Source organism: Chelonoidis abingdonii, chromosome 7 (assembly GCF_003597395.2).
Source record: "Chelonoidis abingdonii isolate Lonesome George chromosome 7, CheloAbing_2.0, whole genome shotgun sequence".
Classification (NCBI taxonomy): domain Eukaryota; kingdom Metazoa; phylum Chordata; order Testudines; family Testudinidae; genus Chelonoidis; species Chelonoidis abingdonii.
The window spans coordinates 93,462,202-93,594,902 of NC_133775.1; the positions used below are offsets into that span (position 1 = coordinate 93,462,202).

Genomic DNA, 132,701 nt, shown 5'->3' on the forward strand with positions numbered 1-132,701 from the left:
AGTGCCCATTAAGCTGCCTGATTGGCATGCAGGTGTCTAAATTAAAGTAGCTATCTCTGCCTTCAGAAGGCTAATTGGCTCCAGGTGCCTTGATTAACCTGGAGCAACTGCCATTTGGTTACCAGGGTACTAGGGATTTGTTTAGCCTGGGGCTAACATACCTGTTTCTCAGTACTTTAGCCATCTGGCCTTGCCCCATCACAGTAGAGAGATGAAGTGTCCTTTTCCTAAACACTTCAGTTTGAACTATCCTGGCTTTTGGTATTCCAGGACTACCAAATTGTTTTTTAAAAATGAGCTGTTCTAACATAAGGCACCAACAGTATTATAAAATATGTTCAGCTCATCTAGAGAGCAGCGTCTCTATTAGACTTGAGGATCAACACACACTGCTTCAGAAATCTTACACATACAAAATTTGCCTGTGCAGATTTATATTTAAATAAAGGTTAGTGGTGGCAGGCAGAACTGGGATAGTTCTATACAATCAGTCTTTGAGTTTCACAACTTCTGATACTGCACTTGGCTTAGCATGTTACCAAGGGAAGATCAAATTTATAATGGGGGTGAAAATAAAGGGAATAGTGTATTAGTCTAAGAAGACAATCATAATGAGTTAAATATTGCCATGTCGTTTTTTCCTTGTCTCCCGTTTCATTGTCCCAACTTATGATGTGTGTTTTTAATATACATGTGCCCTCTCACCATGACAGTGTGCATATACAAATGAAATTACATACATTATTTGCCTCTATAGAGAGAACTAACGCAATATACCAATAAACCACCAACATAAACAAAAGTTCCTTTGCCAGTAATCCTTCCTCTGCCCCACCAAGATATGTTTGAGAAATAGGCCTTGTCTTGATCTTCCTAAACATCCACGCTCGCACCAGTGGGGGAAATAAGTTCCATAGCTGAGGGCCACCCACTGAGCATGCCTGGCCCGCAGGGTTTGTTAGCTTGAAGTCAACTACCACTGCAAAATATGAGGAGAGAGGCTCTACTTCAGCTACACTGGGCTTTATAGGACAAAGCCTTGAATTGAACCCAGGAGTCAATACTGTTGTTCCCTCCATCTGTCACCAACTCATATAGTAGCAGAGAGTAACTAATGATCTCAGCTATCATAGATGAACTCAATAGCTCCCCTCTTTACAAGTCAGCAGAGGGGAGTGAGTCCAACATGTAAGGTCACAGGCAAAGATCCTCTAGAACTTTAGTCAGTGAGATTGATCAAAGCGTGTTCATCTCCATCTCTGTTATCAATCTTATCCTGGAAAATCCCTCATGGTCTGAAGATCAGATGGTTTCCAAGTGGGAGGTAGCCAGGGTCAATTGTTCAGAACTAGAGCTGTGCAAATAATTGAGCGTTTTTGGGGGTTCTCTTGCAATTCTGGAAAAAACTAATTTTGGGTTGATCCAAAACAAAAAATTTTCAGTGAATTGAAAAGTTCAAGAAAACCTTTGTTTTGGGTCAAAAGAAATGTTTTGTTTGATTCACAACAAAATGTTTTATTTCAGCTTCGAGCATTTTTTTGCTTTAAAACCCCCAACCCATTTTGAATTGAAAAATCAAATTGTTTGTGTTTCAAAGAGATTGAAACAAGATCTTCTGATTTCCGCCCCCCTCCAAAAAAAAAAAAAAATATTGTTTAAAGGCTCTTTCAGCCAAATCAATTTGGCACAATCTACAGGAATTCATGAAAGGTTGACCCAAATTTTTCTTTCTTTTTTTTTTGCAACAGAAAATGACTGAGAAACTTCACTTGGCTGTACTTGGCACTGTTCTTCTGGACATGACAGAGCATGTGCAGAAGTATGGGCTTTACTGCTGCTGTGTCACAGGTCTTCAGGAACTCACATAGAAAAAATCTGATAGCTCAGTGGTTTGAGCATTGGCCTACTAAACCCAGGGTTGTGAGTTCAATCTTCAAGGGGGCCACTTAGGGATCTGGGGCAAAAATTGGTCCTGCTAGTGAAGGCAGGGGGCTGGACTTGATGACCTTTCAAGGTCCTTTCCAGTTCTAGGAGATTGGTATATCTCCAGATATTTTATTTCAAATAATAATCCAAGCCATTTCTATTTCCTGTCCAATATCCTGGGCAGAGTGGCAGCCACCATCTTTTTCAATAACTTATTAACCATTGTGGAAAAGGGGGTTGAGGGTGAAAGACACTCGCCTTTTTCTCTGTGCTCTGATTTGTTTCTCTTCAGGCAACCAGGCTGCCTCCGAACGCCTCTTTAACTAGGGCTTGTCAGTAAGAAAATGAGCTATTTTAACTGTGCAGTTACAGTGCCTGCTGAATGCTTGTCATCACAGTGGTAGGAACCTGCTCTGAAGTGTATATCTGCTGGAGAGAGAATTACAGCAACCAGGGCAGAAGTTATAAATATGCAGTGAGACTTGCATACCAAACCCCATCTGTTTGTGTACGTATATAAAAACTGACAATAAGACACGGATTTTTTGGCCAGCCAAGGAAATAAATGCTCATAAGACTCCATGCTTTTGATGGAGTTATACTCAGGAGAAATAAATAGTTAGGTGTGTTCATAAAAGTGGGTAGGATCAAAGAAGTAATAAGTATGTACTGTATAGTGTAGGCAGAGGTATGGAAATACATATGTATACTGTCTGATTAAGGTCTCCAGTGACCTCTTCATCAGCAAATCTGAGGTTGTCTACACCATCCCTCTCTTCCTCAATCTTCTCTGCTGCTTTTGACACGATCACTTGTCCTCTTCTTGATGTTGTGACCTCACTGAGTTTGAGATCCTCTCCTCTCTACCTGCTTTTTCAACGTGTGGTGACTAAGGGCAGTATATATAGCAGAGTGTTGCTGGTAGAGAGAGTAGTACGAATCAGAGAGTGAGGGAAACGATATAAGGAGCCTTAAAAGGTAAAAAGGTTGGGAATAACACATGGTGAGGAAGCCAGGGAAAATGAAAACAGATCTAGATGGTGAGATTATGTTGGGCCTTATGAGGCTGAGACTTGAAACCCACTTCTGGCACCCTCAATAGCTCAGGCTATCACTTCTGCTTTTCTTCTGCCTGCCTTCTCAGTTGTCTTCTCTCAGAAGTGTCTCACTGTGCTAATCTCCAACATCACCTATAACCTATAGTTAGACAGACAATGCAGTAAACTTAACTAACTAGGTCTGGCTATTTAGTTACAACTGAGCAGGAAAAACTTTCATGCCCTCTACTCAGACTGACACTGCATGATTTCATCCTCTTTTTGTCATGCCCTAGCATCATGTCAGTCCCTCTGTGATCTTCAATTAATTGCCCCTGTCTTCATGTGTTAGCAATGATCAATTTTGCCCCTCGCCCCTATTTATAATGCCTTGGTCAGTTCAAGGTATTAAGTCTTGATTAGCATTGTGCACTTTGCTGCTTCTGTTAGCTCAAGACTCAGCACCTTGCATTGTCAAGTTACAGTCTGTGCTTTAAATTCATTATCCTCATGAAATGAAATCTTTAATTCATGGCCTCCTAATTTCACACAGGTGTATATTGAACTGTGCAATGGGCTTTGTATACACTTAAAGGAATTCTTCTGAGTCTATGTAAAGGGCTCTTGAATAAACAGACCTTGCACATCACAACCAATTTGGTGTTTTGTAGAAGTTACCTCTGACACTCAGGGCCAGCTCCAGGCACCAGTGAAAGAAGCAGGTCCCTGGGGCGGCCAATAGAAAAGGGCAGCACTCCATCCATTATTGGGGCAGCACGTCCAGGTCTTCAGCGGCGGGTCCTTCATTCGGTCTCTGCCTCTTCAGCGGCAGCTCAATCGAGTTTTTTTTTTTTTTTTTTTCCTTGGCTGCTTGGGATGGCAAAAAAGCTGGAGCCAGCCCTGGATCTTTTCAAAGGATCTCTATACACCCATTCTCCTCTCCAGTGTCTCTGGGTAAACATCCCGCTTTAGGAGAACCTATGTAGGATGTTAATGGTTCCTCCTACTCCTCAGGTTTTTCAGGCTCAATTGTCAGATAAAGTATCAGAGGGGTAGCCGTGTTAATCTGGATCTGTAAAAAGCGACAGAGTCCTGTGGCCCCTTATAGACTAATAGAAGTATTGGAGCATAAGCTTTCGTGGGTGAAGATCCACTTCGTCTTCACCCACGAAAGCTTTTGTCAGATAAAATCACTTCTTTAGACTCAGTATTTTTTCTTACCTATTTATAGCAAATAATTTATAGCAGTTTGTCAGGAGTCTGAATGTCACAACTTGTTTGACTTTCCTTAAGCAACCCTCACTGACTTTGGGTCTGATACTGAAAATTGAGATTTTAACGAACAGAGGAGGAGTGCAGGAGGGGTAAGTATTTCCAGATGTACCGCCATGGTCCCAGTTCATAACACTGACACCAGCTTCAAGCCGGAATGCTAAAGGTTTAGGTGCTACCCCAAGAATGGGACGATATACTAAAGCTGACCCTTCTATGCTGTTCCAGTAGGTTGTTGTTACATTACAAGTCTCCTCTTTTGGAATAAGGCCTAAAACCTTTCCACCAGCTTTGGTGGATATCCAAGTGGAAGTAACAAATAGGTGCTGCTGCAAATAAGTACAGATGTTATTGGCAACAACCCCCCTAAAGCCCAGCTGAGTTTCAGGCCAGAGTGTAGAATGGAGATGATCAAAAATGTTTTCTTAAACAGCTGCTTTCCTTGTCTGGAATCACCCTGGCTGGCTCCAGAAATTGGAAACCGAGCAAGCAAATATATAAATAATCCTGAAGTAGTGTGGACTGACAACCAGATAAGCAGGGCAGACTGGACTTGATGCAAAAGCTTCTAACAGCAAAGGTTGCTTCTTGACCCTCCTCATTTAACAGATTGTGTTGAAGCTTATTTCAAGAACAAAGAAGATTTTAGACTGATGTTGCACAGTGAAATAATGTTTTGGCATCTAGGAGGAAAATCTTGTACTTTTCAGTGTGAAGGAAAAAACGAAGACCAATGTGCTTCACATTTGCTCAAGGTTCCTGCAGTCCAGACAAGCTAGTTGTTTTAAATGCATGAGAAGCAATTGATAAACGGAACTGATTATTCTTCCTAGTCTTGTTTTGTTTGTTTGTTTCCAGGAGATGTCACTGTTATGCAGCTACGCATGCACTTTCTGTCTGATAAAGGCTAATGACGATATAAAGAGATTTGTTAGTGTTAGATTCTCCGTATTAGTGGCAAAACTCTGGCCCTTCTTCACAGCCTTACTGGAAGAAGTTTGGTGAGGTAAGCTTTAACAGGGAATTGCTTTTAAAAAACATTGATGAGCAATTTTTTGCTCATGCTAAAGTATAGTGTCTAGTGGAATGGAGCAGAATGACTATCAAGGCTCTTTTACTAACCTTTTATGTGGCCTTGGGCAAATTCTCTTAATTCCTCTGTGCCTCAGTTTCCCTATCTTTAGCAGTAGTATTAAAATACCTTCCTTTCTTTCAGGCTTCATTAGTGTTTCTAAAACTTTGAGATCCCCTGAAAAGTGCTACAAACATGCAAATTATTATGGCTGCATTACCTAAAGCCATCACAGATTGGATGAAATCCCAAATTGTGCATAGATTTCAGCCATCTAAAAATAAACTCAACACTGAAAATAGATTTCCTCTTTCTCTGTTGTCCTCCTCAAAGTGAGACAGATGTGGCTTGATTTCCCCTCATCATGTGCCCTTCTTAGAAGATTCAAGGAAAACTCCAATAGCAGCAATCTTTTACATGGGTCCTGCCAAAAACTAAGTTAACATAACTGGGGGAAGTGTGGGAGGCCTGCTCTATTGGGGGCTGTGTGGGAGGCCTGCTCTATTGGAGCAAGAAACCAACCCCTCCTCTGTGAACTGTGGGTCTGTAATGTGGGTACTTGACCAATTTATGGCTGATAAAAGTTAGTGACAAGATAAAGGGATTTGTTAATGTGTTAGATTCCCCGTGTTATCAGCAAAACTTTGGGATGACTTTGCCTTACTGGGAGAATGGGGTTTAGGCAAGCTTTAACAGGGAATAGCATAAACGAAATCATGAGCACGAACTTCTTGCTGCCTTAAAATGGCATTAAATCTGTTTGCACTTAATTTCTCCTGTGCCTGGTTTCTCTCTCTCCTTCAAACTTGATTTGGTAGAATGCTGTTTTCAGAGTTGTTAGCCAGCATTAAACCGTAGCTTTTTCTTTGCCCTCTTCCCCTCCCCCCCTTTTCCTTCCGCCTCCAGCATTAGGCCTGGTCTACACTTTGAAATTAGGGCAGTATAACTATATTGCTTAGGGGTGTGAAAAATCCACACCCCTGACACGCAGTTAAACCAACCAGACCCCTGGTGTAGACAGCGCTAGGCCTGTGGGAAAATTCTCCTGTTGACCTAGCTGCCACCTCTTGGGGAAACCCTCCTGTTGGTGTAGGTAGCATCTTTACTGAAGCGCTACAGCATTTTAAGTGTAGACATGTCCTTAGCAACTGTCCTCTCACATTGCTTTTGGTAAATTGTTGGAAGATTTCTTCAAACACTGTGAAATAATATATCATTAGTGGTATACTATAACTGTTAGTAGTTCTAGTTTGAAAGGCTATGGGAAAGGTGGTGGTACTACTGGATCTGATATTTATACCATTATACACTACTTAGCTGGAGCAATAGGCCCACTCGCCATTGAATCAAGTCTGTGGCAAAAAAAAATACATGGGCACTGATTAGCAGTTCTTAATCAAGGGGGACTGGATTATCTTTTGTCACTTTAAACTTCAGGCCTGTATCTCCAGTCATTCATGATTTTAAAGGACTCTCCCATCCACAACAGACATGCTTTAGAGGCAGAAGGGCTATCTTCAGATTCCATGTAAAGATGTGTGTGTAATTTCTGGGAGAGGAGGGGGTTTCACTTTCTAATCTGGAGGTTGTTTCAGCTGTTGGGACCCCATTGTGACATCAGGCCTGAGCATGCAATGATATCATCAGCATTCAGCTATGAGCAGTCTTGAGGCACTTCTGAATCCCACAGAGAAGGAGAATTTTTCTCTCTCGTTCCCCTCAACACCAAATGAACCAGTTAGGAAGTCGCTGCTTCAGTGTGACTGAGGAGGCCTCATTGCCTGAGATCCAAGCGCCGCTTATCCTTTCCCTAATAACACCTGAAGATGGGACCTTTTTTCTTTCTGCTCTACGGTAAGAAATAAAATGAGGTGCTTGCCTTTCACTTCATAGTTGGCATTACAAATAAATGATGTGTAAAAAAATGTATATTACAGGTGATGAGAAATGTATGCTTGCTGCAGTATAGTGCTGTGTTCAGGATTCAGTTTGGCACAAGTCTTAAGAGATGATTCCCTGTTGTTCAGTCCTGTGTGGATTTCAGCTGAGAAGCTGATTGGTCCTTTTAGGATTTCATGGCCAATGAAGAAAGAACCAGTGACTGCATGGGGCACCAACAAAGCACCCAGAATCCAAATTTTGATTAAACCACACCTGGATATATTTCAGTAGTGTCTTACTGGGCTAGCAAGATCGTTTGACCTTTGCTGGATTTATTCTCCACTGAGATTAGGAACAACATGAAATCATCAACTAAATGTTAATGTGACACACAAATCAGCTGCTGAGTAGGAAAGGAATCCCCTTGAGGAAATAGCACGAGTGAGCACATTTGCAAATACTCATTTTTAATTTTTATGTAGTGTTGTACGCTTTCATGTGGCTGTACGTTAATATTGACCAACTCTCAAATTGCCTGTGTGGGGTAGATAAGCATTATCTCCATTTTACAGCATAGGAAATGATGGCATGATATGCTGCAGTTGAGTCTTGCCTGCGAAGTATCCGTGCAAAACCAAGATTACAGCTCAGGGCATGGATTGGTCCTCCTTGAGCCACATGGAGAGGAACTTCTCCCTTGTATGCATATGTGTTAATTGCTTCCACAGCACCTTCCTTGTGCTTCCATAGGGCTGGGAATGAGACTGAGAGAGCCCTACAACCCCCAGGCCTCCCTCTAGCAACTCTGCAGAGAATTCACTACTCAAGCACTGATATAGCCAACATCTATATTACTTCATGAATCAGAGCTGCTCTGTACTCACCGAAGGTACAAGAGTCCCTGGCAACATGGAAAGAGTGGATCCCAAATCCAGTGTGGAGGCACAGGGCCTCCATGCAGATGAATCTCATTCTCCAGCAGACCCCTGATTTCTACAGAGTTTGGCTTGCCACAGGACACCTTCCTGTGGGACTTTCTATGGAAGAGGGTGGCTGGGCCCCAGGAGTTCTTGGCTCTTAGGTCCATGTCAACTAGACTTTGCTGCCATTTCTAATTTAAGTGCGTGTTGTCCCATATGGTCAAAATATTGACCAAATCATCATCGGATTGTTGTATGTTCTCAAAGAATAACATTAAGAAATGCTGAGGATTGATACAGGCTCCCTCATGAGTTATAAAGTTTAATAGCAGAACCTATTGATATTGGTGTGGACAGCTTCCTTGACTTAGCACAGCAGTGAGACTGCTGTGTTCTTCCACTGCTGGAGAAAGGGGGTGGAAAAAATAGTTCCCATAGGATACTATAGTGGAGATTTAACTGTTGTGATTTACTGAGGTTTGCAGTTTCAATTTCAAAGCAAGTGGAACGACATTATTGAATGTAGGAAAAATGAATTACTGTGTGGAGCATTTTAATAAATAATTTAAAAAAATCCATGCAGGTCTGTTGCTGCCAACTCTTGTTTTTTAAATGGGGATCAAACCACTCTGGTTTGACTCTCCATTTGTATGAAATAAACCTGAGACCTGGGAGCCAGATTCTAGTCCCCACTCTGGCTTCTGTTTGTGCTGCTACCATGCCATGTAGGCTGATGATGGTGCCACCTAAGCCTTACAGCGAATTCCCCCAGTGCTGGAGCTGCTTAATGCCAGTTTATGTGGTCCTATTTTCATTGATTTCATAGAGTTTAAGTCCAGAAAGGACCATTGTAGATCATCTAGTCTGACCTCCTGTTTAACACAGTCCATGAATTTTCACCCAGAAACCCTTATATAAAGGCTAATATTTTGTGGAGTATTAACGGGGAGTGTTTTATGTAAGACATGGGAGGTAATTGTCCCACTCCACTTGGCACTGGTGAGGCCAGATAAATTAGGAAAGAGGAAAAACAAAAATGATAAAAGGTTTAGAAAATCCTACCTATAAGGAAAGGTTAAAAAACCTGGGCCTGTTTAGTCCTGAGAAATGAAGATTGAGGTGAGACCTGCTAACAGTCTTCAGATACATTAATGGCTGTTATAAGGAGGATAGTGGTCAGTTCTCCAAGTCCACTGAAAACAAGAAGTAATGGGCATAATCTTTAGCAAGGGAGATTCAGGGTAGATATTAGAAAAAACATTCCAACTTTAAGGTAGTTAAGCTCTGGACTAGGTTTCCAAGGGAGGCTGTGGAATCCCCATCATTGGAGGTTGGATAAACACCTATCAGGGATGGCCCAGGGTTTACTTGGCCCTACCTCAGCGCTGGGTCCATTCTAGCCCTACATTTCTATGATTTGATGCATTGAGATTGAGCCCAATGATTTTAGTTAGACAAAAGCATTTCAGTCCTCAGGAAACAAAACCCTTGAGTGCCATAGGCAGAGAACAGGAGAGACCGAGGTACCACTGCCCGAGGCCCCTGCAATGGCAGGAAATAAATTAGGTAAGACATGCCCAGATGATCTATGAGCCTTGCTGAAGAGGGAGGCAAAACTTCTTCAAAGTCCCAGCCAGTCTGACATGGGGGAAAACTCTTTCCTGATGCCAAATCTGAGGATCAGTGTGACCCTGAGCATGTCAGCAAGAAACACCAGCCAGGCATCTAAAAAAGAGGATTCTCCATGCCACATGAAAACACTGCTCCTTCCCATTTGTCATCGTCACTCCAGCTGTGGCCAGTCTCTGGTGCTTCAGAAGGAGGCAAAAAATAAATAAAATTTCAACAACCCTAGAATACATCTGGCCAATTGTGTATCAGAGAAAACATTCCTTCCTCACCCTGCAGGCAATTGAATGAATCTCTGACGCATGAGATCTGATTTGTTGCTCCTCTCCCTTTATTTCAGCCTCCTTGCTGTAAGAAGCAGGGCTGGGAACATGGCATGGGTGAGGCAAGGGTGTTGGCAAAAGGAAGGGGAGTGGATATAGCATTGAGCACTTCTACCATTCTAGGCTGCAAAGATCCCTGCAGATAACTGTGAAAATGCTGCCATAGTTTGGGGTTTGCATCATTGGCTGCAGGCATAGCCTGGGTGATACAAAGAGGGATTAAAGGTACCTTGGCACGCCTTACACCCCTGTGGGCATCTTCTGGGCTCTACCTCTTGGAAGATGCAGCACTGAATTCAGCCTTAGATATTCCACCAGAAGAATTGCTCACAATACTACTTTAGAAAGAGGCTGGATCTGGCTCAGAAACCAAGTTTCATACTATGTCCGAAAAGGAAAGAATGCAATTTCAGCATGCAAATGAAATCATTCCACTCAGAAAAAAATCAGTATCAGTAGCTCAGCCCTTGAAAACCCCCTCTGGTGAAATGATGAATGATTTGATACATTCATCATAAGGATGAAAGGTCTGTGCTAGGTACAAATTTCTAGCGTTAACATTCAAGTGGTAAATTGCAGTGATTTGGCTGGTGGATGCTGAAACTTGTATGGATATTGTATATTTGCACTTGAAGTACTTGGTTTCTGATCATTTCTTTGTTTGCTAGAGACTGAAGGGCACTGGTGATCAGCTATGTTTTCTGCTGTACTCTGAGACAATAGAGAGCAGCAGCAACAGAAGCAGAGAGAAACGAAACTGCAAAAGAGGATAGCCATAAAGCAAACTGGTAGCACTAAAATAATGAATTCCACTTTTTTTTCTGTCAAACTCAGGATTGCTTCGTTTATGAGCAACCTTGGTGGTAAAAGCCCAGCCTCCCTTTTTTATTTTATTGCTATTTTTCAATCAGGAACAAAAAGCCAACAAAGCCTGTGACAACTCAGCCGACTTGTGGGGTTGGCATGTCCACCGTCGCAACAGTCACACGGACCGGAGGAGATTGGACCACTGGCCTCTTTGGTATCTGCAGTGACAAGAGTGTTTGTAAGAGTTTGCAGTGTTTTATCATTGCTTTAATTCCTCCTTTGGGGATGAATCCAAGTAATACAGGGAAGAAAACAAAATGAGACTTTTATAGATCAGTTACCAGACACTGGAGCTTGAAGATCAGACCGTCCATCATGGCTGGTTTAGGGGTAATGAAATTAATATAACCGAGACTCCCAATAAATCAATAGTCAAATCATAAAAACAAATAATACTTGTGGAAGCCTCTTTCATGGATTCTAAAGTTGGGTGTATTTTATTGTCCCATTTTGTCAGTGGGGAAACTGAGACATCGGACGATTAAGTGTCTTACTGAGGCTAACACAGTGAATCAGTGGTAAAGTCAGGAATAGACCAATTCTTCTGACTCCAATTCAGGCTCTGAAAGCTGCAGAATGTCTGTCACAGGGGCCTTAGTTGTTCCATGTTTTTGTTTCTTTCTGGTGCTCCATGTAAATGAGCGGCTAACAGAACAAAGTATTAGCCCGCGTAATGCAGGAACTCATTAAGGATTTTGCAAATAGTTACAAAGAATCTTTCACACACACTTTCCCCTTTGGTTCATCTGGTGTCCTACAAGCATCCTCTACACAGCCCTGCTAATGAACTCCATTGCGGACTTACATTTGCGAGTTCTGTGCCTTTCCTGAACAGGGGATACTTATCCTATCATATTGCATGGTGGGCGAATGATGGGATCAAAGTGAGATCTCTATGCTAATTTTACTTGTGACAGTGTTTATCACAGCTTCCCTGCATTCTGGAATGGTCCCTAATTTGAATGGCTACTGTTCCGTTGCCAGAAGGAAGAGAAGGGGGGGGGGGGGTGTCCTGAAGCAGGTCTATTTTCCTCCTCTGTAGGCTGAATTAAACCACATCAGTACTCGAGAGAACCAGGGAAGATGGGTCTGAAAGACTAGATATCTCCAGCCAAATCAGTTTGCTCTTGTTCATTAGTGAGTTGCTTATAGACATATTGCTTATAGACATTGCTTATAGACATATTGTTTGTTGAAGTAGTTTGCCAATTCACTCAGTACCAAAGGAAAATAGTTGCAAAATAGCTTTAAATATTGGATCCATTCTTGAGGATAGTTTCTGGAATATTGAGAACAATCCTTGTCAAAAGAGAATTGATTCTGAAAGTTATCATTTTAAGAGGAGTTACTCTCACCAACAGGAAGGCATGATATTCCATCAGATGACTAGAATGCCCCATTTTGTAAGATAGGGTATGTACCATGAGAGATGCATGTTACTGCCAGAGTCCAAGCTTACCCAAATCCCTGGGTCCAAGCTAAGGTGTCTAGCCTGAGCTGCTGCCTGTGCCACAATATCCACACTGCTCTTTTTAGCACGCTAACTTGAGTGGAGCTTGTCTGTCTACCTGGCTGGGGTACATGCTCCCAGTTGCTGTGTAGAGGTATCTTTTGTGCCTCAGTTCCCCATCTGTAAAATGGGGATAATAGCACTGCCATTCTTTGGGAGGGTAAATACGTTACAAACTGTGAAGTGCCCAGATACTCCAGTGATCGAGGTCAGACAAGTACTTTTAATTAGATAGAACTTGATTTAAAAAACCTGATGAATTGAAAAAGATCTTTTCTCCTGAAAAGCTAGTTTAATTGTGTGATTTTTCCCTGAAGGAAGGAGGCAGGGACTGTTGAGTGGTTAAGGTGCAGCACTCGTGGATCATGAGTTCTTCTCCTGGCTCTTCTAAAGACATGCTGTAGCATGATCCTAAGCTCGGGCAAGTTGCTTACCTTCTCTGTCCCTCAGGTTCCCCATTTTCAAAGTGGGGATGAAATCTTTGCCTCATGTTAGACTAAATTCCTGTATGTCTATCAAGGGCTTTGGGGCCCTCATTTCGGAGGAGTGGAAAGTGTTAATTTCTGTTTGACAACCAATCCGTGAACTTGCCCAATATTAAATTAGCTTAATGCTGCCATTCTTTTCAATTAGCGAGAATAAATTTACGTACATGGCGGTGCATCCACATATAGTGCTTGGAGTACCTGGTGCTACCGAGGGGTTGAAATGATAGGTGCTAAAGCCAGAAATACAGCCCCTTTCCTCCTTCTCCCTTATTTCAGCTTAATTAAATAACAGAAAATTAAAAAAAACATTATTTTCAACTTCCCATTTTCTTTGGACTTGAGTCCCCCTGTCAACCAACCGGATAGTGGTAGGATAACCCAGAGCTGTAATTTGTGCGTGCCCATGGACTTGCATGTGGTGGGCGGAAGACATGTACTCTCTTTACTCCCTTATTTAATTTGGTCATAAATTATGGTAAGTGAGCAATAGAGTAGATAAGCCCCTCTCTACTGCAGTTGTGTTAAATCTTGGCTGCCGAATAAACTCCTTTTGCTACAGCCGCTCATAATGTCACAGTTATTAGCCATCATGCGGGAACATTTAAATCTAGTTGGGCTAGATCCCTGAATAGCGTTCAGCACCGATGTCGTCCATGGAAGTCAGCTGGAGTCAGGGATGTCAGCATCAAAAAGGATTTGGCCAGCTAGTAGTTCTCCTGTCATCCTTGTCTCCTGTGTTACAGTGAGAGTTTGCATTATCCCCACAGCTTATAGCACTAACTAGGTGCCATTAATCAATGGCTTTCTGCCATTCCTGACTAAGAGAGAGACGGTATGTTCGTAAACACAGTTTTTTTTTAAAAACCAAACTCTTTTATATACAAAAGTTGCTAAAAGTTAAAAAAGGCAATGAACCTGCCTTCTGTATCTTAGTCTGACACACCATGGAATCCTAAACATGCATTGTTTTCCCTCTGATCTTTAAAAATAAATTGTTTCTTTGCCTTAACTAAAAAGAAAAGAAAAGAAATTGTTGCAGAAATTTCTAATCCTTTTAAACAGAAGGTAAACAACTAATAGCAATGTTTTTCTTTGTTTCTTTTGATGTTTTGTTTCCTTAATAGCACTTCAGGTTTTCTTGTCTTTATTTTCTCTTGCTTATTATCTTCTTCTGGTTTCTTTTGTCCTTTTATCTCTTTCATAATATGTCAACAGTAGCAAATCATCACTCTTAATTTGCAGTAAGAATACAATCTGGAGCAAAGCCAGAGTCAAAGGCACAAGGTGCTTCATATTGCTATTGTGAACTTGTTCTCTGAATTTTTTTCTGAACACAACTCTAAAGGCCAGGGCTGCTTATTTTATGGAAAAAGTATTTATAATGCCAGTTGGAGAAACAAACTGGCATATGTATGTGTTTGCAATTGTTCAATAGATCAATGAACTTAAATTCACAGTGGAGCAGCTGAAACAATACAGCTGATATGCATGTTCTCAGAAAACTGCTACTGCTTTGACTTATTTGTCTGAAGGTAGCTCAGCTGAGCTTTGGATGCAGGTATGAGGTCAAACTATGCCCTCGTTTACACCTGTCAACTCTACTAAAATCAGTGGAGTTCTATGCTGAGGGGGCAGGGCTTTTTAATTCCAATTTCTGGCTAGGTTGATTGGGCCATAAAAATGGGTTGCAAGACCTGGTTGGCATCACTACTCAGCTGAAGATAGAACTGGGGGTTCAGTTTTGGCTTTCAAGTTTTGCTCTCAGCCACATGGAGAAAATACTGGAGAAAATATCCTTCTAGATGAAGAGCTCTGTATAGCTTCTCCTGCTGTGCCACCTGGGATCATTTGCATTGACTTTGTTGTCTTAGCCAGTACCCTACTCCCAGATTAGGTGAGTTGAGGGCTGTGGCTATACTATTTATTTCAGCTTTTGTCAGCTTCAAAACATAATATTTAAAGTAATTACAGATTTAGGCTTTCACTGAGATTAATGTGGTGATTTCCCGAAAAGGGGGTTATGGACCACAATTAACAGAACAGGAACTAATATATTTTATTGAAAAATACTGTATCTACGGCAACAGACAGCAAATGTGAAAAATTGAGATGGGGGTGGGGGTAATAGGAGCCTGTATAAGAAAAGACCCCAAAATTGGGACTGTCTCTATAATATCAGGACATCTGGTCACCCTAATTGTCACCAAAGAAATTAAATGAATGATTCCCTGTGGTGGGCACTGGTGCTATAATTGCTGTAGACAAATGCTGTCCTAGGTGCTTTTACTCCTGATTTGAGAACAAAAGACATTTAAATGAATTGCATGAAGCTGTGATAACAATGCTGTTGAATTTACCTTTTTCAAGAATTCTAAAAAGAAAAATAAATGAAGCCAAATGGGATTCAGTGCTGTCTGGAAAGATATTTTGAACACAATGCCTTTTAAGCTTTGCTGTCAGTTCATCCCCCTTGTTGTTCATAGAGTGACACTTCTGGAGAGTTAGGGCCCATTTGCACTACAGGGGAGCTGTATCTTCTGATTTGGTTGGAACATAAAAAGGCCGTTAGTGTTAGAAAAGTGTTATATAGTCTACTTTTGTGGGGGCGGGTGATCCATTGTATACCTGTGTTGGTTATTTTAGCTCAAAGATTAAAATCCCTATCCACGCTGATCAGCAAAACCATAGCAGCATCCTGCTAGCAATGGCTGGTTGAAGATAGCATAGTTCATAGATCCATAGACATTAGAATCAAAAATGACCTGCTGGGCCAAGTAGAGTAGTGGTTATCAAACTGTGACTTATGAAGCCCTATCTGGTATTCTGCAGAAAGCTACAGAACTGAGCACTAGGGGATTGGGAAGAGGAGATGGGATGCACTGGAAAGCCTCCACCTCCCTGCTAGTGTAGGGTTCGCTAGAATTCTGTGAAGTCCAGTTTAAAATGTTCTTATCCCTGAGGAGGGGGACAAGGTTTTTAGAATAAAATGAATGTTCCAGGTTATTTTCAAAGTGCCATTTGCCTCTTGTTAAATGTAAATCTACAGCACTCCTGTGATTATGGTTACTGGCAGGTGTCTGTGGGGCCTTGTGTAGCCCATGTCTAGAATGCAGCCTTGCAAGGCACTATGGGGAGTGCCTCTGTTTCCCACTGCTGGCAGGTTCCACTTTAGCAATGAGAGTCGGCACCAGAGAGAAATACAAGATACGAGTAAGTCTTTGTGTTTGTGTGTGTGTTTGGGAGGGTGGAGGCGGGAGACTGTTTTGTGCAGCTTACATAATGTTAAGAGGCGTGTTCCTCCTGTTCCAAAAAGAGAGACTGCAGCACAAGCTTAATATCTGTAGACATGGTCAAATGAGATTAGTGTGCTACTGAATATTGATGTAAAAATGAAGCAAATGGAAAAAGTTCATTTGGGGCCTGATCTTGAGAACAGGGAGATCAGGACCTCACTGGCTTTCCTCTTCCCTTATTTTCAGCTAAGGTTTGGACAAGGTCCTCTAGCCAAACTCCTTTGTGATCTGCGGATCTGTTGTTCAGATGCCTTAATGCATTTTTAAAGCAGAAATAATGCATTAAACCTCCAGAATGCCCTGTCTCTTTTCACGGAGGCAAAAGCAGCATTTGATTTATAATAGAATGCCAATTCCAAGCAACTACTCATGTGTTTTAAAGTACTTTGGAAGAACAGAACTGTGGGGCTAGGTGGGTGGGGATTGTTGTTTTTGTTGCTGTATATTTACATAACCCAGAGCTGATGCTGTAAAATATTCACTGCTATGTAATCAGGATGGCAGGGAACAAAGAACACTGTTCAAACCATGTGTAGAGACACTTTAAAGGCTTATGAGGTACTGAGTATCCTCAAATCTCATTGGTTTTAATGGGAGTCATGGGCACTTTGCAAGATCAGAGCCTAAGGTTATGTCCACATTGCCATGTGGGAGTGTAACTGCAGCTTGCGTAGACATACCCAAGTTAGCTTCAGTCTAGTTAGCTCAGGTACTGACAGCCGCGAAGCTACAGCAGCATGGGCTTCAATATAGGCTGTACGAGCTTGCCCAGGACCCTCAGCAATCACCCGGGCAGCTAGCCTATGTTGAAGTCTATGCTGCTGTGGCTTCCCTGCTATCCTGCTAGCTGGATTAATGGTACACTGCTTGCGGTGTAGACAGATCCTAAGTCTTCTGTAGGCCAGTAGATTAGAAAAGATCCTGTTAGACACTGGGCCTAAATCAGATCTCATTTATCCCAATGTAAATCCAGGGTAACTTGTTGATTTAGGTCTGAATCAGGCCCAACAACTTGTTCTTACTGTAGGGTGATTAGAATAGGAAACACCTAGCGAGGTGGAAAAGCTGCTTCATGATCATTCCACTTGCATGAAATGATTTTCTTGCTTTCCCAAGGGAACCCTGTGTGAAGACTGGATGGCAGTTCATTGTTGCTGGCCTTTTGCTATTTGCCAAGTGGCCCGAGAGCTGAAGAGGAGGGCTATGACCCAGATCTATGAAATAAACACTGCTCCTACAGCTAAAGATACCCTAGTTTAAAAATTCCCAGCCAGAAAGCTTGACTCACGATACTTCCCCTCCTGCCAATGTAAAATAGCTTATTTTTAGAAATAAAATGCATTTGTGTTTTACAGCAAAGGCTTTCTAATACTCCTGCAAGGCTGTATATGTTAAACTGTGATATAACATCTAATCGCCTCAGCTGCAAATTTCCACAGTGCAATCATATTACGTGGTTCAATGATCTAGGGCCTGCTCTAAAGTATGGCACTGTTGGCCCCCCCCACCCCTCTCTCTCTGGGTACAGGGATCTGGAATCTTGATGCAAAGTATTTTGCATGCAATTCCTTAGCAAACAGGGGCGGCTCTAAGTATTTTGCCGCCCCAAGCATGGCAGGCAGGTTGCCTTTAGCAGCTTGCCTGGGGGAGGTCCCCGGTCCCACAGATTTGGCGGCATGCCTGCGGGAGGTCCACCAAAGCCGCGGGACCAGCGGACCCTCCGCAGGCATGCCGCTGAAGGCAGCCTGCCTGCCGCCCTCGTGGCGATCGGCAGCGCACCCCTTCCCGTGGCTTGCCGCCCCAGGCACGCGCTTGGCGTGCTGGTGCCTGGAGCCACCCCGGTTAGCAAAGCAGCAGTGGCAAAATCACTGCAACTGAAAAGGCTATAAGGAAATAGAAGAACATTTAAGGGAGGACACACAGTGCCATGAATAGGGCATGAATCTGGAAGTGGAAGGAAATGGATTCTTTCTCCAGCAACTCACAATATGACCTAAGCAGTTCACTTAGTCTCTCTGATTCCATTTCCTAAACATGAGACTAATGATACTCACCCTCCTTTGAAAAGCACTTTGAGATTCTTGGAGTAAAATTCTCTTAGTACAGTCCTTTGCAGATTACTGCAGTTTTGCTGGAGGCAAAGACTGGAGATAGATCTCCCTTTAATTGGGTGTCAAAATGGTGGTGGGTAGAGGGGGACAGACATGGTAGTCCTAGCCAGAGTTCCAAACTCAAACCACAGTCCCAGAGTAGCTGGGAAAGGAATGGCTGATTTCGGAGTAGATCTGCTAAGTCCCCTGAAACCAGCACTAAAATAATTCTCCTGTACAAAGTAATTCCTTTCAAGCAGGCAACTGGAAAGACTAGAAGTAGAATTCAGTTCAAATAAATGAAAATAAACATTGTTTTATTGTTTCATGCAAAAACAAATTTCATGGCAGCACAAAATCTTTTACAGAATAGAATCATATACATATTTGGCATTGAAAACTTGACCAACATCTATACTTTCCATCTGCTGACCTCTACCATCTAATGAGCTAATTTTTGTAGTGCACTCATTCTGAAACCCAGTCTGTCAATTACATTTCCAGTGTATAAGGTGCAGTAGTCCACTCAAGTCAAGGTAACTTTTTTTTTATTGGTCTACAGACAACAAACCTAAACGTTAGAGAGAGAAACTTAAAACAAGTCAATTTGTAGTAACTTAGAGTATTCTAAAACCAGAGCCTTTCAACGGATGAAATACAAAATAAATACCTCAGTGGTTAATACAAAACAGAAGATGAAGATACATTTTGTTCATCAACTTTTCACTTCCTCCGCTTGAGGAAAGTGAGTTAAATTGAAAAACCTTTAAAAAATGAACTTCGCATAACTGAATTTATACATCAGTTATTTTTAAACAATAGATGAAAATTATATGTTCTGTCCACCTCTCCAAAGCTCTCCCCCCATCACAAAATTAGGGAAGAAAATATATTCTACTCTCTATTAAAAAAACAAACAAACAAAAAATGTTTCCATTCTATTCATTTATAACACAATGCAATGTTACTCCATATTAACGGCTATTGGGTTCAATATAGGAACAACTGAATGAAATTCTATGGCCTCTGCTATGCAGGAGGTCAGACTAGATTATCTAATGGTTCCTTTTGACCTTAAAATATATGAATTTTGGGCTGAAACTTGGTCTAGATATACTATTTTCCCCATGTTTATATTTTTACCAAGTTTGATCATTTTTATGGTTATCAGGAGCCACTCCAAATAGTGGTTTCTGCCATCAGTAAAATTTAAAAACCAACCAAACAAAAAACCAGTCTCACTTACAAAGTGGAATTCAGAGTAAATGACTTGTGTATGTTCTCACTGAAGTTTCTGGCTAAACTCTCATTGGCTTTAGCTGGGCAGGGTCAAGCCCTGAACATGGGCTACTTTGGGTGTTTTAAACTGTTACTTTTTAAACAGCTGAGATATCAATAGAAAACAAACATTTTAAAAAGCCACTGTGCATGAAGGAAAAAATGCTTTCTATGGACTTTATTACATTTAAATATTTATTTACACAATAAACTGTAATGACTCTATTTAATAAATGATTCATATTATGAAATCACTTGTGTGTATAATCTGTGGGCCAAGCCCTGCATTACTGCTTTTCTGTGCTAGGCATGGAGTAGGGGGAGGGAGAGAGAGAGAGGGGAGCATAAAGCCCATCATCATGCTCCCAAAATTCTGGGCCCTGTTGGGCCTTGAGCAATTTAGAGCAGCCCAATGGCTTCTGTAATTTATAATTGGTTTCTGTGTGGTAACTCCTGTGGGTGGTTTCATCAATGAGAATAGCTGGAGGGCACCATGCTGTGGGCACATCCCCTGCACCTCCACAGTGGGAGCTGTGAGGAGAGGTAGTGTGTCCTGTGCTACCAGAAAATCCTCCTTATAGTGGGGGTATTTCCAGGGCAGGAGCGGTTGTCTCAGTAGTTTGCAGTCCCTTTGTGCCACCCTAGAAGACTAAAGGGGCCACAGAGGCTTCAGGAAGCTGGTCCGGTATCTATAACACTACAGTGACGCATTTACCTATAACAACATCAAGAGATTTTATACAATGGGCATGTGATGTTGATTTGGCCTCACTCCTCATACTCACGCTTATTTCTTCTTACTCTTCATCTATATATTTGATGCCTCTGGAGTTTTTTATTTAAAAAAATACTTGCTATAAAGCTAACAAACAAACAAGAGCTACAGAGCCCCAGGTTGAAGTGACCCCTCAAAGCAATGACAGTTCAGAGGTCAGAATGAAAAACGTAGGCTGACACCAGCCTTGCTTTGCATTATGTCTCTTTCTCTTTGCCATATAGTAAATAACTGCTATGTAAGGTAAGGGCTGTCTATCCTCCCAGATTTTTAGTCTTTAACCTGGATTTTGTGGATTTAGGTCAGACCTGTCAGTGTTTTAGCTTCTTTTTTGTAGTTTATGAAAAATTAACAGGATCAGGGCAGAACATGAAACACTAGGAAACAAGTGACCTATTTAAAATACCTCGTGACTAAAAATACAGAATGGATTTGATGTCTAAATGCACTAAAGCTAATTGCTCTTCCTAATGCTAGTTCCAGAAAATGCCCTTGCCTAGTCAGGGCAAAATATTTGGAGCAGAAGAAGGGTGCTTGCTTGTCATTTGATCATGACACGTAAATAGACTGTATGCACATGTTAGATAAGATCACTGCTGTGGATATATCATGCTAAGTGATGAAGAATGATTGTAAACTTTGTTGCTTGTTCTGATGCAAACAGAAGGGTCTTCCTGGTTTTCCTCTGAGCACTCTTGAGATGGATATCCAGCAAACGTTTCCTGATGTCCTCCTATATTTACAATACCGCTCTACCTACCATGAAGATTGGTCACTAGTCACAACCTAATTCTCCTTAGCATCTGACACTATTTCCTCTGTATGCTGTTTTCCTGGATGCTAGCCTGTCTTTCCAGTATCAAGACACCTGGATTGTGTCTGAAAGGAGGAACCAAGCACGAGAGGGAAAGAAACGAAGGTTTGGTATTGTACACCTCATTCTCAACTTTGATTAGTTTATCACAAGATTTATGATATCTCGTGTTTTTTCCACAAAGCCCCAGCTTCTGGAGTCAAGTGATTAAGTGACACTAAGCTTTCATTTACAGAAAGTTTCCAGCTCTACTGGTTGTGGAGAAAATGTGAACACTGAAGGCTCAAAAATAAGAAAGGAAATAAAAGGAACCCCAACTTATGTAGCCTGTGATCTGCATATATACCTCATTTGCATGTCTCAGCTCTTCTCAACTCCCAGTAAACATATAATTCTGAATCTATTTTCCATGTGATTAGCCATCCTTCTTGAATGTAACCCATTTATAATCCCAGCCCATCCATCTCATCAAGTGATAAAACTCTCCATTAGGCACCCCTATCATGGGGCAGATATTGTCCCTCTGCAACTTCTCTCCCTTGTCCCAACTACAGGTGACAACTTCATACTTGAAGGGACCATGACAGGAACAGAGTTAGGGTGGGGTTGCCTCTAAAGTAGCCTTGCAAAATGTGGCAGATAATGTTTTTGATCAGGAGATTTTAATTTCACTGCTTTTGAAGGGGCATGTTTTGTACCTCTGCCACAGCCCCGGGACTGGAGGAGCTGTCAGCTCCCACTGCAGCCCCTGGGCTGGAGGAGTTCTGTGCCTCCACTGATTAGCAGGGGGTGCCTTTGTCCCTGCTTGCCCTCCTTTGTGCATGCCTTTGTTTTTGATGGCTCAGACTCCTTTTTTTTATTATTCTCCTCCTTGTGGTAAAGGTGGAAGAGCAGATTTTGGGCCTGGACTGGTAAATTCTCCCATCAGTATTACAAGGCTGTTTGGTTGCCTCTCTGGTGAGTCTGACTGCAGTCACTTCTAGCTAGCGCCACAGTTGTATTCTGCAAGAGAAACTGGTGGAAACAATTGGTTAAAATGTTCTGGTTCTCGCCTTTGCTGTCTCTTCTCTTTTCTTTTCTCATCAGGAAACATGACTGCAGTTCAAGCTCAAGGGGTTAGGTTACTTATTGAAGAACTTCCAGGTCCTTGAGCAGCTAGGCAGGCAATTAAAACAGGGCTGATGAATGATCTGATCCAAACTCCAATTCATTAACTAATCACACAAAATGAGCTGATACTGTGAGCTGAGGAGAAGCCCTGTTCACAAACTTGAAAGAGGTTCATTAATGGTCCCTTTGTCCCCACTGTACTACTTTATTCTCTATCCCAGGGCTCCTTTCTATGCACTTCAGACAATCAAGGCCCTCTATTGATGGGGGAGGCTCTGTGTGACCAGCCTGCTCTTTTACATTCAACTTGTTAGATAGAGAGCAATCTGTTTTCATTATCCAAACCCATTAAACTGCACTGCATCTGGAATGATATTCTGACGTTGCTAACTTTTTTTTTCCTTTGTACTTTTTATTTTGTCTGATAATCTGTGACCAAAATGAAAGGCATCGGACTTATCAATACAGCAAGATTTGGTCTTGCTATTTCAATTTGCAAGAACTGAGTGCTACAGAGACATCATGAGGGAGTGCCAGCTGGGATCTGTTGTGGTGCACCTACATCCAGTATACTGCCTATGTCCGCACCAGATGCTTCAGAAAATGGAGCAAGAAACCCCATGGCGAGATAATCTGCCTTTCCTACCCCACCCTCAGAAGCTCTCATCCTAAATCCTGTTAGCTGAGGTGAGGCTAAGCACTGAAACATGAGTTTCTCTCTTCCTATGCTCTTAAGCACTAATTATCATGTCTCTATCATTGTATATAGCAGGGCTACATGGGAATATTGTGTATCTGTTTGAACAAGTTAAGTCATAGGTGCTGGAACTGGGGGTGCTGCCACACTCGCTGGCTTGAAGTGGTTTCTATTATTTATAGGGTTTATGGTTTGGTTCAATGGCTCTCAGCAGCCCCACTACACAAATTGTTCCATCTCCCTTGGGTTTAGTAGCTCATCATCCCACTGCACAAGTGCTAACAGCTGGCATCTGCTTTCACAAATTAAAAAAACCCCATTCAGTGGTCAGAGGCCACCAATGGCATGGACAAAAGGCCTGATCTTCACTGCCTTGTACTGTGTGCTGTCATTTAGAGTATGTCTACTCTTGGAGCTGGGGGCATGAGTCTCAGCTCGTGGAGACATACATGTGCTCTCTCTGATCAAGCTACCACACAAACAATAGAGTTTAGTCACACTGGTGACCCGGGCTAGCCACCTGAAGTATGTACCCGTCTGAGACAGTAGGTACATATATGGGGGTGAGTAGCCCCTCCTGCCACCCACGCTGTTGTGGTTGTGCTCTGTTTTCAACATGCTAGCTGCATCAGAGCTAACGTGACAGGGTTCCTCGAGCTGGGAATTGCGCTCCCTGTAAAAAGTGCAGACATAGTCTAAGACTTATGCAAAGGGATGTACAATGCTACCAAATGAGAAGTAGCAATGTACCCTCAATTTGCACAGACAAAGATGACTACACAAGGTGCAAACGAGTAGAAAAATCAAGTTGTTTGGTTTTGCTAAAACTGTCACTCTGATGAATAATGAACATTTTAGAGACAATATCCCTTAGCTAAAGATTCATAACCCCTTTAAAAAAAAGGCACCAAAAAGCACTAGATTTCCCCAAATGCACTCAAGGAGACAGAAAAGCCTAACAGACATGGCCTCGATCAGATCTTTTAATAGTTTATACCTATAGCTAGGCAGGTTTTCCTGTTCATGCCCTACTCCGAATGATGATTTACAGCATGCTGATGAAAGGCTAGGTGGCTTTCTATGACCCACTCTGAAATCTGCTGATATACTAACCAACAGCTGGCTCATCTAAAGCAGCTATGTCAGAGCACCAGGGGAGGGCGGGGGGAAGCCATCCAGGAGAATTAATTATACAGATGGAGTCACTGGCAAATGCTGCAGGTGTGGAACAGTAGAAAGTGGAACCTTGGGTTCAAAATAGAGAGGCTATGGGGGAAAAAAGCCATTTTACTCATTCATATGAGCACACTAGAAATAAGCCTAGTGTGATTGTCTTGATTAGGCCATTTGTAGAGCCAGAGGTGTAGTTGCTCTGAACTGTATGTGGCCCATGGGCCTGACATCCGTGATCTAAAGCATTTACCTTAAAGTCACACAGCCCTGTGACCGCTCGCTTGCCATTAAGCAGCAAAAGCTTCCTCCTTTTGGGCTGCAAGGACTAGGCATGTGAATGCTGAGGCATGTGCCAGCCTGAGAAGTTAAGATTTTCACTGTGTATATATATATCTTTCTAGTGTATTTTCCACTCCGTGCATCTGATGAAGTGGGTTTTAGCCTGTGAAAACTTATGCCCAAATACATTTGTTAGTCTCTAAGGTGCCACAAGTACTCCTGTTCTTTGCTGATACAGACTAACATGACCATCACTCTGAAACGATATACAGTGGCAGCTATTCTTTGTAAGGTAGGGAGTTAAACTTCTGTTTCTTTGCCAGTACAGCAGGACTTGGAGCAGGCATTTCAATTCTCTTCCAATGCACGCATTTCACTCAATGCTTCCTCAAGTCCATAGGAGGAAGTTAAAGAGAGAGAGAGACAGCTATGTCCACTGAAGATGGAGAGATTAGGTTCCTAAGGTGCTGAATGCAAGTGCTGGAACAAAATGGAATATTGTATAGGAGACGCTCTATTTAGACTTAAAAGCTTGTTGCATCATGAACTAGTGGGCTCAAGGTGTTTTGCTCATACACACACATTATGTCTCTGCACTAGATGGACAGAATGATTCTATATAGAATGTTACTGATGGCTGATGCCTTTCCCGGCATTTCAGCTAAAAAAATCCAGTCAGGTTTGAGGCTGTCAATTCCAATTTTGCCTGGAGCATGACTCATGACACCCCACATTTATCAACAGCCAAGCCTGATGTGATAGATTGGGAAGCCTCGGGCAGCTCCAATAAAGATCCTCTCGGATTACTGGCAATTAACCCCGGTTTAAAAGGCTAAGGTGGTGTAATTTCAGAACCTCAAAAGAGCAAGGTGAAAGAGCAAAGGAGAGCCCATCAGTAGTTTTGTAAACTCAACAGGCACTTTAGAACTGTCTGCGTGCAAAGAGAGATTTAAAGAAGGAGAACAGAAAGGAAGCAACACACTAATTCACCAGTGTCTTCAGACCGAAACATATGTTGAGGTAAAGTCACCTTGTCAGGTTAATCTGTAGCTGGGGCAGATTTTCCCACAAGAGACTCCATTCAGGCAGAAAGAGGTTATGGGAATGATTAATTATTAATAACAGAACACTATTCATTCTGGGGATACAACATTAGGTACCCAGCTAGAAATCTGTGCAATTGTGATGAAGCTATATTCTCTTCTCCCTTTCCAGAGTCCTGCCATCCATGCAAAGGCATGAACATTGGTAACATGATTTTTCAGAGATGTGGAGCATCTGCAGCTCCCATGGATATATCAGTGAGAGCTGCAGGTGCTCAGCAGCACTTCTGAAAATCAAACCATTACAATTGAATAAACCACTAAAGTCCTTCCTCAAAACCATACCTACACTAGCCAGATCCAGCTTGTATTAGCATCAGTTCAGGAGCTTCCCTTTCATGAAGAAACCACCTCTCTCCATGTGAATGATAAGATACAGTGAGGTGAGTGAGGTTTCATATCACCTGTGAAAAACACGAGTTTGCAAAGCCACACAATGATCCATTATATGATACTGAATATGGAATGGTGCATACACCCAAACAAGTGCCACATATTCAACGTGATCAAAACTCTTGTGAACTTGGACCTTGTTCCCATTGTGTCGTGACAGCACTAGCAGAATCAGGCTGATCGAAAGGGAGGGGGCTTTGTGCTTACACACACACATGCTTTGAGTCCTGAGCAGTGACAGGGAAAGGAAATACTGACAGTGAAATTGGCACTTTGGTAAAATAGCATGTAGTTATTTTGGGCCAGGAGATATCTCAATCAGAGTTTTTGCGCACGGTGTTTCAGTGCTTTGATGCCATGGTGATAGGTATCCTAAATATACCCAAGATATGGAGAGAGATAGTGATGTGAGGAGATCAAAGTGGGCGTGGATGTACTTTAAAGTGACAGCTCTAAAGACTGGTTCTGTTGTCTTTGTCCAACCCCTTCCAGCTACAAAATACACCCACCTTCCTGTTTAATACCAAGCCTTGTTATTGTGAAAGGGTTGCAAAATATATTATATGTATCCTTAGTCACCTAGCCCTTCACATCTGGGTCTTTGCTGTATACCTAGACATCACAAACCTCAACATGGACCTGGATTTTTAAAAATCCATTTAGGATTTAAATAGGGGGAAATAGCATTGCAGCCGAATCACAGGCATCTAGCAGGTGCTGCCTATCCTGTCCAAAAATCAGAAAAAAAACAACCAAATCAGCAGAAGCAAGATCCAAATCACATGACTGCAAGGACTCAATGACTGTCATAAACAGCTGCAGCTTAGTACTGATTGCAGGGCAGGGTTATCGCCCCAGAAAATTACCTCTACTCTCAAGCTCAAAAACTGAAGCAAAAACCCATCAAAGGTGAACTTGAAAATTCATCCAGGAACTGCCTGAATTTGATTTATGGTTCCTTTATCCTGTAGAGCTGAGAAAGGTAATGAACCAGAGTTTTGATCTCTATGGGCTTTCATAGCAGAGAGGATACCAAAAAGGTTTAACTATTTCTGATATATGCACACTTCTTCCCTCTTCCACTTTTCTATAAGGCTGGCTGCAAGATATTGGAGGATACCAGAGAACACTGGTTTTGCAGGGACCAAAAACTCATTCCATGTTGATCTGTGGTCCTTACATCTCCTCACTGGGGCAGTGTGGGCTGATGACATTGGATGCATTGCCATGACATACAGATGGATGTGGGTCATATGCATTTAAAATGAGACTTTACCATAAGATTATAGAGAGTTGCTGACCCCATCCCGGTTCCACAGAGACCCCCAAGTTACTGGCTGGCCACCTGCAGATATTGTGAGTGCCTGAAGGAGGCCTTGCTCCCCATGGAACTGGGGTCTGGTAAGTTCCTGACTGGATCTCTAGCTCCTGTAAGGAGAAGTGGAAGTGGTGGCAGGTTGGTGTGAGGTCTTGGGGGGCTTGTTTTATCACAAAGGGGAAAACCCCATTTGAAAAGAAAAGCAATTAAATGGAAAAAACCTGTCAATTCTCAGAAACGCTGCTGTAGTTCTTTTTGATAGGGAAGGTCAGTTGCCCCGCCTGGACAGAAAGATCCAGCGATGATGTCTTTGGGTGCAGCGTCCTCCTCAGATGCACTGGGCTGGAGCTGACTCGGTGTGAATAGAGAGCTGTCATGTCAGGGCCCAGGGTGTTTGCTTCTGGCTGGGCTGCCTCTGTGGCTGTGCCCTGCTCAGTTTTGCTACCTGGATGGTTTGGTGATGGCTGTGAGCTGTGTCGCTTGGACGGAGGTGGGCTGTAGGTCTGAAATCTCACTGTTTTCACTTGCTGAAATGTGAACAGAACCAAGAGTTACTACTGCAGAAATGCAATGAGTCTCTGCCTTTGCTTTGATCTGCTGTGACATTGTGCTGCTAGGATGGAGCACAGATACTTTCCCTGCAGGGGACTAGGTACACCCCACGTCTGGGATGGTGTGCAGCAATGGAGTTGTTAGAGGCTTTACAGTGTGTACTGTACCAAGCGGGAAACATCAGAAGAGCATAGTGGGTACCAGAATAACTGGATACCACACAATGGGGGCAATATGAGAACCTAGAGAGGCAGGATTGGATACAGTATGAGTTAAAATGGAGGAGAACATAGGCTATGGAATGGTATTAGCCTGAGAGAGGCTGACCTCTATCCTGCTATGCCATTCATCCAGAATACATGGGTGTGTTCAGAACCTGATTTCCATCCTCTGGCTCTCTTTTACCTGGGACTCTGGAAAGATGAATCTCTAGCTAATATGCTACCCAGAAACCTCTGGGCTGGCCTCATTTTGTGGGACTTGAGTGGCTTTTACAAAGTTATTCTGCAGGTGCCACCTGTGGGGAAAGTTGCCACCAGGGTAGTTTCACTCCTCAGATGGAACCATTTGGTTTTTTTTACTACAGACGTCAACCAGAAAACACCCAACCTATTCCGCAGAGAAGCAATTAACACACAAGCAAAGGAAGCCAGTCAGGAGGCTCAGAAGCCCTGGCAGGACAAGCCTGAGTTCTAATAGCCAGATTCGGAGGTTCTTACTCATTTGTCACTCAAATCCTCATGGACCCTTGCCTGGATTAAGGTCTGGGTAAATATGTGAGGATTTGGCCATAAGTGAGCAGGGGCTTTTGCAAATAGAGTCCACAAGATCTGTGCCCTGTGAATGGTTTCATTCCAACAATAATAAACTTGGGGTGGGGTTGGGTGTAGGAGGGGGGCAAAATCCTGAGAACATGAGCACAAATCTCAATGAATCACATTAGGAGTCTTGCCTGAGTATGGACTCACAGAAGTAAGAACCTCCTGGGATCTGAACTATGGTGAATAGTCAGCTGAAACCTAAGGTCAGTCCCAGCAGGATTTTCTGGACTTTCCAGAGGTAGAGGGTCAGTGTACCGCTTCTTGCAATGACTCAGCCTTACTCTACCTTTTCGGTGCTGTTCCGGGAGGTATCTGGTTTCACCAGGATGGAGGGCGGAGCTGATGGAGGTGGCTTTGGAGCCGGTTCACTTTTTGCTGGGGATTCTTTGGCATCCAGGATCACTGAGCTACATACAGAAGGAGATCTGCTTTCACCCGCCCTGGGCACAAGCAGCAATGAAGCATCATGGGAGGCGCTTGGCCTGGCTCCTGGGTCCACCATGCCAGGGGTGCCATGGGGCTGAGAGGAGACATGCTGGTAAAGCTGAAGTTGCTGGGGCCGCACTGTGGCAGCTGGAGCGCGACTGAGGGATCCAACAGCCTGAGTGAGAGCTCTGGGCTGCACAGGTCTCTGCAGTGATCCATCTGCGGAGAAAGATCATTTTGAAGTCAATAGACGATGAAGGTTAAAATAAACAGGTGCCAATGGGCAAATATGAAAATTTAAAAAGAATCAGAAAAGAGAAAAACTCTCATGTTTCATCCCCTTCCACCATCTCTTGTTGGTTGCTGAGATTGTCTGCTGTCTGAGGCAGGCTCTGACTGAATTCCTACAGGTCTGCAGGGGCCATTGCATGGTTGGAGGCCCAATATAAATGACAAGTGAGCAAAAATTACTTCTTCCACTCCCCACAATTCCACAGGGGTTCCCTAAGCAGACTTTGCAGGTAACGGATCGTGCCTTTTATCTGAGAATCTTAAAGCTTAATGAATTCATTTTCCCAGCACTTCTTTGTATTTGTACAGCACCTAGCACAATGGGGCCTCAGTTTGATTGAGGCATGTGACGAACTGGGAATGTTCTTAATATTTGCTCTGAATACTGTGTTGGTGCCTCAGTGTCCCCTAGGCAGTTCTTAAGTATCTAGGTGGTGGAATAAGGGTGTGTGATTGCTGCAGAGGAAGGGGCCAGTGCACCTAAATGCCTGGCACTCTTGTCTCAGCAACTGATTGGCCTGAGCCTCTCTGCAAAATGTGCCAGCTGAAGGTGTTGGAGACAAAGAGATCAGGTACCTCCTGGCCCGGAAAGGAACTTGAGCAGAGAGGAGGGGGCTGGAAGGGGTTGTTAGTTTCTGGAGCTTGCTGGGGACAGGAGTGAAGTGGCAGACGTGGGGCTGGCTCACTGTCCCGCAGAATGAACCGCGCTGAGGGGTCCAGTTTGCTGTATCTACAAGCTCTGTTTTAGACCCTGTTCCTGTCAGCGAATAAACCTCTGTGTTACTGGCTGGCTGAGAGTCACGTCTGACTGCAAAGTGGGGGTGCAGGACCCTGTGGATTCCCCAGGACCCCGCTGGGGCGGGCTGTCTGGGGGAAGTGCACGGAGGGCAGAGGATGCCGAATGCTCCAAGGAGAGACCCAGGAGGTGAAGACATGTGAATTTCTTGCCCTGAACAAATCTGCTCCAAGGGAGAGGAGGCTCCCCAAAGTCCTGACTGGCTTGGTGGGGAGCAGTTCCAGAGAAACGCCCGGTGACTCCGTGACAAGGCCTCAGCATGCTGGGGCAATACAAACAATAAGGTGTGGTACTAGATAGGTACTGTTGTCATCATTTTCCAAATGTAAGGAGATGAGGCGCAGAGACAATGTGATTTGCACTAGGCAACGCAATGAGTCTGTGATGGAGTCAGGAATAGAACTGAGAAGCCTGTCTGGAGTCCCCTGCTCTAACCACTGGGATTTACTCCCCTCCTCTTTGTCAGTTAATGTAGGCTGAACTCAATCCATGGAATTTAAAAATAAAAATTCTTAATTCTTCTGCCTTCTATATGGCAATGGGCAAGACAGGCTTGACGTTCCTCAATCCGCCTGTATGCTGCAGGACCATTAAGGTGACCAGACAGCAAATGTGAAAAATGGGGATGGGGGGTACTAGACCCAAAAATCAGGACTGTCCTTTGTAAAATCAGGACATCTGGTCACCCTAAAGACTACAACTATCTCAGGCTTTGAGCCATGTTAACACAGCATAAAAATACTGAATTTCCATGTTGACTCTTGCATCAACAGGTGAGGCAATGACATGTCGCACACTGATTCGCCACAAAATTCTTCTACTCCCCCTGCCCTGGATAAATTGAAGTAAGTGGGTAGAACCTCAACCTAGAAGGATCTGATCCTGCCAGGTGCTAAGGTCCTTGGGCAAGGACTTTGCTTGCTGTGTGCTCTCAACTACCACTGACTTCACAGAGGTGGGCCGTTTTTTGCCAGTCAGCTACTAATCCCAAACATGAGCCCCATACTTAGGGTGACAGATGTCCCGATTTTATAGGGACAGTCCTGATTTTTGGGTCTTTTTCTTATATACGCTCCTATTACCCCCCCACCTCCTATCCCGATTTTTTGACACTTGCTATCTGGTCAGCCTACCTATTCTGAGCCCTCACTAGCAGGTCTCTCCGCTGTGTGACATTTGTTGTTTGCATATCACAGCCTATTCCATTTGAATGTTTACTTTACAGGCGATGCATGCTTTATTCCTTTTGCAATTTCCCACTGCTTGAAAGATTGATTTTAAACAGAACCACAGTGGGGGAACGAGCCCTTTAAGGTAAAACAACTTTTAAGATAAATCCAATTTTGAGCCTAAAAACACTGACCGTGTTCTTTGCAAATGAACCTCACCCCCAGCCAGTGACTCTGCACAGCTCAAGTAGCAGTTCAGGCTGAAACAATTGAAAAATGCATTGCTTAGTTGCTTAAATATAGCTGGAGATTTATTCCATGACAGCCTGTGCTGTCTGAAATAAACCTTGCCAACCTCATGCAAAGAATGCAGCATGCTGAGCTCTGCTTAAGCCCCTGGAAAGGATCCTTTTGTGTGTTGAGTCAGGAATTTGGAATAGCAGGAGCAGGGAGAAAGGTTGGTCTTGTGGTTAAGGCAGGACTAAGAACGGGAGCCTTGCATTTGATTGCCAGCTCTGCTGTAGACTCTCACTATGACCTTATTCATTCTGTGATTGTTTCCCCATCTTTAAAATGGGTGCAATAATAATTTCTTACCTCATGCAGGCTTCTCTGAGGCCTGATTTGGTGATATTTGAGGCACTCAGCTATTACAGTTATGCCAATAAATAGATATTACACTTCATCCTGACGAAGTGTGAGTATGCCCTCTGGACTGAAATGCAGCCACTTCTGGAGTAGAAGACAGCAATCAACCAACATATAGAGCAGTAAGGGAAGACTAGGGTCAAGGACATGGGTCAAACACCTACTTGGACTCAGAAAGTGACATCTAACCCCTTGTTTGCACCCAAAAATCCAGTAGTGAGATGTCTAAGTGCTGTCAAATGCACCCACAATTATGTCTGTTCACAAAATTTCACCTGCAGTTCTTTGCAGGTACAAAATCAGAGGCCATGTTGAAGCTCTTTGTAAGATCGAAGTTTTACATTCTGGAGGAACCAAATCGATCCCTTTGTAACTTCCAGGACTCCAGCCTTAGGGTCTCAGTATTTAAGGACTCCTGCAAACCCCACCTTCTCTTACTTTAAGCAGCCTGAAGATCAGTTAATTTAACAAGTAGGAACAAGGAGTGGGAAATGACAGTGCAGATCTAGTCAGTCTATATGTTTTAACCAGGACGTATTTGACCATCAAACCATCTCTCCTGACAGATCCCCCAGTCCATCCACCTACAGGTTTTACACAAGACTAAGGCCTGGCCTACACATAAAGGTTAAGCTGACAGCTATGGCACTCAGGCATGTGAAATATCCACCTACTGGACTGTCAGAGCTCTGCTGATCCAGCCCTGGGGGAAGTGCAGCTGGTCACTAGATGAATGCTTCTGTTGACTTAGCTACTGTCACTCGGGGAGGTGGAGTTCCTACAGCAATGGGAAAAACTCCTTCCCTCACTGTAGGTTGTGTCTATGCTACGAGGTTACAGCAATATAGCTCTAGCACCATGGCTATACCACTGTAGTGCCTATCATGTAGACATTGCCCCTGTAGGCGTCCATCCCAGCTGGATGTGTTCTGTAAACTCGTCACACGCTCTAGGAGCTGTAGCATGTTATTTATTACCTCATTCCTGAGTGTCTGTGTTAATTAAAGGCTCCCAGTACCACTTGCCCACCTGGGAACACACTCACAGGCCCATCTTTACCCTCCCACCAGAACTTACTCTTCCTAGTACTGCCACGTCCTCGCCTCAGTGACGTTTGTCCTGAGGTGGTCGGCACAGCTACGTTTCTCAGTGGCGAGTTCAGAACCATGGGCATGAAAGCCGATTTCAAAGGCCTGCTTTGCCTTGGGCCATTCTCTGAGATGCTCCCCTGAGAGGACAGTGAGGCAGTGGATAACGTCCAAGTGGCATTCAGAGAAGTCATCCTGGATTCAGTGAAATTGGGTGACTTCCTGCTTACACATTGAGAAAAAAGGTGGGGGTAAGGAGGGGGGAGAGAGAGAGAGAGTGTTAATTAAATATAGCTATGGAGAAGCACACCTCAAATCCAAATCTTCAGTTCCACACACGTGATGTTTTTTTTGGTTCAGCCCATTATAAAGAAAAAGACTGTTTGCAAAACTGTGGAGCCAGATCAGAATTTTTAACAGCCCACCCCTCCCTAGAGTCCATCAGTTTTTTAATAAAACCCTTCTGGAATCCCTGCAGCGTTCTATTAGAGCAAGTGTTCTCACCCCTATTGCTCCCACCACTCACACCTGGCCACTTTGTACTTGGGCCTTCTCAGACATGACCTAGACTCCTTTGCAACCATTCTATTGGGGTGCTAAAAGGAAGGGGGGCTTTTAGGTGCCAGTGTTCTACTATAATGCCAGCAGGGGACATGCCAAGTAATTACTGTGTGGCGCTGCAGCATTTGTCCTACTTACTAATGTGTTAGGCAGCACAGAAGCCATCAAAATCTTGCAGACGCTGTCAGGAGTCACATGTAAATAAATACTCATCATTAGGTTTGTACTCCGCCCATGGAGTTAGGGAAGGAAAGCGATAGTGCTGTAGTTAGCTTAACATGCTCTGAAGCGAGTTTGGTGAATTAACCTCACCCAGTGTTCTGGTCTGATCTGTGCCCCTCCAAATGGAAAAGGGACCATTTGCATTTCAGCGTTATTGTAAAAATTCCATGCCGCTAAAAGATGCTGGTTTTGTTCATTCGGCCTGGGTCCGAGCTCTTGTCCTGCACTGAATGAGCTGGGCAAGTGAGCCCGTTGACTCGCTGACATCATACCTTAGCTCTCGGTACAGGTCTCACCAGCAAGCACTAAGGGAGCACAATGATCCTTAAGGAAAAGGCTGTGGCAGCTTTTGCACTCCTGGCCCGTCTGACTCCAGTTGCCTAGCTGCTGTTTGGGCCACACTGCGAGCAGCCGTCACTTCCCATTATTCCTCTCTTCATCTGTTTTCCTTGGAAAGGGCATGTTGGCTTTTTCACCTAAATCCGTTAAATTGCTAAAAAGGCATTTGATCTCCCACATCAGTCTGATGCTTAAATAACCCCTCAAATGCTCCTAATTCAATGGGAAAGTCAGCCAGGGTAAAGGCTGTCTGCTAACTCCTCTGAAAGGGGGAAGATGGCGCCTTCTGACTCTTCTCTTTCCCTTCCTGTGGCTTTCTTGGACAGTAGAAGAATGATTTATGGTTTAATAACAGGTGATTCATCAAAATAACTGGCATGTCAATTTAATATGATGAACTGTCCAAAGGAGGATACAGAAGAGCAGCTCAAAAATTGGTGCTTCTGGCTGAGGCGACTTTAGGGTAGCTGGGTTTGTGTTGGACTGTTTGTTTGCTCTGTTTAGTGGGAAGGTGGGACCATGGTATTATCGGAGGCTGTATTGCAGAGAAATGAGCCAGAGAGACAAAGAATAATCACTGGCTCCCTTTAAATCAGGGAGGATGTTTGGAGGGCTAATGCTGCGATCAAAGAGGTGGCACCGCTTCAGTCTGAAGTGAGAATTTAACACAGTGAAATATAAGCAGGAAAAGAAAAAGGAGCTAGTGTCTATCTGTCAATGTCAGAGATAATCTAGGGGGAGTTAGGCCACCATTAGGCTATTTCAGGGAGTCAAAGCCTGAGTTCCTTGATAAGTTTTCACATAGTCCAAACTGAGGCACACTTCCATAGCTGAGCGGCTGCTTGCTCCTTCGTCAAAAAGGCAGCACCCCTTTGCACCATCCTGGGGCACTGGCTCAGCAGTGACTCACCGGGTAGGGAGCCACCTGCAAATCCCAGTACCCGCTTCTGACACCACCCTGGAGTTTGTAATATGTCTGTGGCTTTCCAGGACTTTGCAGTCTCTGGAGCATGCTAGCTGCAGAGGACTTCATGGCCATAGATTAGCATAGAACTAAGCTTCTGCTGCTGTTTAAAGAATGGGCATCTTGGGCAGGAGCCAGAGGAGAAGCTCATGTTATCAGTGTATCAGAATTCTGGCTTGTCTCTGCTCTGCCGCTAGAGGGCAACACACTCCTTGAGCTGGTCTGACCTTCCCTCAATGGTGAGGTACTCTGTTCCTGGCGAGGTTTCTGAGATAGGGCATGCTATCTTTTTGTAACTGGGAGGTCCTGGGCAGTTGGGTGGGTGGCTGCTTAGCTAGGATTAAGTCCCCAGACCTCATTTTCCCTGTCATGCGTGCAGAGTTTGAACTAGGCATGAAGGGTTTAAGCACCTGGGAAGCAGATGCAGATAGGGCTTGGGAACCTTCCAGGCCTGGCTGCTGCATCTGAAAAGTGGGTGCAACAGTGAGGGAAAGTCTAGAAGACAGAGGGTCATTCCCCATTGCTCTGCACCAGATAGAACTGTTTACACCAGTGTGAAATGCTCCTAGATCAGGATGGGAGTATTTTATTTCACTTTGCAGTTTGAAAGTGACTGTGCACAGTGCAGGGCAATGGAGAATCAAGCGCTGTATTATGCTGCTCATGCTCCAGAAAGGATGAGCTTTCTTGTTGGACCCATTTATACAAAATCAAGACGGAGAGAACTTTTGTTTGGGGAGCTACTCCCAACGCTGGTGTGGGGCAGCCCCTCCTGTGACAGTCTCCTTTCTAAGTGCTGACCAACCTCATCTCGAGGTGCTATCTATTGATATCTATAAATCAGTCAATCGAATTCGTATGGCACCCATCACTGTAGTACCAAGCACCTTGCAATCTTTCATGTATATATCCTCACAACAGCTCCCTGGAGTAGGGAAGCAGTATTTACCTGCATTTTATGGCTACAGTGCTTTCTCCAGTCCAGTTTTGAATAACCAAAGGGTGGCACTATTCCCTTTAGCAGGCTGTTCTGCAAACCAATAGACTCCCTCCTAACAATCCCTCCAGCCTCTGACACTCAAGCTTCATTTTCACATGCATTACTTCATCTCCCTATTCCTTGGATCAGCCCAAACAATTCCGCTCCCACCTTGGCATTCATACCCTTGAGTGACAGGCTGTTACATCTGCAAAAAGGGTTATGCTGCTTTGATGTGATCACATTTGAAAGGAAAGTGGGTAGGTTTGGAATTTATCCCCATAAGTTCTTTGCTGTTCATCTCTGCATATCGCACTCCCACTTTTCTCTGATGTCCACCCCTGCCTTGCTTGTACGAGAGAAAAGAAGCTGTAGCAATCCACAATGAATTTTTCAGCAGTGGAATCTCTGCTTTTTTTTTTTTTTTTTTTTTAAAAAGCCTTGATGTTCCTAAAAGATGTTGCCTAGGTACTGACTTGTACCTGTTCAGGGAGCAAATTATCGATTTGTGGAAACAATTTAATCATCTTTCTGTTTTGTCCCTTTTGATTGTCCGCTTATCCTGAAGCACCTCAGAGGGGACTAAGTGTGCATCCATGCTGCCTTCCCCAGATTGTAAGCTTCCAATTACTACTTTACAGGGTTGCTAATGCACATTTATATAGCTAGGTCAACACCTTCCAACATGTGGAGCAAACAGCTGCTCTGAAGACAGTACTTTGATTCCAGTAGGGTCTTGAAAGAAATATAAAGGGAATTCTTTAATGAGGCCACTGGGCACGGAGAGACCCTCTGGTTCCTGATGGCTCTTTAGCTCCCAAAATAACTAAGCATGTTGCCTCATGTTACTAAACAGGGTTTCCTTAAATCCTGAAGTGGACTAAGCAATATTGAAAAAGGGCTTCTGACTGCATTACACTGTTGAAATTTCAGATTCAAAAGAGACGAATGAAGGATGTCGCCATACTGCTCATTTGTCCATCTTATCTGGACCATATGGCAATTCCTATGAGAACACTGGGTATCTAACTGGGTATCTTACAGCTGGTGGTGGCCAGTGCCTGATCTTCAGAGGGAGGTGAAAGCACATATAGTGCATATGGCCAATGACATGATGTGAAATGAGATCTGGTTATTCCGGAGGGATGGCAGCAGGACAGCATTCCATAAACCCATGGTGTTGACAGCCATGATCAATATTCTGAGAACATCTCACTGCCCTGGAGTCAGGTAGTGGGCTTCTTGCATCATTTCCCCCCTGATGAACAAATACCAAATTACCCATTGGCCACTCCCTCTATAAATACGTTATTTCACATAAGGAAATCAGACCTGAAAAGGGGGACGACATAGTTACTGGGGAAGATCCCAACTCTTCCAGTGACCAATGACATCCCCCTGAGCCAGCCTTCGTGGTACTTCCCGAAAACACGAACACCTTCTCCCTTCTGCAAATCCAGCTCCTCCGGTCCATGAGCAGTGTAGGAGTGTAGAGCGACGCACCTGGTGATACACAGGAAATTAGAGAAGTGCAGACATGCACTAAGGAAAAGTAGCCTCCCCTGTGTGCTGTAAGGATAGGAGATGACACAACAATCCTGTTTCTAATCTTTCTGGGAGCTGATGCTGTTGGTTCTATGTGAGCAGAGCCTATTGCCTGAAGCATCTTCAGATGGCACTCACATCATATATCTGTGTGCTGTCATGAATGTGAAAGGCTTTGTAGGAAGGAAACTGCTTACATCTTAAGGCCAGAGGGGACATGAATAAAAAAGAAGCTGCCAGGAATGAAGAATTAAGCAGTCTTTGTCAGCTTTTTTTGACCTAGTACTGTCAGTCTCAGCCAAAGGGGCCCAGCAAGTATTGGGGAGGGAGGGGGCTGTTTTTGTTCTCAAACCGTGAATACTCCACTGAAATAACCGATTAGGGACTGAGTTATGCCTCTTCCAAAGCAGAGCAGCACTAGAGCACAGGTGAGGTGCACCACCCAAAAGACTGTGTCAAGGAGGCATTATATCTTTGAAAGGCACAATGGGATCAGTATGTGGTCAGTACCAGAACTTGCTAATCTGGGTCATCCTGCCAGCATCTGTTGGTTATAATCTCACCCAGACACATCCAAAGGGACTGTGAGCTCCATAGAAAGCATTAGCCAGATACCCCCCATCTACTTTGCTTTCCTCAGCATGTACTGCCAAGTTATGGCTGTCTCCTGTATACGTGTTTGGAGGCTCCCTGCACCCTGTCTCTCCACTGATTCCAATTGTGTAGTGAGTTGCTTGTTCTCAGCAGCGGGGCCTCATGAGACAGAATGGCAAGAAATAAGGAAAACAAAACATAAAAAAATCTCATTCACCCTCTTTTTCAATTTTACCCCTTTCCCAGGGCCCTGTGGCTTTTTTTTTTTTTTTTTTTTAAAAAGAACTTCTATTTGTCTCCAGGGAGACACATTTTATCTAATTGCATTGCTTTTTTTTCCCCCAGGTGGGATGTCTGTTCTCAAATATTAATCTGAGTAGCAGATGCTACAGCAACGATCATCCCCTCAAAACCAAGAGTTATTAAAAAAAAAAAAAAAGGAGACTGTCAAGGACTTTTTGCTCGTTCTTAAAAGCGATTGTTCTCTCTCTGTTGGTCATAACAACCATTTGGAAGTTTGAAATTGAAATGTCTTTCCTTATAGGAGGATTTTTCCTTCTATTATTTGTGCAGACCTGCTCTCACTCCCCAGTGATTTATTTTTTTTAATTGAAGTACCACTCTTAGACGGTAGCTTGCACTCATGCTAGTTTGTTCCTGTAGATTCTGAGCAATGAACTGTCCAAATGAGGGACCCAATCCTACTAACACTTCAGTATGGCCCTAATTCTGCAAATTCTTCCACATGTGCTTAATTGCAACCCCTTGTATTCCCATTTCAGGTCATTAGGATTACTCATGGATCTAAAGTAAGCCATGTGTGTAAATCTTTGAAGGATCAGGGCCTGTGTATGTACATTTATGCGTGAGAATAACTCAAGTTATACACCTTACTAATATGTATTTATCTTCGCAGAATCAGGATCTAGATTTTCATTATAGAAGTGCTCATGAGAAGTAGACTGCATTCATGCTGGTTTGTTCTTGCACGGTTGCTTATCATGAGAGCTAGGCTGCTGATTCTTGTCCAGGAGACAGATAAACAAAACATTGCAATATATTTATTTGCAAATTTAACTCTATGTGTATTTTTGTGTGAATTATTTGTTTTAAAAATCAATTAACTTTTAAATTTAACTAATTATTTGAATGAAGAAATTATTTAAAGAGCATTTCAATTCACTTTTAAAGAATTTGGTTTGAAAATGTAGAAACATATATCTGTAAATCAACGGGCATTGGAAAGAGATAAACAATCAGAAAGGTAGAAAAAACCACAGTGTTAGGATTGTGGTAACTGAAACATGATGATCATACTAATTTAATTTGAGCCAGAGCACTCAGAATCTATGAAAAGCCCTTGTGTGCTGCCAATATTCTATCTATATTTTCTACTGCTCCATGTCCTTGCACTTCCCTCAGAGTCAGACTGTGAGTTCAAGAATTTTACTAGGGCTCTGGTGGCTAGAATGCATAAGAACGAACTATGAATCCAAAGAATTGCAGCTTCTAATCGGATTTTTGCTCCTCATCGATATGTGACTTCAGGAAAACACTTAGTGTCCATACTGCCTTGGCTGGGTAACCCCCAGAAGCCCCACTGAAAATGAGATGCCATATATCAAGATGGGATTTCATGAGTCAAGCTCCCCACCACCCTCTGAAACAAAAACAACAAAGTTTCAATACTTGTACATACATATTAGCTGATATGTGTTGCTGAAGATGGGGAAGGGTGACGATGGCAGTTGAGTGCCCCAGGGATCCTGGTGCAGTATAATAAGAAGCACTGACCTACAATGAAAAACGGAAACAAAGTAAGTAGAATAAAATGACCTTGAGTTTAGGCTCCTTCAGCCATCGGAACCCCACTGTGAAGGGTGTGAAATGACCCCACAATCATTTGCCACCAAAACAAGGAAATGTGCCATGTTCCACAAAAGTATTCTGCTGCTTTATTACCCCGATGACCTTGAATATCACAGAACGGTTTGTGTAGGGGCAGGGACAGATTGAATTCCAGACCAGTTCAGTAGTGATTGCTGCCATCTTTTCAGTGGACTGTTGTCTCAATTCATTTCCCAGTGGACAGGTTATCTACATTCTAAACCTCTTCGCTACACCATAGTAGATGCCCATTGGCAACCTTGCTGCCAGTCACAGAAGAGATGTCCAGAGCCTGCATGGGTCATGGAAACTTAAGCTACTACCCATTCATCTCTCAAGGTGGCCTTTCTACATCAACGCTGATGAACCTAGGTGCATTAGTGAGGAGGAAGCTTGCACTGTCACTGCCCAGGCTGTACCATTCTGTGACTAAAGTGTGGTGTCTAATTTCGAGGATTGTCAGCCTGGCACCTTTCACTAGCGCCTCTTGGACTTGCACTCACACATAGGGCTTGATTTTTCCCCTGACTTACGCTGGTTTTACAGCTGTGTTACTTTATTGACTTCAGGGGAGCTATTCCTCATTTACACTGGTCTAAGTAAGAAGATAATGAGCGCCACACATTTTAAAATGGAGGCATAGTAGGGTTTTGCCTAGTTTCGGAATTCAATATATCATTTTTTATTCAGTTCTCCGGCTTATGCTACCCTTAGTGCTACTGCTACATGGCACAGAAAAATGGCCAGGTAGATACTTTCCCATTGCTGGCAAGGTGCCAAGCTACAGGTTTATTAGGAGGGCTAATCTTGTGTTTGTAGAGATTTTCAGCACACTGATTAAACAGGATAAACATCATCTAACTGCCATGACTTTCAAATGTTATGTCTGAGCCCCAAATCCCCTAAATCTGTAATCACGGCTGATCATATAAATGAGATCCGCTTGAGGGCAGTGGAGTTCATTCCTCTTTTTGTTTTTTTTTCCCCTCTTTCCTTTTTGATTAGTCCTACAGCAGGGTGAGTCCTTGATTTATTTGTTGGGACTGATATGCACTCCAGGCATGAAACCTAGAAGGGAAGGGAAGCTGGCAGGGGTTGACAAAATGTTATTTAAAATCATAAGTGTGATAACCAGGGGGAAGAATGTCATCTCAGTCAGGTGAGTGGGACTGTATAATTATAATTTCATTTACTAAACTCCAACCACGTGTTTGGCTCTGTATGATACACAAATAAGACAGTCCTTGTGTCAGGGAGCTTGCAGCAATAACAGTATTTATTATTATTATCTGGTATTTATAGGGTGCATATCATCCTAAGAGATCAAAAAGCATTTCATGAATATACAAAGCTCCACTGACATGCAGCCATTTCTGGGGTGGCAGATGATAACTGTGTGGCACACAGCAAGCTGCAGAATAGTTTGGGAAGTGGGGTCTTTCAGAGGTCATAATTCCACAAATGATGGGACTATTGTTGAGGGAACACCTCCATCCTACCACGTTCCCAATGTACCAGTCATTCTAACACCCAGTTTGCACTTTTCTCATGTGATTCTCATGTTGGGGTGAGGGGCCTGAATCTGTGACTGTTGTCAAAGCAGTTGGTGGTGGTCATGTTTAATACAAGTCCCTGTCAGAGCTGCTGTTGAGGCAAAAGTTCCTGCCTAGAGATTTACAAACCCTGCTGCTGCTTTCACCACGAATGTTGGGCTGCCTGTTTCATCTCCCATAAGACTAGCATTCCTGGAGGTTGTGCTGCCAGCATGACTGCTAGGAGATGGGCCGCTATTCACAGTGTAAGTGAAAAGAAAGTCCAGGAGAAGGGAAAGAAGAAACCTTTATAAATCTCAACTTTCACCAGTTATCTATCAGTCATACTGATCTATCCCTATTACCATAGGATCTGAGTGCCTCTCAATCTTTAATGTATTTATCCTTACAACTTCCCGGTGATATTAGGACTATGCTGTTATCCTCTCCTGGGGAACTGAAGCCCAGAGAAACTAACAGTACCTCTGCACTGCAGTCAGAGGTGTGATTGCAGTATGTACAGACATAATGAAGGGAGCTTTAATTTAACTAGCTCATACAGCAGTAGCAGTAAAGCCATAGCAGCACAGGCTAGCTGTCTGAGTACATACCCAGCTGTGCTTGTATAGCCCATGCTGCTGCCTCCTCACTGCTATTAGTACCTGACCTAGCTACGTTAAAACTAGCACAGGTATGTTTACAGGTGCTGCAATTACATCCCCAATTGCAGGGATGACATACCCCTTAGTGACGTGCCTGTGGACATTCGGGAAGCTTTTATCAATAAATGGGTCACTGTCTCTTCCCTGCAATGCCCCTTGAAGAAAAAAGTCATGGGTTAAACGGATACAAGCCTGTTAGCTAGAAAGATTGTCTTATAAAGTAATTTATGATCTGTTTTCCTCGTTTCTCAGCTTCTCTAACTTGCCTCTTTGGTGAGTAAAGCTGTATCTTTCTTAGCACCAGTCCCGAACAGTGTTAGGCTCACTCCTAATATTTATGGCATTGAAAAGTATCTCTGGTTCTTCCCTGTTTCCATGCCTCTATCCTGCCAACGTGAGAAATCCTGAGATTGTCATATGCTAAGGAGTGCAGTGGGATTCACCAAGCGCAGTAGAGGTTAGGTCCTTAAACTATCACAGTATTTAGCAGCCCACATTTTCTCTTGATGTGAAGCATTTTGTATTCGATATGAGTTAAGGCAGGCATATTCCCACACATCCATTATCTGTAATTCTTGAACTTCCCACCCTCACACCACCGCCACACAGCAGTTACAGAAATGACACATTCTTCTTAGCTATGAATCCCTCAATATCCTGCCTTTAAAGATGATTCAGTAAAAACAGATTTCAGAGAGGTAGCCGTGTTAGTCTGTATCAGCAAAAAGAATGAGGAGTACTCGTGGCATTTATGCCCAAATAAATTTGTTAGTCTCTAAGGTGTCACAAGTACTCCTGTTCTTTTTAGTAAAAACAGAGTAATCTTTTCGTGTCATCTGTTGCATGGGAGGGTTTTGGATGATGTAGAAAGATAGGAAGATATTGGCTCCTCTTGAGAAGAATGTCAAGATTTATTGACTGAAGAGTTAAAATAGAGCCGAATTTGCTCAAGAGACAATACATTTTGCTGGTCTTCAGATGTTTTGTTCCAGATGTTCTGAATATTTTCACCAAAGAGCTCTGGAAATCTCTCCTATTATGGTGATAAATTTCTTAAAGTGTAAACATTTTGTTTTTTTTCTTTGAGGTGACTTGCTAAGAGAGGATGAAATTACAGGGCCAGGAAAAAACCCAATCCTACTGTTGGCTTCTGATAAGCCAGTCAGGAGCAGTGTCAGCCTGCAGCATATCCAGCCTCCTGGCAACCCAAAGGAAAGCTGCTGGCCTTGATGGAAGCTGTCTGATGGTCTGTGCTACCTGATTGGCTGCCGACTCCTGCAACCTGATATTCAGACTCTGCGGTGGCAACAGCAGTCTATGCTCAGTGTCCTCTTCGGATTCCCTTTGTTTGACCCTTTGACCTTCATACCTGCCTGTTACATTTTTGGTTGTCCCCTGTAATTATCAGAGTTCCTGGACCTTGTGGATCCTCCCCTAAGGCTGGCGGAGGGTCCTTCAGCAATGGGCAGTTTCTGAAACCCAATAGGAGCAGCAGCAGTTCAGTGGCTTCTCAACACATTCCTAGCACTTGGTCCACTGCCTCTAGGCTTGCTCCAGCCTGCACCTGCTCCAGCCTCCAGCAACTTCCTGACTTCTGAAACCCAGCCAAGACCCTCGGCTTCATTTTCTGACTGGGACTCTGGTTAACCCTTTGGCTTAGGCTTTAGTCTCTGACTCCCAGCTATAACACTTGGCTTCGCTCCTGGATCTGCCACATCTGGCTTCAGCAATAAATGGCAGACTGGACTCTTGCTTCAACTGCTAGGCCAGATCGCCCATGACTTGGTTGCTGACAGTCTGAGAAGCTCAAAAGATTGAACAAGGGTGGGTAAGTGGCTGGACTTCCCTTCAGATGGATTCTAAAGAGGCAGCTGTGCTCCTGCCAAACATTGTGGGAATCTTGCAGACCCTACAGGCCCAGGTTATGGCCTTGCAGCCCTATGGGCTCAAGCCATCCTGCCAGTAGCTGCCATCCTGGGTTCTAGGGAGTCAGAGATTCCAACCCTGGATAAGTTTGCTGGGTACCATAACAAGTTCTGTGGAATGCTGGCTCCTGTTCATGTTTTGAGCCAAGTTGTTCTCCACTGATCAGACCTAATTCCACCCATGCAGCCACCCAACATAGAACGGGCTATGCAAACTATGGCCCATTTAAGATCCTGGAACAAACTAACCCTATAGCATTTAGGCTCCAATTGCCGGAATCCTTGAAGATACACCCAGTTTTCCATGTGTCCCTTTTGAAACCTTATGTAGAAAATCCCTTTCCTGGCTGTTCTGCTCCACCAGCACCTGGCATAGATGTCCAGGGCCAAAAGGAGTACAAGGGCTGGTAAGTTCTAGCGAGTTTGAGACCAACTCCATTATTTGGTGACCTGGAAGGGCTATGGGCTGGAAGGGGAGTCATAGGAGCTGTAGAAAAAGTCCATGCTCCAGAACTCTTATGTGCCTTCCATCAGAAATACTCCCTGAAACCAGGTCCTATGGTCCTTAGAGACACCCTTGAAGTGGGGGAGGGTATTGTCAGGGGCCATCCTGCAGCAGAGCTAGTCTCCTGGGAACCCAGTGAGCACAGCTGGTCCTGATAGAAACTGTCTGACTGCACCATCTGATTTGCTGCAGATACCTGTAGCATGATACTAAGCCTTGCTAGCAGCAGCAGCAGTCCAGTGGCTGCTCAATGCTTTTCTAGCCTGCAGCTATACTCAGTTCTGCATCTGCTTCCACTGTCTCTAGTCCTGCTCCAGCTCCTTCCTGACCTCTGACACCCGCCTCAGACCCTTGCGTCCGCCTTCTGACTGTGATTCCAGCTAACCCTGCAGCTAAGACTTTGGTTTCTGACTCCTGGCTATGACCCTTGGCTTTGTTAATGGAGCTACTCCATCTAGATTCAGCTCTAACTGGTAGGCTAGACTCTTGCTCCAACCATTAGACAAGACCACCCATGACTTGATAGCTGGCAAGTAAGATATTTGCATATGTCAGAGGACCTTAATAGTTCTCATTGTCCTAAGCCACAGCTAGTCAAGATGCGATCTGACTACTAGTATGCCCAACTTCAGAACTGTTTACCTTTGAGGTAGTAATAAAAACTTACTGATTCACCATCGGGCTATTTTTCAGCATCCATAAGCCAAACTTCTTTCTTGTATGTAGCAATTTTTATTTCCTTCTTACCTATTTGCATATCTCCACCTTTTCCAAGTACTGTATGAGTTTTGTATTTAATTTTTAGCTCTGCCTCACTTAAATGGTACCGGTATGAACAAAACTTCCTTTCTCACATAGAGGGAAGAGGCAAACACTTACCTGTGTGAGGGAAAGGGCTTTGGGGGAAAATTCCATTTTCTGTTATACCTCATTGGCTTAAGAAGTGCTGGTACACTCTGGCATTGCCTGCCTGTAGTTGAAAGCAGAATTTTGCCTGCTGTTTGTAACAACCTGGGGCTTAAACATATTAACCCTTCATGAGCGTTGTGCTTAACAGGAGGAAGCAGGAAATGGTGTTGAAATAGTGGAATCTGGAGAAAGCAGGTTATTACTGCCCTGTTCACCTTCAAACTTGGGTTCTGCTTGAACCCCAAGGTATTTCGACCCGGTTACCTTGTGCTTGCATGAGCTGCAGGAGTATGCTAGCATGTTATTGGCAGGTAACTCATATATCCAGCTGTTTGTTAGTGTGCCTGTGTAGGGATATCCTCCATGGGCTTTGTCACATGCTGCTTGATAAATAGGTCTGAGGAGACAAAACTTTAGAATGGAGTCGATTTAATTCTAATTTGGGAAGGGATAGGCTGTGGAGGGGGTCATTAACCCAAGAAGCTATGTCACTAATTTTTCTTATCAGTGTTTGTCTCAGAGCCAGTGCAGTCTGCTAAACCAGCCTGTACTTTATTACCTACAAGCAGATAACTGATGTCACTTGGTTGCCTTCAGAGAAAAATTTTCACTGAGCAACACAGCTATTTTATCTGGACTAGTGAAGGGGATGGGAGCAGTCAGGTTAGGGTCTCTCTCAAATATACCTCTTATAAATATACTTCTTATAGGAAGTGAAATAAGAAAGATGGGTTGTACAGATCTCTCAAGGATACTTCCACTATTGCCCATAACAAATACCTAAAGGATTCTGTGATTATTCAGCTAATTAACCGCAGCCATTTCTTTCGTAAGTTTATGCTTAGGCCAACAGGATTGGCTCTATCAATCAAATAAAACCTACACCTACAAACTCAAGCCTGTTGCACCTGAAGGATAGGGTGGGGACTCAGGTACAGCTAATGCGATCAGAGGCTTTTACCTCTAGGTAGTTTGATGTCAGTTAAGGTTGAGAGTGATTTAAAGGGCCATCTAATAGCTGTTTGATTAAATGAGTTGGTGGTGTTAGTCCATCCCTTAGTGGAATTGACATCAGAGCTGGCACTAGAGCTGGTTGGAAATTTTTTTCTCCCTGAGGAAATTTTTGACTTCTTGGCAAAACATAAAAAACCAAAATAATTCAATTTAGAAACGTTGCCGCAATGTCTCATGGTAATTTGTAGTTCAGGTGCCTCATGCTCCCATTCTCCTCTATAGAGTGGACTCTTTTGCCAAACATCATCACTCACCATACGCCATAGTCTCCTTTCTTGGTGAGGGGAGCTGATGGATCACAGGAGTCCCTGGCTACGGTGCATCATGGGAGATGTAGTGTGGCTATGGAGCCCAGCCCACAGGGGAGAATGGAGACATAAGGCAACCAAACTACAACTCTCATCAGTGGCATGTCTTAACTGAAATATTTTGTTTTCTTTGCACAAATGGAAAACTGTAGATTTTTGGGCATTTGATTTTTTTGATGAAAAAAATCGAAATTTTCCTCAGAAAGCAGACACTTCTTGTGAAACATTCTGTTTAGTTGAAAATCCAATTTTTGGGGAGGAGAAAAACAGTTTCAGCAGAATTTTTTTGACCGTCTGCAGTTGCTGGGCTTGTTTGCAGCTTCAGCAGAGAGACAAAGGATTAAATGAGACAAGGAGAATGAAATCTCTCTCCTTCAAAGGTGGTCCCTTTGCACCTCTCTAACACCTTACTTTGGAGGCTCTCCAAGTGCTTTACAGACACAAAGAGATTAATGAAGTCTCACATCACCCTGAGAGGCAGGGGGATTTTGTTATCTCTCTTGTACAGATGGGGAGGCTGATGTCCATTGCATAGAGTGGTGGGGGAGAAGCTAGCATTACTCCATCTAACATTGTACCTGCTCTATGCATTGGGGGGCTGCAGTCTTCTGGACTCTCAGTCCACTCACTGTCTTTCACAGGGACAAAAATTCACTTCAGAAAGAATAACAAACAGGTTATGCTGTTGAGCCCTGGTGCATGAAGGTCTCATTTATTTAAGACACTCATCTGTGCATCTTGGGATTCTTATAAGGTTGTGCCGAGGCAGTTTTTTGTGATCCAGTCCTTGTGTGTGTAACAGCAGTACAGCAAGGTGATTTCATATCCTTTTCCACTTTCCTAATTTCTACTTATGAAGTTCAAGTTTGTTTTTCCTCTTGCCCTCTGTATTTGAAACACAGCATGCCTCAGAGACAGAGCTCTTGTACTCAAGCTGGCATAGGGCAGGCAGTGTACTGGCACGTCTTCAAAGTCAGGACACAAGTAGTTGAGGGAGGTGATAGGCAACCTTCATTAAAGAATTTTAATTATAGCCTCCTTTTGCAGCTTTATAACTTGATCATAAACATTTGCTCTGGGATGAAACTAATACAAGAATCAGTTCATCCACTACTAAAACGCAGCCACTTGCAAGCTGCAATACAGAAGCCATATTGCACCATTCACGTGGTATAGCTTTTCTCAGGAGGGAAAGTGAAGAAAAGCTTCTGCAATTCTGCTAACATGGGGAAGTTTAGGTCAGCAGAAAGCATTTAAGCTGGAATTTGCCAGGCCACCTGGACTCATCCTCCTACTCTGAAGAAAAGGGCCACAGGATCTTTAATGAAGAAAATGGTCAGAGCTTTAATTTCCTATCCCATCTTAAGACTAACAATTCCAGTAGTAGCGCCCCTGCCCCCCGCACTTAGTACCATGCCCGGTGCATTTGTTGACTTAAAAGAAAACACTGCTTATTGAGTTACCAACTCCAATCCATGTAACATATTAGCCCTGATTTTCAGTTCCTCTGTTCTGAGCTTTGGGCATGAGTGGGGGTGGGGCGGTGGAGGGTAGGTGGGAAGGAAACAGCTAGCTTTAAGCAATCTTTTTTCTCCCTGGGCCTTGGGGAACTGCCCAGCCTCTGGTATAAGTGTCCAGCCATCTCCAATAACAATTCTGTTTTGTGACAATTTTTGGGGTTTGGAAATTTGTTTTAGTTCCACACTGGAATGAAAGGAAAATTGTGTCAAACATCCATGTTTGGACTGAAAAGGTTAGGTTTTTGGTCTCTTTCTCTCTCTCTCAAGTCCACCCTGGACCTGAGAAACTGTCCCATAGAAACCTCTATCTAAATAAAATATAGTTTCAGAAAGTATTTCGGTTTTGACAAAACAGCATGTTTTGATTTAAACAAAAAGTGTAATAAAAAAGTTTCCAACCAGCTGTAGGTCGAGAGCAACCTCAGGGCTGTTCTAATCATTTGTGATCTGCTACCCATGGAACCCCCCTGTGCACCCTCAGAAGCAGGGAATAACTGTGTCCTCTGCTGGCCCTTGGCCCACCCTCTCTCTTCAATTCCTGCCATCTATCTTCAATATGCTGTCTACAGTGGGTGCTGATATAAAGCCCTTACATCAGCTCCACATTGGCCCAGGAAGCCACCTTAGCAAGAGGATACTTGCAGGGGGCCATTTCTGCCAATTTACAGTGTAAAGTGGCCTTAGTGTAACGGAAACCCAAGTCCTACATGTTTTGTATAACGTCTGATATAAAATGCGATGCTGGCCATCACGTTTCTTGAGCGCCTCCGCTTTCATTGACCCACTTGACTAGTGGTGAAGACTAGCAGTGGCCTCTAACTAAGTGCTTCCTGACCTTGCTACCACCCAACTTGCCAGGATGGGCTTGGTTTGGATCTGGAAATGAGTGTAGTAGTTTAAAAAGAGATCCCAGTAGCTTCTTTTACCTTCTTGTGGATTTGGAGGGGAAGGACTGAGATCAGTGACTGAACAATGGCTTTTTTTCCAGTTTGGGCGATTTCACAACATGCAGTGCTGCTCACTGCATGCCCAGGCAAAGTGGGCCAGAGTCTTTTAGAACTGGCTTTGGCTCCTACAGGGTGAGTGGCTTGGCAAGAGTAAAAGGAAGAGAGAGCATTGCAGTGTGCCAGGAATTACGGGCATTGGGAGGAGAGCTGATAAGAGAAGTCTCTCCCAGTTCATTTCCTTTTATGGACTGAAATGAGTGTGACATGATCCTCCACAGTAAAGGTGGAGTAAGGTAGAGCAGATTTTGGGAGACACTAGAGATATCCAGTGGGGATTTTCTAACATGAGTTATTTTGCTGGTATGTGCTGTGTTCTGCTACCCTTTCCACCTCCACCAGACCCTGCCTCTGCTTTAAAGATGCACATATTTACTTAACAGTGATTGGGATTAGGGATTGATCCTCTTCCCACACTTCCAGCATCATCAGCTCCCTCGAAGGCACTGAGACCATAATGGAGACAGACTGGATGCTAGAGGGTTTTTCTCTCATGCCTTTATTTTGGACTGGAGTTCCCTTTCACTTCCATAATCCATCTGTTTATCAAGATGGGGAGGGAAGAGGTGTCTTTTCATGGATGAGATTGCTGACAGCTTCCTTCAGGACCATACTGAAGTTCTAACTGGCCCGTGAGGAGGCACTAGTAATGAATCTAGTGGCCTTTTGACTGAGGCCAAATGTAGCATCATGACAGTTGGCCAAAAAAAATGTGGGGGGGGATCCCCAAATTTGATGGGGGGGAAAAAAGGCGATAAATGTTTTGTGAAGTTTTTCATGAACAATTTTCCTATTTTAGGACCAGTTCAAAGTATAATCTTAACATTTATTTTAGGGGATGGTGTCCTTGAGGGAGAAAAAAGATATAATAGGGTTTTGTTTTTTCAGTATCTAATAACTGATTCTCTTTTTCACCTCTACTTTGCCCCACTCTGAAATTGCTGTAGAGATTGAGACCTTTCCCTCTGTGATCCCAATTTCTGCTAACCCCAATGCCTGTGAGCCTGCCCACAATCTAGTCTTTTTGAGTCTCACAAACCCACTACTTGGACTCCTGCCTGAGACAGTGTATTGCCTCAAAGGCCAAAATTCACCAGAGATCATACTCAGGACAATTTATTCCAGCCTAGGATTGAGCAGCTGCCCAGACAGAGAAGAACTGTAAGCAACAGGGCTTAGGGATGCTGACTGGGGAGTTTCTTTCATTGAAGGGAGAGAAGCTTCCTGTTTTGAGGTGTGGTGCCCCATGGCACTGAGTGCTCCCAATCTCTTTGTATTTCAAATGGACGCCTCAGATACCTGAGTGTGGACTTTCCCTCGCTCCCAGCAAGGGAGTATGTCTGTCATGATGCATATCTCCCATGCAGACGACTCCATCAATTTGCCAGTGTGCCTAGCAATCTTAATGCTTTCACTCATTGTCTTTCATTCTGTGATGAATTTTTGCTCCACGTAAATAAACCCATCCTTCCTCCCTTATAGCAGAAAAGCATGTTTCCTGCACTCATCTTAGGACAGCTAGAAACTTCCACTAGGGAATGAAAGAGGGAGAGGTGAATATTATTCCATCTTCTATCTCTTCTCCATCTAGTTTATCTGCTACATGTGCAGTCTGTTCCCCATTTAGGAGCTACTGCTTCCATTCAGGCTCTAATTCATGAGTTCATGTTAGTATCTCTGTGCATTATACTCTAGGCAGACCTCACTGTCTGTTAAAGCCTTTCCTGCCAGAAAGCCAGACAACAAACTGACCTTAATGGCAGAACTCTGGAAAATCCCTCTGAGAGCCTTCACTGTTTGCAATAGGAGGTCAAGTGACTCTTTCACAGCACATCTAGCCCCATCTATGGCTCAGAGTAATTGGGTGCAGAGACTTGGCAGCTGATGGAAGTGTTCAGAGATTTATACGCAGGAAGCACATGGCTGTTTCAGGATGACACTTGAGATTCCTAGGCCAAACTGAGAGGTAAGGAGAGCTAAGCTGTGTAATTTACACCTTTTTCTGGCCCCTGTATGTTCATAAATTACACTAACTTACTGTACAGTATACAGAGTTTATCAAATAATCTGATAGCTGAAAAATCTGTAAACAAAAAACATTTATTTTGACCCAAATCTGATTTTTTTTTCCTCACCAAAACGAAAAACTGAAAACAAGATGTTTGGAGGACCAGCATTTGGGAAGAAGGAAATAACATTTTGAAATGAAACAGTGTTTCTAAATGAAATGTTGACACAGTTGGTTTAGAAAATGTCAAAATGAACCATTTTGACTTTTTTGAAATGGCTTCCCTCATATTTTATTCAGCCACAATGATTCGCCTAATTTAAACAGATTTGTGAATGGTTTCAGTCACCCCCAAACTGCATTTTGGAGCAAATTTACTATTTGCCCACAAAATTTCATCTATCTGTAATATTGGCCTCCTTGAGGCACTTGGCAATTAGCGATGTGTAACTTGGTCTCCCTTTTACAGTCAGTGATCCCAGTCCAGAGGTGATGAGAAAGGAAGTATAATTTGCAACCTTGGGGGAGGGAGGGTGCTGTAGAGAGGTGTAGGTTTGGTCAGCTTAAAGTCACCTTTGACTTTGGCTCTTAGACTGAAAGAAAGCTTCTTATAATTCCGAGCGAGTTCACCTCCCCACCCACCACACGCTGACTGGATTTCTAAAGCACCTTTCTTCTAAAGGACCTCAAAGTGCCTTACAAACCTGAACCAACCCTCACAGCACCCGTGCAAGCCAAGGCGACATTATCCTCATTTTACAGGTGAGGAAAGCCAGGCACCTGTCAGGGTGTGGTGTGGGAGAAGCTTACACTGCCATAGCCAGTGTTGGACCTGCTCTGTGCATTTGAGAAGCCTTTCACTTGGGCCAGCACAGGGAAAAAATTCACATCACCAATATAGTAATAAGAGAAAATTGGTGCTGCTGCCCCATCTCCTTCCTGGTGATAGTGGGAAATATTGATCATTACGAGGCAGTCTCAGCTCCATCGCACCTAACCCAACATACTTCTAACAAAACTGAGTCATGTTTTTTTTGGAAAATATCGGTGTATTTTTCACACGTGATGCATACAATAATTACATGGTTCCCCTAATATTTTCTCATCTATTTTATATAGCATATACAAGAAGACCATGGCCCCAACAATCCTTTTTTTCGAAACAAAGCAAAAGGTTATACTATATCTTCACTGCAAAACTAGCTTTATTTTTTTTTCAGGGAAATAGCTGTCTCAAGTTACCTATCTTGATGTAAAAACAGACCTATTTTTGCATTGGAGACAAAGCTTCAGTTTAGATTTGTATAAAAGAAAGACTAGGTGAAAGGGAAAACTAACCTGATTGCAAAGAAACATTCTGAAGCTGCAAATGAAAGTCTTGACAGTAGATCCTAGGCTTGCATTCAAGCAGAACAAGCCAATGTAACCCTCCAGTTTCCTGCAGGCAACCATCCAAGGCAGAGGTATCACCAGTCTCTAAGAATGGATTGGGGAAACTGACAGACTCCCTACTGAGTTAGGAAAGCAAGTAAAACCCACACCTAAGCCCAGGAATGCTTCAAGCCCAGGAATGCTTCAAGGAATGCACCTCCTTAATGCTTCCATTTCAGAGAGTGATCCAAGCTTCCCTAAAGTTTTAGGGGAGGAAGGGGATTCTGAACAAGAGATTGGGCCCATCTTTAGTGAATACATTTCAGGACTCACCTGTCAGTTACAACATAAAGATGGATCTGAACAGCCTCAAATTTGTGCAAAGTTTTGCATCCAGTCTCAGATTTTGACTTTGGCGTTGGGGCCTATTTTGTATCATGTCTCGGCATGTGGAAATTTCAGCTGGTTCTAACTGGCCAAGTAGGCAATAGAACAAAGCAAAATCTCCTGGGCCACTAGGGCCTGGGGCTGCTAATAGAGAACAGGTGAAGGATTCTAAAGAAATCTACTGGAATTTCCAGTAGGGTACAACAAAGGAGCATTACAAGGAGGTGGGACCTGTTTTAATTTAGACGGACTTACCCTTAGGGGAAGTACCTAGGCTCCTTGCACTGCTAGAGCCCAGCACTTATCTTAGTTCCAGAGTTGGTGTATAGCGTGTGTGCATTTGCTTGAGGTACTCATGGTTTTATTTCACAGCAACATGCACAGAGATGACATTGCAACATACAAACTATTGTTGGTATTTTTTTGTTTTAATACTGTTAGAATGCAGCCAATTATACTTAAAGTGGATCACACAGTTGGGTAAAATGCCAGATCTAATTGTAGTCAACCTGTGCCTCTTGTTACAGAGGCAGGTGGTCATCATCATACTTGTCACTCCAAAGTGGCAGCCAAGACATAATTATGTCACTTGTCTCAAATTGTGCCCTGGGAATACAGGGTATTGACAGGGACCATTGTATCAGGCAGTGTTCAAGTGCTTGCCTACGCTCTCCACATTCACATTTGGGGTTGTTGCTTAGATTCCACTTGGTAGTATTGTCACCAGTCTTTGCTACCCCATCTCGAGTTTGATTCAGAGTACCTAATATTTTCTTTTGAGGTCACTGCCTAGCAGAAGTTGTTCTATATGAATCAGTTGTCCAGGATCACTGGCATTTCTAGCCATTTGGTTACTCTGTAGCCTTCCATAGTGATATTTTTGGGGTAAAGGATTTTCAGAGGCAAAGCTCCTTCTGGACTTCAGCCTCTTGGTTCAATGTTGAATACTTACTGAGTCAGGTGAAGTATAGATGAAAGTTTAAAGTACCATTCTGCTCTGAATAGTGATGACGTAAACACTGGCTCCTTCTAAATCAACCAGTCTGCTCCCTCTGTGTATTCAGAGCATTATCTGCTGACGTTAGTGATACAACTATGCTTTTATGCTTTTTAGGCCTGCAGGCCCAACACACCCAAGAGGGACTGAACTGTGGGTTCGGTTTCTTTTGGTGCATCATCAACAGAATGGCTTATTGAGTCCCAGTCAATTCCACCTCTGCAAACGTATTGCAGGTCCCAGAGTTACATAAATTAATTGGTTTGCAGAACTTTTATTACCGATGATGATGTGCAAGAAAGAAAGAACCTTGCATGACTCTCAGATCCCAGGTTGAGTTTGCAGAAGAACCTCCCACCTCCATAGGCCTTTACTTGCAAACAGAGCACGTTTGATCTGGAGTAATTAAATCAGAACACAGAACACCCTCTCTCCACCATGCAATGCCATTTGTATACAGACAATTGTTAGGATACAATCACACTTTAGGGGATGCGCTGATGATCAGATTTTCAAAAGTTCTCAGCACCTAAGTCAAGGCCAGATTTTTCAAAAGAGTTTACCCAACATGATGACCTAGCATCAAATTTTATCTACAACTTTGCCTCTTATCATTCATGACCTTGGCACAAAAAGTGAGAATATGCTAATAAAATTTGCAGATGACATAAAGTTGGGAGGTAGTCCAGTCCTCCATATTGGCAATATCATACAAGAAGATCTGGAGGACCTTGAAAATGGGAGTAATAGAAATGGGATGAAATTTAATAGTGCAAAGTGCAAGGTCATGCACTTTGGGACTAACAAATATCCAAAAAACAGTTATCTCAAATTGAGATGAGGCAGAACCAGAAGAGAAAGTAAGTTTCACTGAAGCATCTGCTGCTGCTCATTTTGCATTGTCACTTTAAAGTGTGGTTTCTAATATTGCTAACAATAACACATGGGATATGGGGAGCCAACAATATTTGGAACTAACAACAAGAATTTTTGCTATTAGCTAGGAACATATATCAGTTGGAAACAGAAGAGGAGAAGAAAGACCTGGGTGTATTGGTGGATCACGGGCTGACTATGAGCGGTCAATGTGATGCAGCAGTGAAAAAAGCAGTGAAATAGAATCCTAGGATGCATTAGGCAAGTTATTTCCAGTAGAGATAGGGAAATGTTATTGCCATTATACAAGGCACTGGTGAGACCTCATCTGGAATACTGTGTTCAGTTCTGGTCTCCTGTGTTTTAAGAAAGATGAGTTCAAACTGGAACAGGTGCAAAGAAGGATGATCAGAAGAATAGAGAACCTACCTTATGAGAGGAGACTCAAAGAGCTTGGCTTGTTTAGCCCAACCAAATGAAGACTGAGGGGAGATATGATTGATCTCTACAAATACATCAGAGAGATAAATACCAGGGAGGGAGAGGGAAGTTTGGATCTGTACCCACATTCAGATCTGAACTTTGCGCATCAGGATTGTTCTAATTAGCAAATATCACAGCCCCAAACCCAGACAGAAGATTAAAGAAACTAAAAAAACATAACCTCTCTCTCAACGTCCCCTCTCCAAAACAAACACCAGTTGAGCAAACCAACCAGCCAAGGCTGGCTTAGAAAAAAAAGCCAATTAAGAGCTATTATAAGGCAATAAGATAACATACTTGCTCTATGGCTTATGCTGTTGACAGTAGTTCCCAAGAGACCTTTCTCAGTGAAATGACATTGGGTTCATAAGCCATGATACAATTTAATTGAATTATGATCCCACTGTAGAGCTTTACTTTCACTCACAGTAAAACAGGATCTAACCTCCAACGCACTGTGCAACGGATTGCTGAGTACAAAATACCCGCTGGGTTTCTTGCATAGTCGCTGCACTACCAAGAACTCACTTATTGCTTATGAAACCTTTGGAACTACCTTCAGTGTGAAAGGTGCCAAATAAATCTTAACAACCTCTTTTATTTTTCAGATGATTAGTAAACAAGCAGGGTGGAGACCTCTGCTCAGAGAGTGGGGATCTTGGGACCTTTTGCTTCCCTGAAAAGGAGAGATCTTATTTTGAAATGTCAATTTTAATAACACTGTTACACCATTACAGTCCCAAATTCAGTCTGTCTTGGTACAATCCTGGGATAAGGTTTGTAAGAAGGCAAGGACTCTTAGGCTGCCATGAGAATTTACTGCTATGGTAAATTCCTCTTTTGGAAGTAAAGGGATGCAGGCAGCAGAGTGACATAGCGGAAGGGCAAAGACCAGGGGTCCTTTCCAAAGGAAAAATGGTTCTGGTCTAGATTATTGGATTTCTTTGCTAGCTGGCTTCATAACAGTCATGGAATGTAGGAGTGTGAGGTATGTGTGTGGGGAAGCAGGTGGCATCCAGGGTCGCCCAGAGGATTCAGGAGGCTGGGAGTCTTCGGTGGTGAGGGGCCCCCGCTGCTGAATTGCCACCGAAGACCTGGCATTTTGGCAGCGGTGGGTCCCGGAGCAGAAGGACCCACTCCCCTCGAGGCTGAATTGCCACTGAAGACCCGTCCAGGGACCAACTGCCGAAGTGCCGGAAGGACCCCCACCGCGGGTCTTCGGGGCACTTCGGCTGCGAGTCCTGAAGCGGAAGGACCGCCCGCCACTGAATTGCCTACAACTACCAGGAGCAGAAGAAGCTCCAGGGGCCCGAGCCCTGCGAGAGTTTTCCGGGGCCCCCAGAGCAAGTGAAGGAAAACTCTGCGGGGCCTGGGGCAAATAGCCCCTCTTCCCCCCCGCCTGGGGTGGCCCTGGTGGCATCCTGTGTAACCAAGAGACAACCCAAGCCTTACTATGTTATGTTTAGATCGATAGGCTAAGATAATCTTTCAGAGGGCATCATGTTTATTGCTAGCAAAGTCTGAGTTCATTATTCTAGTACCACCTCTCTTAACTTCCTGGAAGGTGCTTTTTACTATATCACAAGAGCAGGTTAACCTGTGGCTTGATCCCCTGCCTACTGAAGTCAGTGTCAAAACTCCCATTTAATTCAGAGTTGCAGTATTTGGCCCTCAGTGATGACAGGTTTCCTTTTTAGCTGGTAAGTTACAGCATTTTTTGCTTTTTCCAGCTTATATACTGAAAGAGGGTATCTTAGGGCTTCTCTGCACAGCAAGTCAGTGCGTGGCAAGCCAGGGTGTGAATCTATAATGCACACTAGCCTGTGGTACACTAACTGGCTATCTAGACACTGCTACTGCACATAAAAGTTCCACTGTGCGTTTTGATGTACTCCTGTTTCAAACTCCTGATTCAAACAGGAGTATATCAAAGGAGAGTTTGTCAAAGCACACTACAGAACCTTTAGTGTGCAGTTGCAGTGTCCACATGATGAGTTAGTGAGTGTGCTGTAGAGTCACACTCTGGTTTGCTGTGCACTAACATACCAGGCAGACAAGCCCTTAGACAATGTATTTAAGTAGGGTATTTATAAAAACAAACAACCTCCACACCCCCATTGATTTGTGGTCAAATTCAAGTTTGGAAAACCATATTTTTCTTAGTTAAATTCACCTCCACTCTCAACTGTGTATAGTATTCCTAAACTAGAGCCAATCCTCTCAGGTGTTGAGCACCCTCAGCTTCCATTGATTACAGTGGGAGATGAGTTGGTTCATTTCCATGGTGGGTAAAGAGATACCCTTATGCAGATTGTTGATTTTTATGGCTGAAAATTGCTACACGAGGTCATTCTCACAGTCTGTGACTTCCATAGTGGAAATAGCCATTATAGCTTCTGCAATCTACCAGATAAAATTGATCTGGTAACTTTTCAAGGCAGGCAGGCATGCTGCAACACCTATTTTTCCCTGCCAGCATTTTGGGGTTGAGTCAGTAGTGGGAGGGCAGGATGTTGTAACATGACTGAATAGAGTGTCTTTTAGTTTTTGTGGACAAGTCTCGTTAGTGGAAAATTTGCCTTTAGGAGAAGCTATTGCATTAAATTATTGTATTGCACATTTTAGAGTATGTGTACACAGGGACAAAATATCTGTGGCCTGGGTCAGCTGACTTGGGCTTGTGGGGCTCAGGCTGCAGGGCTAAAAATCATTGTGTAGGTATTCTCAGGCTCGGGCTGGAACCTGAGCTCTGGGACTCTCCCCACTCACAGGGTCTCAAAGCTTGGGCTGCAGCCTGAGTGTCTACATAGCGCTTTTTCAGCCCTGAAGCCTGAGCCTTATGACCCCGAGTCAGCTGACCCACACCAGCAGTGAGTTTTTTATCCCTGTGTAGACGTAACCCTGGATGTCAGGAGTTTCCTAGAACTCTGGAAAGATGACAGATATTTAAATAAATAAATACATTAAAAAAAACCCCAAGGTTTTTACATACATTTGACATTCAAGCAAAGAGATGAGAGAAGCCCGTTAAAACAACTGCCATCTAAAGGATCCCTAAGGAATTGCAGCTTTTTCATTAACCTAGCTGGACTTTCAACTCCTCATTAAACATGATAACTTGAGATCTGACTTTGCAGGTCCTTCCTCGCAGGGGCTAACCTCACACTGAAGTCATGAGGGGAGAAATCCTGGCCTCACTGAAGTCAATGGCAAAACTTCCAATGATGTCAATGGAGCCTGGGAGTTCAGGCAGCACAGAGAGTGCAGAAAACAGGCTCTTAAATGGGTCATCAGCAACACTTATGCAAACATGTACCAAGATTTACAGTCTGAGGTTAGAATGTGGGTGGCTAGAAACATCAGTGAGGTGGCACCTCTGAACTTGGCCCATCAGTGTTTTTAATTTTACCTTCTATTTTGTTGTTATTGTTTGTTTCTGTCTGTTTAGACTATACCTTCACATAAAGCAAACCCATAGTTTTGTGTGTGTGTGTGTGTGTGTGTGCGGGTACCCCCACATGCATGTTTACGTGGTACACATTTCTCTGGAAATAAACTGAGGATCAGTGAATTGCCCAAGGAATGCACATTCCATGTCAGACTTTCCAAACTGGAAAGTCTTTTATTTTTTTAAGAAAACCTCTTTCTTCTCAGTCTCCACCTCCGCAGTTCACCAAAACAATGTAGTCATTCTGATAATTTAATCTCCCCTTTTATGAGTCACTTTGGCATGTGTGACTTCAGATCTTTCCATTTCCAAAGGAGGGAAGAAATCCCAGACTTCCTGACTTCATGGATGACATATTGTCTTGTAGGCGTCTCTAGCACTGGCATTCCATCTCCCCTCCCTCCCGTTTTTTTAACATGCAATCCTTAAAGGGAGTGTTTTACCTTTATCATCTTACTGTAGTATTTACAGAAAGCTGCACTAAGCTGTGGAAAAGAGTTTAAACCATTGTAGATATAAAAATGTTTAAAAGCCTCAAAGAGCTGTTTAATTCTAATGTGAGTTTTGGCTTTTCAAGTTGCTATCTTCATAGTGAAAAATGTTTCCACCTAGAATTTACTTTTCAGCCTATTGTTTGCAGAGCAAACAATGTGTGTGCTCAACAATCAGCAACATGAATGGTTTTCATTTACCTGGACAGGGGTGCCATATGGGAATTCTACTTTCTCACTGCTCTGGGTTGCCACAGTCGGATTACTGGAGCTGATGAGCACTGGAGAGCTGATTTCCAGTGTCTGCCGCTCTGTGGGTGAGTGGACCATCCTGTTGAGTGAATTCAAGGCGCTTGTGATAGAGAATGGTCTCAGGCTCTTCCTCCTAGATTCTGATACCTTGCGGAAGGTTGGTGACTCTGTGCCTTTCGCTCTGGGAGAGGCTGTCCTTAAGGGTGATGAATATTTAAACGGGGAGGATCGATCGCTTTTCTTTGTCTGTAGGAGTTGTCTTGCAGTCATGTTTGGCTGGGACAGAAAGAAGAGAAGTTTTATGGCACCATCTCAGAAGCTAAGCTTTGCATAGACCCCAAACCCAGTGAGCATAGACCCACATTTTATACCACATCCTAACAAGGGGCATAGCCAAGTTTGGGCTTCAGTGACATTATGGTTAATCTTCGCAATTGAGTGGCTCAGCTTTGTTATATTTTCAGTGACAAATCCCAGAGGAATAATTACTCACACAAAGCTGACCACCAAATTAAAATGGATCAGAAGAAGTCTGTCACCAAGACACCATCTGATTAAGCTTGGACGTCTGGTTCTCTCTCTCCAGTTGGAGTCTCACAGAAAAGTCTGGCTTCCTTTTCTGTCAAAACTTGAGACTCATGGAGATGAACAAGAATGCATCTCAGCTGGTTTCTTCCACTCAGCTCCAGTACACAGTATGATAAATGGAGTGCCAAATTACAACGGACTAATGGGCACATTTTCCTTAATTGCTTTGTGTTGGCAAGATTGGGTGCATTTCACAGCAGGGGGTCAAGTCTCTCCAACTGATATGAAGGCCTTCACATGGAGAAGTCCTCACTGAAGTTAGCTTTATGAGCTGTGTTGTCTCCATTCAATTAGATCAGGGGTTCCCAAACTTGTTCTGCCACTTGTGCAGGGAAAGCCCCTGGCGGGCCAGGCCAGGTTGCTTACCTGCTGCGTCCGCAGGTTTGGCCAATCGCGGTTCCCAGTGGCTGGTGTTCGCTGCTCCAGGCCAATGGGAGCTGCTAGAAGTGGCGGCGAGTGTGTCCCTTGACCCACACCACTTCCAGCAGCTCCCATTGGCCTGCAGCAGTGAACTGCGGCCACTGGGAGCCGTGATTGGCTGGACCTGCAGACGCAGCAGGTAAACAACTCGGCCTGGCCTGCCAGGGGCTTTCCCTGCAGAAGCGGCGGAACAAGTTTGGGAACCCCTGGTTTAGACCAAAACATTCACAGCTTGATCCTGCTCCCATTGAAAGAAGTGGGACTTTTACCACTGATTTTGAGGGGAGCAGAGTCAGACGCTCGGTTTGCATAGAGATTAAGGGCATATCTACATGTATGGTGCTGCAGTGGCGCCGCTGCACTGGTGAAGACGTTCCACGCCGATGGGAGAGAGCTCTCTTGTTGACATAATAAAATCACCTCCCTGAACAGCGGAAGCTATGTCGGCAGGAGAAGCTCTCCCGCCGACATAGCCCTGTCCACACCAGCACTTATGTCGGTGTAACTTATGTCACTCGGGGTGGTTTATTCACGCCCCTGAGCAATGTAAGTTCTGCCACCATAAACTAGTGTAGAAATAGCCTGCATTTCAATAGGGTTTCTTAGAAACTGCTGATTACCTCAATATTAATAGCAAAGGGCATGTGGTGGCAATGTTTCTTACCACAATGGCTGCCAAAGAAATTAATTATGATTTACTGCTGACATTAAAGAATTGCAAATCTTTGAGATTCTCGCCCACTCATTTGAAGCAGTATGTCTAATGCCTAGGATGAAAAATAATCAATCTAGCAAGGAACAGGTAATTGCCCCTACAGTATCATCATTTAAGAGCATAGGTTGTTTTTATATTCCCTCCTCCTCAATCCTAAAGACACATTCTTAAAACAAGGTTTAAAATAGGTACTGTGTGTGTGCTACACATATATTAGACTCCTCTCCAAATACTTACAGAAATAAGTGTGATGTATAATATTGTAATTTCTGTAAGTAATTAGAGAGGAGTCTAAAACCAAAACTATTTATCTGAATTCCTCTAACACTAGGTGTTTGGTTAAAGTGGAACACAGATCTGATCATTGTCTGTAAAGCCAAAGCCAAAAGAAATCTGTTATCTCCCAAACTAGCCCCAGGTTTGCCCTTCCCATAATAATGTCTAATTCCCCAGTGGCATAATTAATTTATTCCAGCTAATGCCAGATTAAGTAAGCAATTACCCGAGTCAAAATTATTTCATGAAATGAAGAGACATTTTACAAAAATCTATTAGAACTTCAAATAATATTTTTACTAGTGTCTGTCTATAAAGTAATTGTGGAATAAGTAGCAAATGTTTTCTGTAATTAATTTAAAATATCTCCATTTGTGTCTATTTTGATTTGTTTGTTTGCCATTTACAATTTATAGCCCAAGCTAAGCTTAGGGAGATCATTAATGACCAATTCAGTATTAAACAAAAAATGTTGTGGCTGGGGAAAGACTAGATGGCCAAGGAGATTGATAATGCAATAAATCTCTCTAAATCTCTGCTTCGAATTTGGGGCAGGTTGGTAGTGATGTAAGGCTGTTACTACCTGATAGATGTTTTGTGCTCTATGGAAAATCAGTTGGTTGATCTCATTTCAGTTCCTAGTGGAACTGTATTCATAGAGCTGATCAAAAAAGGCAAGTCTAGTTTGTCAGAAAATTAGCAAGGAATTAAAATTTTCCATGACATTATTTGGATTTATTTTTTTTTCCAAACATATGTTTGAAATAAATTTCTGAAAACCATTCGAAAAATGTCATTTTGATGGGGAAAAACAACTCTATTTCATTTTTCCCCACTGGAAATGATAAGTAGGGGGGCAGTGAATGTGAAAGAAAATGTTGTTCCTCCCCCCAGTAAATAACACAAAACAAAATGGAACTTGGATGAATAAGTTTGAGAATTTTCACTTTTACAATTTTTTGATCAAAAAATGATTTTTTTTCCCCATGAAAATGTTCAGTTTGGGTGAAAGGGTCCCCCCCAATTAAAACAGAATTTCAATGTAAATTTTGCAGCTATTTCTAATTATTAACATCACAAAACCCATCATGTCACCTTTACCCTTATTCACAGCGTCAGCAAAATGCCAAGGACTGAATAGGCCATGAAGGCTGAATTACCCCTTCACTGGTAGTTTTGGCCCCTCCAGTTAGGAGGTGAGATACATTGACAGGGCAGTGTTTGAGAATATCTCCTTAGCTTCCAGGTACCATTCTTCACTTAAATGAGATGTAACAGAAACTAGAGAATACCCTCCAGGATCATGGACCACATGAGGAGCATCATTCAGTATGGTGGGGGTGAATACATGTCGACTGTTTACTGCAGTAATGGACTGAATACGTGTTTTTGAATGTGCTTCACTTACCTCCACAAACAGGATGGGGAATATCCCTATTTTATCACCTAACTTGCCTTCTGCCCAGTTCTCATCAACTCGGCTAATTACTGTGATGATATCACCCTGAAATGCAGAAGTATATTGTTACCAGTCTTCCTGTCTGGGATAGGCAGATAGTAGGTGTAAAGATGGGTTTGACATGTAATTGCTGCAAAGCAAAATCATTAAGCAGCCTCAGAGGTATGTCCACTGTAGAGAACACAGGTCTTCAGCAAAGCTCTTTGGCACATGCTTAACCTTAAGCACATGTTTAAGTCTATCTCTATTCAGCTCTGTGCTTAGCGTGCATTTAACTTAACTTTAAATACTTTGCTAAGTCAAGACTATGAAACAAAAAATAATGGAAAATGCATGAAAAGCAAGTAAGCTTATGACTTTTTAAAAGACTTCCTTCATGTGGAAATTCTTCTTTAATTACTACGCATGAATAAAATAAGGAAAATGGCATTCAGCTACGTACCAAAATAAACCATTATAAGTTTCCAGGTAATTGGCACTATACTGCCAAGAAACTCATATAAACCAATATTTCAAGAGTTGCAATACCCTAATATTATTGGACCTGCAGTACTTATAATACTCTGGAGCAAAACTAGTTTTGTATCGACTGGTGGCTAAAAATCCTTTGGAAAGATCCATTTTCTGTGCAACCCAGCAGAAATGAAATGCTATTCATTTTTAATATATTTGTATTTGATCTTTTTAAAATACCTGCAGGGAGAAAAAGTCCAAAAATGCATGGGACCAAACTCACATTTTTCTTTCCTTTGATTGAATTTGAAGTTTTAGAGTAAAATTTGATTGATTCTCAAATTCCAGTTGAGAGCAGAATGATCTTGGCCTAATTCCCCTCTGACCTGCATCACTGCATCTATGCAAAGTGGGTAGATGAGGATTCCATTAAAGTTTGGTAGAACTTTGCTTTCCTTTTGTGCAGGTGTAAATGACTCCACAAGATGAAGGAGAGGGGATAATCAGGCCCCCTTTTCAGGTGTTTCTTTTAATAATAATACTTTACACTTTGATAGCACCTGTCATCTGGACTGTGACTTAAATCACTGCATGAACATCCAGGGCCAGATTGTGATTCACTCTGCATGGGTGCACAGAACTCCTCCTTTCTTGCATCACCCATAAGGGTGCTTGTCACAACTGCTGTGCCTGGGTTCTGCTGACTACTGTCACCCACTGGAGTGCAAATAACCTCAAGATGGGAATACAGCAGCAGAAAGGAGGGTATGCAGGGTTTGCAGAGCTTTGAATCCTCTTGCTGCAGTTGGATGCACAGAGGGAGCTTCACAGACCTTGTGCAGCCTGATGTGTGATATTAAAGGGAATCACTGCAGCAGCTGGTACCCTTCAGTGAGAACATACAGTGGGAGCTGTGTGACTAACATTGCAAGGGACGGGGATGTGAGTGAGTGTGTTGTCCCCTCCTCGAAGAAGCATCTGCCTGTTTTATATGTACGGTAATGCTCTGTGTGCTAACTGAGCTGTAGGCGTGGAAGTGGAGTGCTGTCTCCAAAAGCAAATAAATAGAATGAGTAAGCAGTGAAACAAAGACAAATAAAGCAAAAAAATAAAACAAAACCAGACGGCATGAAAGAGAGGAAAGCATCTGCAGTTAAAAAATATTGTTGGCTCCCCATGTCCCCTGTGTTATTGTTAGCAGTATTAGAAACCACACTTTAAAGTGACAATGCAAAGTGAGCAGCAGCAGATGCTTCAGTGAAACTTACTTTCTCTTCTCGTTCCGCCTCAACCCAGTTTGAGATAAGAGCTGGTTTTTGGATATTTGAACTTTCTTTCTCCCAGCCTTTCCCTCACCCAGCCCTATCCATCAAGCCTCTTAACTTTGTCTTTGAGCCACTCTAGAGAACTGCTTGTTTTTGTCACTAATTAGCAACAGCACTAGGGGCTGAGTTGCCAAGTGAAAGGAAAAACAAGTGACTTTCTGTTAGGACATCAGAGCCCATAGGTGTTGGTTTCTTAGCTAGATTCAATATGCTTCACCTAATTTTGACATACTAGGAAGCGTTGACATTGCTGTGAAGCACAGTTACCTTGAAAAATATCTCCTCTAAAAAGAATAAATGCAAGTCCTGTTATTTCAGTAGAATACCATGACAGATGGCAAATGTCTGTAGAACCATGCAGGTGTTGCTTCACTAATGTATATTCCTAAAGGTATGGTTGAATATGTTAATGGTGCATAGATGACCTCTGGCCCCTGACTATTAAGTCATTCTCCTTTTATTATATAACTAAGCATCTTTCAAGGCAAACCCTCCCATAGTTTAGGGAATAATGCAGCTAATCAGTTATTAGCTAATTGACTAAAGGAGCATTGTTGGGAAGTTAAAGCAACGGACCGAATATCAGGCTTCTGGGTTCTGTTTCCACCTCTGTCAAATTTCCATTCATTTTCTAAGTATCAGTGTGTGTCCTTGGGGAAGTCACTTAGGTGGGACTTTCAAACATTGATTTCAATGCTTGGTTAGGGTTGAGTTAACACTGAGGACTTCTGAAAACCCCATCCTCAACCTGTCCATCTTGGTTTATCTATGTGTAAAATGGGGATGATACTTACCCCAATGAGGTGCTGGGAAGTGTAATTCTTGTTTGTATAGAGCTCTGAGATCTTTAGGTGAAAGGTGCTATAGACCTGCAAGGTTCTATGGTGCTGACAACAGGACCCACGGTTGAGAAACTACCCAGCTGTTAAAATACGTGCCCCTGACTTGCGGAAAGGCAACCTTACCTTATGAAATGTCAGGCAGTCCTTATTTTCATTTTTATCTCTCTCTCTCAGATCAAAGTTGTAAAGTGCTCTGCACAAGGGTGGTGGCTGTGGAAGTTGTTTGATAACCTGCACTGAGCTGGTTGGGAAAACGCCACTGACCCCATTGATCTCTCCCAGGTACCATTTTTCATCCAGCTGTTGGTGCAATATGATGATGTCCCCTTTATTGAACCTCAGTTCACCAGGGTTTTGTCCTCTATAGCTGTATAGGGCTCTGGCCCGGGGAACCTGCAGGATAAGAAACAAACATTAGCTTTTACTCATGACCTGCTGACACAAAGTTCTGGGCTTAACATGACTTCTCACATTTGCATCCTTAATTGATGTCATTTTCTAGTGAAGACAAGCCCCAAAGGAGAACTCTTGACTGACACCAGTGCAGCTAACCTAACATCAGGTTCAATATTTAGGAATTTGATGAAATGAGCAATTGCTTTCTTTGTACTGTCCTCCTTGTGGGGCTTAATTGTCTCCGGTGAGTTTGTGATCCTCTCACAATGTTTTCATATTAATAAACCCACATCATTTGGCTTTTTATTAGTCAGATTTTTATTCAGTATCCTATGCGCTATGATTTAACTGTTGGCTTTAGATTATATTTTACCTGCTCAGCATTTCAGGAGGGGGCACTTTATTAATAATAATTATTAATATTATTATTGTTTCTTAACTGTTCAATCTGGGTAGGAGGAAGAAATGTACTGAAATCAGAAGAGATGAGGGAACCTTCCCGCATTATTCACTACAATAGTCTCCTAAGTAAAACTGGAGTTCACTTAAAATATCCGCTTTACTGACTTGAATCATATTTTATCCACTCCAAAAATCCAATTTAATACACAGTGCAATGGATTGTTTGGATGGTTGAATCAAACCCAGAGCCATCACTGGCCTCGCTGCCCTGAGCTCAAGAGCTACAGTTTGAAAGTAACCTCGCAGATTTTTTCCTGGAAGAAGACGAGTACAGATAAGCCAAAAGTTGCTTCTTGCTATGCAGCAGTTCCAGGTGTGCGGCGCTTGGTGTGACAAGCACAGGGAACAAGCATCTGCATCAGCTCAGAAAATGAGGTGGGGGGGCTTGTGTCCCAGGTTGGTGAAAACACTTTGGGTGAGCAGCTTTATTAGATAGTGTACTGTCCTACTACACGCCACACAACACAGGTGGACTTTGGGTTTCACTTATATTTACTGTAATTTGTACCGTATGCTTCTGGTTGAAGTGCAAAATGAACTAAAAAATTGGAAGTGCAGTAACAGTTTAGGCTTGTAATCTACCCACAAAGTAACCCTGTGTGAGGGCCAACTGACTTAAGTACTGTATAGGCTCTCTGAATAAGGGTGAATTTCATTCTAGGTGCCTGAGTGTTGTAAAAAGTTGTATTACCTACAATAAAGAGCACTGCCAATAGACCTCTGCAATCTCTAAGCACAGAGGGAAGAGTGACATTAGAAGCAGCTGCCTTATTGAAAGTCCTTGTTTTGGCTTGCTAAACATTATTTATTTAATAATACTATTTTAATACAGCGTCTTGGTGCTATTTCATACAGCAGTTGCCATGCTGTATCAGACTAATAGTCAGTCTAGTCTTCTGTCCAATTTGCAATGATGGCTGAAACCAAATGCTTTAGAGGTACATGAAAAAACCCTTATGCTGCACAATTTTGCAATAGCATGGCTATGGGAGAGGTTTCTTTCTAGCCTGAGCCAGTTAGTTGTTGGTCTTATGCTGTGAAGAAGGACGGTGGATATAGCTGATAAAGTTTATCCTAGCTAGTGTAACTGCAGATGTTATTCTTCTTACGCTTATAAATTATTAATCTTTTCGGGAATCATACAGTATTGTTTGCCTCAATAATATCTTGCAGCAGTGGGTTCCACAGGCTATGCATCTTATAAAATAGGTTTCCTTTAATACATTTTCATTTGCAATTATGTAGTTCCTAGTGGAATATGCTCAAGTACCTTCACCGCAATTGTTATGCCTCTTGAAATAACGGCAGCTCCATTCTCTGTGGAAGTATATAGATCACTTACTCTGAACTTGAGAGAGAGTTCTAGAGGTATGCTGATTTCCCCCAATGCAAAGATTGAAAAAGTACACCTCTACTCCGATATAACGCAGCACGATATAACATGAGTTTGGTCATAATGCGGTAAAGCAGTACTCCGAGGGGGCAGGGCTGCGCACTCTGGCGGATCAAAGCAAGTTTGATATAATGCGGTTTCACCTATAACATGGTAAGATTTTTTGGCTCCCGAGGACAGCATTATATTGGGGTAGAGGTGTATAAGTAAAAAAGATCCCTTAGATCCCTTGTGGGTTATAGATACAACATACCAGGGTGGCCCAGAGTGCTCAAGCCAAGGTCTAAAGACCAGGAAAAAAAAATTAGAGATGAGATTTTTTGAAGTATTTCATGGGGGCCGGGGAGAGGGACTCCCAGAATAGCCAATAGCCCAATAGTTAGGGCGTTCACCTGGGATAGGTGAGAGCCTGGTTCAAGTCCCTTCTCTGCCTGGTTCAGCAGAAGGACTGGAACTTCAGTGTCCCACATTTCAGAAGAGTGCCCTGGCTGTTGGCTGTTCTGAGGTGGGTCTCTCTTCTGTTAGATCTGTTCCACTTTGTATAAATAGTTAAATAGTCACTGGGCAAGAGAGAGAAAGAGACTGTATAGCCTAGTGTTTTGGGCCCTCCCTTGGGATGAGGGAGATGCAGGGACTGGAAAAGAGATTTCGCCCCTCCCACTTGCAAAGGACCGTATTCTATCATCCATTTAACAGTCATTCACACTGAAAGAAAGCTAAACTGTTTAGTGTCTGATCAGTTAGGAAAGTTAGAACATTGGATCAGATTAGTCATCCATGGAGTTTGGTATCTTGTCTCCATTAGCGGTCAGTACCAAGGTACTTCAGAAGAAGGTGCAAAGAACACCACCAGCCCCCAGAGGAAGTTCAACCCTGGGCTACATATTGCAAAGGCTGGGTTGTTTCCCGACAAACAGATGTGCCAGTGTTGGGAAGATCTGTGTGCAAGAAGGTGTGGCATTACGTCCTATATTCTTCAGGGAGATATGGTTATGATATGATTATGGCATAACTAAGATGTATTTTATGCAAGATATTATTGGAAAGGTTATGATTTACTGAATATGATTATCCTATTTGTATGCATGTATCATTTTTGTATCTGAAATTTAGGAATATTGACTATGCATCTATTACAAATGTGTTTGCACCTGGGGAACGCTCACCAGACAGAATGCAATCAATTTGGGAAGGACCATTAGGGAAAACAGTAGGTCTTTGAAGATGCTAATCTCCCACTGGGAAGCATTCCTGGGGACCCTGCAAACAGCCTCTGAGTTATGGCTGCAGGGTCATGTGACCAAGTCACCTGGTACTGGACTTCATGAAAATACAAGTATTTTTCCACTAACCAGGGGTGGGAACCACACTGGGAGACAAAGGATTCCTGCCATATGCAAAAACTATTTTAAGGCAGGGGAGTGACATTTATCGTGATTCATTCTTCACTAACACCCTGCCCAGTAAAGAAGGCTGCTGGAAACACCTGAGAAACAAAGAGACTGAGCTGGGGTGGCGGGGGGAAGGGCTGAGCCCAGGCTAGAGGTTGTCTGGCTTGTAAAAGGAATATCTGGAGTTTTAAGCTGCAAGCAAGTCTCTGCAATCTACCTAAAACATCATTTAGAGTGAGAATTTGCTACTTGTAACCAATTTCTTTAGTATATTAATCTTAGATTGCATTTTGTTTTATTTTTTGGGTAATCTGCTTTGATCTGTTTGCTATCCCTTATAATCACTTAAAAATCTATCTTTTGTAGTTAATAAACTTGTTTTGTTTTGTCTAAAACCCAGTGTGTGGAATTCATAACTGGGGGGCAAAAAGCTGTTGCATATCTTTCTCCACATTGAGGGAGGGGGTGAATTTGATGATTTTACACTGTACAGTTCTCTGTGCAGCACACAATGGTACAAATTTGGGTCTACCCTCTAGAGTGGGGGTCATGCACTTGAGTACTGGGAAATTCCTTAGCTGAGCCTTCCCATGCAGAGCTGATCTTAGCATCTGTGTGTAAAGCTGCAGCTGGGATGTGTCCCTACCTGTATGTGTGCTGGTCAAGTACAGTCTGAAGCTTGAGAGGGAGCACTTGGCTGGCTTGCATCAGCAATACAGTGTCAAGGGAGCCCAGGCTAGTCGGTCAGGTGGGCTTAGTGGTACCCCACTTCCAGTGGCACCCTGAAGTGAGGGGAACCTGTCACAGAAGGCTCCACCACTTGGACTCTTCTGCCTCTCCCCTCACAGTGGCTGGGCACAGCTGCCATCCTTACACTCCACAGACACAGGAAATGTCATCTTCAAGGGCTTCCATGGGGAGCCTTGAAGTGGGCATGGTGGAGGCATGGGTAAGGTCTGTTCCTCCTCCTCTGTGTTGATAGCAGAACTAAGAGCAAAAGAAAGGTGCATTGCTGTTCCCTCCCCTCAAGGGAGATTGTCATAGGCACCTCCCTCTGCACATGGTCTGGGGTTCCACTGTTCTGTTGAGGCACCACAACCTCTAATCCTCACGACTACTCAGAGCTGTGTCTGTCAGGCACAATAAAGCCCCAGATGTTCTGTAGTCACCCCCCGCATGCTGTAGAACAAACGTTCTGAGGGAGGACCACATTCTGGAATTGCTGTCCCATTGCCTTGGCTCCAGTGTCCAGATCAGAGATAAATGAAACTGCTAATGCTAAAGATAGCACCAGCAAATGCCTCTTCATCTCTTTTATCTTGTCTCTGGAGCCCTAGATTAACTCTCCCCATTCTTTGGGTTTTGCACCTTTATGTGGGAGAAACTGCACATTAAGTGTAAAGCAGCTGGCAAATGTGCTTAATTCATTATAGGTGCTTTTTGCAGTGTGACCTGGTTTACTAAAGTGGCATTCACTACTGTTAAATGTATTGACATGAGCTATTCAAAAGTGATCTGCTGCTATAGGCTGAGAGGCCAAGGATTGTCTGGTCCATAGAGACTGAATAATTCATACCACTATCTAGAAGTGGACTAGAAGTGGTGAGGAGCAAGGCATATTAATTGGGCAGTGGGGAGGATTTAAGTGGGGAGCTTCCACTGCTACTGCTCAGGTTGTGCCCGTTCTATGGATAAAATAATAATATTTTAGTCCCTAGGGCAGTCAATGGCTGGGTGACAGTGTGTCCTAGTGGCTCGGGTACTGCACCAATGACTCATAAGATGGGTTTAATTCCCGGCTCTGCCACTGGTTTGCTGGGTGACCTTGAGCAAGTCACTTCCCTCCTCATGCCTCAGTTTTCCCATCTGTAAAATGAGCATAATGATCCTGACCTCACTTTGAGATCTATGGATGAAAAGTGCCATGTAAAAGTTAAGTTCTATTATTAAATCAACTTACCTTCATGTGCCCTAAATTAAATCTAAACTAAACTCTGCTAGTATGAATGGAAAAAATTTAAGTCTCTGGTTCCTGCTCCCAGATCCTGTCTTGCTTCTCACATAAGAAGCAATATACATTAAATCATCATCATTATCATCTTATTGGAGAGGCAGCACAGGCTAGTGGGCCAAGCATAGGCCTGGAAGTCAGGAATTTTGGAGTCCTAGTACCGGCTGTGCTGGCCTGCAGTGCCTCACTTAATATCTCTGTTGTTTAGTTTCCCCATCTGTAATGTAGGAATCACCACTTGCTGGGGGGGGGCGGGGGGAGTTAAGGCTGATTACTGCTTGCTGTGGAAAGTGCAGTGGTGGTGTTCTCCACTGAAAGTGGCTATCTCCCCCAAATCAGAGCTAAACTGTTATTTTAAACAATGTTTTTATCTTGACAATTGTGTTCCTTTTTAGATTCTGCTGAGCTGCTCCCTTAGTGATTAATGAAATTGCTCTCCCACCATCCTTCACCAGCACAGTCTGTCAAAACTGAAGCTCCGCGCAGCTGTAAAAAACGCTCTCCCTCTTGAGAGTGTAGCTCAACTGCTAATGCTTCCAACAGGCCAGCTTGGTTCTTTAACTTCCGAAAGCTTCCATGGGTCCAAAGCAAATATTCCGAGCTCACCTCCTATCTTGAGGCCCAAGAGCTCCCATGGAGGGGAATGGGATCTGTGGTCCTAATTCAGCAAAGTACATAAGCGTAGCCTTAAGTCTCATTATTTCAATGTGACTAAAACTCATGCTGTAGAGCAGTGGTTCCCAGCTTGTTTTGCTGCTTGTGCAGGATAAGTCCCCTGGCGGGCTGGACTGATTTGTTTACCTGCCGCATCCACAGGTTTGGCCGATCGCAGTTCCCAGTGGCCGCGGTTTGCTGCTCCAGGCCAATGGGAGCTGCTGGAAGTGGTGGCCAGCACATCCCTTGGCCAGCGCTGCTTCCAGCAGCTCCCATTGGCCTGGGGCAGCGAACCGCAGCCACTGGAAGCTGTGATCAGCCAAACCTGCGGACGCGGCAGATAAACAAACCAGCCCAGCCTGCCAGGACCTTTCCCTGCACAAGCGGTGGAAAAAGTTTGGGAACTACTGCTTTAGAGCTTGGCTGAATCAGGACCAATATGTGAGGAGAATTTGGCCCTTGGTATATGTGATGGTTTGGGGAACCTGTATGAAATTCTGGTTGATTATTAAGTTGTTACTATGAAAACTGCTGTATCATTGAATTCCCCTATGTAAATGTGCTAGTGGGGGGCTGGGTCTCTGGTCCTGCTAGACCAGGGCAATAACTAATTGGCTAATATTTGGGGTCGGGAAGGAATTTTCCTCCAGGGCGGATTGGCAGAGGCCCTGGAGGTTTTTCGCCTTCCTCTGCAGCGTGGGGCATGGGTCGCTTGCTGGTGGATTCTCTGCAGCTTGAGGTCTTCAAACCACAAGTTTGAGGACTTCAATAACTCAGTCATGGGTTAGGGGTTGGTAATAAAAGTGGATGGGTAGGGTTCTGTGGCCTGCCTTGTACAGGAGGTCAGACTAGATGATCATATTGGTCCCTTCTGACCTACGAGTCTATGAGTCTATAATTGGACTATCAGCACCTCAGTAGGCCTTGCCTGAGGAGAACAGAAGAGTTACTGCTTCCCAGGGCAACACAGTTCTCTCAAAATTCCCTCAACAGGGCAGGGAGGAATTGGAGATGGTGGAAAGGGAAAGACTCAGGGACACACACAGGAAGTTTGAGCTGGAGAGGGGAATGGGACAGACCAATATCAGAGAAGAAGAGCCAAATACAACCATGCACTGTGACAGAAGGATGGTGGACAGCCCCAAAGGACCCCCATGCAAAGAATGCTCAGAGAGGTGAGGAATTGGGGAAGGGAAGTGTGTATAGCCTTTGTTATTCTTGTAGAGACTTGTGCTATTAAAGAAATAGCAATTATGTTGTAGAACCCAGTGGCTGGGTCCCCTCACAGCAGTCTGGTGAGTGGCCAAGAGGAGGGGCTTGACTGGACTTGTGATAGTAGATGTCTAGTCTGTGGAGATGGTGTACGTGCAGATGAAAAAGACCTTTTAAATCAACTTGCTCCTGTCACTGCAGGACTGTTCCCTACTCTTTACATTTGTTAGTGCTTTTTCTGGTCTGGTTTTAAATGTACCAGGGATGTTGGGAGGCAGCACTGAGCCAGCTTATAACAGGCAACACACCCACACCCACGTTATTGCAATTTCATGTTTGTTCTTGTTTTTGTCATTCGTACTGAAAGTGTTTGGTTGCTTTTTGTGTGTGGAGAAATACAAGTTTCCACAACCACAAATCTAGCAAAGATATGTCAAAGCTCAGGATTTGGCTAGCAGTTCATGTACACAAATCTGTCAATCCCAGTCAATAGTTTTTAGGAGGAAGGTAAGATACCAGAGGAAAACTAGACTCCAAGTTAATTAGAGCTTGGGGAAGATCAGAAAGTGACCTAGAACTCGGGAAGAGAATGTTCTACAAGAATAGTTATGCAATCATTGCTACGTACTACAGAGAAGGGAACCAGGAAAAGAAGAAATGCCTGTAATACCGTCATAACTCTTTACACCTTCAAAGTATTTTGAAACATGTTTAATGCTAATTAAGTGATTGATGTTGTACTGTAATAGGTGCTAATGGTAAACACGCATGCACTTGGCCTAGTAATCGTTGAAGTGCATCTGTGCAAAAGGAAAGGCAACGAAAGAACTCTGTGTGGCCTTAAAGCTCTTCAACAAAGTCCAAACTCTGCAAGCTCTGTTTCTTTTCAGTCACTAGAATTTGTTGTTTAATATTCATCTTCTGAGCACAGTCAGTCTCTTTCTCTCTCTCGGAGGATGTAAAGGCCAAACAATCCTATATCTGCAACTTAAATGACTTATGTTAGCCCAACAGATACAAGGCTTCATTTGTCAGAGATGCTGAGTACCCACAGGTGTCACTAGCTTCAGTGGCAGGTGCTGAGCCCCTATAAAACTCTGACCTGTAGTTCTAGAAGGTTCTGGAGGCTTCAGTGCCCTTTACTTTGTGTCTCTCTTTGTCCTCCTGCCCAGGAGCGCTCTATGACTTGGCTAATCCATGTTCAGTTATGCCCTTGCAAACTTAAGAGAATCCACAAGATTGCATTAAAAACTCATTTTGGCACCATCCAAAGCATAATTTAGCCCTGGTTCTGCCTGGAATCCTCATCTGCCCAACCCAGCCTAACCCTGGATCCAAGCACTGTTGTTTTAGCCCATTTGAATGAAGAACTGAGCAGTAAATTGCCCTATTAATCTAAGTTGATCAATGAAAACATGATGTGAAAAGCCTGGGTGCCATGCAACAGTTTCACTGCATTACAGCAGATGAGCCCAATACAATCAACTGTAGTGCTCAAAATGAGATGGCTGCAGCCACAGGTGTCCCTAGTAATTCTTGCCTTTGCTAGAGCTGGCCTGAAATAGAGAGAAACCAGAAATATCTGTCGATGGGTCCCACGTACATGCAGCTTTGCCACCATTTTTCACTATTTGGTCTCAGTAGGAAATGCATGTTGTATCTATTAAAGAGGGCTCAGTGAGGGCCTGGGTCATTAAAAAAACCCAGGAATTTGATCAAGGCTGCTACCACTTGAGCTAAACCAGTGGTCCCCAGACTGTGGGGCATGCAGGGGGAATACAGCGGGGCTGGGGCCAGCCCCCATGAGGGATGTGGGAAGTAAGCACCACCCAGCTCAGCTCTGGCCCCATCTGCAGCTCTAGTCTGTCCCCTGCTCCACCCCTAGCCCAGTTCCAGCCCTGGCCACAGTTCCACTCTGCCCCCTGCTCCACCCCTAGTCCAGCTCTGCCCTTATTCACTGTCCACCCCCAGGCTACCTTCACCTCTAGCCCAAACTCTTCTGCTGAGCCAACTGTGCAGTAATAGAGGTGGGGGGCATGGACAGATTCCATTGCTGATAAGGGAGGGGCACAACAGGAAAAATTTGGACACCACTGAGCTAAAGGGATAACTCCATTAGTTGGTAGCAATTGCCTCTTATGTTTTACATGGACTAGGTATTAGCTGTTCCCAAACTTTGTACCTGCATGACCCCATTTAGGACTTAGTCATTCCTGTGACCACAGACAGCAACATGGGCCTACAATGTGATCTTGCGTGTATGATGCCCTCAAGGTTAGACTGTAGAGCAAAATGGCAAGCTCTGTGCAACGTGACTTTGCACGTATGGTGCGTGCAAGGTCACGCCACTGAACTGATCTACAAAATGGCATCCTCCAGATGGGTTCATGACCCCATCCATTGATGACTGGGATCACAATCCATAGTTGTGGAATCACTTAGAGAAAGACACAACCCACATTTTCCCCCATGTGTTACACACACGTCCTATGTGCTGGGAACCTCTGGCAGGTATTGTGACTGCCTGAGAAACCATGCTTCCCAATGTACCTGCTTGGCATCCTGCCCCCCACAAAGTAGGCCATTGTTTAATGGACCTAACTAAGCCTTTAAGTTCATAAGCTCTTAAGAGTTGGGACCTTGTCTTACTGTCTATAGAGCACCTTGAACATCACTGGTGCGGTCGGGAAGAAAATGCTCACAACAAAGCTCTGCAGAATGGTTCTAGAGATAACCAGAGACTTCATGTTGAAATGTCAAGCTCAATCTCTCCAGCCTGGAGTCATTTTTGAAAAGCAAACATGGTAATGCTGCTGTTAGGTTCTTCACTGAAATGAAGTTTTGTGCACGTGTGGCAATGACACACAGGGCTTGGTTTCACGTGCATAATTTAAGCATAGCACTTGCTCTGATTTCGATCTATTTTAAGAACTAAATACACCTAAGCAGGAGGGACATTTGTTAACTGAAGATTTAACTTTCAAGGGATATCAAATTGTCCAGAGCCTAAAGTGACTGTCAGTCTCCCTTAGATACTACATGGCTGCAAAGGCCCTGGTAGATGTAGATTGAAGAACCTAGCAGTTCATTTTAAATTCAAATCTGGACACAAAAAGAGTCTGAAATATCTGAAAGAAACAGAGAGATTTGTTTGTGCAGAGCCCACATGAGGTTAGCTTATTTTATACATGCCGTGGTACTTAACAAACCGAGTAAATTTTAATCTGATTGCAGAAGTACTCAGATCAGGCCAGGCTGTATCTGCCAATGCAGCTTTAAATGTCAACAGTACGAAAGAAAGGATCAAAACTGTCATCCAGTTTATTCACTGAGGAATGTCATCAGACTTCTCACTGGCACCTCTGTTTAGTTACCTTCGTAGTGAAGTGTGTATTGATACCAGCCTATTCCCTTCACACTCTGGAAACCAACTCTCTGGGTTGCTGTCAGCGGGTGAAATTTCCACTCTTTTCTGGACAACGTTAGTGGTGCTGTACTGAAGAAGGCTCTAGTAACATTGTATGACTGCGGTCCTCTTAGCAGGGGTTCTCAACCTTTTTCTGGCTGAGCCCTCCCTCAGCATGCTATAAAAACACCAGGGTCCAGCAAGGATCAGAGTGGGGGACCCTTGGGCATAGGCATAGTTTTACTTCTATTTCTACTTCTACTTCTAGAGTGGGAGGGGGGGGCAAGGGCTGGTGGGGCTCATGCCAGGTCTGCATAGTGGGGTCCAGGGAGGGAGTGTCATCTCCACCCCCTGACTCACTCAGGAAGCCACCCAACCTGTCTGGGCTATGGGGGGATGCAACCAAAAATATAACTCAAAGTGGAGACTCAGTTCAAAAAGTTTGAAAACCTGGCAGGGTGCAGGCAGGGGGTAGTTAGGGGCTATGTGCAGGCAGGGGAGTAGCTCAGGGTGCAGGCAGGGGGTAGCTAGGGGCTGGGTATGGGTGTGTGTGGGGGCTCCCAGTGCAGCTCCCAACTTCAGCAGAGGTGTGGGGGGGCACTGAGGCTCCCATCTTCAGCTCCCCGCTGCTCATGGCTTGGGTGGAGGAGGTTTGCTGGCTTCAGCCCCACGCTGCTCCTGGCTTGGGTGTAGGAGGTTTGCCGGCTTCAGCCCCACGCTGCTCCTGGCTTTGGGGCTGGGGCTTGGGGCACTGGGTTTCAGCTGTGGGGCTCCATGGCCCCCCTAAAAGGGCTTGCGGACCCTCAGAGGGCCATAGACCCCCAGCTGAGAACCGCTGCTCTTAGCACCTCATGAACACACAATGTGAGTCAAACCCATTAACCACTTCTGTTAAATCCAACAAGGCATCTAGAAATACTCAATGTAGTGTAACAGGCTGGCAATGTTTGAGTGAGACCCCTGGCTTTGTTAGCAGCTGTTGATCCTGCTAGAAAAGGATTAAGCAGGGTCTGCTGACTTGCTGAGTCAGGTGACTCATCACCCCACCTAGATATGTGGGAGACAAGAGTGACTCTCCTAGGAGAGAAGATCTAGGGAGTGGGTTGAGCAATCTGGAGGGAGGCACGCCGGGAGCAGCTAAACCTAGGGAGGATCTTGATATTACCTCATTCTTATTTTCTTTGTGAACAAAGTCAACCCCCAGGAAGTGGAGGAGTTTGGAATTTTCATACTGTAGGGATTGTGACTGTAGAGTGGATTGGCAATGGCACCTGCTCAGTTAGATATAGAGGCTTTCCAGTGGGGCGTGGGTGTAACTCACTACTTGTTTTTCTCACAGTCAGTCTAGTTTCTAAAGTTAATGCATATAAAAACCTGCTGAGGCCTGCCATGTGGGAAAGAACTCTTTGGTTAATCATTACCATGGCTCTTAATCCATTTCCAGGCATTGCCTCCTATACTAGCCACTCCTTTTACTTGTGATCAACATGCCCTCCCTAACCTTGTCAATGTCATCACATGGTCTCTCGAAGGCTTTGTCTTTGAGGGATACAGTAGATCCTGACCATATACTTCAGTTTCTCAAGAGCTCTCAGTGTAAAAGAATTATGCTAGATTGTCCTCCGTGCATCCCTGGTTTCATTTCCTCCACACCTCTTTGTCCTTCCTCACCCTCATATCCAGGCTTTTGTCAAATCTTGCTGCTTCTTTCTTTGCATTGCCTCTAAAATACAATCGCCTCTCTCTGTCCAAATTGTTAAACTTTGGCATGTACATTGATTAGTTCCTTTACCTCTATCTCTATGACCTTCCCAGTTCCCCAGTCTACTCAAAACATTTCAAATGAAATACCATCTTGTCCTGATGTTCTGACCATATCTCTCTCCATTGAATCCCTTCTTCAGCTTTTTCTCTCTCTCTCTTTCCAGATTAAGTTTAAGGTTTTTCATTTTCACCTCCTTTTTCAGTGTCTACAGCTTTGCCTCTACCTACATTGTTGATCTTCTTTCCTCTTACACCCCCTCTCACACTCAACCCCTCCCCTTAGTCCTTGATGTTCCCCTTTTTCTCCTGACGCTCAAAATTCAGTGCCTTTCTGCCACAACACGTTTTTCACTATGGCTGGAATAGATTCCCTCTTAGTGGCCTCTCTTGTTCAAATACCTCTTTAGACCTCTTGTTTTGCTTACCCTTCCATTAATCTCTTCTCTGGCTCTGTTAATCCTTGATTGGTGTAGAGAATCTAATGCTGACTGTAAACCTCTTGGGGCAGAGATTTTCTCTCTCATGGTTTTATCTAGCTGAGCACATCTATGGCCTTACTGGCCAGATTAAAAGCCTATTGATTTTAGTTGCAAAACTCTTATTGACTTCTATGGTAATAATAATTAATGCTGCTGCTGAAGTGCTTCTTAGTTCAGTATCCACAGTACATTCATCCTGTCTCTCCACAGCTGGATTTTTCACCTATGCATTGGTTTATGGTTAAGAGTACATCCAGAGACTCACAATGAAGTGCATTTGCCTTCTGTTCAATAGGATAGTGATGAATATCTGCATTTTACAGGACCCAGTACTCATCCTAAACATCACGGGAGCAACAGTAGTGAGAAGTAGCTTCCTTCACCTCCATCTGGCCAGGAAATGATGATGATAGTAATGACCCCAAGGGCTAACGTGTAGATTTCACAGTGATCAATGGCTGCCACCTCCAGACTTTATAACTCACTGTACATAGGGCTAAATGTGAAGCTGCAATGGAAACTCAAACCCATGCAGAACACAGCAGCTCCTCTCCTTGGCTGGAAAAATCATTGAGAGCATGTACTAAAGTTCTGCATCTTCCACTGGTTCCACTTCAGGGCATACATAGATCAACACCCTTATGTCAACCTTTAGGGATCTCTGTGAACTGTGGTACAGCAACATCAGAGACTACCTGTCCAGTCATGGCCCACAGAGACAACTCTGTGTCTCTGGGAAAATGCAACTGATAGTGCTCAGTGACTTTACAGAACCAGTGATAAGATGTCCTTTGCTGAGAGTACTGGGACCCTCCCACTTTTGAGGGTCCTAGAGCCCAGGCTCTAGTCTGAGCCCGAATATCTACACTGCAATTAAGCAGCCCCGTGAGCCCAAGCCCCGCGAGGCTGAATCAGCTGGCATGGGCCAGCCATGGGTTTTTTAAATTGTAATGTAGATACCCCCTCAGCCGCCACTTGGTTTCTGCCTGCTTTTAGGATTGTATCAGCAGCATCTAAGAATAAACCTGTTTAGCCTGTTTTTAAATGGGTTAAGTATAACTGCAGAAATCAAGTCATTAGTAGCACAAAGTAATAAAGAACATGCATCTAGAAGTAGCATCCCCTGTGTACCCTAGTGGGTACCTCCAAGTTTCTAGCCAGAGGCCCTGCTCCCTAGTTTGAGGCACTCTGAGAACTGCTGTTAATTTTTCAGAGTATCAGTAGTGGCAGAAAGTTTAACCCAGATAACTTTGGAAGTGGCGATACAGCCGAAAAATTCCCTACATTCAGTGTTCCTTTCTGTGCGTCTCTCTCTTATGTATACATACACATACTGACTCTAAGGATGCCGAACTTTGATACAAAACAGGAACGCAGGCTACAGGAGCACCTTTTATTCTTATGCTGCGTGTACCTTTTAAACTTATCTAGACGTATATCTTTGATTCAAAACTTTAAAATAAATAAAGGACAAAATGTAAACATGCCATGGAACCTGGCTACTTGAATGCTCCCAATCATTACAGGGGGGAGGAGAGGGTTGTGTGGAAAAAGAGGGTAATTAAGTATGAATGTTAAACTCTTTGGTCACATTTTTAGGGCGCCAAGTAGAAATGGATGAATGTCATGTCTTGCAAACCTTGCATGTTCTTTTTGGGGTGTGCAATCATGGTTTGTGTTTGTAAACTCATTTTCCCAAGATTTCAATGTGTGTGTCTTTCCCAAGTGGTTTCTAAAATTGAATCATACTTTTTTTAAACTACAGGGGATCTGTGCTAGACATTGAGGGGAAAATTCCCCTCTCTTCCCCAAAAGAAGCTAGCTAGAGGCTCTCCCTTCCCCAGTCTCTCTGTTTTTCAGTCTGTCATAACATTGCCTTATGCTCACCCCCTTTTTTTCTATTTTTTTTTGCATTTTCTCTCTCTCTCTAAGCTCCCTTTTTCTGTCTTGCTTACGTGGAATATGACCCTTACACTGCACTCACATTTGAGTGGGTATTTTAAGATCAGTGTTTGAAGCGTAGAAATTATGGCAAATGAGCTTGCCCACCACTTGTAGTGAGCTAGTCCAGTTATATCGGGCTGGTAGGTGTCTTTAATGCAGTTAGTGTCTGGTACCAATGTAAAGCATTATTTTGAGACTTCAGGAGATGGGGAAGAGAGAATGCAACAGGCCAAAACTAAAGGCTATGAGATTCAAGGGCTCTGTGAATTATCACTACAATAAGGTCTCTGGGGAAGATTCTGCCCTCACTTGTACTCTGTGCAACCTCACTGGCTCCAGGGGAGTTATACAGGGTGTAGGTGACAGCAGAATGTGGCCTTTTGTGCTTTCCGGAAAACTGGTGCATTTGAGAGGGAAGTGGGAGAAGTAATCTTTCGGGCTGAATTTTTGTTTGTTTTTTCATCTGGCTTTAGCGGAGCTGTGGCAGTCATCCCAAACATCTGAATCTCCCACCATAAAAAAACAAGAGGCAAATTAATATTATCTATCTATCTATCTATCTATCTAATGTATGTGGAAGCAGTTCAAAGCATCTCCTCATAACTGGGATAAATGTGCACTATAATTATGCTAAATGAGCTAGTTAGAACTTCCCCATTATTGATGCTGGATTATTATAACATTGCATAACTCATATTATTGGAATTAAAAGAAAGGAGGAAGGAAGGCACATTAAAAATGCCAAGAAATAAAGATAAATAAGGAAGAACAATGAGGCAGATGAAGACAGATTTCTGGATAAACCAAGTCTCAGGCAATTCCATCGAATGCCATTCATGACAAGCAACGTGATCTGACTTGTGGTGTCCTGCCAGCTGGATGAACAGAGCAAACAAACTGGCTGGGATACATCAGGATGAACACATGGTTGCTTTAGGCATCAGAACAATGCATTTCCATAGAATTTCCCTTTAATCCCATTTCCAAGGGTGCACGTTGCCAATAATTTAGGCATAACCAAGCTAAGGACCCTAGTGTGGATTTCTCCTCTTTCCCAACAACTGTATTCACGGAAAAGGCAACAGCTATGTAGGTAAACATAAAGAAATGAACAGCACCTTCTCTCTCCAGCTTGTTGTCCTTAATTACTGCATGGAGGCCCTGCAGTAGGCAGACACTAACCAGTTGGTGATCTTACATGCTTGGACAGGAAACATTCAAGAATGACAGAGTGTTGCAAGAAGTAGTGACCTTGTTTAAATAGGTGGCATCCTTCCCTCTGCGTCAATACTGAATCCATCTCACGTTGCAGTGTGAAGGGTCACTATAGTCCTGGACTTAATGCCTTTGGGCTGATCTAACTTACTTTCTGTTTTCCCATCTCCTCTGTGGGCCATGCCAGAAAGGGAATAGCCAGAGAGGAGTGTGCTTCAGCCAAGTCCCTTCCCCCCCTCCCCCAGGATGCCCCTTCTCTCCCTTAACATTGGATCAGTGTTGGCACAGAACTATGCCACAGAAACCAGCTGTAGGCCAACTGGGGAGATCCTCTGGATGGGAGATATTCCCAGGGGCCTTTGCTGTCCTTTTGCCAGAGCATCAAAGTGGATGTAATGTTAAAAGAATTTAGTGCGCCAGAGCATCAGGCCTCATATATGTGTTTGGAGGAGAGGTGGGGCAAAGATGTCTGTTAGTACCTTCTCTTGGGAAATTTTTTGAAAACACCTTCTATTTTGTGTGTTTTGGCCCATTCCAAAGGGGAAAAATAGTGTTCAGTAATTATGATCCTCAGCGAATGCCTTTTGGTAGGATCCAGTGTGCAAGTGAGCTTAATTGAAGTAGGAAGTTCACTACAATACTCCTTTCAGTTTAGTGGCAGGATGTTAATTAGAGGCCTCTTGGAGTCCCCCTTCAGCACATTACTGCTCCGCTTGCTAGAGCCAGGTTCACAGTGCTTAGGATGATTTGGGCAGACTCAAACATGGCTTGGTTCAGGTACATTTGGATTTTCACTGAAGAGACTTTCCCAGCTGCAGTGTTGATAATCCTACATGGGAAATGCCTTGGAATCTCTCCTGCCTGCACCTGTCCACTTGAATACAGAAAACCATCCAAACCACGTAGTCTCCTCTCAGACTGGCACAGTTTCCCTGGGCTAAATAACAGGAGCCTGATTCTGATCTTGGTTTCATGGGTGTAACTTCACTGTCAGGAATGGAGTTAATCCTGAGTCTTGCTGGCACAGCAGAGAGCAGATTCAGACCCTAAGTATCTTTAAAATGCTGGCCTCTGACAGGGGGACTCTCGAGCATGTCCAAAACTATTCTGTCCAGTGGGTGTTGCAGTCATTGTCAGCTAGATAGACACGGATGACCAGAATGTAAATGAGCTGTGAAAAACAAATCTAGACCCAGATGTGCCACCCAAAAGGTTTGGCAGGACATCGAGAAGCAGAGATGCTGCAGAGAAGAGGCATGACCACTCTTTAGTGAATGGGCTGGAGAGTCAACATAAACGGCTGCACAGATCCAAGCTGTGCTTGCAGTTCTATTCTGCTTCAAGTACTGGATTATTTGTACAATAGCCTGGGGGAGAGATGTGTTAAAGGCAATGGCACACTGAGGCAGTGGCTGGCCTGTTGGTTGATGTTTATGTACCTCACTACGCTCTGCTCTGGAGCAATGATTTATTTCTAGGAACAAGGTATTCATCACTAGGAAAAAGAAATCCAAATCTGGAGATCTTCCAAATTCACTTCTTGCCCACTGAAGACTTTTGATTCAGTTTGTAAATGTCTGTTTAATTCTCTTTGGTGCCATTGCTCCTTGGTCCCATTTTGTGCTGCCCTGACATCAGTTAGAGATGGGCCAAAATCTATAATCCGGATCTGTATTTTGAACACATCAGTGTTCAGAAGTGTTTGGATCCAGAGTTTCTGTTCAGACCAATTCCTAAAGAAAGCATGTGAAATTGAAGCCCACTTGTCCCTAACTCCTCCAGACTGGCTCTGTGCCTTGTGCTCCATCAAAAGTCTGAACAAAGTTTAGTCAAGTGTTCAAACCATACTGAGGTTTTTGAAAGAACATCCTCCTCCCACTCCGTGCAAAGCCACAAAGGAGTAAAAACTGAGGATCAGTGTCAACATGTGAGAAAGGGGGAGCTGCAACTCTGACGCACCAGTTACTTCTCCTTATCATAAGAGGTGCAAAAGTGACATTTCTGGAGAAAAGAAAGGACTTGTCTTCATGGCCTAAGACTATGGTGCCCAATGTACAACCCATGGGCCATACCCAGCCCACCAAAGCATTTCATAAGGCCCACAGCCTGTCAGTGGCCTAGAGACACCACAGGGGTCTTGAACCCTCAACTACTCTTTCAGTGAACAAAACTCCATTTTTAGTTAAACATGAAACTAGATACAACCAAGTGGGTGAGTTTTGCCTGACTTCACCTTTTAATTAAGATTGCTTTGCATGGTTTTGCTCAGTAGTTTTCACCTCCTTGAGGACGGGTCTGAGTGAAGTTTAGTAGTGACCACAGGCCACTGACAGCAGTCGGGTTTTGGGTGGCCTATGTGAAATGAATGGGTTGACCATAATAGACAGGAAGCCCCATCACTAACCCACCACCACAATTTACAATCTTAGGTCAGGTCGATACTCAAAGGTATGTCAACCCTGTTACGTTGCTCATGGGTGTGAAAAATCCACACCCCTGAGTGACATAGTTAAGCTGACCCAACTCCTGGTGTAGACAGCACTAGGTCAACAGAAGAATTCTTCTGCCAAGCTGGCCACATCTCAGGGAGGTGGAGTACCTGTGGCAATGGGAGAACTCCTCCTCTTGCTGTAGTAAGTGGCTACAATGAAGCTGTTGCAGCACTGTAGCTTTGCCACTGTGGCACTTTAAGTGTAGACACAGTCTTGGTTTCAATCCTGCCAACCTGTACTCACCTCAGCAGTCCTGAGTCATATGAGTAGGTCTATTGACTGCAAAGGTCTGTTTATCTGAGTTAAAGGTTTTCAGAATTGTTTTGCAGTCTCATTAGAGAGACAAAGGGTGACTCAACACAGTGAGCGATCTACTTATCTCTATTAGTGGTTTCTGTAGATTATATCTGAGGCTCACAATCTGTGCTCATTCTGCACACGTACCCATTTCAGTTGGCTAAACTGTTTCTAGTTTGGTCAATCCATCCTCTCTCACCTGCTCTAAGTCCCCCTTTAAAACAAAAGAAGTAGCCAGTATAGATATGAATAGGATGATCTGTTGACCCTTCCTCTTATAAATGCATCTCATTTTAGCCATATTCCCTTTCCTTTCAACCTCTGTGACACACACAAGCATGAAGACTTCTCAATTCCGAATCATTGTGCACGCTATGCAATAACTTACAAACTCCCATTGTTTGAGACCAGGGAAGCGTATTATATCTTGCCGGACCTACTTAACTCTTTAACAGATAAGCGAAGCTGTCATTGAAGTTTCAGGACTGCAACTTGGCACGATTATAGCCTTATTATAGATAGCTTGCTGGCTTGGGCTGTGTCTACCCTAGCCTTTGTCTTAAATTCTCCCACTATTGCACTTCTTTGATAGCAAACGTTTATTTAGGCCAACTCTACACTCCAGACTTCTGCAAGCATAGTTATGTTGGTTGGGCATGAAGTGTTATCCCTGACTGACATAGGTGTGGTGCCTAGTGTAGAAACAGCTATCCAGGTACCCAGGGCCGGCGCTAGGATTTCTGATGCCCTAGGCACCGGGACATTTTGCCGCCCCCCGCGCGGGTCTCGCGGCTCCAGCGGAGCTGCCGCAGGCATGCCTGCGGCAGGTCCACTGGAGCCGCGGCTCCCTGATCCTGGGGGGGGCGCGGCCGGACTGCCGCGGCGCTCTGACCCGGACCGCCCGGCGCCGGACTGCCGGGCGCGGCTCCTGCCCCGGGGGACCCCTGGGTTGGCGGCCGCTTGCGGCGGCGTGCTGACCCCAGGGCCGCCTAAGCGCCGGGCTGCGAGGCAGCTGCTGCCGCCGGCAGCTCAAGACTAAGCAGCGCCGCTGCAAACCAATTAAAAATTTGGGGGGGTGCTGCTGTTTTGGCGCCCCCAAATCTTGGCACCTAGGCAACCGCCTAGTTCGCGAAATGGTTGCACCGGCCCTGCAGGTACCAGCAAAACTTCACTTTACAAGAATAGCTTGTTCCATTTGTGAAGGGTGCTTTGCTTTTCTGGAACTAAGTGCAGCATTTGCTGTTATAGTTGCAACCACACTAGGAACGTTGCTGGTATCAGGATTTCTATTCTGGTAAAGTGATCCTAGTGTAGACATGGTTTCATACTGCTTCCATCACTCCACTGTTATGGATTTTTGCTGTTCAAGTGTAGTGCACATCATTTTTTCTCTTACATGTAAGAAGTGAAACCTGGCATGGTTTGGAACAGGGGTCGGCAACCTTTCAGAAGTGGTGTGCCGAGTCTTCATTTATTCACTCTAATTTAAGGTTTTGCATGCCAGTAATATATTTTAACATTTTTAGAGAGGCTCTTTCTCTAAGTCTATAATATAACTAAACTATTGTTGTATGTAAAGTAAATAAGGCTTTTAAAATGTTTAAGAAGCTCATTTAAAATTAAGTTAAAATGCAGAACCCCTGGACCGGTGGCCAGACCTGGCAGTGTGTGCCACTGAAAATCAGCTTGTGTGCCATAGGTTGCCTACCCCTGGTCTGGAACATATATAGTACTTGTACTAGAATTCTGGCAGTGTGCAGACAGGCTATTCTGTTATGCAAATGAAAATATCAGATACAAATATACATGTGGAATGAGTGCCAAAATTGGAAGCTTGAGCTCTGAAACAAATACCCAATCTAACAATTCTCATTTACAATGACTTTGCTGCTGTCAGTCATTATTATGATTTATATTATGGTAGCACTTAGAGGCCTCAACCAAGATCACAGTCTCATTGGCTAGGTGCTGTGCAAACACATGGTAGCAGAAAGTTGCTGCCCAGAAGAAGTTACAATCTGAAAAGGCAAGTGAGACAAAGCGGGTAGGGGAAGAAGTGTTGTTATAGATGGGGAACAGACGTTAACTGACTTGCCTAAAGTCACACAGGAAGCCTGTAGCAGATCTGGGAACTGAATCCAGGTCTCTAACATCCTCATATAGTGCTAGAACCATATAGAAATAGAAGGCAGGTTTTTATTGCTGTATTGACTTCCATCCTTCTGAGAAGAAAGACAAAGAATAGAGACTCCATTTCAATAACTAACCTAAATCTCCATTGCTGCCCCTATTTAATAGTATGTCCCAGAGGGGACAGAATTTCAAAGGCAGGAGAAGTGATTCCTACATCTATAGAGTTTGTACAATCACTTCACAAAGTTTCCAAAGCTCCTTGGATCCAACTCATTGAAAGGAACCATTTGAAGGTAAGTTCATTACCATTACAATTCTGTTTTTCTTCTTTTTAACAGCATTAACGTCAGCCTTGTCACATAGAACAAAACCATCAAACTTGTCATTTCAATCTCTTCATATAATTATGTTCTGTGAATTCAGACAGTTGGGTAGTTTTTTTGCATTACTTCTCCCCTCAGGAGGAATGCTAGCATCTCCCCAGCAGCCTATTTTTACACCAGGGAGAATAAAACCATGCCCTGTGAAAGTACTTTCATAGCATTCACCCAATCTGCCTTATTTTCTCCTCATTCATTTTAGATGTTAGGTGAAAGCTGCTTTGTGGCTCAAGTTAATGAATGAGCCATGTTCAGACCTAGTGGGAGAGGATATAACTCATGTGGAAATTGGTGATGTAAGTGATGTAGATTTAGCAAAGTATGAAAAACACTGGCCTAATTTACCCATTGGGTGTAAATTCGTCAGAAACCAGGTGTAAGGGGGTGTAACAGACTGAAGAAAGATATCAAGAAAAGCAACCAAAAGTAGTATATAAAAGCATGTCATATAAAGTAAAGAGCATGTAAATTATGCTCACTGGGTTAATTTCTACTCTGCTGCAGCTGTGCGTCTCCATGTCAGCCAATGGTGCTTCACCAATGTAGATCAGAGTGCTTCCCTAATTTGCATTCGATACACAACCACACCCACACTTACATCATTTTGTGAATTTGGTGTATTGTTGTGGCTATTTACTGGGGAAGGGTCGTGACTGAAACAGCGCAGAAAAAAATGATTAAAGATAATACTTTGCCCCTTTTATCACAAAGGCTCTCAAAGCATTTTACACCCCGAAATTACATGACTCACTACTGAAATGCACTCATCCTGCGGGTGGAACAGATCAGCTATTTAACAGTGCACAGTAATACCGCATAACAGGTAGGGATGATGACATTACCATATTAAGTATTACTGCATCTGAAATTTTTAGATAGGCAGAATTAATGTCAAAACCAAGTATAATCCCTGGATTATATTGGAATCTGGCTTCATTTGATGGTTACAAATTCTTTTGTACATACTACGTTATGTAGGTGGTAGGAAAAGGTGAAGCTGGATTAGGGACAGGTCTGAAGAAATCATCCTATCTTCTTTCTTGGGGAGGTGGAGGGAGGAAGTTGGGGGAAGAATTATGCATCATCTTGGTCCTGTACTTTATGGAAGGCAGAGTATATTTGCTGGTGGTGGTAGCTACAACAGGCATGTGTGAGCTGTAGCCTCTGCATCAAACTTTTTACAGCTGTACTATTCATGGTTATTGCTATTGGATTTTTTCCCCACCGATGTGTCAGCAATCTGGGACATTTGTTTAAATAGTGTGTCATGATTTTTAAATGGCATCAGAAACAAAATGTGCCAGCCCTCAACATGTTCAATCCTGATCCTTTGTACTTTAGAACCACAGTTTAATCCTCACTCAGGATTATTGTCAGCAGCAGTGAGAAGTTTGTATTTTGCTTCTGTTCCTCTGATTTTAAGAATCTGATTGCTTGTCTCTGTAGCCATCAGTATCCTTAAATTGCTAGAGTAGGGCAAATTGTTCATCGAGCCTATCACCGAGGGAAGGAAAATGTTAGGGGCGGCAGTGTTTAGTAACTGTTTGAGTGGGCAACTGGGCTTTTAGGAGATGGACATTTGATAGTTTGCTTATAGCAGCAGCAATCACTAGAGGTGGTCATATGCTAATGCTCCGCTAGCGGGAAAGCTGGTTACCTGTATAGTTATAGGAATTACATATGGAAAAGATTTATTGGGTCCTCTTGTCCAAGTCTTTGTCCATGGAAGGTATGAAATCCCATGGCATGAGCTACTCAGAACCTCTGCAGAGTAGAAAGTTGGCCAATGTGCAAAACGCCAGAAATTTTGTTCAGAGAGGTCCAGTGGAAAAGGGAATTATCTGACAGGTCTCTGGTCACCATTGTAAGAATCATTGCACAGGGCCCCAAACTCTCTCTTCATAGGCACTGCAGCATGTGATTTATTTCCTCAAGTTAATTTAGAGTGGAATACTGTTGATGGTTAGAAGCATGTTCCATCATTAGCTTGGAACTCCAGGAGGGCAGCCATTTTGATGTGAATGACTGGGTCTACCAGACCCAGACCCAACAACAACAACAAGAAGACCTTGATGCTCATACTGTACATCAGGGGTGGTCAACTGATAGACCACGGACTAAATCCAGACCACCCAGATGCTTTTGAATAGACCCCAAAATCTTTTTATATACTTATCTTTGTTGTTTGTTTGTTTGTATGTATGTTTTTTTTTTGTATTATTTTCTGTGGAGTCTGGACCTCCACTATACCTTGACCAAGAAATGTGGACGTTGGCAAAAAATAATTGATTATCCCTGCTCTACATGGTCTTTTGGCTGCATGCACTCTTGACCAGGCCCTTAGTAAGTACTGTGACAAGCTGGGTGAGAATTTTCATTACAGAGTAGGTGCCTAGAGACTTTGAATCTAGCAGGGTGGCCTACATAATCCAGACGACACGTTCAAGTACCACATAAGGCACAAACAAGGAAAGGAAGATGATACTGCGCATAGACAGGTAAGGCTGCCAAAAAGATGGCAGTATGTGTCTAGGTAACCAATGAATGTAATAGGTCAAGCAGCGAAGATCACAAAGACATTCCCAACTCTCTTAAAGGAGAAGAGACCATCCCCATCATTCTGGGCCCTAATGATGGTGAGTGTGCAGCCTGACACTGCTGCCAAGATCACTCTCCAAAGTTCTTCTCTTCTCTCATTAGATTCTTTATATGCCAGTCTGATGCTGGGGAAGGATAATATGTAGCTATCTCATTCCGCTACCTATATATATAAGGAAGACTGTATCAACGCTACTCAAAGTGCCTGCTAAGGGAGCATCTTTTGGTGTGAATGCCCCATATATAATAACTACAAAACAAAAGCCAACAATTAACTGCAAATGCTTTAGTTTTCTTAGCGAGGAGGAGAACTGAAGGAGACCAAGAGAAGAGTTTAAAACTGAAGAAATGAATCAGTGTTTTTCCTGTCAAGAACTAGCCTCAGACTGCTCAGATCATCTTTTAGAATAACCCTAGACTAAAAGCAAAACTGACCCATGAATCTGCCTTTTCTTTCCCCTTTCCTCCAGCAATGAAAATTACAAAATCAATCCATTTGACTTGAACTCTGTGGTCACAATCTTAACCAACCACCTGTGTGGAATATTTGATAGGAGAAACAAAGAATCTAAAATTTTCCCCATCCAAGCCTCCAACTGCAATATTTAATAGATGAACATAACACACTGCTGAAAACCTGGGTTAGTCTATTCCTGATGTATTGCCTTGGTAACATATTAAAACAGTTTTTTTGGTGTGTTTTGCTATTCAGGACCTAATTTTGTAAAACCAGGAAAACCAACTTCTGGGATTTAGGACAGCTCATTGTGCACTGACAAATAGCAAAGCACTACCCTAATCCAACCTCTTTTCTTTCTTATACCTGATTAATTTATTGCAAACCCGTGCACGCTATGTGTCACTCTCTCCACACATGCCCAAGTCAAAATTCCGCTCATGCTGTGGGTTGGGAAACAGCTGAGAGCTTGCATTGAACACAAATTGACTCAGGTATAGTCATTTTTGTTCCCCTACCAATTGCTTGGACAAGCCTGTAGGGTGGCCTGTAATGGATCAGGGATAAATATCTTTGCAGTCTTTCCAAGTTACTGATAGTTACCAGCACAGCTGGATTAGATCAGCGGACCCTCCGCAGGCAAGCCGCTGAAGGCAGCCTGTCTGCCGTGCTTGGGGCGGCAAAATACCTAGAGCCGCCTCTGGAGTGGGGGCAAACAATGTTGTGATGCACAGAGGATGCACAGTGCAAAGTGCATTATTTGTTCTGGCACTAGGGAAATCATTAGTTAAGTTACACGTAGGATACCAGTGGTGCCAATTCAGATTTTTTTTGGGGGGTGAGGGAGGGGGTTAAATTCCAGTTTTCTCTCCACCTCCTGTAGGGACCCCAACTCTCCCTCTGTAGGGGAACCTCCCATCTCTTACCCACATTGTGCATAAGCCAGTGCTACCAGGGGTCAAGTTCTTAATGGACTCTTCTGTGCTCTGCCATTCAGGATCAGATCCTATGGGCGAGGTGGCAACACCACTCAGTGAAGTTTGGCCCTGCTGCCCCTCCATCCAGATCAAATGTCAGTGGTGCTGAAATCCGCACTGCTCTAGTAGCAGCTGTACTAATTTGGTACAGGACCACTGCTTAAAGGTGTCAGGCCATGCCCCACCCCTCTGCTCAGCAGCCTATGGAACTTTGAGGAAGTCCAAAAGCCTTGTGGGGGAGTAGGGTGACCAGACAGCAAGTGTGAAAAATCGGGACAGGGGGTCGGAAGGTAATAGGCGCCTATATAAGAAAAAGCCACAAATATCGGGACTGTCCCTATAAAATTGGGACATCTGGTCACTCTATGAGGGGGGAATGTTGGCTCCCTGGACCTCCTAACTGATGACACCGTAGGATACCCTGTGCTGTTCTGGTCACCATAAGCCAAATCCTGACTTAGGGCATAGTTTGAACCCTTTTCCAGCAGCATAGCCCAGCCCTAGGAATGGAAGGAGAACTGACTTCATCTCTAGCTGGTGGACAATGGGACATGGTATGGCAGCCAGCGTGGCATGAACAGGTCCCCCAAGTGAGCAGCACATATACCACTGCCTGAAGTAGCTGTTAGCCATGGAGAAAATGGTCCTTCATTTAAAAGCAGTGTGTGCCTCACCCTGGGTCAGTGCGTATTGATAGGAAAGCTCTTGTTCCTAATGCATGCTCAGCATCTATCCAATCCTTTCCCCTCCAAGCCCAACCTGACTCTAATCAGTAAGGACAGGATTTTGCCTCATATTGTTAGGTCATTCCTGAGACTGGAAAGGTGCAGAATGCAGGGGGAGGAAAGCTAAGTAGTGCAATGGGTCAATAACTTGTTTCCTGCTGCACTTGTCTCCTCTTTCTGGAATCCTGGGTGCCAATGCAAAGAATGTTGGACATATAGTTTTAAAAGAGCTGGCAAAGTAAATCCTGTCTGTCAACTCAAAAAGGAGTTGGAGATGATTTCAGAAGAGAATAGCAAGGCATAGTCTCTATATATAGGACTCAGTGTGAAGGTGGCGACGTTGGAGTATATTGTATTTTTATCTCAATAGAGGAGGTATCTATCTCCCATAAAATGCTGTGTGTGGGGGGTGTGTGTGTGTGTGTGTTCTCCTCCTGTTCATGCACTGAGACAAGAACATAGGCTTTAGGTGGACTAGTATCTATTCAAGTGACACCATCATAGGACCTAATAACATCAGCCACGCCATCAGGGGCTTGTTCACCTGCACATCTACCAACGTGATATATGCCATCGTGTGCCAGCAGTGCCCCTCTGCCATGTATCTTGGCCAAACCGGACAGACTCTACGCAAAAGAATAAATGGACACAAATCTGACATCAGGAATCATAATGTTAAAAAAACAGCGGGAGAACACTTCAACCTCTCTAACCACTCAGTGACAGACTTGAAGGTGGCAATTTTACAACAAAAAAACCTCAAAAACAGACTCCAAAGAGAGACTGCTGAACTTGAATTAATATGCAAATCAGATACAATTAACTTAGGCTTTAACAGAGACTGGGAATCGTTGGGCCATTGCACTAATTGAATCTATTTCCCCATGCTAAGTATCCTCACACCTTCTGTGGGTCATCTCAGTTATCACTTCAAAAGTTGTGGGTTTTTTTGTTTTGTTTTTTTTTCTCCTGCTGATGATAGCTTATCCCAGTTGATTGGTTTCTTACAGTTGGTATGGCTACTTCCATCTTTTCATGTTCTTGCTGTATGTTCCACTCTGTTTCCGATGAAGTGAGCTGTAGCCCACAAAAGCTTATTCTAAAATAAATTTGTTAGCCTCTAAGGTGCCACAAGTACTCCTGTTCATTTTGCAGATACAGGCTAACATGGCTGCTATTCTGAAAGCTAGTATTTTCTGTGTTTCTAAGGGCAGACTTTCATATTCTCTGGATATTTTTGCCTGGCTCTGGCTTTTTTTTTTTTTCCTGTATTTTCCTTGCACTATAATATTCATCACCCAAATAGCAGTTTAGTGGCATGATTCATGAACAGGATATTTGTGTCTGGGGTATAGTTTGGCCCTGCTACACTTTGGAGGACTATGGAAGCTTCATGCATAGTGCTCCACGCAGAAACTTTTCAAGCTTCTCACGGCTGTCAAAAATGTATTTTATTTAGTGTGTATCCACACTGTAGTTTTTCCCCTGAGCTGTGAAGTATGCCCTCACCTAGAAAGAAACCATATATTGCACATGGAGAGGATGGCTTTTAACAGTCTAAAGTATCCAGGTTAAATTATTTACACTCCCTAGCATTCAGTTCCCAGCAAATCCTGTAGCCCTCTGTTAGATTGAGTTCCATGCCATTTATTGCATGGGGATCTTTCAGATAACACTTTTAAAAGTAAAAGTCTTATGCCTTCTGCATAGGCATTAAAGATCTCATGGCACTCTTTGTAACAGGTGAGGTTTGCCCTGGTTTCCTTTGCAAAAATTCCTTCTGCTGCTGGCTCTTAAGCAGTAGGCTGTGCACTATTAAAATGCCTATGTCCTCCACTTCAGAAGTGGCTCCATTTCTGTGGTGTTTGTATAATGATTCACATATGTATTGTACATAAATGAATACACATAACATACATCATTGTATTCACATGTGCAGAGCATGGGTAAAAATGACTTAGGTACCACCAGGTGAAAAATATGTAGAGATGCACTGGAACTATAAAATACCATTTCCTTTTGTAGGAGTTTGGCTCTGGCTGTGAAATTCTTGGCTATGGTCTGTCTCTAGATAACAATATTTCAGGAGCTCTGCTGAGGCTCGTATGCAATTTGCACTTGGAATGGTTTGAATTCTTTGCTTGCTCTGTGGTGATGGGATTTGTTTTAGTTTTTTGGCTACATAGACACTCCTCCTGAGCTCAAGAGGCAGAAGAGCAACAGTTTGCTGAGCACGAGTGGCAACAAGAGGCTTCTTTGCCAGGAGTTGAGAATCCAGGCAACTGGTCGCCTTGTGCCCAGCTCTAAGCTCTTTCCATCTGTCTCAGCGCCATAGTGTTAAAGGGGATATGTTTGTAGGATGGCTTCCTAAGTGGAAGAAAAATGTGTTCCATATTCTGCCTCTCATGACACATCTCAGATGCAGTGAGGCATGGAACAGAGTAGATTATTTTATTAGCCTTGTAAGAGGAATTAGCTTGAGGCTGATGCACAGCTTCCCGTGGCGGGGGAGAGAGACGACTTCCTTTGAGCATCACTGACCTTCACTACTACAGTCATACATGGGCACTGCATCCATGCACACACAAGCAAGTGACCGATGTTAGCCTTGTAATGAACTATTGTAGCTGTCCCCACTAAAATCCTCACAAAAATGAGATGCTAATCTCACTGAGCTATCTCAGGGCCTGATCCAAAGCTCATTCATTTCAATGGGAGACTTTCCATTGACTTCAGTGGGCTTTGGATCATGCCCCAAATGAGCAACATTATTTTATTTTAAAATGTTCTCCACTCTCCCTCAAGAGCTACCTTCTCAGAAATTCTAACGGTACCTACTGGATGTGCCCCTAAGATGTCTGGCTCACCCCCGGCCTCCATTGTAAAAACAATACTGAGGTGAATTCCTCTAATTTCACCATGTCCAAAACTGTTCTCACAGATCCAGTCCAGATCCAGTCCATAAGACAGTTATTTGTTATACTGCAGGAATGTGTCTAGTCTGCCTGGTGCTGATGGAGGAAAGGATTAAATATGATTGGGGAGGTGTTGGCAAGGATATGGAATGACAGAAGAGGTATATAGGCAGGTGGTTTCTCTCTTTGTGTATATGTGGCAGGGGCAGAAGAGAGGAGGGGCAGGGAAGGTTAAAATGATAATAAAGATTCTTTAGGAGTTCTAAAAAAAAAAATAAAAAATCTTGGAGCATGGCCAGGGCAGCCTCACGTGTTACTCTGCATCAAATGGAAAATTTCAGTGGTGAGAAGGTAGTTGGCGAGTTTTCTCCCAGGAATTACTCTTTATCACCGGCTCTAATGGCTTGTTTTTCAGAAATCTTAACCTGAGAAGAGTCACCAGTTTGAATCATTGTTACAGTTCATCTGAATGCAAACAGTGAGCTAGAAATCAATAGGTTTCAAGAAATTTCTCTGCATCTTCACTACTCATCATTTAAACTGTTGGTTTTTTTGTTTTGTTCTTGAAATGACTTGATTACAAAAAAAAAAAACATTATGAAAGCTGCTGGAGAGGGTCAGGAGAGAGGTAAATCATCTCAGAAGTTCAAATCATCTCAGAAGTTCTTCTACAGCTATGAGATATAAAAATACCCAAGAGACCAGGCAGCTGTCTGTCAAAATTCCTTCATCCTAGCTATATAATAATAATGCTAGTCACATCTAAGGCTTGATCCAAAGCCCATGGAATGACTCCCCGTGACTTCAGTGGGCATTGGAGAAGACTCCTTCAGCACCTTCTAGCCCAAGGTCTAAAAGTGCTTTACAAACATCAAATAATTTTAGCTTCACAATGTACAGGACCTCTGAGCTAGGTAAGGATCACCATTCTACAGATGGGAGAACAGAAATGACCTCCCAATTGCTACTCCTGTACTGTGACCAGAAGACTATCCTTTCTGCTAATCTGCTTAACCAGAAAACCATTTCCCTCTGTATAGCTATGTTCACAACATGGGCAACATCCACATACATTTTTATGGAGGCCTCAGATTACTGTGATTTATCTTGGTGTTTAGAGGACATAAAATCAAACACTCCCAAGATGTAGACAGAAGATCAGCCATCATTTCTTAGTCTTGAATTTTTATGCTATAAGCACACCTGAGGTTAATTGTTACTGTTTTTGAGTTAACAGCTTCTTGTCACAAAGGGCTGGTTCAATTAGGGGTGTGTGTGTGTGTGTGTGTGTGTGAATGACCCGATACAGCAACTAAGGAAATATGTCAGTGCTGTATATATATTGAGCTACCAAAACATGTTGCATTCTGCAGCTCTTTACTGCTGAGGATCTCAAAGTGCTTTATAATACGAATAAATTAAGCTTTACAGCACTCTTGTATAATATGTTGTTCTACCCTTTTCCCGGATGGGTAGACTAAAGCATGGAGAAGTTAAGTGACTTCCTCAGTCTTACTCAGTGAGGCAGTGCCAGAGCAATGTACAGAACATCACAGTCCTGTTGTCTAGGACTCTTCCCTAGCCAGCAGGAAAATAGTCTAACCAGCTATTCTGATTCCCAAGGATAACTTCATTTTAATTGTTTTGGCAGCAGCAAATAGCTGAATGACACCACTATTTTTACTTGTCCTGAGAGCTAAGTAAAACCTAAAGCATACAGAGAAAAAGAGTAAGATGATCATAAAAAAGAATTAAGCTTTTGAATGGAGGCTGGATTATACAAGGGTTCTGAACAGGATAAATTATGAAACTTTTCACCGCAAGGTGCGAATTCAGCCCATAGTGATAATGGCTGAAAACGACTGCTATTTGATAAGTGACTAGTAGCCTCTCTGAAATAAATCAGTGATTAATTCCAGCTCCTAGTGGGGAGCTATTTTACATTGGAAAACCCATCATTGGCCATGCCACTGATTGTCATTCTCATTGGCAGCTTTTATATAGCAGCCCAGGGTTACATGTTGATGAAGGTTGAAATGCCCAGGTGGTGTTCTCTGGGGTGAGGAACACAGATTTGGGTATTGTCAAAGGAAGTTTGTACATACACTATCTAATGTATTTGTTCCGTGGCTAGAGAACTTCAGTCCGTAGGACTAACTAACTCTTCACTTGCCCTATGTTCACTCATACAATAATTTAAAGAATGAAATGATAAAGTAAATAGCAGGAGATTGATTTCTTATGGTATTGTGCCTTCCACTCAACAAATCACACTATGAATATTGCAGTTTAGGCCATTTGGGCTGTGATTAGTCTACGATGGTTGGGACTGGGTTTGAGTTGCAGCCAGAATTTGCCTGATCTGGGTTAAATATATTTTGTGGCAAAACAGGTATGTGTGCAAGAGAACTAGGTGATTGATTTCCTCCATGCTGACTGGCTCTGGTTTCTTATCTGGCCAGCAACCTAACGGAATGAAAATGAAAGACGACTACTGGCAACGATAAGGCCAGTGTGCTCGCTTAATAACCCCATTGGGATCACAATAATAGCCACAGATAGGCTACCAAGACTGCTACTGCTCTCCAGTGGGATTTGCAGCTTATAAAATGTCTTCCCTTTTTCACAAGGAGATCGCAAGTGACCAAACAATTGTAAAATTTCACTTGCTGCAGCATGCACGATGAATGTAACAATATAATAATGGAGGCTAGTCTTCTAATTTCCCTCCTCTGTATGTGTGTGTGTATTTATTTATTTACTTATTTGACATATGAATTTAGGGCTGATGAAAGGTTGTGGATTGACATCCTTGGAACCACTAGCCCTTCATTTACTACAGACCAGGTTAAGAACACACAGCGGTAATGCACACTTACCCATACTAACAAATAATAAATAAATAAATACTGTCCCTGTGATGTATGTCACCCCTGACCTTAAAGAAACAGACTGCTATCACTATGGGAAATTCAGACTCTTGGTTAAGGCTGCAACGGGATGCCACTAATGTCACTGTACCACATTAGTCCATTGGAAATTGGAATGACGATACACCCAACAGCTGCAAGGGAGTAGGAATTCTGGATCACTACCACCAAACTATGCTGGATTTGAACCATTGACTGATGATAACAGCCATCCATTCCCCTGAGCAGCACAGGTCTTTGGTGGCCACATCAGAAGGAGTCCAGTGCATAAACTTCTCGGACAATGTCACATTTTCTCACACTAAGGGAAAAATCTGAGATTCATTCTCCAAAGATCATTTTTTAAAGTGCCACACATGCAAGATGAGTTTCTAACTCAACAGAAGTTGTGAGATTCAATGGGATGCATCTACCAAATTGTACTTATAAAGGGTACAGTACAACAAACTGTACCCAGTTCTAAATGTATACAGAAATATGCTTGAACATAAATGTTACATAAACAGTATGCACATACAAGTGTGTTTCTTCACTGTATATACATTTGTAAATTCATATCTTTGACAATCATTCTACTCAGATATCCTGTATCTTCACAGCCCTTTGTTCTGGAGTATTATGAAAAGGATTTAGATCAGCATTATATGAAGAGTGCTTAAGAATTCAAGCAATGACAAATTAGGGACAGGAATCCAGTGCAGGTAAAATAAAATCTAATGTCAACCTGTGCATCAAATTCAGACAGAAACAAACCTATTCAAAGGGTCAAATAACATGAGTTGAATATATAAGAAAAAACTGCTCTTATGGAATGTGGCAAAAGCCGCTTGGGACTTCTAAAATTAGACTGGTAAAATCACTGAAGGGCGGGGGGGAAAGACCAGTCTCAGTCAACGGATAAAATGAAAAGACTTCTCAATCTCTATCTTCCATGATTCTGCATTTCCCGAGTTAATCTTGGATGGGAGATATATGTACCAAAATATTATCTGCAAGTCAGAGCACACACTATTTCTGGCCCAACTGAAACTAGCAAGCACCAGAAAACTCATGATATAAATTGTTTTCTTGAAAATTTTGCAACCTGATTTTCAGAAAGGCAAGTTATTTTTTTGATAAGCTTGAGATTTGATGGTGTTACTGCAGAGATCAACTCAAAATAGTCAAATATCACAGGGAGACAGCAGGCAGATTTGTAATCAAGTGGCTTAATCTCTCCTATTTTTAAGTATTTCTGCAGTGTTACTAACATGAAGGTTTTCATAGTTCTTGACACATAATGATGCAACTTTTTCTGCCTATGAAGATATTAAGAAACATGGACTCTCCTTACCCCTTCCACCTGGATCCTGGGATTTGGTGCCAGCCTGTACTGATTAAGTTGTAAACCTCTTGGGTCTCCCCTGTCTCTCCTGATTGAGGCAGGAGAAGTCAGGACCCGAGATCTTTGGACTGAGCCAAACCTCATAACATTTTGTCCATATCTGACGCTGTCCAGTAAGCGAATTAGAAGCAAGTTGGATGGTAACTCTTCAATACTGCAGAAGACTAGAGTTCTGCACTCTGGACACCTCAGCTCATTTTGGGATTTCAATATTCCCTGTAGACAAGGCTTGCAGAAGGTATGCTGGCATGGTAGCACCTTGGCTGTGACATCTAGCTTTTCAAAGCACACAGGACATTCCAACAGGTCAAGTAAAGCAAAATCATCCATCTTTAGTGAAGAACTCCAGTCTCATGTGAGGCCAGGAAAATCCACATGATACATTCACCAGAGCACTGGGTAGCAGATGCTTCAGTACCTTCAAAAACGACACTGAAATCCTGAACTCAGAAAACCATCCTGCATGAAGGAAAAGAGAGGAGGAGGGGGAAAAAAAGAACCGAATTTGACTGCTACAGTATGAAACCTATCCCACCTACATTGCAAAGCAGTGCCTCACGAGCCAATTTTCAAATGTATACTTTGCTCTCGCATCCAAGTTTGAAGTGAGTCATTTGTGATTCAGTACTAGTGAGAAGAATTGTATTCAAGCTCAAGTCTGCTGCAGGAGAGACCAAGCTTCTGTTCGTCAGGGTAGATAAATAACCGTAGCTCAGATTGAGGCAACCATACTAACTCATGCCTGTGACCCAAAGCAGGGCAACTCAAGCAAGACAGGAATATTCCTTCTCACATGTACTATAGGAAAACTTTGCTGTAATGCTTTGCAGCCTATTCTAATGTTAATTATGAATAATATAACAATACTTCAACCAGATCAGGAGCGGAGATCCTCTGATAAATATCCCATAGAGTCGAGAGTAAATATGTTCAATCTTAACACAGCAGTTTGGTTACACACAATCCCACGCACACCCACGCTGTTTCATTTTTAACATCTTTCCTAATTAGCTTTCTTTCTACTAGTTTTGGCAGCAATTCTATATAAAAAAAAATCACCGAAATACAAACATAATTCTTGTACTTCGAGGAGAGACTTTAGTTAAGGAGTTCAGTATTACTTTAGTTAAGGAGCTCTGCAATTTTATCCTCACCTAGACTGGTTGCTTCGGTTATCCAAAACAGCCTGAGTAGTCGTCATTCCCTCCCACAATGTAAAGTCACTGAACCGGTTTAGCTCCTTTTACAACTGTATGTTTGTTTACACGGAAATATGGATACATTTTGGATTCAAGTTATGGCTTGTGAAAACAAGTACAGTTCTGTACAGTAGAAGTGTGTGTGTGTGTGTGTGTGTAAAAGAAACCTAACAAGATCCTATTTACCAGGAATCATTTCCCCTCTGATGCTGAAACAAATATTGCTAACCCTGAAACCTCCTCTCTGAAAATCCAGTGTGGTACCCGTGGCACGTTAAATACAAAGATTTTGTAGGATACTTTGCCTAGTAATCCTGATCAATATATACTGGAATATTTCCCCATGGATAAGTTACATTATAGACAGCATAACTTCATTTGTTAAGCTTGTGTTTGAAGATGTCTGCCCCAAAAGGAAACTAGAGCAGGTTGCTAATTCTTGAAGTACCACTAACCTTGTGTTTCGTCCCCCTTCCAAGGCAAAAGCAGCTCTGCACAGCTCGAGAGATAAGCGCGCTCTCTCTCCACAAATTGCAACCCTGTTGAAAACTTTAACATAACAACTATGTATGTTAATCACTAACAGATCAACTTACGTGTCCAGCCCTGTTAACTCTCTCACTGCCTGACTGCTACTCATAAACAAGTTTTGGAAATAAATTTCTGCACCATGGTTCTGGTTAGGAGCCAGATCCTGATTTGATGTTCTGATCTCAGTGGAGTTCGTTCTGGACTTGCACTGCATAAATGAGATCAGAATTTGGATCTTCCTCTAGCCTATGCAACTGTGCTTGTTTCTGGGAAAAGGCAGGAACCACTTTTAAAGCCTCAGAGGGGTAGCTGTTTTAGTCTGGATTTGTAAAAAGCAACAGAGTCCTGTGGCACCTTATAGACTAACGGACGTATTGGTTTCATCTGATGAAGTGGGTAGTCACCCACGAAAGCTCATGCTCCAATACATCTGTTAATCTATAAGGTGCCACAGGACTCTTCATTGCTTTTTAAAGCCTCCTTGCTAAACTCTTTAATCAAAATGAAGCAAAGAACATTTTTTATATATGGAGCTATACCTATCTCCTAGAACTAGAAGGGACCCTGAAAGGTCATTGAGTCCACACCCCTGCCTTCACTAGCAGGACCAAGTACTGATTTTGCCCCAGATCCCTAAGTGGCCCCCTCAAGGATTAAATCTCAACCCTGAGTTTAGCAGACCAATGCTCAAACCACTGAGCGATCCCTTCCCCCACCCCAAAATGTATGCAGTCTCAGAAATAGGCAGCAATCAAATTTAGCATTATAAGAGTTTAGATTTGTCATATTGGAAAAGACCAATGATCCATAGACTAATACCCTGTTTCTAGCACTGGACATGGAGACAGCAGACTCCCCAATGGCACCTCTCTCTGTTATATTTTATCAGAAGTGGGAATTCACTTTCTGATCCGCTCTGGTGATCAGCTTTGTCTTCAAGCATGGGCACTGTGATATCTTATCACTTACATACAGGGGACTAAAGTCACAGAGGGACTTAGACTCCTAAGTCCAACTTTTAGGTGCCACTGGCATTTACAAAACCCCTGCTCAGCTGCCGCCTAACCCAGTAGGCACCTAAAAACCTACTTGGCACCTAAATTTTCAGGCTAAAAGTTCCCTAGATGCCTATGTTTCTGCCTCTGGGCATTTGCACTGATGCCTCACTGTAGCCACCAAGATATCTAAGCCCCGGTGTGATTCACAAAGCATGGGAAAATAGGAAGGGCATCTGTGGGGCTCAATTCTGCATGCATGCTCAGAGGCTACCTACCAGATTGCATGCCATTCAAAATCCCTTTGGAAGAGGAGGTGGCAGTGGTGCCCACCATCTGACTTTTTAGCCCAGTGGTTAGGACATTCACTTAGGATGTGGGAGACCCATGTTCAAAACCTTTCTCCCTTTCAAGCAGAGGGGAGAAAGGAACCTAACTTTAAACACCTATCTCCCTGAGAGGAGCAGGGTTTAGGATATATCTCTCATCACAGCATCTCCCATTGGCTAGCTTAGGCAGCTCTTAACTCACTGTGCTGGCTTTTGTGAATCCCATTGTTAGGCACCTCTCTTTGTCTCCCCATTCATTGTACAGGAAGCCTAGTGCCTGCTCCAGGCTTTGTGAATCCCAGTGATTTTTCTAAGCATCTAAAAGGTAGGTGGTGCGATGCTCTGGTTTGCAATGCCGAAGTCCCTTTGTGACTCTGGCACAGTCAGTGTAACCGCAGGTGGTCATCTTGTTCAGATTAATATATAATTCTTTTAAGGAAACTTGGTAAGCTATTTACCTCCATCACATCATCAGTCAGCGAGTTCCACAAATGATATATTGTTTTTTAAAAAAGCTTATTTATACCATTCTAAATGCTTAAAATTCATGGAGTAAGAGGAAAAAGGTAACTTTGTGACATGTTTATTTCAAAGGGAATAAAGCATTAAGGATACAGTTTCCACATCTTTAAGGTATTATAGGATAGTTTAAAAACAAAACAAGACATGCACCTATGAACATACTGGTAACACTTTTTAAGGTTCCCAAAAGGATATTTAATTTAGATTGGGTATTACAGTTATGGTACCTTAAACACTAATCAATTATTAAAATAAGTTTTGAGAATTTATCACAATGTGGTAGATATTACATTTTATAGTACCAAGTTCTTTAGCTCAATAAATACTGTGATGGGGCAAGGCCAGATGGCTACAGTAAAGTACTGAGAAACAGGTATGTTAGCCCCAGGCTAAACAAATCCCTAGGACCCTGGTAACCAAATGGCAGTTGCTCCAGGTTAATCAAGGCACCTGGGGACAATTAAGATCTTTCTAGAAGGCAAAAAATGGAGCAGCTACTTTGATTAAAACACCTGCAGCCAATAAGGCAGGCATCAGAGCACCTGGGTGTTAAAAAAGAGCTCACTCCAGTCACGCAAGGAGAGCCAGAGGAGAAGGAATGTGTGTGAGGAGCGGGAGTAAGAAAGCAAGGAGCTTAGAGTGAGAGAGTGTACTGCTGGAGGATTGAGGAGGACAAGTGTTATCAGACACCAGGAGGAAGGTCCTGTGGTGAGGATAAAGAAGGTGTTTGGAGGAGGCCATGGGAAATAGCCCAGGAGTTGTAGCTGTCATGCAGCTGTTACAGGAGGCACTATAGACAGCTGCGATCCACAGGGCCCTGGGCTGGAACCTGGAGTAGAGGGCAGGCCGGGTTCCCCCCAACCTCCCAACTCCTGATCAGATACAGGAGGAGCTGACCCAGACTGTGGGTTCCACAAGAGGGGAAGATCACTGAGGTGAACAAATCTGCCAATAAGCACAGGACCCACCAAGGTAGAGGAGGAACTTTGTCACAATACATTTTAGGCTTCAATTAGTGCTCATTTATTGCAAAATAATGGGCCATATCCTGTTGCTATGGATGTGGAAATCTTATTGTAGTCACCAGGAATAAAAAAAAAATTTTTTTATTAGGGTATGTTTTAGTCACTTCTGATTGAATCTAGGTTTCATAACTAACTTTGCATGTATTCTCATTTGGAGGGATATATGACTCATTTTTAGACTCAAATTTACCTGAGCTGTCTTACATTATCCTTATTTGTATTATCGTAGTCCCAACTGAGATTGGACTAGGAAGACTGGACAGAATGAAGAATCAAGCCCAAAGAGTTTTGGAACTGGGGTAGCAAGCTCTGTGCTGGATATCTCTGCCAGGACCGGCACCAGCAAACCAGCCCGTGCTCGGGGCGGCACAATTCCAGGGGTGACATTCTGGGAGGTTGTGTTGTGGTGTTTGTTTGTGGTGGTTTTTTTAGCTTTTGGGTATTTGTTTTTGTTTGGGGCATCAAAAAATCTAGAGCTGGCCCTAATCTCTGCAAGTGGGTTGGATGGGAATGAGTCTTCACTTTACCCTCTTCCTACACTGCAGTGACTTCAGAGGTGCTCCATGGGAACTACTCGGGGCTGGCCCACAACATTTTGGAACTTGAGGTGGGAAGCTCAAATGATGCCCCCATACTCCCTCGCTTGGGTCAAAACTTTGAAAAGTCTCAGTTCTGCCTTCTTCCTGTTCTACTCCTCTCACACTACTGCTCTGTTACCAACCCCAATAAAGGAGAACTAACAACTTAAAATGCCTTGTTAAAAATTTTTAAGTAACACTTAACTTCCAAACACCTGAACAACAAATGTAACTTTTCTTGTCTGCATAGTAAACACTGGCATTTTAATCTGTTTGAATAATCCAAGTGGTGCTTTCTGTGCCTTCTTGGTTGCAAAGATTTGAACTGCTTCCTGCTGAAGGTCCACAGTCTGGACCATCTCATGGTCTATTGAGATGGTTGCAAGGCCAACCAGCCTCTCCTGTGTCATTGTGGAGCGTAGATGTATTTTTATTAACTTCAGCTTGGAGAAGCTGCATTCTCCACTGACAACTGTTACAGGAAGTGTTAGAAGTATGCGCAGAGCAACAAAAGCGTTTGGAAAGAGGGTAGTCATCTTATTTGTGCACATATATTCCAGAACAGCCTTTGGAGTTGATCCTGCTGAAATGTATCTTGAAAAGGCTTTCAGTTCATCACCTAAATCACTCGCATCAATATTGCACGTCACCATGTATCAACACTGTCTCTAATGCCCTGCATTGCTGGTGTAGGTCATCTTCAGGTATAGTGAGGAGTTTGGGAATATCATACAACATCCCAAATATACTGCTGTGTTCCTTGAGCTGCATGAAACGTTCTTCAACTGACTGTATTGCACAATCTAGCACCTGGTTAAAGAATTCAACTTTGAATTGTTCGGGGTCTCTCATGGGATTATCCCCTGCCTCGTAATCAAAATGTCGTTTTCTTCGGTGACTCCTGTTTCTTGAATGGGTGGGAAAATAGCTTCAGTGTGAAGTTCCTCTGACAACTTCTGTGCACTCTTCAGAATGTTTTGAAATCCCTTATTTGACCAGAAAGACTGTAGGTATGACTTTGCTTTGTCCAGTTGTTCCATTGCTCCAGATATATCAAGGTCAACACCTTGGAGTCTCTTGCTTAGAACATTTATTTCAAACAGTATGTCATGCCACAACACTAAGCCACACAGAAATTTGAAGTTATGTATGTTTCTGGTGATTCCATTTCCCTCTGCCTCTGTTCTCCCATGAACAGTTCCTGTCATAGCATTATCCCCCATAATGGCAACTATGGCATCATCTGTCTTCCCAATTTGGTGTTTGATAGGCTTTATCGCCTCCACTCAAGTTTCCCATTGTGTGGCACTCAGTGGTTTCAGTGTCAGAGAGGATGTTACCAGATGTTGCTTCAAAATTTGTCATTGATGAGTTGACACAGAGAAAAATACATAGATGCTTTGAATTACACTAAAAAATTCAGCAGTCTCAATAGAAGCTGATGCTGCATCCTGACCACCAAGTTCAATGAATGAGAACTGCATGGGACAAAAAAAGCTTGAAGGTTTAACTCTCGGATCCGTGTCTGCACTCCTCTGTTCTTTCCTCTTATGTTGGCACCATTATCGTAGCTCTGACCTCTTATGTCAGCTATCGCATTGCCGTATCTTCCAGCTTTTTAAGAAGCACATTTGTCATACCAGCTCCTGTAGTATCATCAATGTCAATACATTCTAGAAAATGTTCTGACAGTCACCATTGCAGGACATTTTCACTAGGTTCTGTTGTTACAAAATGCACCATTAAAGTCATTTGTTCCATATGGCTGATGTCAGGTGTGCAGTCCAGAATAACAGAGTAATATCTTGCTGACTTCAGATCTGCCATAATCTTCTGTTTGACTTCTGTTGCCAGTAACTATATGATCTAATTCTGAATTGTTTTTCCAAGGTAGTGGTGTGTGTACATTTTTTGGGCAGTGACTCTTCTTAGATGCTCTTGGAGTACTGCATCAAACTCAGCCATCAGCTCCACAATTTTAAGGAAGTTTCCACTGTTTGGCACATGCAGTTGATCTGAAGTGCCACATAATGCTAGGTTTTGGGTAGCAAGCATTCTCACAATGGCAATGAGCCTTTTAGAACATTTTTGCCAGTAAAGAGACTCTGATGCAATCTTCTCTTGATGCTGATCATCTATGGTGGCCTTTAACCTTAATCTCATCTCAAGTTCTTTCCACCTATGGAATGCTCTCTGGTGATTTGCTGCCTTCTCATGGCTTGCCATATTTCTAGCCAGATTTTTCCAGTCCTTTGTTCCTGTAGAACCCAATGTGGCTGGAACATTAGACTGGAAGAGTTTGCAACAAAACCAGTGTGCAGCATTCTGAGTTTTTGAGGACATAAACCATGGCCTCTCCACTTTGTCATCACTGGGGATTTCATGCCAGTAACGTGTTAGATGGAAACTTCTATTTTCATTGTCTTTGAGGAACATGAAATTTTTCACTTGCTGTCGCCCATGCAGTACAAGGAAGTCCCCCAGGCTACTGCTCAAGTGGATCCACAGTCCTGGATCATGTAGACTTAAGGAACTAAACTCAGCAGCAGCTGTTTCTTGTACATCCTCCACTCTCTTCTCTGATTTACACTTTTCTTCAGGAATATGCATGGTTACATCCATTTGAGATGGAGATATGGATGCTGCGGTAGCTGCCAGGTCACCTGCACTCTGACTTACTGGAATATCTGGCACCTCCTCACCACTCACATCCTCACTGGGGACGGAAGGCTCACCATGAACATTTGTGTCTGTGCGTCTCAGGAGAGCGCCTTCCTGCTTAGCTAGTAAAGCTTCCTTTGCTTGCTTTCTTTTTCTGAATGCTGTCCCAGAGAGGCGTTTTCTTCTTTCACTCATGACTGCTGTTCTGTGCCAGCTATAGTGGCTCTCAACACTCAGCTGAAGGGGACAAATAAGCAGGCTGGTAGCAGGGCCTGAGTGAGGGAAGATATCAGCATTTTAAGGCCTAACTGGCTCCTACTACTTCAGTTGACTGCCTGTTCTCCTTAAGTGGGTCCAGGGAAGCAGGAGGAAACAGGAAGCTCCCTGAGAAGCTGGTGTTAATCAGTCCAGGCTCCTGGGGGTGCTAGAGAGGTGCATAAGAGGCTGCTCCTCCTCTCTCCCTGCAGCTCCGGCTGCTTTCTGTTGTTCCCTCTCTCCTTTTCTCCCGCCTGCATGTTATGTCTCTTGTGCCCTCCTTCCTCCAGCACAGCACTCCACCATCTGTCTGCATCTAGAGCAGAGAGAATACATTTGCACCAGAAGCAGACAATTTTCTACACTCTGGGTCCTAATGGCGTCCCCCTCCCCCGCCCAGTTTGGCACCTGAAGTGGCCACTTCAGTTTCCCTCATGGTAAGGCCAGCCCTGGATCTACTTCAGCTCACACTTCCTTTTTCTAGCAATACTTGGGTTCAGAATTGTTAATGGTCTTCTCCCATGAGCCAGTGGGTCTGCTCCTACTCCCACTGAAATCAATGGGCATATTACCATTAACTCTAGTAAGAGCAGGAATGGGTCCAATATGCCTAGAGATCATTTAGCAGATTTGCTGTTCTGCAAGGTTCTATCCTGCAAGGTGCTGAGCATTCCGGTGGAGGTGAGCACTCTTGTCCTCCCTTTACTTCAATGGGATTTGTGGGGGCTCAGTACACGGGAAAACTGAGCTCTACAATAATAGCATATAACATTTAAGTAAACACTTCCTCATTTTTCAGTTCAATAAGGCATCCTATAATCACGAGTGCTCCCCTAATTATCTGCCAGTTCTAAGTTATAACAAAATGTCCTATCTGGAAGTGGAACAGGAAGGCAAGGGAAGGAAGTTTAATAGTACCTTTTAATTTGTGCTGTTGGCATCAGTGTCCCTTGTTTTATCAGCTGACCTTCTCTTTAGATGCCTGTTTTCGATCTAATATCCTGAGGTGCCGCCTTTGTAGCAAGGGGAATAATGGCCTGCCCTGTATTGAAGAAACCAGATACAAGGAAAAGCAAAATAGATTCTCCCCCCACCACCTCAGTTCCTGCCATATCTCAGTTGAATGTTTCTGAGTGAACATTAGAGATTTCTTTTCACTCCAGTTCTATTCAGTGCTTCTGTTGAGTCTTTATGCCCATAATACTCACTCACTCACTCACCCTGGAGGAGGGAGGTCACTGAAGGGCTGGCGGTAGCCCACCACCAAGCTTGTCGCAGCTTAACAAGGGCCGGAGCCCATCTGGGTTCTGGCAGCTGGCAAACAGTCTCAAGGGGCTGGCTATAGCCTGGGCGGGGCTCAGGCAGCCAGAAAACACTAGTCTCAAGGTAGGCTGGGGCCTGGGCTTGAGGGCTCAGGCGGCCAGCAAACAACAGTCTTAAGGGGCTGAGGCCACTCATCTTCAGAGCGAGAGCCCCTTTCAGAGGCAGAAGGGTCAGCCACCCAGGGAGGGGGGAGGCAGGGGGACGCAGGCCCTTCCTACTCCACTGCGTCCCAGCCCAAGGCCCTGGCAGGGGCAGAATCAGATGCCCTGGGGTTGGCAGGGATCCAACACGCCCACATGGGGGGCTTAGGCCCTTGCAGCCAGTCCTCCGAGGGCTGCTCCTGGGCCACTTCCTGCCTCCCCTGGGGTGGGTACCTCTGACATCCAGTCATCGTCCAGCCCCTCCTGGTAAGTGGTGGCAGGCACTCTGGGCCAGTTGTCATCTGCGTCCGGGGCTTGGGCCAAGCCAGGCGGGGGGATCCGCTCTGCTGCTCCGGAACTGGCAGGACGTCCTTCCCCTCTGCAGGCTGCCCCCTGAATGGACTGCGGGTCTGGTCTTTTATACTGCTAGCCATGCCTCTGTCCTCCTGGAGGAGGGGGCAGGGCGGCCTAGGCTCCATCCTCCAAGGGGCATGTAATACTCACTCACGTCGGAATGGGGAGGTCTGTCCACCTCACTACAGCCCCAGTCATATATCCCCCTCCCCCCCCGATATAAACAGGTATATAATATGGGCTTGACTTTCAGTGGTGTCGAGGACCCATGTGTCCAGTATGGTTAATGAGAGCTTCAGGTGTTCAGCACCTCTGAAAATAAGGGTGTGGGGAGGGGAAGGGGGGAGCGCATGCATGCACACTGGATAGTGCTAATTTCCACCCCCCATAGATTTTTGATTTTGTTAATAAATCTATTTTAATTGTTCTTAAGCCACATATAACCTCTCATCTGTTTTGGCTATACCGGTAAAATTGCACTGAGGACTGAACATAAAAGCACCTGAAATAAGGATCTAGATTGTAAAGACTGTATCCCTCCAACCCAACCCATTTACTACTTTTTCCCTTTGCAAATCTTTCTAATTTGGTTCAAACAATTGAAGGAACCTTCATTCCAATTGTTTTAAGACTTTCTGAAGTCTTAAAAGCTAACCTGAAAGTGGGGTCTGATCCTGTAAGGTGCTGAATACCCACAATTCCCACTGCTTTATGGAGGAGGCAAAATAGCACAACAGCTCGCAGGATTGGACCCTTTAATATGGCAAGTGTTCTTTGCGGTTCTGTGGCAATGTGCAGACTGCTCAACCATCTCCTCTTTTAAACTTTCTGCTGCTGGAAGCACCTGTAGAGATTGCAGTCACTGAATGACACTATATGTTTAGGCTTTAGGCATGTCGCATAATATCCCTGTTCCCCACCTATAAAATCATTTTTTCCCACCCTTTGTCTGTTTTGTATATTTAGACTGTAAATTCTCAGAAGCAGGGACTTTCTCTTACCAAGAGTTTGTCAATTGCCTAATGGGGCCCTGATCTCAACTGGAGTCTCTAGGTGCTATCCTAATATTATTAATAATAATAATACTTTGCATTTTATATAATGCTTTTAATCTTCAAAGCTGTTTCCCAACAGTATTTAATGCCGGTAGCATTCCTGTGAGGTAAGTAAGTATTATCCTCACTTTGTATCTGGGGAAACTAGGAAGATGTGGATACATTTGCATGAGGTCATGCAGCAAATCAGTGTCAATCTGGGATTAGAACACAAGATTGACTGGCTCCCAGCAGTGCACCATGCTCAGCCTACTAGCCTAGACCATCTTGCCTGCCCATTGATTTAGCAATGTTCCTCTTATAATTATGTGTCTGGAGCTATACATCTGTCAGGCCTTCCCTTTCATTTTAAATCTTCCATTTGATACTTATAATTAACAATGGTCCTGGCCCTGCTGACTGTCAAGGCTTAATGAGCTCAGCTGTTGCAGCAGGCGTCACCTTTGTTTTCTCTAGGCTGTCAATGCCATTGGGGTGTTGTAAAGAAAAACTACAACAGCCCAAAATGTCCTTAACCAGCCCTATGTAAAGTCTTTCCTTGAAGAACTTTGCAAGATTTCTGCACATTCTTGTATGTTCCGTAACATAGGAACAGGTACACTGATTCAGAGTCAAGGTCCGTCTTTCCAGTAACCCACTGCAAACAGTGGCCAGCACCAGATGTATCACAAGAAGGTGCAAAAAACCCATCTTGCACTAAATCAATGTGGGATAATCTGCCATCTGGTTAAGGATTAGGATGAGACTAAGCATTGGAGTTTGTTTTTAAACCCTGAAGCATGAGGTTTAATATCTCTCTTCCAAAATTCATCAGCATTAATTATTGTAACGCTGGATATTCTTATTATCCATATAAATATCCAGTCCTTTTTTGCACCTTGCTGAGTTTTAGGCTTCAATGACATCTTGTGGCAGTGAGTTCCACAGTTTAGTCATATGTTGCGTGACAAATACATATCCTTCTATGGATTTTGAATTTGCCACCTTTTCATTGACCATCCCCATGTTCTGATGTTATGAGACAATGTCTTACATTATAATACTTGTGTGAAGTGTTGTTGTAGTCAGATTGGTGGGTGAAGTAATAGCTTTTATTGGACCAATTTGTCTCTCTCACCAATAGAAGTTGGCCCAGTAAAAGATCATGATACTTGACACTTCACATATATTGATGGATATCATCATCCCATTTTACAGAATGGGAAAACAGACTGTGTGCCTTTTCAAAGTCATACAGACAATCAGAAGCGGAGTCAGGAATAGAACCTAGATCAATTGACCTCCCTTTGTGTTCAGCCTTGCCTCACTAGCAGCTTTACATATCATAATGTATATTCATTCCTATTTATTAAAAATAAAAATTCCACTTAACTTTCATATGCTTGTGTAAGCAGAGTTAAGACTGTGGAGAGATCATATAAAATGTGAAATTCCATTCAGTGTATATACACCTGCATGTTCAGTGTCAATGGAATGCTGGGACATGATTAGTGAAAATCCTGCTATTGTAAAACAACAATCCGTGCACATGGGCAAAGCAGTCTTTCTCTTTTTTTTAAAGCCCTTGTACATTGTCCAATCAAAACAGTTTTTCTCAGGACCACATCCCACTGAGTTCTACAGATACAGAGACAATGTCCCTGTGTCTACAGATATGGGATCAAATCGATTTGAAACACCTATTTCAACGTTCTACTGAAACAGCAACACTAGAATTTAATTTTTTCTTTTTTTATTTTTAAGTTGCAAACATTTAAAAATAAAACCAAACTGTACTGCCATTCCTTCCCTGCCCACTCGTTGTCCTCAATAATGCCTGTGCCATTTTTACTCAAACTTGCCCCAAAAAATTCGCTCTCCAGCTGAGCATAAATGTGGATGATTTCAGCCCATGGAAATGTCTGAGAAAGATATGGAAAAGAAATGCTTGAGCATTAACTTAGAGGAGCCTCTCTGCACTCTGCCTGTAATGACGACAATGCTTGCCAAGTGGCTTGAATAAGTAAAGTGAGCCTCCATCAATGCTACCCTGTCCCTCTTGTACAGTGACTGGCCGTAGTAGCAATCCCCAGACCCTCTTGAGCATAGGGATTACTTCTTGCTTGTGCCTGCCGGGCTGTCGCCAACCCAAAGAGCTGGTGATACAGAGCTTGCTCACTAATTAGGGGAATATAAGTTGCACTCCCTGCATAACCATGAGCTCCAGAATACCTCTGCATAGCCCTCAACACAGGGCTGTAACCAAGGGAGCTATGTATGGGTGGTGTCACATACTAAAAGTGTGTGTGTGTGTCAGAAAGAGGTGGGTGGTGGTGGGGGAGAGAGCTGACAGAGGGCATGTGCATGACAGCGTTTCACTTGGGAATATAGAAAAAGCCTGCTGTTATGTTGTGTATTGTAAATGGATGTCACACTCCTCCTCCTCTGGGGAAATCATAGAATTCTGACTCTTTTTTTAGCTTGTGGACGGCAGGGAGTGGGGGTGCCACTTCCAAGCTGCTACAAATTATAGATCTAACAACTTGTCCTCCTACCCACTCACAAATACATCACACAGACCTGCTATTGTTGTTTTCTCTGAAGGCTGGCAAGCAACCGAAGATCCTACTTGTGTTTCCAAAGTTCAAAACTAATACCTAGCCTGAGAAGGCTGGGGGTGAGTTGTCTGTGTTAGTAGCCGTCTCACGCTCTTGGAAGCTGTAATTTGGGTGAACTCACTCTGTGCTTCTGGTAGGGCAATGTGTCACGTTGGTCTGAAATGTGGCCAGTGCAACCAAGTGTACATAGCTGCTGTATTCTGGCGATAGATACTGGACATACAGCATAGACAATAAAACATGCATGTCTAGTACATGCATTACATTTGCTATAATAACATAATAGGACAACACAAAACCACAGTAATGGACACAATAGTGGAACTCGGAGAGAAGAGAACAGAAACTCCCAAATCCCACAAATCTTCCAAATCAGAAACCAATATTTCATAGTTTATTATATATCATAATTCTCGCAGCCAAACACAAAACTGTCTGCCTGTTTAATTGTGGTGGCTTCAGTCCAGATTTGGGGAAACAATAAAAAAAAATATTGTTACCAAAAATTTTGGCTTCATCTCCCCCAAGATATAGTGTGAACCTTTCTGCTAGCAAAGCTCTGGTCCTGTGAATGTTCCTAGAAAGAAAATTTTATTTCTACAGCTGCGATTAGTCACAGATTAATTGCAGCCTGATCATGCAAAGCACAAGCATATGCGTAACTTCGCTCATGTGACAGTTCCACTGAAGTCAAAATAGGACTCCAGGGGGACTTAAATGGCACAGGAATCTTAGGTAAGTTCCTCATAGTGGTGCATTTCCCCTAATAGTGCATTGTCTTTCTGTTGTAAAGCTAAATACAAAGAAAAGAAGGTTCAGAAACATTTCCACTTTGCAATGTCAAGTCTTGAGACCACTCTTTGGGGACAGAGATTCAGGGACTTGGGTCTCTCTATTGGTGACTTCTTCAGAATAAAGCATAGTTAGAGAAATCAGCACTTGGCCATGTCCTTTAGTACAAGGAATTGCCTGCATGTATTCATTTTTGATTTAATAAAAATGGTTATACTGCATGTTAAGTAGACCTGGCCAGGAATCGGATTTTTCATCTTGTGGGAAATACGAAATTTGTTGTGGTCCAAACCAAAACATTACAGAATTTCCTGCTAAACAAAATTCCAAAACCCCATTTTTGATAATTTTGATTGCAATGTTTCATTCTGATTTAAAATACAATTAGTTCCAATTTTGATCTTTTAAAAACTTTAATATTTTTAATTAAAAAAATTTAGTTTTGGAACAAAAAAAAATCAAAATGTTTCCATTCAAAAAATTATCAAAGTGCTTGACTTCATTTTATTTCAAAATTGACAAATTTTTATCAAAATAGAATCTTTTAAAAAATCGAAAATGACATTTTTCATTGAAAAGCTGTTTTGACAAAAAATTTGACCAGCCTTAATATTAAACATATATCAATTGATTCCAATATATAGCCCTATATATATATTAAAGTCTTAGCAACAGCTGGATTGTGTGTGTGTGTGTGTGTGTGTGTGTGTGTGTATTAGAGATTTATTGAACCTCAATAAATATTTAATAATCAACTATTGTATTTTACACATAATAACAACAGTCTTTTTAATCTATCTTCAGTGGACATTTGGGAATGTAATGTAAACCATATGGAGGTCAGTTCAGAATAGAATTTGCATAGGTTAGCATCTGTCCGGAAGGGAGTGCATTATTTTAAAATGAAATGTAAATAATACTCCCTTGAGAAAGCATGTTGGAGATTGTTAAAGTGGAATGAAAATAGGATATTGTGCAGCCAAGATGGGCAGAGATGATCTTGATTTTCTTCTGGATATTTAAAGTAACATGTATATACTGCAACAGATCCATAGCCAGTGGCTCCCTGTTGCTTCAGAATTGCCACATGCTGCATAGCTTGGCTTCTTGGGACTTTATGACAGCAGCAGAGCAGAACTCAAAAGCAAATAAAAAGAATACCACATTTATTATTTTTTTAAATATAATTTTTAAACCAATCTCTTGATGGGGGGGAGGGACTCGATTTTTGAACACTTAGGGTTGGCAATGCTGAGTTTCCATTAGTTGTTAACAATAGAAGGCCTATGCCACTCATTTGAGAAGGTCTCATTCCATTCAGTAGAGGGCAGCGTGCACACCCCCATTCACATTCAAGTACTTAATTTGGCAAGAGAAAGGCTAATGCTGACCAGGCCGTGGAGATGACTAGCATGACAGGCTGACTTTGTTTTTTTGATTGTTTCATTTCCTAATTATTTTTGAGGGGTTTGTTTGGGCAAACCTTAAAGATCCCCCACACTAGCAGGAAAATTTACCCACAGGAAAAAAAAATAAATAAAAGCAACTGATTTTGTTCAAAACATTTCTGGAGAATTTAATGCAGACAGCCCATCACAAACTCATCATCAGCACCCCCACTGCAAAAATTGTTCCAGTACCCCACTAGGGTTGCCAGGTGTCTGATTTTCAGTCTGAACACCTGGTTGAAAAGGGACCCTGGCAGCTCTGGTCAGCACTGCTGACTGGGCCATTAAAAGTCTACTTGGCATGGGGTTGGCAGGCTGTGTGAATTCCGGAAGCATTGTCATGTCTCTTGGCTCCTAGGCAGAGGGATGACCACGGGGGCTCTGTGTGCTGCCCCCACCTCAAACGCCGGTCCCACAGCTCCCATTGGCTGGGAACCACAGCCAATGGGAGCTGCAGAAGCAGTGCCTGTGGGTGGAGGCAGCGTGCAGTCTCTCCTGGCCGCGCCTCTGCCTAGGAGCTGAGAGTCATGTCACCACTTCCAGGGAGCCACCTGAGGTGAGCACCACCTGGAGCCCGCACCCCAAAACTCTTCTGCACCCCAACCCCCAGCCCTGAGTCCCCTCTCTCCTCGAGCCCGCACCCCATTCCATGACCCAACTCCTGGCCCCAAGCCCTGTCCTGCATCCAAACTCCCTCCCAGAGCTTGCACCCTGCACCCCCTCCCATGCCCCAACCCCCTGCCCCATCCCTGAGCACCTTCGTGCACCCCAAATCCTCAATTCTGGCCCCACCCTAGAGCCCGTACCCCTAGCTTAGAGCCTGTACTCCCTCCCACACTCCAACCCCTCAGCCCCAGCCTGGAGCCTCTTCCTGCACCCCAAACCCCTTGGCCCCAACCCAACCCTAGAGTCCATACCCTGGCCCAAAGTCAATACCTCCTCACACACCCCAATCCCCTCCCTCAGCCCGGAGTGCCCTCCCACACTCCAAACCCCTCACATCCCCCAGCCCAGAGCCCCCTCCTACACCTCAAACCTCTCATCCCTGGCCCCACCCCAGAGCCTGCACCCCCAGCCGGGGTTTGGGGTGCAGGAAGAGGCTCCAGGCTGGGGCTGAGGGGTTGGAGTGTGGGAGGGAGTACAGGCTCTAAGCTAGGGGTACGGGCTCTAGGGTGGGGCCAGAATTGAGGATTTGGGGTGCACGAAGGTGCTCAGGGATGGGGCAGGGGGTTGGGGCATGGGAGGGGGTGCAGGGTGCAAGCTCTGGGAGGGAGTTTGCTCTCACCCTTACCCCCTCCTGCACAACCCTCTGCCCCAGCCTGATGAAAATGAGTAAGCGAGTGAGTGAGGGTGGGGAAGAGTGAGCAACAGAAGGAGGGGGGATGGAGTGAGCAGGGCGGAGCCTTGGAGAAAGGTCAGGGAGGGGGATAGGGTCTCAGGGAAGAGGCAGAGAAGGAGGTGGGGCAAGTGTGTTTGGTTTTGTGCGATTAGAAAGTTGGCAACCTACTGATCATGTAATTCTGGGGATCTGGGCCACAATACATTCTCCTATCCCTAAAAATCTTGTTGCAGTCAAGGAGGGGATTGGATGTGATTTAAATTAAAATGTAGAGAGACCAGCTCATGAAGTTTTGTCACTGTTGAACGCAAACCCTGAAATCTCTCTGTCATTTGGCCTCACGCCTAGGCTATAAACCCAGTCTAAACTCAATCCACTGCAAAGATCTCTGGTGGAAAAGCTCTGAATGGGAGGGTTGTAATGGCGTAAAGCCCCCTAACTCAGCATTGAGGTACAGTTTATAGGAGAGCTGGAGTTAAAGGAACTCAAATGTATCCTTATTCCATTGCATTACGAGACCAGAGGTTCAGTTATCTGTTCCTAAATGTTTCTTTTAACCTGTTACTGTTATGTAAGTTAATCCTGTCTATACCTGTCTACTTCACATTTCTTGCACTACACTGAAGCCATTTCTGCTCTGTGCATAGGGTGACCAGATGTCCCAGTTTTGTAGAGACAGTCCTGATATTCGGAGTTTTTTCTTATATGGGTGCCTGTTGTCCCCCACCTCCTGTCCAGTTTTCAGCTGTGTTGTGAGCTTTTCTTGGACGTCATCTTCAGAACTGCAGCCCTTTCGTCAGGCCTGGGGATGGGTTGTACTAATTGCACTAATACCCAAAGCTTGGGATAGGAAGTATATATGAGGGGGCTTGTTAGTTTTTCTTCTTGTCAGCCTCTTCCTTTTCATGCCTGTTAAGGCCCCATCTCTTTCTCATTTTCTACCTCCTGCCAGTTTTTTCCCTTTGTGCACTGAAGAATTACAAAATATCCCCCTAGAATCACCTAACAAAGCCTTAACCTATACTGATAACCTTTATTAAGAGAAGAATAGGTTTCCAAGAAGCAGCAGACACGAGCAGCTGTCTAACGAGCTTCTGCAAGCTGGTCTCAATTCTTTGCATAGGTCTGACCACAGACTTGAGTTACCTAATTAAACTCAGATGCAAATGAGAGCATTATTTGCAACAATATATCACCGTTTATGGTTCCCAAGTGTTTCTAGCCAACAGGAGCACATCAATTCTTATATTAATGGCCCAGGCTTCTGTCTAAAATGGAAGATTGGCCACTGAAGGAAGCATATTTTTCAAAGTTGACTGAAAAACTACAGTTCCTGACCACGTGGTGGAAAAGCTCTGAGTGGGAGGGTTGTAATGGGGTAAAGCCCCCTAACTCAGCATTGAGGTACAGTTTACAGGAGAGTTGGAGTTAAAGTAACTCAAATGTATCCTTATTCCATTGCATTACGAGACCAGAGGTTCAGATATCTGTTCCTAAGCGTTTTTTTTAACCTGTTACTGTTATGTAAGTTAATCGTCACAATTTAGGGAGATTTGGAGAATTAGATATAAATGATCTCATATCAGTCTAATAAATAAAGACAGAATAGAGAGAGAGAGAGAGGTTCACATGGTTGAAAAATATACTGTATTTGGCAAGATTGTAACATGGTTTCCCTGACTGGCCTAGACAGGTTACATTATCTGGACATCATGTGATAATCATGCCCTAAACCCACGCCGTGTAAGGGCTAGGCTATATCATGCCTTGGTCCTTAGGAAAAAAAAAAAATCAATGTCCATGCTGGTAAGGGAAACTGCTCTAGAACCTTGCTAACAACAGGTTGTTCTGCTAGCACAATTTACTCATAGTGGAGCACGAGAAAATGAAAGATTGGAGTATCTGATTTTGAAAGCAGGCCTCAGTCTGATGCCTGTTTTTGTGGCTGCAGTAACATGCCAACACCACTGATGTCACTCAGGTTCTGTCTACAGTGCAATCGGAGGTGTGATTGTGGGCCTATCTGTGCTAGCTTTCATCTAGCTGGCATGGCTAAAAATAGCAGTGTAGATGTAGTAGTGCCAGCTTCAGCCACCTACCCAGAGTTCCCTTGTACAGCCCACACCGAAGCCTGTGCCACTGCAGCTTCATTGCTATTGGCTAGAATAGCTAAATATATCAAGCTAGCTTAAAGCTAGTGTGGGTGTGCCTACCTGAGCTGCAATGACATCTCTCATCGCAAGGTAAACATACCCTTTGATGTCCACCTCACTGACTGAGGATTGCATAAAAACTACATTGTGAGAACAAAATTAAAATTAAGCTTGAAAGGTACACAAAGGGAAGGCAGGTTTTTATAGCATGGCTGAGAGAGCAGCAGAAACACTATTTGTTTGGCTACTTTAATCAGCTGCCCCTGGCTATTGGAATCAGGAGTTCAGGGGGAAGAGAAATAGAAAAAACAGAGAGTTACTCAAGGGGGCGGAGATGGTCTATCATGCTGGAGGGTTAATCAAAGCCCAGGAGTGTGCATTCAGTTCACACACAAATGGAGCAGTTTGCAAAGGATGGAACTTATTTTGGTTTTCACAGATGCCCACTCTCACACTGAGGGGAAGGTAGGTCTTTTTATAGGCGTTTATTTTAAAAATAAAGAATATCAGAATTTCCTCTTGCTAGCCAGCTGGCAGCATTCTCCCTATGCTTGTATGCAGGTCATTGCTGAACTCTGAAGCACTTTACCTTTTCCTTCCATTGCTCCTCCTTGTGTACACTAAAGGAATTGACATGTTCTCAGAAACACCCGAATAGGACCCAACACTTCCTTATCTCTCTGGCTATTGTTTAACTAGCTCTGATGTGTTTTCTGAGTTAAATTTCTTGCCACTTTGAAGTAATTTTCACTGATTTCTGTTTCTTAGTGGTTTTAAGCCTCTGTGCTGTAGTTGCAAATGTGGTTTTCACCCCCTTCTCTGCTGTCATGAGCATAACCTCTCAGACCATGATGGGTTTCACTTTCACCAGAGGCACCTTCAGTTTCTGAAGATGGAACTGGAGTCTCTCATCAGGGGGTTGATTCTGCCAGCTGCTGAGTACTCTCAACTCTCTTTGATTTCAGATAGCATCTTGCAGTTCCCACGTTGTACATGCATAACCAGGGCAATGAGCAAGCGAAGATAAGGAGTTATTTTCTAGTTGTCTCACTGGATCAGATTCTGCGTTTGATTACGCATGTGCCCTTTAATAAGGCTGCATGGGGATAATGGGGACAGAATGTGGCCCTTTTTCTAACAGACATGAACAAAAAGTTTGAATACTAAGGATTTGGAGTGTTTAAGCAAATCAAAGAAAAAGGATTAGCAGCTACTAATAACCATTTAGTGATTTTTTTTTCACTGATATCAGGACTCATTGGGCATTTCTTGGGAAACTGAATATATCTAATCAATAGCTACCACTATATGGTAAGACGTTTCCATAAAAACGTGGCAGGAAAATAGGAGACTAATAGACACACTTTCAAAATCTTAGCAGGAGGTGCACTTTAGGAAGCTTTGGTTTGGGCATGGGGTGAGTATGTATATTTTTGTTTGGATGGACTGTCCATTTCAGCATACTATTGCTATTAGGCTTTAATGAAGGAGAAAAGCTACCTACTTGCAACTACTGGGATTTTGCTTTTGTTAACACTTTCATCACGAGAAAGAAAAGTGTACTGTGTCCTTTCTGAAGTGCTGCTCTCTGCCCCATTTTCCTTGGTTCTTGTGCTCTGCTTTGGACCTTTTGCAGTTAGTCTTGTGCAATTTCACATAACGTTTTGCTTCCAAGGGGGGAAGCCCCCTTTTTATGGGGAAAATGTGCAGAAGTGCACTATGAAGAGTAATCCATTTTCTGTCTGCAAAAGGGACAGAGCGCTTGCAGCTCCCATGGACTTTGGACAGAGCTGTCCCTAGGGTACAGCGAATCAGAGTGACCACCCCGGAACCTGTGCTTTGCGGGGGCCTGCGGGAGGGAGGTGGGGATGTGAGGCTGGCAGGCGAGTGGGGTGAGGAAGTGAACTGGGGGGGAGGGGCAGGTGGGCAAGGAGAAGCATCCCCTACCACATCCTCCCACTTATGCCTCCTGCCCACTGGTGGGCCCCACTGATCAGTGCTTCTCCCTCCCTCTCAGTGCCTATTGTGGATAAGATGTTTTGCCTGGAGTGTCAGGAGATGCTGGGGGCGGGGATACAGGAACAAGGGCTCAGGGGAGGGGGGCAGAACTGGGTAGGGAAGAGGTGGAGTGGGGGCAGGGCCTGGGTGCTCACCCTGGCAGATTAGAAATTTAGCGCTTATGTCACGGGCCCCGCGCCGCCCCAGGCACATCCAAAATCACACTGCCTACCTTTAGGTGCCTAACTTTAAGCACCCAGTTTGAAAATTTGGGCTCAAGTTCCTTTCCGGAGCAGCACAAATACTGCAACAATTTTCCAGGAAAATTATTGTCATGCTATCTGGAGTGACTCACACCTGCGAGTGCCTACCTTAGGCAGACTGTCAAAAACAGGGTGGACCACCCCAAACTGGTGATATGTTCTGTAATTAGATTTCACCAAGCCAGTAACAAATGTGAACTCCTGGATTGAATAAGTCTTACTATGGAGTCACAGACTCTCCAGTCTATCTTGCCACCCCAGCAAGCTGGACTTAGTGATAAATGGTCCCTTACACCAAAAATCGCAACTATTCAGGTTGCTTCCAGTCCCAAGAGACCAGTCACTTACCTCAGATCAGTTTGTATCTTAGATCACACAACAAAGACAATGCCTGCAGCCAATTCTGTAATAAACTAACTAAAAATTTATTAACTAGGAAACAGAAATAAGAGAATCATTTACAGGTTAAAGGAAGCAAATATATGCACATAAATGAGTTACTATTATTCCTTAACATGACAGAGATGGTAATCTGTTAATTGAAAATGTCTTTCCAGGGAGACCCAGGGTGAACCTCGGGGGATCTCTGCCTTCATTCAATGTCTCTGGCTCTATGAGAGTTCAAACAGCAAAGAGACAACACATTGTCTTGTGACTCTGTTTTATGTTTGCATCCGGCCTTCCAGTCCACCAGACGAGCTTCCTTGCACATAGCGTTTCCCAGGTGTGATAGGGCTATTCACCAAGCCTTGTACTATGCTGTTTCTTAATGGCCCATTTAATACGGGTAGATCTCCTCAATGGGTGAGTGTGGGGATGATTCCTGTGCCTGGGTTCACAAGATCAGAGCAAACATGTTCAAAGTTGTTATAAAGCAAAACTTCCCTATTTCCTTATCGCATGGAATACTAACATGACAAGGAGATTAATGCATGCAGCAACATATAGGCATGTCTAGGAGTCTAAACCAGTGGTCCCCAAACTGTGAGGTGTGCCCCCCCTCCCCCCAGGGGGGGTGGGAAGGAGCATTCAGGAGGGATACGTGGCAGGGCCCAGGCCAACCCCCATAGGGGGTGAGAAAGAAGTGCCACCCAACCATGCTCTGCCCCCAGCTCCACTCTGGTCCTGGCCCCAGCTGCAGCTCCGCTCCACCTCTAGGCCAGCTCTGCCCTCATTCCCTCTCTGCTCCCAGGTCAGCTCTGCCTCTAGCCCCAGCTCCTCCCCAATCCCCAGTTCTGCCTCCAGCTCCATCTTCAGCCCAGGCTCCTCTGCTGAGCTACTGTACAGTAATGTGGGGGAGAGGGGAAGTGTGGACAGATTTCATTACTAGTAAGAAGGGGCGTGACAGGAAAAGTTTGGGCACCACTGCTCTAAACACTACGTACATTCTTATAAGACTCATACCTGTTTTGAATAAAACTAGCATACAAGTGAGTTGGTTAGATTTCCAGCTATGGGTTTATCAGTTCTTAGCTAATGCCTATGGCCTTGGCCAGTGCTGGCATATGGTTTACCAGTGTCACAACTATCAATTGGCTTCTATCCAGTTCACACAGCTTTTGTGCACCCTAAAGATAACGAATAAGTTCACTGGCAGGAATGTTTGTGGAACCAACAAAATATTAGAGACTATTCAGGGACACCAGCTGTTGAAGGTCTAAGTATTCACAAGGGAAACCTCATTCTGAGATGTAATGAATTATCCAGGCAGGACGTAGAAACAGGAAGAGGCCTGGGCTATGCAACCAGACCCGGAAGCCTGGGTATGTACTCCAGCTGTTAGGACAGTCATGCTGCCATGGCTTCACTGCCGTTGTTTGAGCTAGTTAGGTCAAAGGTAGCTCAGGCATGTCTACATATACTGCAATCACGTTTGATTTAAACATAGACATATCTTTTGACTCTGTAAAACACCTAGCACAAAGGGATGCAGATCTTGGTTGCTACTTTAAAAGTAGTAATAAAGAGTAATAATTTCTGAATAAATTATTTGCTCATCTATAGTCCTGATGTGTGACCATTTAAAGGTCCCATGACACTGTGTGTAAGGGTAAAGCTTACAGTGATGTTCTTAGCCTAAATGTTCTTTACCTGCACTGTACTTTGCACTGTTTCATGCCTCCTTCCTAGGGCAGAAGTGTCTGTATTTCATGATACTATATTATTTAGGGGGCATATCTGGATGAAATGTATTATCTATGTTTAAAAGGTGATTTTCATGTGGCTACAGCTAAGTGTGCCTTGGTGGGGTTAGTGATTATATTCAGTGTTCTATAAGCTGATCCATAGAAGCAAAGCTGATTTATCATCTCGTCTCTCTAATCTAGCACTGGGCAAATGTTTTAAGAGAAAGACCTAGTACACTCAAATCAGTTGTATTCACGTAGGAAAAACGCCAACTTAACATTACTATTTAGGTTCAGCTCTTGTTCTTTAAACATCACAATGTCATTGCACTAGGAGGATCTCTGTGTAGAGATACATTATGTACAAATTATGTACATTGTTTCACCTACTTTGTCTGATGGGTCCTCATTCCTGGAGCATGTGGTGGAGTTCTGGCTCAGTTTGAGGTTTGCTGAAATTAGTAATGAATATCCAAATTTTTCTAGTTCATTTTACTTTAGCTAAAAAGGGTCTGATCCTTCTCTCTTTGGGCTAACTTTTGCCCACCCTTACTTAGAGGAGTACTGTACTCTCCCAGTTGGATCATTTTCTTCTTTAATACTACCCAGCAAGAGTAAAATCTGGCCCATTAAAACAATGGCAATGCTCCCATTGACTAATGGAAGCAGAACTGGAGCCAGAGTGAACATTTTTCTTCTTCAACTCCCACTAAAAAACACAGAATGATGTCTGTTGGGTTAACCTGAAGTGGGAAACTGTTTTACAGGGTTTTCCCTGATATCAAACGGAAGTGTAATATGCTGAATCACTGTGTTTAGGAAAAACAACGAGGAGTCTTGATGCCACAAGGACTGCTCGTTGTTTTTGCTGATACAGATTAACATGGCTACCACTCTGAAACCTGGGTTTAGGAAATGACTCTCCTTGGTATAGCATTTTGGCACATGTACTGGATTTCTGGTTCAAGTCTGAGCCCATCTATAATAATGAGAGACCCCCTTCCTTGGCAGAGAATATGGCTCCCGGACATCTGCTGCACTTATGCCTTCCTCGGGCAGGTGGGTATAGGGATGTCTGAGATGAGTCATTCCCTAAGTACATGCTCTGGTATTATGAGATAATACAAAATTCTTGTAATCAGCATAATATCTTCAGCAAAATTAGCTTCAATGGGTAAAGTGAAATTGTCTCATCCTGTTTGAAAGACAAGTCACCTTTTCCTGTTTCTGATTCACTGAGGGTCAGAACATTGACATGGTCAAATCTGATAGTCCACAGACTCAAATGCAGCCATCGTGGGCTGAATAGTGGGGTCAGTTTAAGGATGTCAGATTTTGCCAGTAGCTGTCTAAAAAGGAAGTAAGTTTCTTCTTGAATTTTTGCCATCATCCCTGTGGGGTCAGAAATGCTAGGGAATTTTCTTTTTACTGGGTAAGGATTCAGAAAGAGGTAGAGATTAGATGCTTTAAAATTAAGTGACTGCAGAGAAAAGCCTCTTAAAAAGTTGGTTAGTATCCACCAGGCATAGTAGCAAAGGTGGTGATGGTGAGACAGTCCTGGGGTTTGGGGAGAATGCTACGTATAAGGTATCGAGGGCTAGAGTTGGGCAAAAACCAGTGTCATTTATTCAACCCTCCATCCTTCAAACTTGGAGATTTTAGGTAAAATGGGACCCAGATCTAGACACATCACCATCTTTTTGATTGTGCAAAACTAAAAGCATCCCAAATTTGCTCATCTTTATTCTGAGCTTATCACCACTTGCTGGAAGCACATTATCCTAGGAATAAAATGGAATAATGCACCATTATTCCAGTGCAAGAATAGCTGAGTGATTTGAAAAGGCCAATTCTGAGAATTCAAACCCTAACAGTTAGAAGGTTCCTAAATACAAAGAGCAAATACAATAAAAAGATGATAAAGGGAAACTGCACCCAATTCTCTCGGCAAAGTATCCAAAGTCCACACAGGGCTTATAATGTATGAACAATGAATTGCATTTGAAATCTAAGTGTAGGGTATTAAAATATGCACAGTGGGTAAAGTTTTCAAAAGTGATCAAGGAAAATTTTCAAAAGCACCTAAATGAGTTAGGAGCTAAAATTTCATTTAAAGTCACTTAGGTGCATTTGGAAATGTTATCCACTGGTTCTTCTTGCATTTGCTACTGTATGTCCCACTTATACCCATAAGGGGTGAATTTCACCTCTCTGAGTAAACACCTTTCCCTAACTTAGGATGGATTGTCCCCTATGGCAGAGGAACCTGGAGGGGAAGCTAAGAGTAGAGGAATCTCTCTCTTTCTCTTACATCTCCTCCTCCACTGACAATTTAAATTTCTGATGGCTAAAACTGAGTGCCTTCTATTTCTTCCCAAATGCATTTGCATTTCCCCCATTCTCTGCCACTGTTAATACCCCATCCACCGTATCCTTCAGCCTCATAACCAGACATTGACTCCTTCCTTTCCTTCTCCCCTCACATTCAGGTTATACCCAAACATTGACATTATTTCTCCACATTTCAAAGATTCAACCTTTTCTCTTGAGCCTGACAGCTAAAACTCTCGTGTATGCCTCTCTCTCGTTACTCTAAACTTTTCCTTTCTGGCCTCCTCAATGCCCCCACTAGCCTCCTGTCCTTCAGTCCATCAGACACGTGACTGCTAAAATTAGCTTCCAGAGCACTTCCTGATCTGAATGCTTTTAGTCCCTCCTTCCCCACTGCAGCAAGTTCTTGCTTTCAAGCTAGCTTTGCTGCTTCCTACAGATCTGACCTAGTCTCTTATCACATTACCCTTTATCCCCTCTGCTGGACCAGTGATGCCAGCCTAGATACCCCATTTGTCTCGTCTCCCATAACCATCTTAGGCTTTTCTTCATAGCATCCACTATGCATAGGATAAAATGCCAAGTGCAACAGGGCCCTGATCCTCATTGGGGTTTTTGAGAACAACTGTAGTAATGGAGAGGATGAAGTTATAATTCCATTCCTAAAATAATAGGGCCAAAATGAATGTGTGGTGTATTTAGCTAGACAGTAATGATCACTCTCTCATGAATCAGACAGCACCTATGAATGACTATGGAGTTTATCAGCAACCATTTTATGTTCAAGTACAGATTGTTACAGAAGGGATGGTCACACTGCACTGTGTCATGGATTCTTTACTTTTGTTTCCTGTTCTCTTAACCTAAAATAAAAATCATTAGACCAAAGTGCCCTTGTAAAGTAAGATTCGTATCAAATTAATGTAAGTTGGTCTTTGTGTATAAAGAAATGGAACAATACTGAGGCTCAGTTTATATGGTATGTATTTCAAACACAGGTGGTGACATCTAATTTGAAATAGAAATTAAGTAGGATCTGAGCTGCATGATTACAAAGCACATTCATTCTAGGCAGAGAGGTTGGATTTTTAATTTTTGTGCAAAGTAGGAAGTTGGGATGAAGATGAATATTACAATCTTTTTGGTGTGTTTTTGAAATGGATGGGGCGTATGCATATATTCTGTGGGCAGAATACTTGCCATTTAAACCTGTGGTGAAGGTGATATTTGCTTATTGCAAGGCTCCAGAAGTGCAAAGAAACTCACTAAAGCAGCACTTGTCAAAATGGAAGACACTTTCGATACTTCAGTGTTATACTTGTAGGAGATCTCTACTGCACAATTTTTTCTCCAGGCACCATTTGAATGCTTAGTGATTCGTTAACATGTTGTCTTCCTAATGTTTCATAAAGTAGTCATGATAATATAATATAATGAATCTATTGAGAACATGTTGCTTTAAAAAGCTCTATTTTTCAGCCATGGGAAGATAGTCTGGGAAGGATGCAGACAGAAAGCTTAGTTTAAGCATCACTCAATGAAATCACATTTAATTATGAAGACAGTTTAGTGTAATATCAGGGATTCTAAGCAAAAAGGCAGAGATTGCAGCTATTGCTCCACGTACTTCATGTAAGTAGATTGTTAAAGGATCTTTAAATGCCAGGTGACAGTTATTCTGCTGATGCATTTTGCTACTTAGCGTACATCTCCCTGAACATGAAAGAAAAGCCTGAAATGCACAGTTGGGAATGAGAACAGTAAGACCTAATACTTACTTTACCAGAGCAGTAAAGTGCATGCCACTAAGACATAGGCAGAGATCCTTGACAGTGCCCTCGTATTGAAAGGCAAGAGACTTGAGGAGCTGCTAGCTACAATATGGACGAGGGGCATTGTGAATGCCAGGATATTAAAGGTGCTTCAGTTGGAGGCTAAACTAGGACTCCTCTCAGATACCGTAGATATTTGCTACAGTTACCTGTGCCTTACAGTTGGAGCTGCCATGGAAAAAAAAATAGCTGCATAACAGCTATAGCAATTGCTGTTTTTCTGCATTGAAGAAAAGAGTTCAGGCAGTGAGGATCCTTGGGCCTGATCCTCCAATGCCTTGCACGTTATGTAGTGTAAAGTGAGTGCACCAAATCAGACCTACTGTACAGGCATAAATGACTACACAAGGTACAGGGCAGGGGAGAATCAGGCCTCCTGGGTTTCTTGTGGTGGCGGGGAGTTTGCCTTTAAAAATAGATGAGCAAAATCAGACTGGATAAAAGGCCCAGTAAGCCAGTGAGAATTACAAATAGGGATTTAAAGCTAAAGAAAGAGACAATCTTAATTAGATCTCCACCAAACTGTAGAGAAACACATTTGGATTAAAATGAAATAGAGCTTTTTACTCCTAGGGTTTCAGAGCAGGAATGGGAAGGAGAACTATTTACATATCCTATTTGAGTAGATGGATTGCTTTTCCTGAGAATTTGTCCTCACAACTTTCAGCCTTTTCAGAAAACTAGTAAAAGCTGCCCGTGTGGTATATTTGGGATGATTCTGAGCACAATATACAGAGAGAGGGTTCCCATGGCTATAGACCGAGAGTGGTGTGTCCCAGTTTAATTTCATGCTTCCCAAGTTAATGCCTGTTCATGTTTGTGAACCAGCTCATCCATCATTCAGGGGAGCTCAGTGAAACTTTCCTTATATTTCACCACCACAATTACATTCCATTTCATGAGCATCCATCAATATTTAATACAGTGGTGTCAGCTTGACTGTAACACAAGAGGACCTAAGAGGAACCCTGAATTATACATTGCATGGTAGGGAGAAAATAAAGAGGCTTTTCTTGTAAACCCAAAGATTTCTTTGCTGAGTCAATTTCTGGGAGACACTGCATGAAATCCATATCAATGGATGAGGTTCAGAAGAAACTAAGCCAGAGGTATGAGGCAAGACCCCGCAAAGTGAGGTTCAAAATCTCTTCGGGATACAGTGGCCGGGTGTTAAAGCAGGTCTATGAAGATGGCCAGGAACTGGAGCCACCAGAGGAAGAATCCCCTCACCGTTTTCTCCACCTCAGCTTTAATTCAGGCGACCATTTCAACAGGGTTGGAGAGGCACCAGAATCCAGGTTTTATTCATCAGCCAAACTGACTGCCCAAAGGATCAATGTATTCCAAGAGGGTAGCAAGTACAATCTAGCAAGTAACCCTCCACTCTTCAGTGACTACCAAGCAAGTGATAGTCATCACAGGGTAAGTAATGTCCACGCTAGGTTTTCACACTGGCTGCAAAGTGGTTTTAAAATGGGTTCACTTTTAGACTATGGAGTCTGGGTCTTTGCCTGAAGTGTCTCAAATCAAAATGTAATAAATAAAGTCACACTGTCCATAGCTTTCACAAATTTGCATTGAACTTTGCAGGTTTGGTTTAGCGCGCAGAAGTTATATGTATCAGATATTCCATTTCATTCTATATAGGTAAGGTTCTACACCACAGCGTCTGCACATCCTGCAGTAGTGACTAACATTTGTTGTGTGTGTTATGTGTGATTCCTTTTCTCTCTCCTCCTCTCTCTGGTGGGGAAATTGTGTGTGTAATGTAGTGTTTTGGTAGGGCACTATATAAATATTTACATGGCAGTGTGTGTTTATCTACCCGAATTGCAGGCCCAAGTGACTAGGTGCAAATGGCAGGTGACACTGGGCTAAACTGAAACCCTTTTTAGAATACTGTATGAACTAATTAGCAAATGATTGATAGATTTGTGGAAGTTTAACAACTGTGTAGAATGGGCTTTTCCAAAGAACCTAAGAGAGTTGCATTTCAATAGGCTTTGGATACCTAAGACTTTCTCAGGCTACTTTGAAAATCCCAGGCTTAGTTTGCATCAGCTGTTTAATTAACATTTTGTAGAGTTTAAGGTCAGAAGGAACCATTATATCATCTTGTCTGACCTCCTGTAAATCACAAGCCCATAACAACCCAAATACTCCTACATTAGGTCCAGAGGCTTTAGTTAGATAAAAGCATTTCAGTCCTATGGAAACTAAACTGTTGTGTACATGAGAGAGAGAATGGGAGAGACCAAGGTGTCAGCAATGCCCAAGGGCTCTGCAATGACAGGGAATTGATTAGATGAGATATGCCCAAGCAGGCAAACAATGCCCCATGCTGCAGAGGAAGGCAAAAAAAAAAACCCTAGGTCCCAGGCAATTTGATCTGGGAAAATATTCCTTCCCTAGTCCAAATCTAGGGATCAGCTAGACCCTGAGCAGGTGAGCAAGACACTCCCCGCCAAGCATCTAGAATGAGGATTCTCTGTACTACCACAAAGCACTGGTTCATTGTGTCTGGTGTCCCATCTCCAGCTGTGACCAATCTCTGATACTTCATAATAAGCCAAAAACAAAACAACCAAACTCCAAACTACATCTGGCCAATTTTGCATGGGGAGGGAGTGGGGGATACTCTGTCCTGGCCCCTGCATGTGACTGGATGAAGCAATTACTAGAGATGTGTCACTTTAAATATTATAATGGACACACCCACCCACACATTAACAATATACAGGGATTATGTTAAACTTCTCCTCTTGATGAATTATTTATGTGCCAAACTTTTCATTACCAGTTTGTTTGCCTTAATTTTTATTAGCAACTAACTATTGCCAAATTCTGGTAAGGCTACTAATGAATAATACATGAGGAATCATGCTGTAGTTACACTTGTAATATCATAGCTATGGTAAGCTAATAAGCGCACTAAGGCTGAGTACAGTATTTGATATAACAAGTAGATATCTAAAAAGTAAGATGTATATTCCCCGGGGAGAAAAAAGAATAACTGGAAAAGGTGAATGGGACTAGCTAATTTGGTGGCTTACCATTATGATACAGAGCCTTTCACTAGTAGGTTACTGATTCAAATCTAGCTCAGGTTGATAGTAACCAGCTGTTACTGACATCAGACAAGCGTTGGGTGTCTGCTGGGATTTGGCAGCGTGCACTCCTTGCTAAAAACTGGATTGACATCATCACAAACCCAAAGTAACTAGCATCTGAGCCTTAGATACAAGCAGAGAAACCAAGGCTTTGATGGGTCCCAAGACAGAGATACCTTGTCACCCCTTTGGGGTAGCTGAGGTACTCTGACAGACGGTTGCAGTAGGGGGAAACTTGTGTTGCTGCCTGTGCTGTTCTGTGTATAAATGGGGAGTGTCTGACTCCAGAGCTGACAATCTATTTAACAAGGAATGGAGAACCAGTGGGAAAAATGTTCTAAGGATGTTGACAATTGTAAAATGGTTCCCTATGCACCATCAGGAATACTTCAGAGAAGAACCTATTATCACTCATTGCTAACTAAACTCGTGAGATGAGAAAAGTGTAACCCCAGAGGGCTAGCAATGTAAAACCACTAACCTACGTACTAGGTGTTCAGCTAATGCATGATTGCCAAACCACCATGAATATATGACCAATGGATAGGGCACCGGAATGAGTATTGGGAGACTTGGATACTACCCATTGCAACCACTACCTTGGTCTGTGTCTTCAGGCAAGTCACCTAACTGCTCCATGCCTCAGTTTCCCCATCTGTAAGAATCAGTAGTCGTAGTAATCTTCCGATCCAAAATGCAACTGGTATTCTACCAACATCCATTCAATATATAGTTACCGTGCTTGCATCATAAATATGCAGCTTTTAAAATCCCTCACCAAAAGGAAAGGGCTTAAACTAATCTGAAAATGTTGGGCTTCTGTTGAAAGGGGAGAAGATGGGCTGGGTAAATCAGTGTAGCTCCACTGGCCAATTTGCATCAGCTGAAGGTCTGGGATGGTATCTCTTAAAAATGTAACATTTCCAGCTTGATGTTAAGACACAAATACCTACGTAGAGCGAAATGTCAACACAATGTGTAAAATAACAGGATATGGAAGCTACTCAATAATACTTGTAGAGAGAGAAGAGGAACTGGGCCCTGGGGCATGGGTCACTTGCTGGAGGATTCTCTGCAGCTTGAGGTTTTCAAACCACAATTTGAGGACTTCAGTAACTCAGACATAGGTTTGTGATAGAAGTGGATGCGTGAGATTATGTGGCTTGCATTGTGCAGGAGGTCAGACTAGATGATCATAATGGTCCCTTCTGACCTTAAAGTCTATGAGTCTAAAGGTACGTCTACACTGCACGATTATTTCGAAGTAGTTTAAACCGATATTACGAAACCGATGTTATAAAATCGGTTTTGCGCGTCCACAATGCGATCACAAAATCGATTGCTTGTGTCCATGGTCCAAGGCTACCATCGATTTCAGGAGCGGTGCACTGTGGGTAGCTGTTCCTCAGCTATCCCATAGTTCCCACTTCGATGTCAGGAGATTTCCATAACTTTAGCTATCTATACCATATTTGCACGATTTAAAAAGATACAGATGAGTAACAAGAGTTTGGGGGCAGTCCCGCAAACAAAGGAATAGAAACTTACCCAGGAAACTCGAGTCCTAAGACAATACTCCTCTCTTCAATGTAAATTCAATATCCAGGCTGTGCATGAGCACTAATTGGCATAAAATACTTCATCCGCTCTGGGGGAAAGAAGTGGCTTCATCTTATTAATGTTCTTAAAGTGTTTGAGATTCTGTTGGATGGAAAGAAACAAAACCCACTAAACCCAGAGTCTGTTGTATTCTATACCTAACAGTGAAGAGAGGGACTAAATAAATGTTCCTGTGTTCCTTGAATTTGATATTCTTTTCTACCGGATTTTAAAACGTCACCTGGGGGCTGTCAAGCACTTCTAGTAGCAGTAATGTTTCTCACAGGTTCCAGGTCTACACTGCGACTTTAACATCATTTAATGGCCTGAATATACCGATTATACGCTGTGTCCGTTCACACACGACGTCGTCTTATATCGAGTTAACCGCCTCCTAAATCGATTCGTCACTCCTCCCAAACGAGAGGAGTAGCCGCTAAAATCGATAGTGATAACTCGGATTAGGGTTCGTGGTGGACGGAATCGACGTTATTGCCGTCCGGGGCGGCATCCCAGAGTGCTCAGTGACCGCTCTGGACAGCAATCTGAGCTCGTGGTTGAGCGGTGGAGGTAAACAGGACATCCCCGCGCAACCAAGCCCGGGTTTGCTTTCCAGAGGCGGTCAGCTGCA

The 132,701-nt window shown here is 43.4% G+C and overlaps 3 protein-coding genes across 3 annotated transcripts in view; 2 read left to right on the plus strand and 1 right to left on the minus strand.

Annotated features, from left to right (window-relative positions):
- Window positions 1–4,668: 4,668 nt before the first annotated feature.
- On the plus strand, window positions 4,669–17,556 carry PLAC8L1 (PLAC8 like 1). The gene is made up of 5 exons (XM_032801444.2): window positions 4,669–5,241; window positions 6,903–7,161; window positions 10,972–11,105; window positions 15,999–16,135; window positions 17,335–17,556. The coding sequence occupies exons 2-5, from the start codon at window positions 7,037–7,039 to the stop codon at window positions 17,476–17,478; spliced, it is 540 nt and encodes a 179-aa protein (XP_032657335.1). The 5' UTR covers window positions 4,669–5,241; window positions 6,903–7,036; the 3' UTR covers window positions 17,479–17,556.
- Window positions 17,557–25,685: 8,129 nt separating this feature from the next.
- Window positions 25,686–99,964, minus strand: SH3RF2 (SH3 domain containing ring finger 2). Its single transcript, XM_032801513.2, has 9 exons — window positions 99,465–99,964; window positions 66,024–66,293; window positions 63,230–63,325; window positions 59,772–60,098; window positions 39,943–40,037; window positions 37,437–37,607; window positions 33,029–33,261; window positions 28,908–29,266; window positions 25,686–27,775 (listed from the first exon to the last, which is right to left on the minus strand). Exons 1-9 carry the CDS (start codon window positions 99,843–99,845, stop codon window positions 27,473–27,475), a joined length of 2,235 nt encoding a protein of 744 aa, XP_032657404.1. The 5' UTR covers window positions 99,846–99,964; the 3' UTR covers window positions 25,686–27,472.
- A 28,474-nt stretch (window positions 99,965–128,438) lies between these two features.
- Window positions 128,439–132,701, plus strand: part of GRXCR2 (glutaredoxin and cysteine rich domain containing 2) — a 17,567-nt gene continuing 13,304 nt past the window's right edge. The window contains exon 1 of the mRNA XM_032801507.1: window positions 128,439–128,783. Coding sequence (XP_032657398.1) covers window positions 128,439–128,783 — 345 coding nt within the window. The remainder of the gene's footprint in view (window positions 128,784–132,701) is intronic.

Bases quoted from the DNA above. Each gene is read 5' to 3' on its own strand.
- PLAC8L1 (XM_032801444.2), top strand. From the start codon at position 7,037: ATGAACCAGTTAGGAAGTCGCTGCTTCAGTGTGACTGAGGAGGCCTCA. The intron at 11,106-15,998 runs GTAAGAGTTTGC...GGTTACTGGCAG, and splicing joins CTGCAGTGACAAGAGTGTTT to GTGTCTGTGGGGCCTTGTGT. The intron at 16,136-17,334 runs GTAAGTCTTTGT...TGCTTTCCCAAG, and splicing joins GAGAGAAATACAAGATACGA to GGAACCCTGTGTGAAGACTG.
- SH3RF2 (XM_032801513.2), bottom strand. From the start codon at position 99,845: ATGGATGATTTTGCTTTACTTGACCTGTTGGAATGTCCTGTGTGCTTT. The intron at 63,326-66,023 runs GTAAGGTTGCCT...TCTGCATTTCAG, and splicing joins ACTGCCTGACATTTCATAAG to GGTGATATCATCACAGTAAT. The intron at 60,099-63,229 runs GTAAGTGAAGCA...TTTCTGTCCCAG, and splicing joins TCCCCATCCTGTTTGTGGAG to CCAAACATGACTGCAAGACA.